Source organism: Panthera uncia (assembly GCF_023721935.1).
Source record: "Panthera uncia isolate 11264 chromosome A3 unlocalized genomic scaffold, Puncia_PCG_1.0 HiC_scaffold_11, whole genome shotgun sequence".
Taxonomy (NCBI): domain Eukaryota; kingdom Metazoa; phylum Chordata; class Mammalia; order Carnivora; family Felidae; genus Panthera; species Panthera uncia.
Window position 1 is genome coordinate 51,809,441 of NW_026057578.1, and position 144,179 is coordinate 51,953,619.

A 144,179-nucleotide genomic window follows, 5' to 3' on the forward strand; every position below is an offset into this window, starting at 1 on the left:
GATAACAACATAGCCCAAAACCTCTGGGACGCAGCAAAGTTAGTCATAAAAGGGAAGTATATAGCAATCCAGGCCTTTCTAAAGAAGGAAGAAGTGTTTCAGATACACGACCTGACCTTACACCTTAAAAAGCTGGAAAAAGAACAGCAAATAAATCCTAAAACCAGCAGAACAGGAAATAATAAAGGTTAGAACAGAAATCAATGCTATTGAAACAAACAAACAACAACAACAACAACAAACAACAAAAACACAGTAGAAAAGATCAATGAAACCCAAAATTGGTTCTTTGAAAGCATTAATAAAATTGGTAAACCCCTAGACAGTTTTATCAAAAAGAAAAAGGAAAGGACCCAAATAAATAAAATCAAGAATGAAAGGGGAGAGATCACAGCCAACACAGCAGAAATAAAAACAATAATAAGGGACTATTATGAGCAATTATATGCCAATAAAATGGGCAATCTGGAACAAATGGACAAATTCCTAGAAACATCTGCACTACCAAAATTGAAACAGGAAGAAATAGAAAATTTGTAAAGATCCATAAGCAGTAAGGAAATCGAATTAGTAATCAAAAACCTCCAAAAAAACAAGAGTCCAGGGCCAGATGGCTTTCCAGGGGAATTGTACCAAACATTTAAAGGAAGATTTAAGCCCTATTCTCTTGAATCTGTTCCAAAAAATAGAAATGGAAGGAAAACTTCCAAGCTTTTTCTGGTAAAGCCAGCATTACCTTGATTCCAAAACCAGAGAAAGACACCACTGAAAAGGAGAACTATAGACCAATTTCCCCGATGAACACAGATGCCAAAATCCTCAACAAGATATTAGCCAACCAGATGCAAGAATACATTAAAAATTATTCACACAACCAAATGGGATTTATACCTGGGATACAGGGCTGGTTCCATATCTGCAAAACAATCAATGTGATCCATCACATCAATAAAAGACAGGACAAGAACCACATGATCCTCTCAATAGATTCAGAAAAAGCATTTGACAGAATGCAGCATTCTTTCTTCATAAAAACCCTCAAGAATGTAGGGAGAGAAGGAGCATACCTCGAGATCATATAAGCCATATATGAACGACCCAATGCTAATATCCTCAATAGGGAAAAACTGAGATATTTCCCCCTAAGGTCAGGAACAAGACAGGGATGTCCACTCTCGCCACTGTTACTCAGCATAGTATTGGAAGTCTTAGCCTCAGCCATCAGAAAACACAAAGAAATAAAATGCATCCAAATTGGCCAGGAGGAGGTCAAACTTTCACTTTTTGCAGATGACATGATACTCTATATGGAAAACCCAAAAGATTCCACCAAAAAACTGCTAGAACTGATTCATGAATTCAGCAAAGTGGCAGGATATAAAATCAATGCACAGAAATCAGTTGCATTCCTATACACCAACAATAAAGTGACAGAAAGAGAAATCAAGGAATCGATCCCATTTACATTTGCACCAAAAACCATAAAATACTTGGGAATAAATCTAACAAATAGGTGAAAAATCTATACAGTGAAAATTATAGAAAGCTTATGAAATAAATTGAAGAAGACACACAAAAAAGTGGAAAAATATTCCATGCTTCTGGATAGGAAGAACAAATATTGTTAAAATGTTAATACTACCAAAAGCAATCTATATATTAATGCAATACCTATCAAAATAACACCAGCATTCTTCACAGATCTAGAACAAATAATCCTAAAATTTGTATGGAAACAGAAAAGACCCTGAATAGCCAAAGCGATCTTGAAAAAGAAAACCAAAGCAGGAGGCATCACAATACCATACTTCGAGCTGTATTACAAAGCTGAAATCATCAAGACAGTATGGTACTGGCACAAGAACAGACACTCAGATCAATGGAACAGAATAGGGAACCCAGAAATGGATTCACAAGTGTATGGCCAACTAATCTTTGACAAGGCAGGAAAGAATATTCAGTGGAATAAATACAGTCTCTTCAAGTGGTGCTGGGAAAACTGGACAGCGACATGCAGAAAAATGAACATGGACCACTTTCTTACACCATACACAGAAATAAACTCGAAATGAATGAAAGACCTAATTGTAAGACAGAAAGCCATCAAAATCTTCGAGGAGAAAGCAGGCAAAAACCTCTTTGATCTTGGCCACAGCAACTTCTTACTCAACACTTCTCAAGAGGCAAAAGAAACAAAAGCAAAAATGAACTATTAGGACCTCATCAAAATAAAAAAAACTTCTGCACTGCGAAGGAAACAATCAGCAAAACTAAAAGGCAATTGATGGAATGGGAGAAAACATTTACAAACGACATATCAAATAAAGGGTTAGAATCCAAAATCTATAAAGAACTTATCAAACTAAAAGCCCCCAAACAAATAATTCAGTGAAGAAATGGGCAAACGACATTAATAGACGCTTTTCTAAAGAGGACATCCAGATGGCCAACAGACACATGAAAAAATGCTCAGCATCACTCATCATCTGGGCAATACTAATCAAAACCACAATGAGATACCACCTCACACCTGTCAGAATGGCTAACATTAACAACAACAGATGCTGGTGAGGATACAGAGAAAGAACATCTCTTTTGTGCTGCTGGTGGGAATACAAACTGGTGCAGCCACTCTGGAAAACTGTAAAGAGATTCCTCAAAAATTAAAAATAGAACTACCCTATGACTCAGCAATTGCACTACTAGATATTTCCTATGGACACAGTTATGCTGTTTTGATGGGGCACATTCACCCCAATGTTTATAGCAGCACTATCAACAATAGCGAAAGTATGGAAAGAGCCCAAATGTCTATCGATGGATGATTGGATAAAGAAGATGTGGATATACAATGGAGTATTACTCAACGATTAAAAAGAATGAAATCTTGCCATTTAAACTATGTGGATGGATCTAGAGGGTATTATGCTAAACGATCTTAGAGAAAGAAAAATATCGTATGACTTCACTCATATGAGGACTGGGTTCTCTATTCTGTTCTATTGATCTTTGTATCTGTGTGCCAGTACCATACTGTTTAGATTATTATGGTTTGTAATATAGTTTGGAATTAGGAAAAGTGATGCCTCCAGCTTTTTCTAAAAAAATTTTTTACTATTATTATTTTTTTATTCCTCAAGATTGCTTTGGCTATTTGGAGTCTTTGTGGTTTCACATGAATTTTAGAACTGTTATTTCTATTTCTATGAAAAATGCCATTGGAATTTTGATAGGGGTTCTTTTGAATCTGTATATCACTTCATGTAGTATGAATGTTTTAGCAATATTAATTCTTCTGATTCATGAACACAAAATATCTTTCCGTTTTTCTTTTTGCATTTCTCTCATTAATGTCTTCTAGTATTCAGTGCCCAGTTCTTTCACCTCCTTGGTTAAATTCATTCCTAAGTAGTTGATTCTTTTACATGCTACTGTAAATGGGATTTTCTTTTAAAAATTTTTAACGTTTATCATTTTTGGGAGAGAGAGAGAGCGCGAGCAGGTCAGTGAGAGAGGGAGACACAGAATCTGACACAGGCTCCAGGCTCTGAGCTTTCAGCAGAGTCCGATGTGGGGCTCGAACTCAACATCAGGTCATGTGATCATGACCTGAGCTGAAGTCAGATGCTTAACAGACTGAGCCACCCAGGCACCCCATGGGATTGTTTTCTTAATTTCTCTGATAGTTTATTATTAGTGTATAGAAGTACAACTGATTTTGGTATGTTGATTTTGAATCCTGAACTTGGTTTATTAGCTCTAACAGTTGTTTTGGTGGGGTCTTTAAGGTTTTCTATATATGTGTAAGATCATGTCATCTGCAAATAGATACCATTTTACTTTTCCCTTTCAGATTTGGATTCCTTTTAATTATTTTTCTTACCTCATTGCTCTTACTTAGACTTCCAGTACTATGTTGAATAACAGTGGTATGAGTGAACACCCTTATATTGTTCCTAAAATTAGAAAAAAAGTTTTCAGCTTTTTACCACTGAGTATGATGCTAGCTGCAGTCTCATTATATATGGCCATTATTATGTTGAAGCACATTATATCTAGACAAAATTTGTTGAGTGATTTTATCATGAAAAGATGTTGAATCTTGTCAATTACATTTTCTGAATCTGTTCAGACCATCATATATATGTTTTGTTATTCTTTTTGTTAATGTGGTCTGTCACATTAATTGACTTGCGTATGTTCAACTATCCTTGTATCCCAGGGATAAATTCCACTTGATCATAATTTGTGATCTTTTTAAGGTGCTATTGTATTTGATTTGCTATTTTTCTTATTTTTTAAAAATTCTTTATTTGTATTTGAGATTGAGACAGAGTGTGAGCAGGGAAGGGGCAGAGTGACAGGGAGACACAGAATCTGAAGCAGGCTCCAGGCTCCAAGCTGTCAGCACAGAGCCTGATGTGGGGCTTGAACTCACAAACCATGAGATCATGACTTGAGATCAAGTTGGACTCTCAACCAACTGAGCCATCTAGACACTCCAATGATTTTCTAATATTTTGATGAGTATTTTTGCACGTATGTTTATTTCAGATATTAATTAGCCTGTAGTTTTCTTTTCTTGTAGTGTCACCTCACTTGGTACCAGTGTAGTGCTGACCTTGAAAAATTAATTTGGAAGTGTTCCTTCTATTTTTGGAAGAGTTTGAGAAGGATTGACCTTAATTTTTCTTTCAATGTTTGGTAGAATTCACCACCCATCTGGTCTTAGACTTTTTTCGAGGGGGAGGGAAATGTTTCTGAGAACTGATCCAATCTCCTTATCAGTAATTGGTCTGTTCATATTTTCAGTTTGTTCATGATTTGGTTCAGATAGGTTGTATGTTTCTGCCAATTTTTCCATTTCTTTTAGGTTATATAATTTTTTGGTATATAGTTGTTCAAAGTAGACTCTTATGATCCTTTGTATTTCTGTGGTATCACTTGTAATATTTTCTCTTTTACTTCTGATTTTATTTGAGTTCTTTCTCTTAGTTTCTTAGTCTAGCTAAAGGTTTATGAATTTTGTTTACCTTTTCAAAAATTAAGCTCTTAGTTTCCCTGATCTTTCCTATTGTTCATTTAGTCTCTATCTAATTTATTTCCACTCTGATCCTTGTTATTTCCTTCTTTTTACTAACTTTGGGCTCCATTTGTTCTTCTTTTTCTACTTTCTTGAAGTGCAAATTTAGATTTTTTATTTTAGATCTTTCTTTTTTTTAAGTATGCATTTATTGCTATTAATTTCTCTTTAAGCACTGCTTGTGGGCATCCCACAAGTTTTGATACATTTTGTTTATATTTTCATTTATTTCAAGATATTTTTTTCATTTTCCTTTTTATTTTTTACCCATTGGTTGTTTAGGAGCATGTTGTTTAATTTCCACATCCTTGTAAATTTTCCAATCTTCTTGTAATTGATTCCTAGTCACTGTGGTCCAAAAAGATGTCTTATAAGACTTCAGTATTGTCAGATTTATTAATTCTTGTTTAATGGACCAACATATGACTTATCCCAGAAAATGTTCCATGTATGTTTGATGAGAATGTGTATTCTGCCGCTGTTGGTTGGAGTGTTCTGTACATATCTGTTGGGTCCATCTGGTCTAATGTATAGTTAAGTCCAATATGTCATTGATGTTCCACCTGGAAAATCTATCCATTGGTGAAAGTGGGTTTTAAAATTCCCTACTATTATTGAACAAATGTCTATTCGTTTCTTTGTGCCTATTAATATTCACTTTATATATTTAAGTGCTCCAATGTGGGTGCATAAGTATTTATAATTGTTATATTACTATGATGAATTGGGCTTTTTGTCATTATATAATGATTTAATTTGTATCTTGTTGTAGTTTTTAGCTAAATTCTACTTTTGTTTGATGTAAGTGTAGCTACCACTACTTTCTGTTTCATTCTGTTTTTCTGGAGTATCTCTTTCCATCCCTTCTCTTCCAGTCTACTTGTGTCCTTAAAGCTTAAGTTAGTCTTATTGGCAGCATACAGTTGAATTCTTTTTTTTTTTAACTTTTTATCCATTTGTCCCTCTGTGTATTTTTTAAATTTTATTTAAATCCAAGTTATTACCATATAGTGTAATAATGGTTTCAGGAGTGGGGTTTAGTGATTCATCACTTACATATAACACCCAGTGCTCATCCTAACAAATGCCCTCCTTAAAGCCCATCACCCATTTAGCCCATCACCCCTCCAGCCATCCTCAGTTTGATTGAGAAATTTAGTCCATTTATATTCAAAGTATTTATTGATCGATATGGAGTTATAATTGCTATTTTATTATTTGTCTTCTGGATTTTTTATGTTTCCTTTGTTCTTTGCTTTCTTTCTTACTCTCTTCATTTGTGACTTGGTGATTTTATGTAGTGGTATGTTCAGACTCCTATCTCTCTATCTTTTGTATATCCACTATAGGTTTTTGTTTCTAGTTACCATGAAGTTTACATGAAAGCACATTATAGTTATAACAGTCTATTTTTTTAAAGTTTTATTTTTTTTGACAGAGAGATGGGGAGGGGCAGAGAAAGAAGGAGAGAGAGAATCCCAAGAAGGCTCCATGCTGTCAGCGTGGAACCCAATGCTGGACTCAATCTCACAAACTGTGAGATCATGATCTGAGCCAAAATCAAGAGTTGGTCCCTTAATCAACTGAGCCACCCAGATGTCCCTATAACAGTCTATTTTAAGCTGCCAACAACTTTACTTTGAACACATACAAAAACTCTACATTTTTACAGTCTCCCACATTTTATATTTTTGATGTTACAATTTACATCTCATAATATTGTGTGTCCATGAACAACACGTTGCATTTATACTCATTTTTAAAACTTTTGTCTTTTAAACTTTATACTAGAGTTATAGATGATTGGCCCATCACTGTTATAATATTAAAGTGTTCTGGGGTGGCTGGGTGGCTCAGTCGGTTAAGCGGCCGATTTCGGCTCAGGTCATGATCTCACAGTCTGTGAGTTAGAGCCCTGCGTCGGGCTCTGTGCTGACAGCTCAGAGCCTGGAGCCTGTTTTAGATTCTGTGCCTCCTTCTCTCTCTGACCCTCCCCTGTTCATGCTCTGTCTGTCTCTGTCTCAAAAATAAATAAACATTAAAAAAAATTAAAAAAAAATAAAGTGTTCTATTTAACACTACATTTACATTTAATAGTGAGTTTTATATTTTGTATGTTTCCCATTACTAATTAACATCCTTTCATTTCAGCTGGAAGAACTCCCTTTAACTTTTCATTTAGACTGGTCTAATGGATATGAACTCCTTCAATTCATCTTTTCTTCAATTTGAATGACAGCTTTCCTGGGTAGAGTGTTGTTGAGTGGCATTTTTTTTTCTTTCAGCACTTTGAATATATTATTTTACTCTCTTCTGACTGCAAGATTTATGCTGAAAATACCTTTAATAGTCCTATGGGTGGGGGTCCCTTGTGTGTAATAAGGTGCATTTCTCTTGATGCTTTTGTGTCTCATTGTCTTTTTTTTAAGCTTATTTATTTATTTTGAGGAGGAAGAGGAACAGAGAGAGAGAGGGAGAGAAAATCCCAAGTAGGCTCCGTGCTGTCAGTGCAAAGCTGGATGTGAGACTCAATCCCACAAGCTGTGAGATCATGACCTGAGCCAACATAGAGTCAGACACTTAACTGACTGAGCCATCCAGGCACACATTTTTGCCTTTGTAAGAAGTATTTCTTTATTTGAGAGAGAGAGAGAGAGAGAAGGGGAGCAGAGGGGCAGAGAGAAAGGGAGAGAGAATCCCAAGCAGGCTTCATGCTGTCAGCACGGAACCTGATGCAGGACCTGATTCCATGAACTGTGAGATCATGGTCTGAGCCAGAATCAAGAGTCAGATGCTTAACTGATTGAGCCACTCAGGCGCTCTTTGTATATTTGTCTTTAACTTTTGATAATTTAATTATAATGTACCTTGTTGTGGGTCTCTTTACATTCATCTTTTTTGGTACTTTTGTGTTTCCTGAATCTGGATATCTGTTTTTTCCCTGAGGTTAAGGAAGTTTTTGGCATTATTTCTTTGAATAAGCTTTCTGGCCCTTTATATCTCTCTTGTCCTCTCTATAATTTGAATATTGGTCCACTGGATGGTGGTCTATCAAGTCCTGAAGCTATCTCCATTCTTTTTCATTCTTTTTCTCTTTTTCCACCTCTGGTTAGATGAATTCCAGTGTCATGTTGATGTTCACGATCTTTTCTTCCATTAGATCTAGTTTGGTAATAGAACCTTCATTTGAATTTTTCGGTTTAGCTATTCTATTTCTCAGATGCATTATTTGTGTGTGACACTTTTGATGTTTTCTCTCTTTGTTGAAATTCTCACTTTGTCCACACGTTGCTCTCCTGACCTCAGTGAGCATGCTTATGACCATTATTATGACTCTATTGGGCAAACCACTCATCTCTGTTTCACTAGCACTGTTTTTTGTTTGTTTGTTTGTTTGTTTGTTTGTTTGTTTGTTTTTGTGGGTTTTTTTGAGATTCCTCTTCTTTTGTTTGAGCCTTATTACCATATTTCCTAATTTTCCTTGAGTCTCTGTGTTGGTTTCTGCACATTAGATATAAGAGCCACCTGTCTCAATCTTGACTTCCTGGTAGGGAAATGAGCTTCATCAGTCAGCCTGAGACCAAGCTCCTGGTTGCCACTCAAACTTTTGTGTTTGCACAAACCATTATCTTTCTTTTTAGTGGTTCCCAGTAATTGGGCATGTGTCAAGATCTCCCAAAGGTGGGGGAGATACACCTATTGAGGCTCCTGGAACATGACTAATTGCCTGTCCCTTCAGCTCCCTGATGCAGGCTAATTATTAATCCACTTTGGGACAGCACATTGGAAAGTGAAGCTGTTAGGTATATGTGTAGTCTATCTACCCCCTATTTGGGTGAAACTGGGACCTGGGTGTTTTTGCTTACTTACTGTTTTGAGTTAGAGGGACAAGTTACTGGCCTTCCAGATGGAAATGTGTCTTTGTTTTGTGTGATCCTAGGGGACTTATGAATGTTGAACCTTATCAGTTTTCAGAGTTAGATAACTTGGGAGCCTATTCCTTGGCAGCCATAATAATTAGAGTACAGATGTGTGGACAAGCTCCTTCCAGGAAGAAGCTGGAGACTTCGTTTTACTATTGGAGCAAGATAAAGGGAAGCAGCAGAGGATGTGCCCACTAGCTCTAATAGGTTTCTTGGGGGAATGTAGGCAGCTCCCACCTGCAAATCGATTAGAATCCAGAACCTCAGGAAGTCGTTAGGAATGTATGCACTCAAACACCTTTTGGGGAGAAACTTGGAGATGGGCATTTTTTCCCGTTCTTCCTGTGCTGATCCCAGGGGGACAGCTATGAGGTACACAAAGCTTGTGTTCCTGTTTAACAACTACTTTGTTTGCTATAGTCCTGTCGGACTCATTAATATAATCACCATTGTTTATCAGGGATAGGTAATTTGGGGACCCATCTCTTTAATGGCAGCCATAAAAGTTGGGGCACTAGATGTATGGACAATCTTCTAAGATGAAGCTGGAAGTTTGGTTTTATTGTTGGAATGGTCCAGGTGGCAGAAGAGCCCACCCAGAAGAGCCACTGATTTTTCTGGCTCCCAGGATGATTGCAGATAGTACCTAGATGCATGCTCCTTCTGTATAGGGCCCTGAGAGGATAGCTGTGGTGAGTGCTCATGTACCCATTAACAACTGCCCTTTGTTTGCTATACTCATGTGGTACTTGTGACCACAAGCCCTGCTGGCTTTCAGAACTATGTGATGTGGACACCTATCCATCAGGATGCAACCTTAAAAGTTGGGACACCTGATGTAAAGCCCAAACCTTTTGTTCCTCAGGGAGAAGCAGGGAGTTGGAGGGTCCCTCCCCGTTGTAAGGTGCTGTGCCAGGTATTGGGTTGGTAACAATAGTGTGTCTCAGCCTTTCCTACTCATTTCAGTGTAGGTATTTTGTCAGTCATCTGAGGTATAGGAATCACTCAACCAGTTCCCAGATTTCTTTCAGAGGAAATTGCCCGGTGTGTAGCTCTACATTTGGCATATCTGTGGCAGAAGGAAAATTTATGAGCCTCCTAGGTCACTATCTTGGTGATATCTAAAATGAAATTTTATTTGTTGCCATTTACTGAATCAAAGTTGATGGTGGTCCCACTTAATGATAGCAAGATAATTTCAGGGGCACCTGTGTGTTTCAGTTGGTTAAGTGTCTGCCTTTGGCTCAGGTCTTGATCTCACGGCTCTTAAGTTTGAGTCCTGTGTCAGGTTCTGTGTTGACAGCTCAGAGTCTGGAGCCTGTTTCAGATTCTGTGTCTCCCTCTCTTTCTGCCCCTCCCTCACTCATGCTCTGTCTCTCAAAAATGAGTACATGTTAAAATTTTTTAAAAAATAAAATTTCAAATTTTATCTGTTTACTATCTTTATTCTAAACTTAGTTGTTGAGCTGTTTTATAGTCTAGCTTTCATGACAGCAAGTTGAACTCCCATAAACAGATACTGAGTTGGCATTTTTGAGTGTCAGTGGGAGGAGAAGGCTTTCCCATTATGTCTTCAATCATGTGGTTTGTCTTGATGGATCAGCAGTCATGGCTTCTACTTAACATTGGTTTATGTTAAGAACATAACATTGGTTAAGAACATAAACATTGGTTTATGTTATGTGAAGAACATACCCAAGCTTTCAGCATCAGATAAGGTTAGAGACTCATAGCAACAGAGGGCTTAGCAGATCCCAAGGTTTTAAAATACTGCAGATCTATTTTTTTTCTTTTTTCTTTTTTAAAGGTAAGATATATGCTTATGAAAACCGTATTTATACCACTAGACACTTCTATTTTATTTATTTGATTTATATACTTCTATTTATTCTCTTTGCTCAGTGCTAGCTGGGAACAGCTAGAGTTACCAGTTTTCTTAATAAGCCACCAAGAGGACCCCAAAGTCAGACTCAGAGAGTGGGAAGAAGTCCATCCCAGCCTTGCTTGTAACTCAAGCCTCCACATCCTCTGAGAACAAACCCCACAGTTAAAGTGAAAGTGTTTTCATAGCCTTCTCAGTCACACAGTTCAGCAATCACAGATATAACACAAGTCATTTTCTGTTCCATTTATCCTTTCTAAGAACTTATGGAATTAAATTTTTCCACTTCCTCTCCTTTGGTGGATTTGTTCTCATGACTTGTCAGGTTCTGAGGAGCTTGGTAGAAATCTGGGGCCATGATTATCTAACTGATTTTGCATGGTCTCTTCTCTTTGTTTTCTTGATGATTTAGATGGTGGATCCAACTGCATGTCTTCCGTTCTGACCTGTCTGCCTTGGTACTTGAAACATGTTACCTGTATGGACACCATCTGGTTCTGACAAAGCCTGCTCTGTCTCAGTGAAGCTTACCTTGTCCTGACTTACTAGATAGCATTACTTTAAAGATCTCATCATTGCTATTCTGAAATAACCCGCACAAAAATAGAGTTAATATCCAAACTGAGAACAATGCAGGCTTAAAAACAAGTTACTTTGACCTTTAGCATAAGGGTCCTGAGGGTTCTCTGTTTTTATTATTTTTTCCCACAATTTAAACTTTTACCGGAATGAGTTTCTTGTGCTTCTTCTGTTTTATTGCTTTTGACTCACTAGAGGGGGATAGAGGAAAAGGTTTCAAAGAAGCAAGGCCAGAAATTACATAGAAAACTAAATACCTATTTAGGCTAGTGTTCCATATTTTCCTAAAAACAACTAGGGTCCAAATGTCAAATCTAATGGTGAAGCAAATTAAGATACTTGTTTTTCTCCACCCTTATTTTGAGGATAAACTTACTATGGATAATTCAGTCAATGCATCCATGGGCTAGGAGCTGATTACTGATTGAATTTGATGCCTTCTATTTTTATGTTAATTAAAGGCATTCACACTATTTTTTTTCTTCCACTTTTCCTTCAATTTTTGTTGGAAATATCCTAATGAAATCACTTCCTTATTAGTGCCCCAAATTTTGTCTTGCTTATAGACTGCAGAATAATATTTTAAAAGTTTTGAAGTTAATGCTCAGCCATGAACATCGTAAGGAATGAAAACATAAATACAGTTTCTGTGCACTCACAATATTATATAATATGGTAACCTGCCAGTTAAACATGGTTCCTCGCATCCTTTTTGGGGATTGGATGACTGAGTATATTTTTGAAAAGAAAGCGATCTCAATTCAGTTAGCCATTAAGAGTTGGCATCTGAGATCAAGCACCCTTGATGTTTGGCCAAGTCTGTCAATCTGTCCCTTCCCCCACACTCCCCACTCTCTGAAGACAACATGTGTATTTGGAAACAGTAGGGTGACTCCATTCCTTAAAAAGAAAAATAAACAGGAGCACCTGAGTGGCTCAGTCAGTGGAGCGTCCAACTTCAGCTCAGGTCATGATCATGCATTTCATGAGTTCAAGTCCCACAATTGGCATGGAGTTTGCTTAGGATCGTCTATACCCTTCTCTCTCTGTCCATCCCCCATTCTATGTCTCTCTCAATATAAATAAAAGAAAAAAAGAAAAGCAAACAAATGAGTAATATGGACTATACTTATTCCAAATGCAGTAACTAGTTGACCTTAAGCAAGGATCTAAAGCAGGTAATATTTCTCTTCAGAAATAGCCCCTTCTCCCTCTCTCTCTCTCTTTCTCTATCATTCTGGTACTTCTAGTTTTGCCCATCGCAATAAAAGTATTTCAGTCTGCATTGCACTTGAGTCCTGTAGACATGTTCATTTGATTCCTGCATTATAACAGGAGGCTCATCAGTTAGATATGGAAAGAAATGTACATCAATGCACAATTGATTTTCAAATTTTCCTCTCTGTTCCCTTCGATCAGGTCTCCTTCCACCCCTTATTCCAAGAAATTGTGGCTCAATGTTGAACCCTAGTTACTAGGATACCCGGCATATGTGTTATGCCCACCCATCACTCCTGGATCCACACCTGGATCTGTCTAGGTTTTCTCATAAGAACCCACTTGTCCTGTAGCTCCATTCACCCGTAATCCAGTAAGTAACCTGATCACAAACACATACCGAGATATAAATGACTCATCATGCTTCGAAATATGATGACTTTTTAAAGGTTTTGTGCATTCCAGGGTTCTTTCTGGATACACATGCATTTTTACATAGAGGATCAAATCATTAAAGGTGACATTTTGGACACTGGGGAAGGCCTTTGAGTCAAATTTCTGAGACTGTGTATCTGCTATCTCTCTACCAAAACTCAGGTTCAGTCCACAGAAGTGAGTCATTCTGTCAGAAATGATCTTGTCTTTCTTCCCACACTCAGGCCCTAGCAAACCTTTACCCAGTTCTGTCTCATATGTGGGCCAAAACCTACAGAAGAATACAAAATTGGCCCTTGGAGAGAAAAGCCATGTGGGCTTCTGGTGTGGTCTCCCTGGGGTAGTAAGGCAAACACATGTGGAATAGCCTTAAATATTTGCCGACAGGTATGTGCAAAGTTTGATTGTGAAGAAGTAAACACAGTTCCTGCCCCCTGCCCTGCAGCTTTAATAAAAGATGGAAAGAGTTGTGGCAGAAAGGGACCACAGCAGGTCCTTCCCTGGGGTGAGTCCCCACCAGGAAGCTGGATCCTGAAAAGTAAAAGCAGCTGTGGGTGTCATCACCCTTCCCTTTAATTACAGAACAACCAACATTTCATTTCATTCTGAAATGGAAAACTGTTCCTGCTTCATTAAATATGTACATTCCATAAAATATGGATTAGCACTGGGCTTTGCTGGTGATCAGTGAGTTATAGTTTTTCCAATCTGACCTAAATTATTCGTGTTGGTTTTATGATCTGGAAAGCAAATGTATGCATTCCAAAGACACTTTCTAAGATGTTTTAAGTTATTCCAATTGTAATATGGAACAAATCCTTACATTTCAACCCTGGACAAAAAAGCAAGCCTGTTAAACTGCAGAAATGAGTTACCCATTAATTCAAATGACATGTGGCCTCACCCAGAGAACAACTGTCTTCCATTTATCCAATTATATTTTGCCCATTCTGGTTTGAATCCTTCGGTTATGTCTCTGACACTGTGGGTGGCTTCATATATTGTTATCCTTCCTGTGAAAACAATCTGGGACTTGTTTAAAATATAGCTAAACTAACAGTTGATTCTTCGCAGAAATGATACATGGAAAGTTGAAAATATATGACTTTTAGGAAGGAAAGAAATGGAATGCACACAGACAATAAATGATAATTCATACAATCACCAAATGTGATTAAACCTAGAACTGTGAGTTAATTTAACTAGTCAATGTAATTTGGATTTTATTTTTATGATCTCAGAGAGGAAATGTGTTTTCTTTGCTTGAAGGTTTGTAGTTTTATTGGCTATGTCCAGGTTTATCAAAATGTAAAATGTATTGGAAAGAGCCCACTTTCCCCGCCTCCTGGTAAACCAACTCTAAAATTTAAAATGCAGCTGAAGATTAAAAACACCGTCTGCTCTGTGGAACCCTACCAAATCCAAAGTCATGCATCTTTTCTGGGGATACTGAGAGAAATCCTAGGACATAATTTTCATTGCTTTTATTAAGCTAATGAATTTTTTATTTCTGAATAACATAGAGAGAATTTACTTTCATGTAAGGCACATATTCTCTACAGATGTATTAGCTTATTCATATTTAAAGCATTTGTCTCTTTATAACTTCCTTTAATGTTTATGTATAATTAACATTTACATAAAGCTTTGTATTTATAAGACAGTTTAAGATACATTATCTCATTTAATCTTTAGAATAATTTCAGAAATAAGAATGACTATCCTGCTTACAGATGAGGAAGCAGAAACTTGGAGAGATTAAATTTCTTCTCCAAACTCACATAGGGTAGTAAGTGGCAAAGCAGGACACAAATCACAAATTCAAATCCTTGGTGTCAAGTCTGGTGTCATTCAGGCCCTCCAAATGTCAATTGTTATTTAGTCCCTTCCTGTGGTGAGCACCACATGTTAACCATATGCCTGTTTCCCTTCAACTCAAGGATTATGCTCACATTTATAGGTAACCCACACAGTCTTACTTTTTTCTTACATTTACACCTAGATAAAATTGCCTACTTGCTATTGAGCTGAAATATAAAATTAGTACAATGTGTCCATTTTGAAACAAGTTAATTCCATGCTCAGCCCACACTCAGCTCTGGTTGTTTTCACCTGCTGATTTTCTTGGCCCTGCACCACTGGTCTGCTTTGTTAGAATACAGATTTCTTGAAGGCACACCTTTTATTATCATAATCTTTCCCATGCCTAACTCACTGCTTCCTATATAGCTGATGTTTTAAAAATGTTTGTCAATGAAGATGCTTAAAAGGAAAGATACAGATAATCTTCCCTGGATGCTACACTATATAGAACTCCCTTTTATTTGAATAAGCCTAAAATTTTATGACAAATATACAAAAAAAATGTGAATCAAATAAAACTAAATCATGGAAACTAGATCCCTTTTACTGTATTTTACACAACATAAACTTCACATGTTGATGAAACTGCAATTGAAGGAAATTTTGAAGATCCATTTTGCTTCTCTTTTTCCTGGGATCATGAGAATTTGAGATGTCTGTATTCTCTGAGGGTCTGCTTAGCAAGGAATACTCACCAGTACACTCATTGATGAACATTGCATCTGAGTGTTAACTGTGTCCCCCCCACCCCACTGCTCATCCAGATGTGGGGAGCATCAGTGTAACACGCCCCTTCCAGCTCACCTCCAGGACAAATGGCGGTGTTTTCTAAAGTGAGTCCTCTGGAAGTTATTTTGTAAAGCTTGCGTGGGAAGCCTCAATTTAGAATATATTCTGTATCCAAGAAAACCAGTGCTAGTTTCAAACTGTTACACAGCAGTAATTGATTATTTGAATACTGCATTTAAAATTTTTCCATGTGGCCTTTAGTTATTAATCTGAAGAGGGCCTATCTTCTCCATGATTCTTCATCAATAATTTCTTCTGTCTACTAAATCTTCCACCTCTCTTCATCTACCAGGAGTCCACAAACTAGTGCGCTGTTCTAAAAACTTCAATCCTATCGCCCCCACCATTTCTTCCTTTATAAATTTCTGGAATAACTGGTTTTTCTGGTCCTCACTTACTCCACTGTCAATCTCCCTGTAGCTAACATGACTTGACTCGTGTGTCCACTCCTTTTGTGGAAAGTGTTTTCATAGGGTAGCTAAAGTCTTCTAATTTCCCGAACTAGTCAGCAGTTTAATTTTTTCACTTCAAGTTTCTGTTAAAATTTAGTAATCATATATTACATATTTGTATACACATAGAAAGTGTATGAAATATACAAAATAATATAATACTGTATAATATATCTACAAATGTACTATCTAGATTGTATCTTATGTTAATATTTTATCATATTTCCTTCAGTATGCCCCTTTTAAGAAATAAAATGGTTCAGTACATTTAAATCCTCACTTTGTCCTTTTTTCTTAACTGTAGTACCTCTCTCTTCACTTTCTGCATCACTGACAGTGCAGATGGATCCTTTCTTCCTAACATCTTGCTTCTCCCCAGCACAGCCGTGTTTCTTGTCTTTTCCTCCTACTACTAGGTCTGTGTCTTTCATCCATGGTTTTCATTCTTCCTTCTCTGCCTGGCTCTTAATTGTTGGTATTCCCATGGGCTCCATCTTGGTTCTGGCTTGCTGCTTTGCCTGGGATATAGTGATGCTGTCCACCTGTCCACCTCGTTTCCCTTGTGCCCATGTTTTCCAAGTCTGTTTTTCTAAGCTTGACTCTCTTTCTTGGACACAATTTTCCTCTGAACAATAGACATAGATTTCCAAGTGTGGGGCAGCCTCCCTCAAATCTGCCCCTGCTGGTCCTTTGTATTTTAGTGTATCCCATGCAGCAACCTCAGTGTCCTTCCAAGCTCCGTTTTTTTTTTTTCACCCTTAATACTCACTAAACATTGCAAGTCTATCTCAGGAAGTTTCCCTAAATTTTGTCTCCTATCTATCACAACTACCACTGCATTAATGCTCTTCCTTACCATCTTATCTCTGTTTGACACTATCACCCACACTCTAATTGTCTTTGCTCACTAGATATTTTGTACTCCATGCCATCAATCCTATATGCTGTCGGAGTTTGCTTCTGAAAAAAAAAAGTCTGAGTATGCATTGCTAGTACTTAAAAATTTCCATTGACCTCTGGTCCTGTGAAGAAAAGAAAGCATGGATTTCTTTTTGTGCCCTGTGAGGACCTTGAGACTTGTTTGGTGTCTACCTCACCACTTCAGCTCATGCCCATCCCATTGCTCATGTACCCAGTTTCTACCTACACCAGCCTGGCTTTCCCCACCATGCATGGGAGTACTGTCAAGACACTCCAAGATGGCAGACTAGACTGATGTGCTCTTCTTGTCCCCTACCACCATTATTTTTTTAATTAATTAATTTATTTTGATAAAGAGAGAGAAAGAGTGAGAGCAGGGGAGGTGCAGAGATAGAAGGGGAGAGAATCCTAAATGCAGAGAGTGCAGAGCCTGAGGCAGGGCTTGAACTCACAAACGAGATCATGACCTGAGCTGAAATCAAGAGTCAGAAGCTTAACCAACTGAGATATCCAGGTGCCTCTTCTACCTCTATTCTAAAGACAGAGGGGAGCTGAGCAATTGATAACAGCAGCAATAAATAAAACAATATAAAATAAAATGCACAGATGAGCTTAAAGTTAAGTAGGGGACATCTTCAGTTGCTTGATGACCAGATTGGAATGTCCATTAACTCAAAAAGACATTAGTATTTGATCTATCTCTTCGAGTGGGTTTTCACACCCATTCTATTGAAAGTTAAGAATGCATTCCCTGTGCTCCACATGAAATAGAACTGAGGCTGTCGAATGAGGAAGCAGGGGAGAGGTGTTCTATCCATGAATGGGAACTAAAATAAAATTGTGCTCACCAGGCCAGAAATGCCCCATGGAGCATGCCATCTGCCTTGGACCATGGATGTGGGAAGAGCCTCCAGGAGCAAGAAAACAGATACCCAAATTTGTGCTCTGCAGGAGGATGTGATCCAATCTTGAATTTTGTACATGGTGAGGAAATAATGAGCTGAGAAATTAACCTTAAATACTTGGTTAGTGAAACAGATAAAACTCATAGTGCCTAGTGAGAAGCAAAAACTTCCCCACATTATTATCTCTAGACTCTTGTAGAAAATGATTCCCATCAAAGATAAGCTCAGAGTCAAAAATTAAAAGCAAAAATGTAACATAGAGAATTCACAACGAAGGCACTGTAAATCCAGAGCAATCTGAAAACAATTTTAAAGACATGTGCTTAAATTATTCAAAATGTTGAGGGTAGGGCTTGAATCTGTAAGGAAACTACAAAACATTAGGAGGTAAACATTACAGATAGACTTGAAAGGGAAGTAAATACTGAGAGTTGTTGCTCTGGCTCTCGGCTGGGTGTGTCCTTTGAGGAAAAAGGAAAACAGTTGTCCACAGTAAAACTGAAGAGGAAAGAGAAAACAAAAACAGTCAGTTCTTCCCAGGAAGGAAAAGCACCAAGCCGAGGAGTCCTCCTGCTTCACCCCTCTGTTGCTCTATTATTGGCCCTGCCCCTGAACTGCCTCTGCTACAGGTATGGTAAGTGGCCTGCTCTTGCCACTGAAATCAAAGTAGCAGTGTGGATAGACCTATGGGGAGATTCAGACAGCCCAGCGGTCGGCCTCCCAACAATTTGTGCCAGCAGGAGACAGTGCATGATACCCAAGGACATGTTCTGTTGTCAGAGTGGTAGGGTTAGTACTGGCATCTGGTGGACAGGGGATACTGGAAATACCCTGCACAGACCACACAGGCCCCACAACAAAGTTCTGGCCCAAAAGGTTAATTGTACAGAGGTGGGAAAGCCTGCTAAGGATGAAGTAAAAGGCTTTAAATATTATCATATTAATATTATGCTCTGCTTTTCATGTCTTGTTCTTGCGGCTTCCACTGTATCCAGAATGAGGTCTATAGCACATCCCTCTGATGAACCCCATCTTCCTGCATGCCCTTCTCTAATGGAGGAGAAATGGCACCGCCAATGGAGGCAAGAGGTAGAGGGGTCGTGGTGGTGGGGAAAATTTCCTCTGAACAAATTTTCTAATTTACTTAGCAGAGGGGAGTAGGATTCTGCCCAAATGTAATAAAACCCCAACAGATAGACAACAACAACAACAACAACAAACTCTTGGTTTTAGATCAAGTTATATTGAAATCTAAATATAATAATATAAAATTGCTAGAAGGTGTAGAAGGGAATGTAGTACAGGTGTGTTAAACTGTTTTTCTTATTTTATAGCACAGAAGCTAATAAATGCAATTCAAATGTGGTATATTAGGAAACAGAAACAGATTCCATAGATTTATAATGTTCTTCAGCAGATGCACTGAAAGTAGAATTTATTGAAATAATGGGACTGTCTGGAATTTCTTAACTACAGGAACACTATTTCTAAACTTAAAATAAAACAATTTTAATACCAAGTGTAGTAAGAGTGGTGTTGTGCATATAAATAGAACTATCTTTCTGGAGGGCATTTTGGCAATATGTACCAGAAGACTTACAACATTTTAGACCATCCTATCCAGTAATTCTGCTTTGAAGTATTTATCCTACGGAAATAATTAGAGATGCAAGTGTAGATTTATATTCAAAGATATTCATTGGAGTTATTTTTTATATATAATAGTTAAAAGCTGTAATAATTGAAGTGCCAGAGTAGAGATCGGCCAAATAAATTATGGAACATCCAGACAAAGGGATATGAGGTACTATTAATATTCATGTTATCAATACCATTCAGTGACACACAGGAAAAAATGATCTAAATACAGGGCTGCATGGTGGTGAGGCTATTTCAAAAGCAGGCTCCCAATGATGTTAAATACATATGATTATTAAAGAGGCATTTTTTTGCACTCTTTTTACACACAACTACTTTGCCCTAAGAGCAGAATAAGCTTAAGTATCAGATTTTCTGATATACATTTTGCTATAAGAGGAATTGACAGGAGGGCTATGTTGATACTTCTAAAAGTCTTCACAGAATAATGTTAAATACAGAAAAGTATATTATTCAAGAACAGGTGGATTTTAACTTTTGTAAAGAAATAAGTCCATTGGTTAAAAATAAAACATATTAAGCTATATTGAAAAAAAATTAGGTATCTTCAGAAGAAATACATCAAAATACTAATAGAATATATTTCTGGATATTGGGGCAAGGATACTGGTAGATTTCTTCTTGATTTATATTCCAAATTTTCCACAGAAGGAAAAAAAAATCTTTGTGTGAGTATGTTTTGTTTTGTTTTGTTCTTGTCTTGGTTGCCCACAAAGGCATGTGTTTGCTTTCCGGTAACCATACCTTCGTTTTCCTGTGGAAAGCTACCCTGTTCTCTCTTCACAGACTACGTGGCTTCAGTGGAGTCTTAACTAAGCATCTAAAGGTAGAACAAGGAATCTGGATATTACATTTCCCTGGTTATAGGGATTGATCAGGGAGAAGCACTTGAGATGACTTGCAGGCAAAAAGAGATTTTTGACAAGGACACTTTCCTGTCACTAGACGTGAATTTGAAAGGATGTGAGATCTATAGCTGCTGTCTCACAATCTGCAAGGACAAGAGAAGAAACTGATGGGGCAACCAGCCCAAAGGGGTCAGCAGAGCACTGGCCCCTCGGGAAGGCAGCACTGCTCTTGGCACGTCAGTTACCTGAGTTGACCTGTTCCCTTGTGCCTGAGCCATAGGGATTATCAAGAATGATCTTGATAAAATGTTGTGACTTGTTAAGTTTCTTTTTATTCATATCTTTGGGGGGGAAGTTTATCCTGGAAGTTGTGATCCTTTGGTCATGTATTTCTGAAAAGAATCATAAATATTGATTTTGGGGATATTTTATTGGATCTATTTTTCTCCTTCCATTTGTATAGAAATCAAAGTGCTTGTTTATTCTCATTAAGGAAATAATCAAAATTGTGGTGATTCATTATAACTCTGTCATATATCCCAACTATATCTTTTTTTAGGTTTGTTTATTTATTTACATTGTGAGAGAGAGAGAGAGAGAGAGAGAGATAGCAAACATGAGCAAGGCAGAGGCAGAGAAAAAGAGAAAGAGAGAGAATCCCAAGGAGTCTCTACACTGTCAGTGCACAGCATAATGGACCACAAGATCAAGAGTCAGACTGATTGAGCCACCCAGGCACCCTTCCCCCAAATATATCTTAAATGAGAAAAAGGCAATATAAGCAAATTTTCTGTCTCATTGAATCCAGGTCTTTTCTCTCAAAGCAGTAAGACAATGATGGCATTTTTAATCAATTCAGGCAGAAAAATGGGTAGTGTCACTTTTGGCTAAAAGTTTCTCTTTCCTTCCCCCTCTATGACACAAAAGACAAAACAAACCAGGGACACCTCTAGAACTACCACATCAAAAATTGACTTCCAGTAGTTTTTCCAGGAACCAAGGAATAGCTTCCTCCACTTAGGACCCAATATGGACCCTTCTCTTACATTTACTTGGGTACTGGACAGAAACCTGACCAAGTCAGTGCAAGTCTAACAATCATGTTAAAATTATTTAGGCTAGAGTCAACAAGAGCACTGTGTACCAATACATGATCTTTCTTAGCATAAATTTTGAGGCTGTCTGTTCAGTATAATTGTGTGAAGTTAACTAGCAAGAGGAAGATATGGATGGACCAGTTCAAAATGTTACAGATCTGTTAACTCTTGTAAAATAATTTGGCAGTCCTAGAGTACAATTTCCTGATGTCCACTGGAATGGATTTTACTTCTTCCACTTTTAATCAAAGATATTTGATCTCTTGTAAACTTTGTCTGCTTTCTTAATATCATCAGAATTTTCCAGTGTTTCCCAAAAGAAGTCATGTGACCCAGCGTCTACCCTTCTTGTGCAGGTTCCTAGGGCAGCCCTTGACACTGATGAGCTTTCCTACTCAGACTTGGTATGTAAGAGGGCTGGAATGAGAATTGGCCCACTGAGCTTTTCCTGATTGACTAAACTAGAATATGGATCTGATTTTAAAAAGAAGTTAGGTCTTTAGGAGCCTAATGAACTGAACAATACAGTTTGAAAGTTGGCTTCCCAGTGTGATATGAAGTAAGGGCAGACTTTTAGCTGACTCTCAGTGTGATTCAACTTTATTTTTATCTCATGCCATATCATTCCTTGTGTGGATGGAACTATTTTCCATTCTTTCTCTCTCTGTTCAGTTTTAATTATACTACATATGATAATGCTAATTAACAAGCACCCATTTCAAAACAACCTGGGACATGAGACATATGAATAAATACATTTAAGCCAAATTGAGCTCAGTGCCCATAAAAATTAGGCACAATCACTCGTAAACAGCTGAATATATATTTATTGTTATATTAAATAAAAATATATAGTAATACGGTAAAACCTTTGCGAGCATACTTTGTTTCAGAGACATGCTTGTAATCCAAAGCACTTGTATATCAAAGTGAATTTCCCCATAAAAAATAATGGAAACTCAGATGTTTCATTTCACAACCCAAAAATATTCATATAAAAATGATTACAATACTGTAATATTGTTATATTATCTACTACCTGCACTTACCTTTGAAAACCTTCGTGGCTGGTGTGAGGGAGACAAGAGAGAGGTGGGTTATTGTGTAGGGCAACTTTCACTATTACTAATGGAATCGCTCAATGGAATCTTTTTCTGCATGGGGGCCATTGTATATGCTCGCACAGATGTTGACTACAGTACAGTATTAATAAACTCTTATAATATGCTGTTTTTAATGTTGCTGGCAATAAGGCAGCAGAGGAAAGGATCTATACCTGCAGGCAGCCTGACCTAGAATGAAACAAAGCATCCCTAAGCTTACTCTTGTACAGAAAAGCACAAGACTGCCCATAGGTACTTTGAAGTGATAAAAAATACAATACTGCCAGTTTTGGGCACCTTCCAACATTCTGAAAAATCACTGATTTCTGCCAAACACTGTGACCTGAGACTGAGGATCTGAACATGGGAGGTGATCACCCACAATCCCACAGCACATGAGAGAAGAACCACTGGCTCCATTGTGATCATGTGACATTTGGTGCCACATACTACTCACATTGCAAGACATCGCTCATTTATCAAGTTAAAATTTATTAGAAATGTTTGCTTGTCTTGCGGAATACTTGCAGAAAAAGTTACTCGTAATCTTTACTGTATATAGTAAAGGCTATACTGTATATAGTAATACAGTATATATACTGTATATACAGTATATATACTGTATATAGGCTGTATATATACAGCCTATATACAAGGCTTTACTGTATATAGTAATATTAATATTATATATTAATATATGTTACAAATATATGTTTCATTTTATGTAATGAAAATATAAGTACTAAAAATATAAAACATTTCAATTAATATGTGGAATATTGTGTAATTAAAAAATTTTTAAAACATCACTTGACCACATGGAGTTGTAGGCATTTATGACAATGTAAGGGATGATTTGTGTGGACAATCCCTAGCATGGTGCTGGTAGCAATCACTTTCAGTTTTGGATATCCTGATGTGATGCTGAAATGGTTATGGTAACAGTAACGATGATGTTTCATGTTAAATTTCCAAATCACTCATCACATCCCAAGTCACTCCCTTTGTCATTATTATTACTACTGCAAGTTGTTCTGTGTGCTTTAGTCACTGCTTCGCGTGTTTCATGACCCTAAATGAATCAGACAAACTTTTAGGATACTGTCAATCACTCTAAGGCTTTTTGCAAATTAAACGTACTTGGGTATGCATTTTTCTCTAGCTGGCATAGAGATATAAAATAAATTTTGCAAAGCATTAAATCATTTGAACATGAATATTTAATTTTTTAAAAGCCAGATAAATGCATATGAGAGTAAATATCTAAATTTTTTCCCTGGACACTGAGCACCTTTCACATGTCAGTTAAGTATCCAAAAATGCTCATAACTTGGCAGTTATGGTTAATGTTGGAACTAGGATATGATAAGGAAGGCTCAGATGTATGATAAATATCAGAATTTGTCTTCTCCTGAGCTTCATTACTCAAGTAGGATAGTAAAAGGCAGTTAGACTCATTGTTAGAAATAATGTGAGACCATCTCTTTCAAATCTCTGGTTTCTTCCACTATGTGCTATTTGGAAATTGCAGTAACTCTAATTACTGGGGAAAAACCCTCGAATAATTTTTAGTTGAAACTAATGGTAAACATTTATAAAGTTATGTATTCGTAAAATGGATTTTATATTGGGGAAACAATATGATGCAATTTGGAAATAATCAGTGAAGCAAGACACATTTATCAATCGATTAACAATAAATTATCCAATTTTATTTTATTTTTTTTAAAGTTTATTTATTTTGAGAGAAAGAGAAAGAGAGTGGAGAGGAGAGAAGAGAGAGAATCCCAAGCAGGCTTTGCATTGGCAGCATGGAGCCTGAGGCAGGGCTTGATCTCATGAACCGCAAGATCATGATCTGAACTGAAACCAAGAGTCAGATACTTAACCAACTGAGCCATCTTGGTGCCCCTAAATTATCCAATTTTAATTGGAAGTGAAGTATGTACCACGTACTGCCCACTAAATGGAAGATATAATAAGACAGGAGTCATTCCTGCCTTCTAATTGTTTATTAACCAGCATAAAGAACGCACATTGGACAACTAATTACAAACGTGATGGGCCTTAACAAAATGGAAGGTGAGTGTTGCTAAACGAACTCATAGTGAGTGAATGTAACTCATTCCAAGAACTCAGGAAAGACTATTAAGGAATAATATTTAGCTAGAGACCTATACATTTGTAGACATTTTGTGGTCAAAGACATAAGGGAAGTATTTTGAGCCAAGAAAACCACATGGGAACGTCCTTTTGGAATGACAGCATATCTGAGGCACAGAAAATAAATATTCAATATGGCTAGACCACAGAGAATTCAAGAAAGTGTTGAGCAAAATGAAGTTGGAGAGGTTGGCCATGGGTTTGGAATTTTATCAGATTATCAGGAACCACTGAAAGGTTTTAAGCAAGGTTAGAGTTTTAAGTCTGGTTAGATTTTTGAAAAGAACCTCATTTTAGTCCTAGCTCTGCAACAAGTGATCTCTCTTTACCCCAGTGTCATCCATTAGCACAACATGCTGTTTACAGACCCATCCTACTCTAAGTCATGTGTGACTATATCAGAAACAAAGGGATGAAATTACTGATGAGAAGGAAAGAAGCATGAATGTTCTGTGACAGCTAACCATCTGTGTGTGTGTGTATGTGTGTGTGTGTGTGTGTGTGGTTTATGTTGGTGGTGATGAAAGTTGTTTACTCTGTTTATGCATAATAAAGTGAAAAGTGTCTATTTTCTTCAACTGGCCCAGGCACAGGTGCTGTTATAATTGCTGAGATTATTTGTGTATTGGGTTTTAATGATGCATTTAAATACTTATTCCATTTACTGATTTAGGTAAACAATTTATTTTTGCAAGTGAAGGCCAATGTCATGGTTATTCCCAAGCTACCATTTATTTAAAACATATCACCCCAGTCTTTCATACCACCCCCCAAAGAAAAAAAAATAGAATTCTGGTCATTTAAGCACTAAAACAAAAACAAACATAAAAGGAATGATAAAAACAGATTTTTACTGTAAGAGAGTCATTTCATTGTATCAAGAAGGAAGAAATAAAAGAAGCTGGTTTACAAGTTGCATGCCTTGTGCTACTTTCCCATAAATGCTCTTACATTTATAAGCCCTTAAGACAAGTTTGGGCTTTTATTGTTGTTGCTGTTGTTATTTAAATCCTCTCAGTAAAAACAGAGCATCAAAGGTGAAGCAGGTGTTCTACAGCATGTGAGTAGCATACAAGTAGTATATAAGATAAAAATATTGCTGTGCTCCTTCTCAGTAGTAATTGGGGAGTGTACCCATTGGTTTCTCGGTAACTTATAATTTCTAGGAAGAAGAGGAAAGAGAGACTCACAGCTGACTTCATTCTGTGTAGACTCCCTCCTGGCCTGGAAGCATCTATGATACCTGAGGACATGGAAGGCATTGGTAATTCAAGTTTAATTACAAATTTAAATGAAGTTACAGAAGAATGTAGACTGGCAGGAATGTAGTGGCTATCACCTTTCCAACTTCCAGATTATGGTGGTGCTGATATTAAACTTGTAATCTTTGGGAATTGTTTGAAGAATAAAATGCAAAATGAAATGTATTTAAGGATTTGAACGTTAAAATCAAGTATCTTCTCTAAATGTAAGAGCACTTATTGTTCCATAGTATTTCATAAAATGCATTTTATGATTATTCCAGTGTGGCTTCTGCTCTGAATCCTATTTGTCTAAGTTTGTTAATAAGAAAATGATAATCAATGATTAATTGCATCATATAGGGCTATATTTTGCTTAATCAATATATGTTGTATACATTATGTTTATAGCATTTGTGTTTGACCACAGTCCATAAATTAGGATCCTTAATTGGAAGTTGCCTTGTTTCTTTAGAATGAAAATTGGACCTTTTGGGTTGAGGCAAGAGAAGGAGGGAAGGGGTTGACTGCAGACGGTTATGGAGCCTGTGGCATTATCACAGAGTTGCTTCTGCTATTTGAAATCTCCTTCCAGTCCAGAGGGTGACTGGGTCCCTAGCTGGGTGACAGGACTTCTGAGTTTGAAGCTGAGAATGATCCAAAGGATAGCACTGTAGGGTAAGTGGAAACCAGGAAGATAATAAAACTTAATGTAGCAACCCAATGACCCTTTCAGAGGCTGTCCTACAAAAGGCATTTGTGGATGGAATGTTAGATATCAGAGTGGACAAGTGTGAGAGGCAGAGCTTGGCTGTTCCTGAAGCGGGAAGCAGGGGTATCTGTGGCTAACTTCAGGTGCTGAAATGGCAAGACTGCATTCTTAGCTACATATGTAGAGGGAGCCTGGCTGGCCTGCTTCCTGATACAGACAATTGCAGAATAAATATAGACACCTGTGGCCAGTGGAGGTGGGGTAGCTTTGAGTATTGAGGTTGTGTAGATATTGAGAGGCACTTGAAGTGTTGTAGAATTTGTGTTCTTATAGCGTGCTGGCTATTCTGCATCCATTATGGAACTGTGAGGACACCCCACTCTCATCTTCCACCATTTCCAACATCACCACAAATAAAAGGACTTAATCATTTGTGTCAAGCTATGCAAAAGGCACTTTTGGTGCAAGCAGAGATCTAACAATACTTTGAGCTGTGACCTTCATTTTATCCAGAGGGGTCTATCCTTGTGCTCTTTTCCAAGAATATGTTATACAGGAGACACTGATGTTGGCCTTTGACTGTTTCTTGGCAAATGGAGTAGGGGAAGCATCTAAATTTCCTGGGATCTAAAAACGCAAGGGTTGTTGGAACAAGCTTCTGGGCAAGTAGGTATTTGCATAACTCAAACCGTCATGTTGTATAAAAAAGAAGAAAGAGTAACAACCGCATTGATCAGATTCAGGAAAATTTCCCATGACAAAACTCTAAGAATTCCAAAAGGTATTTTGGTAAAATATTCACTAACAGAAGGGAGTGAAAGAGTACAACAAAAGAAGAAAAGTTAAGAACTAACAAAGGATATTTTTTAAGTCCCCTCCCAAAAAAGATACAAGAGTCTCTCTTTGGACAGGTACAAAAAATCATGCTTACATTTTATATACTCAAGTGGAATGTTTGAGAATCTTTTGTTTAGGTGTTAATAAGGGAAACTGGTTATTATTCAGCCCTTTCAGTTACCCATTTGTGATACTGAAAGAGGTTCACCAACTGACAACCTATTTTCATAACATAAGAGCTAATAAAATGTGAACTAAAATATTGGACTGAGCCTTTGTAGACAGACATCTGAGCAATTTAAGAGTAAGGCATTAAATAGACTTCAACTCTACACAGCAAGGTACAGCTTGGAAAGAAAATAAAACACCAGATAACAGATATTTAATCTCATCCAAAAGAATATAGGTCTTTACTTTATTCCAAAATAACCTCATATGAATATTCATTACAAAGAAAAAACTGCCCCCCCCCCACCAGATAATTGTTTTAAAGCACAAAGTCAAGATTTTTATAGAATAGCATATGGTAAAGTGAAGATAGTGTTTCTAAGGGGAAATTTCCTCTTAGTATTTCTTGGGAAACTTATGTTTTTAAGAATTCTGAGTTCTATAAATAAAATCAAGAAATGAGGAAACCAAAAAAAGTAGCATAACTCTCCTGTGGAATTAAAAGTTAACAATCAACACAGTGACATTCTAAGAAACCCAAATCGAAAGCAAATGAGTCCTGAAACTGACAATTTCAACTTCTGATTCTGTGTAGTGCTGCTGACTTTGTTTGGGGACCCAGATGTTGTGTTATTCAGATGAAACCCGAGTTTGCTGGTGTTTTCCAGTGTCAGGATATTCTGCATAGGCATGTGCTCTTTAACGGAAGACATGCAAAGAGCATATGGGGCTGATGAGGAATACTGTGATATAAAATCAGCAACTGATCTAAAATCTGAATTGGCCAGAGAAATATCAATTCCAACGGCAAAACCAAAATCCAAGCAAGTAGACAAAAATATTTTCATCTTTAAAAATAAATGAATAAAAGAGAAACATTTTTTTTTGTTTTAGAATATTTGTAATGGAACAAGGTCAAAACTGTCAGAAAAATTACCTTTTTGTTTTAAATTTTATTTTATTTTTTAATTATGAGAGAGACAGAGTGAGAGAGAATGGGAGAGGGACAAAGAGAGAGAGAGAGGGAGAAAGAATCCCAAGCAAGCTCTGTGCTGCCAGTGCAGAGCCTGATGTGGGGTTCAATCTTACAAACTGAGATCATAACCTGAGCTGAAATCAAGAGCCAGACACTAAATAACTGAGCCACCCAGGAGCCCCTAAAATTTCATTTTAAGAAAAACTCTAGAAATTATTCTTAACTGGGTGGCTCAGTTGGTTAAGCATCCGACTCTTAGCTTCAGCTCAGGTCATGATCTCACCGTTTTGTGAGTTTGAGCCCTGTGTAGGGTTCTGTTCTGGCAGTGCAGAGCCTGCTTGAGATTCTCTCTCTCCCTCTCTCTTTGCCCTTCCCCAACTCATGCTATCTATGTCTCTATCAAAAGAAATAAATAAACATATAAAAAAGATAATTTTTAAATATTGAATATTTATGGCATTATCTTTAGTTTTAAATGCATTTTATTAACATTTATTTTGTGTTGGTATTATTTTCTTTTAATGTTTTCTGTTATCAAATGTTCAAATCAAATTAATATTTTATATGTTGAATTATATAATATTGTCCCCATATATAATAATGTTATTTATTTATTTATTTTCAGAGAGATAGAGAGTGTGCAAGCTGGGGAAAGGGACAGAGGGAGAGAGAATCTTAGCCATGATCCACCCTCAGCACAGAGCCTGATGCAGAGCTTGATTCCATCTGTAGGATGATGAACTGACCTGAAGTCAAGAGTCTGATGCTCAACCAACTGAGCCACCCAGGTGCTCCTATTTATCTTTTTATTTATTTATTTATTTATTTATTTATTTATTTATTTTTAATTTTTTAAAATTTACGTCGAAATTAGTTAGCATGTAGTGCAACAGTGATTTCACTAGTAGATTCCTTAGGGCCCCTTACCCATTTATTCCATGTCTCCTCCCACAACCCCTCCTGTAACCCTCAGTTTGTTCTCTATATTTATGAGTCTCTTCTGTTTTGTCCCCCTCCCTGTTTTTATATTATTTTTGTTTCCCTTCCACTATGGTCATCTGTTTTGTCTCTTAAAGTCCTCATATGACTGAAGTCATATGATTTTTGTTTTTCTCTGACTGACTAATTTCACCTAGCATAATACCCTCCAGTTTCATTCACGTAGTTGCAAATGGCAAGATTTCATTCTTTTTGACTGACGAGTAATACTCCATTGTGTGTGTGTGTGTGTGTGTGTGTGTGTATAAACATACATACCACATCTTCTTTATCCATTCATCCATCAATGGACATTTGAACTCTTTACATACTTTGGCTATTGTTGATAGTGCTGCTATAAACATGGGGGTGCATGTGTCCCTTTGAAACAGCATACCTGTATCCCTTGGATAAATACCTAGTAGTGCAATTGCTGGGTCCTACGGTAGTTCTATTTTTAGTTTTTTGAGGAACCTCCATACTGTATTCCAGAGTGGCTGCACCAGTTTGCATTCCCACCAGCAGTGCAAAAGAGATCCTCTTTCTCCATATCCTTGCCAACATCTGTTGTTGCCTGAGTTGTTAATGTTAGCCATTCTGACAGGTGTAAGGTGGTATCTCATTGTGGTTTTGATTTGTATTTCCCTGATGATGAGTGATGTTGAGCATTTTTTCATGTGTTGGTTGGCCATCTGGATGTCTTCTTTGGAAAGTGTCTATTCATGTCTTTTGCCCATTGCTCCACTGGATCATTTTTTTGGGGTGTTGAGTTTAATAAGTTCTTTATAGATTTTGGATACTAACCCTTTATATGATATGTTATTTGCAAATACCTTCTCCCATTCTGTCGGTTGCCTTTTAGTTTTGCTGATTGTTTCCTTCACTGTGCAGAAGCTTTTTATTTTGATGAGGTCCCAGTAGTTCATTTTTGCTTTTGTTTTCCTTGCCTCTGGAGACGTGTTGAGTAAGAAGTTGCTGCGGCCAATATCAAAGAGGATTCTGCCTGCTTTCTCGTTGAGGATTTTGATGGCTTCCTGTCTTACATTTATGTCTTTCATTCATTTTGAGTTTATTTTTTGTGTATGGTGTAAGAAAGTGGTCCAGGTTCATTTTTCTGCATGTCACTGTCCAGTTTTTATTCCATTGGATATTCTTTCCTACTTTGTCACAGATTAGTTGTCCATACATTTGTGGGTCCATTTCTGGGTTTTCTATTCTGTTCCATTGATCTGAGTGTCTGTTGTGGTGCCAGTACCAAACTGTCTTGATGATTACATCTTTGTAGTATAGCTTGAAGTCTGGGATTGTGATGCCTCCTGCTTTGGTTTTCTTTTTCAGGATTGCTTTGGCTATTCGGGGTCTTTTCTGTTTCCATACAAATTTTAGGATTATGTGTTCTAGCTCTGTGAAGAATGTTGGTGTTATTTTGATAGAGATTTCATTGAATATGTAGATTGCTTTGGGTAGTATCTACATTTTAACAATATTTTTTCTTCCTATCCAGGAGCATGGAATATTTTTTCACTTTTTTGTGTGTCTTCTTCAATTTCTTTCATAAGCTTTCTATAGTTTTCAGTTTATAGATTTTTCACCTATTTGGTTAGATTTATTCCTAGGTATTTCATGGCTTTTGGTGCAACTGTAAATGGGATTGATTCCTTGATTTCTCTTTCTGTCACTTCATTGTTGGTGTATAGGAATGCAATCGATTTCTGTGCATTGATTTTATATCCTGTAACTTTGCTGAATTCATGAATCAGTTCTAGAAGTTTTTTGGTGGAATCTTTTGGGTTTTCCATATAGAGTATCATGTCATCTGTGAAGAGTGAAAGTTTGACTTCCTTCTGGCCGATTTGGATGCCTTTTATTTCTTTGTGTTGTCTTATTGCAGAGGTTAAGACTTCCAATAGTATGTTGAATAACAGTGGTGAGAGTGGACATCCCTGTCTTGTTCTTGACCTTAGGGGGAAAGCTCTCAGTTTTTCCCATTGAGGATGATGATAGTGTTGGGTCGTTCATATGGCTTTTATGATCTTGAGGTATGCTCCTTCTATCCCTACTTTCTTGAGGGTTTTTATCAAGAAAGGATGTTGTATTTTGTCAAATGCTTTCTCTGCATCTTTTGAGAGGATCATGTGGTTCTTGTCCTTTCTTTTATTGATGTGAGGAATCACGTTAATTGTTTTCAGGATATTGAACCATGCCTGCATCCCAGATATAAATCCCACCTGGTCATGGTGAATAATTTTTTTAATGTATTCTTAGATCTGGTTGGCTAATATCTTATTGAGTATTTTTGCATCCATGTTCATCAGGGATATTGGTCTATAGTTCTCCTTTTTAGTGGGGTCTCTGTCTGGTTTTGGAATCAAGGTAATTCTGGCTTCATAGAAATAGTTTGGTAGTTTTCCTTCCATTTCTATTTTTTTTGGAACAACTTCAAGAGAATAAGTATTAACTCTTCCTTAAATATTTGGTAGAATTCCCCTGGAATGCCATCTGGCCCTGGACTGTTGTTTTTTTTGGCAGATTTTTGATTACTAATTCGATTTCCTTACTGGTTATGGGTCTGTCCAAATTTTCTATTTCTTCCTGTTTCAGTTTTGGTAGTGTATATGTTTCTAGGAATTTGTCCATTTCTTCCAGATTGCCCATTTTATTGGTATATAATTGCTCATAATATTCTCTTATTATTGTTTTTATTTCTGCTGTGTTGGTTGTGATCTATCCTCTTTCATTCTTGATTTTATTTACTTGGGTCCTTTCCTTTTTCTTTTTGATCAAACTTGCTAGTAGTTTATCAATTTTGGTAATTCTTTCAAGGTACCAGCTTCTGGTTTCATTGATCTGTTATAATGTGGTTTTTTTTTTTTTGTTTCAATAGCATTAATTTCTGCTCTAATCTTGTTATTTCCTGTCTTCTGCTGGTTTTGGGTTTTATTTGCTGTTCTTTTTCCAGCTCCTTAAGGCATAAGGTTAGGTGGTGTATTTGAGACCTTTCTTCCTTCTTTAGGAAGACCTAGATTGCTATATACTCTCCTCTTATGATGGCCTTTGTTGCATTCCAGATGTTTTGGGTTATGGTGTTATCATTTTCATTGAATTCCATATATTTTTAGTTTCCTCTTTAACTTCTTGGTTAGCCCATTCATTCTTTAGTAGGATGTTCTTTCGTATCCAAGTGTTTGTTACCTTTCCAAATTTTTTCTTGTGGTTGATTTCAAGTTTCATAGTGTTGTCGTCTGTAAATATGCACAGTATGATTCGATATTTTTGTACTTACTTAGGGCTCATTTGTGTCCCAGTATATGGTCTGTTCTCAAGAACGTTCCATGTGCATTGGAGAAGAATGTATATTCTGCTGCTTTAGGATGAAATGTTCTGAATATACCTGTTAAGTCTATCTGGTCCAGTGTGTCATTCAAAGCCATTGTTTTCTTGTTGATTTTTTTATTAGATGATCTGTCCATTGCTGTGAGTGGGGTGTTGAAATCTCCTACTATTATGGTATTACTATCAATGAGTTTCTTTATGTTTGTGATTAATTGATTTATATATTTGGGTGCCTCCACATTTGGTGCATAAATGTTTACAATTGTTAGGTATTCTTGGTGGATAGACCCCTTAATTATGATACAATGCCCTTTTGCATCTCTTGATGCAGTCTTTATTTTAAAATCTAGATTGTCTGATATAAGTGTGGCTACTCTGGCTTTCTTTTGTTGACCATTAGCATGATAGATCGTTCTCCATCTCCTTATTTTCAATATGAAGGTGTGTTTAGGTTTAAAGTGGGTCTCTCATAAACAGCATATAGATGCATCTTGTTTTCTTACCCATTTTGTTACCCTATGTCTTTTGATTGGAGCATTGTGTCCATTGACATATAGAGTGAGTACTGAAAGATATAAATTTATTGCCATTATGATGTTTGTAGAGTTGGAGTTTCTGGTGGTGTTCTCTGGTCCTTTCTAATCTTTGTTGCTTTTACTATTTATTTATTTATTTCTCTCTATCTCTATCTCTATCTCTAACTCTATCTCTATCTCTCTGTGTGTGTGTGTGTGTGTGTGTGTGTGTGTGTGTGTGTGTATTTTTCATCTTTTCTCCTCTCAGAGAGTCTCCCTTAAAATTTCTTGCAGGGCTGGTTTAGTGGTCACAAACTCATTTTATTTTTGTTTGTCTGGGAATCTTTTTTATCTCTCCTTCTATCTTGAATGAAGCCTTGCTGGATAAAGAATTCTTGGCTGCATATTTTTATTATTCAGCACACTGAATATATCCTGCCACTCTTTTCTGGCCTGCCATGTTTCTGTGGATAGGTCTGCTGCAAACCTGATCTGTCTTCCCTTGTTCATTAGGTACATTTTTTCCTTTGCTGCTTTCTCCTATTTACCTTTTTAATAGAAAACCTCTAAAACTTGTTAGTTTCACAAAAATTATTCACTATTTATTATTATAGTTACCAATAAGTATTTTGAAAGACTTAAATAACATTTTATGAAAAATACAGTATAATATGATTTGAGAAATTCCTGAGAATTTCAGAGAATCCTAATGTCTCATTCCCAAATCCTAAAGATTGTTATTCCTAAGACTAATGTATTTTGTGAGTTCAGAAAACACTATATGTGGTTGGATTATTTTAACTCTCAGTTTTATGTTAAAGGAGAATTTATTCCAGTATCCAGGTGAGAAAATAGATATGAATATAACTTAACTAACATAATGATTTATAATTTCTTGAATTAAGCAATCAAGCAAATGTTATGCATACTCACCACATTGCCACACACTTTCACATTCCATTAATTTATTTGTTCTTTCATTTAACAAGGAGTGTTTCCTCTATGTCAGGACTGGTCCAGACTCAGGACAGAGGACTGAACCAAAGAGAAATAGTCCTTGCCTGGGAGGGGAGGACTGACAATGAAAACAGATAGGTACATGTGAAACATAATTCCAGCTGTGTTTTGACAAGTACAATGGTGACAAGTTAAGTTTTTGCCATTTGTTGTCTGTCCACATTTGGGGTTAAGTACATGGGGTCAGAGAAGGCATTAAGACTATACTTCACACTTTATGGATCTAAACTGCATTTCTCAAACTATTAGACCTAATTGCACATAAGAGTGCTCAGGATGGAAACGGGAATTTGTCTCTGGGGCAAACTTGTATTCCTTGTAATTGGGATAGACCTGATGAATTGTTCCAAAGGTTCTTTCTTCTTCCCCTTCTGTTTTCTTTCCCATCTCTTCTTTTCATACTCTTTTTTCTTTGTGGTGTTCCTTTTTCTTCATTTTTCATTATAATTGGTTTTACATGCTGCCTTCATATTCTGATGTCCCCAGCATGTGTCTCACATTATCTAATATGTGGGAATCTACTAATTCCCAGTTGGCCTCCCTCTAATTTTATGTGAAAGTAAGTGAAGATCATATATTTTCCAGGGACTCTATATGTGTATGTGCCTTCATATTGTAATCTGCAATTCCAATCTCATTATGAGCATCTTCTGATTTAATCATATTTCTCAGTATATTAACAGATAATCTTTTAACCTACTCTTTCCCTTATTTGGTTTTCAATTTTTGGTTATCAATCAAATGGCATATAAGCCCTAAGAAATGCTGGGATTTGCCATTTTAAAAGCCACTGTTGGCATTATTTTGTTCACCTCTTGCCATGTTTGGTGCCATAATACATTGGCTGATAATTATTCATTGAGATGATGTCTTTTCTTTTTTTAATTATTTTTTAATTTTTTAAATTTACATCCAAGTTAGTTAGCATGTAGTGAAACAGTGATTTCAGGAGTAGGTTCCTTAATGCCCCTTACCCATTTAGCCCATCCCCACTCCCACAACCCCTCTAGTAACCCTCTGTTTTTCTCCATATTTAAGACTCTCTTATGTTTTTGTCCCCCTCCCTGTTTTTATATTATTTTTGCTTCCCTTCCCTTGTATTAATATGTTCTGTGTCTTAAAGTCCTCATATGAATGAAATCGCATGATATTTGTCTTTGACTGACTAACTTCACTTAACATAATACCCTCTAGATCCATCCACGTAGTTGCAAATAACAAGATTCCATTCTTTTTGATTGCCAAGTAATACTCCATTGTATATGTATACCACATCTTCTTTATCCATTCATCCATCGATGGACATTTGGGCTCTTTCCATACTTGGGCTATTGTTAAGAGTGCTGCTATAAACATGGGGGTGCATGTGTCCCTTCGAAACAGCATACCTGTATCCCTTGGATAAATACCTAGTAGTGCCATTGCTGGGTCATAGGGTAGTTTATTTTTAATTTTTTGAGGAACCTCCATACTGTTTTCCAGAGTGGCTACACCAGTTTGCATTCCCACCAGCAATGCAAAAGAAATCCTCTTTCTGCACATCCTCGCCAATATCTGTTGCCTGAGTTGTTAATGTTAGCCATTCTGACTTTCTGTATGAGGTGGTATCTCATTGTGGTTTTGATTTGTATTTCCCAGATGATGAGTGATGTTGAGCATTTTTTCATGTGTTGGTTTGCCATCTGGATGTCCTCTTTGGAGAAATGTCTATTCATGTCTTTTGCCCATTTCTTCACTGGATTGTTTGTTTTTTGGGTGTTGAATTTCATAAGTTCTTTATAGATTTTGGATACTAACCCTTTATCTGACATGTTGTTTGCAAATATCTTCTCCCATTCCATTGGTTGTCTTTTAGTTTTGCTGATTGTTTCCTTCACTGTGCAGAACCTTTTTATTTTGATAAGGTTCCAATAGTTCATTTTTACTTTTGTTTCCCTTGCCTCTGGAGACATGTTGAGTAAGAAGTTACTGTGACCAAGATCATTCAGCAAAGTTGCAGGATATAAAATAAATGCACAGAAATTGTTTGCATTTTTATACACCAACAATGAAGCAACAGAAAGAGAAATCAAGGAATCTATCCTTTTTACAATTGCACCAAAAACCATCAGATGATGTCTTTAATAAAGTTATTCATAGGTCTCTTTGTTTACAGACTTATTAAAATCTACTGCAGCAGTTAAATCAAGGTTCCAGGTTATATTAACTCAAATTTGCTTTGAGCTTACTTTGAAAATAAATTTCCCAAGCATAATGTGGTGCACTATAAAATATGGCTAAATGTTTCTCTAGTCTTTGTACATAGGCCTCATTGCAATTCACACTTCTTCCAGCAAAAGGTGGTTTGTTTCTCTACTTCCTGGAATCTAGGTTAGGCTTGCAACTTGTGTTGGCCAAGGAAATGCAACAGAAGTGATGCAATAAAGCTCTAAGTATTCCTGAAGTGTCCATTTTTGCCCTTTTGGGACTTGGCTGCCATGTTAGAAAGCCCAGTGTAGTGTGCTTGAGGGACGATGGGAAAGAGCAGGGACATCTCCACCCACAGTTGCAGCCAACTCTCAGTATGTGAGTGAGGCTACCTGCTCTGAGCTGGCACCCAGCAGGATTACCAAGTGACTCCAAGTGCATGAGAGACCTGTCAGTGATAGCTCAGCTGTGCCCGAGGTGACACCCCAAGAGTTAGGATGAAATACAAAGTTGTTTTAAACGTTAACTTTTGAGGTAGACACACAGCAAAAGCTAATGAACACAGAATTTAATACTTAAAAGTAAGATGCTGCTGTATCAATAATTGAAAACATGTAGCTTTTGCTTTAGCGGTAGCCAGGGTGAACACCAAAGACTGAAGAGACAGTGAGGAAATTGTTAACCAGAATAGAAAAAATAAGTGGCAACCTATTATGGAAGCTGAAAAATCAGTGAGAAAATTGTTACTGAGGGTAAACATGGGCAACCCATGTCATTTAGTTGTAGAACAACTTAGGTGATAGAAAAGTTCCCTAATAAAACAGGCAGATCTGTCTAAGGAGATCTCTAGGAAGAATGTTGAAAAACCAGTTAGGTTCCCCAAGCTTCATGTGGTCTGTTAGATGCATGAGAGACACAAATGAAGGAAGGAAATTTTCAGTTTGTAAGTAGAATGTAGAGGGAGTATTGTGTAAGTAACACTTGCTGGATTCAAAAATTAAACTATTTTCATCCCTAGTTTCCCTAGTTTGCAAATGATTATCACTGTAAAATACCTCTGATAAGGATCAAGTCAAGGTGTGGATGTAAGACCCTTATGTACACCAGTGGTTCTCAAACTTCAGTATGCCTCAAAATTATCTGGAAGACTTGTTAAAATACATGGTATCTCTTCTTTTCTAAGAGATTCTGATTAAGTTGTTTCAGAGCAGGGTCCAAAAATTGCATTTCTAGCAAGTTCTCAGGTGATGCTGCTAGTCTGGAGACCACACTTTGTGGAGCACTGACATAGCCAGGTTTACATCTGTGACAAGTAGACCTGCTAATTTAGACAAAATGGCTTCTAAGAATCTTAAAAATTTTTTTTATATATATGAAATTTATTGTCAAATTGCTTTCCATACAACACCCAGTGCTCATCCCAAAAGGTGCCCTCCTCAATACCCATCACCCACCCTACCCTCCCTCCTACCCCCCATCAACCCTCAGTTTGTTCCCAGTTTTTAACAGTCTCTTATGCTTTGGCTCTCTCCCACTCTAACCTCTTTTTTTTTTTTTTCCTTCCTCTCCCCCATGGGTTTCTGTTAAGTTTCTCAGGAGCCACATAAGAGTGAAAACATATGGTATCTGTCTTTCTCTGTATGGCTTATTTCACTTAGCATCACACTCTCCAGTTCCATCCACATTGCTACAAAAGGCCATATTTCATTCTTTCTCATTGCCACGTAGTATTCCATTGTGTATATAAACCACAATTTCTTTATCCATTCATCAGTTGATGGACATTTAGGCTCTTTCCATAATTTGGCTATTGTTGAGAGTACTGCTATAAACATTGGGGTACAAGTGCCCCTATGCATCAGTGCTCCTGTATCCCTTGGGTAAATTCCTAGCAGTGCTATTGCTGGGTCATAGGGTAGGTCTATTTTTAATTTTCTGAGGAACCTCCACACTGCTTTCCAGAGCGGCTGCACCAATTTGCATTCCCACCAACAGTGCAAAAGGGTTCCCCTTTCTCCACATCCTCTCCAGCATCTATAGTCTTCTGATTTGTTCATTTTGGCCACTCTGACTGGCGTGAGGTGATATCTGAGTGTGGTTTTGATTTGTATTTCCTTGATAAGTACCGACGTTGAACATCTTTTCATGTGCCTGTTGGCCATCCGGATGTCTTCTTTAGAGAAGTGTCCATTCATGTTTTCTGCCCATTTCTTCACTGGGTTATTTGTTTTTCAGGTGTGGACTTTGGTGAGCTCTTTATAGATTTTGGATACTAGCCCTTTGTCCGATATGTCATTTGCAAATATCTTTTCCCATTCCGTTGGTTGCCTTTTAGTTTTGTTGGTTGTTTCCTTTGCTGTGAAGAAGCTTTTTATCTTCATAAGGTCCCAGTAATTCACTTTTGCTTTTAATTCCCTTGCCTTTGGGGATGTGTCGAGTAAGAGATTGCTACAGCTGAGGTCAGAGAGGTCTTTTCCTGCTTTCTCCTCTAAGGTTTTGATGGTTTCCTGTCTCACATTCAGGTCCTTTATCCATTTTGAGTTTATTTTTTTGAATGGTGTGAGACTAGTTTCAACCTTCTGCATGTTGCTGTCCAGTTCTCCCAGCACCATTTGTTAAAGAGACTGTCTTTTTTCCATTGGATGTTCTTTCCTGCTTTGTCAAAGATGAGTTGGCCATACGTTTGTGGGTCTAGTTCTGGGGTTTCTATTCTATTCCATTGGTCTATGTGTCTGTTTTTGTGCCAATACCATGCTGTCTTGATGATGACAGCTTTGTAGTAGAGGCTAAAGTCTGGGATTGTGATGCCTCCTGATTTGGTCTTCTTCTTCAAAATTATTTTGGCTATTCGGTGCCTTTTGTGGTTCCATATGAATTTTAGGATTGCTTGTTCTAGTTTCGAGAAGAATGCTGGTGCAATTTTGATTGGGATTGCATTGAATGTGTAGATAGCTTTGGGTAGTATTGACATTTTGACAATATTTATTCTTCCAATCCATTAGCAGGGAATGTCTTTCCATTTCTTTATATCTTCTTCAATTACCTTCTTAAGCTTTCTATAATTTTCAGCATACAGATCTTTTACATCTTTGGTTAGATTTATTCCTAGGTATTTTATGCTTCTTGGTGCAATTGTGAATGGGATCAGTTTCTTTATTTGTCTTTCTGTTGCTTCATTGTTAGTGTATAAGAATGCAACTGATTTCTGTACATTGATTTTGTATCCTGCAACTTTTCTGAATTCATGTATCAGTTCTAGCAGACTTTTGGTGGAGTCTATCGGATTTTCCATGTATAATATCATGTTATCTGCAAAAAGCAAAAGCTTGACTTCCTCTTTCCCAATTTTGATGCCTTTGATTTCCTTTTGTTGTCTGATTGCTGATGCTAGAACTTCCAGCACTATGTTAAACAACAGCGGTGAGAGTGGGTATCCCTGTCGTGTTCCTGATCTCAGGGAAAAGCTCTCAGTTTTTCCCCATTGAGGATGATGTTAGCTGTGGGCTTTTCATAAATGGCTTTTATGATCTTTAAGTATGTTCCTTCTATCCCGACTTTCTCAAGGGTTTTTATTAAGAAAGGGTGCTGGATTTTGTCAAAGGCCTTTTCTGCATCGATTGACAGGATCATATGGTTCTTCTCTTTTTTTTTTTATTAATGTGATGTATCACGTTGATTGATTTGCGAATGTTGAACCAGCCCTGCATCCTAGGAATGAACCCCACTTGATTATGGTGAATAATTCTTTTTATATGCTGTTGAATTCGATTTGCTAGTATCTTATTGAGAATTTTTGCATCCATGTTCATCAGGGATATTGGCCTGTAGTTCTCTTTTTTTACTGGGTCTCTGTCTGGTTTAGGAATCAAAGTAATACTGGCTTCATAGAATGAGTCTGGAAGTTTTCCTTCCTTTTCTATTTCTTGGAATAGCTTGAGAAGGATAGGTATCATCTCTGCTTTAAATGTCTGGTAGAACTCCCCTAGGAAGCCATCTGGTCCTGGACTCTTATTTCTTGGGAGATTTTTGATAACCGATTCAATTTCTTCGCTGGTTATGGGTCTGTTCAAGCTTTCTATTTCCTCCTGATTGAGTTTTGGAAGAGTGTGGGTGTTTAGGAATTTGTCCATTTCTTCCAGGTTGTCCAATTTGTTGGCATATAATTTTTCATAGTATTCCCTGCTAATTGCTTGTATCTCTGAGGGATTGGTTGTAATCATTCCATTTTCATTCATGATTTTATCTATTTGGGTCATCTCCCTTTTCTTTTTGAGAAGCCTGGCTAGAGGTTTGTCAATTTTGTTTATTTTTTCAAAAAACCAACTCTTGGTTTCGTTGATCTGCTCTACAGTTTTTTTAGATTCTATATTGTTTATTTCTGCTCTGATCTTTATTATTTCTCTTCTTCTGCTGGGTTTAGGCTGCCTTTGCTGTTCTGTTTCTATTTCCTTTAGGTGTGCTGTTAGATTTTGTATTTGGGATTTTTCTTGTTTCTTGAGATAGGCCTGGATTGCAATGTATTTTCCTCTCAGGACTGCCTTCGCTGCGTCCCAAAGCGTTTGGATTGTTGTATTTTCATTTTTGTTTGTTTCCATATATTTTTTAATTTCTTCTCTAATTGCCTGGTTGACCCACTCATTCGTTAGTAGGGTGTTCTTTAACCTCCATGCTTTTGGAGGTTTTCCAGACTTTTTCCTGTGGTTGATTTCAAACTTCATAGCATTGTGGTCTGAAAGTATGCATGGTATAATTTCAATTCTTGTAAACTTATGAAGGGCTGTTTTGTGACCCAGTATATGATCTATCTTGGAGAATATTCCATGTGCACTGGAGAAGAAAGTATATTCTGTTGCTTTGGGATGCAGAGTTCTAAATGTATTTGTCAAGTCCATCTGATCCAATGTATCATTCAGGGCTCTTGTTTCTTTATTGACCTTGTGTCTAGATGATCTATCCATTTCTGTAAGTGGGGTGTTAAAGTCCCCTGCAATTACCACATTCTTATCAATAAGGTTGCTTATGTTTATGAGTAATTGCTTTATATATTTGGGTGCTCTGGTATTCGGCACATAGACATTTATAATTGTTAGCTCTTCCTGATGGACAGACCCTGTAATTATTATATAATGCCCTTCTTCATCTCTTGTGACAGCCTTTAATTTAAAGTCTAGTTTGTCTGATATAAGTATGGCTACTCCGGCTTTCTTTTGGCTTCCAGTAGCATGATAAATAGTTCTCCATCCCCTCACTCTCAATCTAAAGGTGTCCTCAGATCTAAAATGAGTCTTTTGTAGACAGCAAATAGATGGGTCTTGTTTTTTTATCCATTCTGATAGCCTATGTCTTTTGGTTGGCGCATTTATTCCATTTACATTCAGTGTTATTATAGAAAGATACGGGTTTAGAGTCATTGTGATGTCTGTATGTTTTATGCTTGTAGTGATATCTCTGGTACTTTGTCTCACAGGATCCCCCTTAGGATCTCTTGTAGGGCTGGTTTAGTGGTGACAAATTCCTTCAGTTTTTGTTTGTTTGGGAAGACCTTTATCTCTCCTTCTATTCTAAATGACAGACTTGCTGGATAAAGGATTCTCGGCTGCATATTTTTTCTGTTCATCACATGGAAGATATCCTGCCATTCCTTTCTGGCCTGCCAAGTTTCAGAAGAGAGATCAGTCACGAGTCTTATAGGTCTCCCTTTATATGTTAGAGCACGTTTATCTCTAGCTGCTTTCAGAATTTTCTCTTTATCCTTGTATTTTGCCAGTTTCACTATGATATGTCATGCAGAAGATCGATTCAAGTTACGTCTGAAGGGAGTTCTCTGTGCCTCTTGGATTTCAATGCCTTTTTCCTTCCCCAGATCCGGGAAGTTCTCAGCTATGATTTCTTCAAGTACACCTTCAGCACCTTTCCCTCTCTCTTCCTCCTCTGGGATACCAATTATGCGTATATTATTTCTTTTTAGTGTATCACTTAGTTCTCTAATTTTCCCCTCATACTCCTGGATTTTTTTATCTCTCTTTTTCTCAGCTTCCTCTTTTTCCATAACTTTAGTTATGGAAACTAGAACTTTCTAGTTCACCTATTCTCTCCTCTGTCTCTTCAATCCGAGCTGTCGTGGTTTCCATTTTGTTTTGCATTTCGTTTAAAGCGCTTTTCAGCTCCTCGTGACTGTTCCTGAGTCCCTTGATCTCTGTAGCAAGAGATTCTCTGCTGTCCTTTATACTGTTTTCAAGCCCAGCAATTAATTTTATGACTATTATTCTAAATTCACTTTCTGTTATATTATTTAAATCCTTTTTGATCAGTTCATTAGCTGTTGTTATTTCTTGGAGATTCTTCTGAGGGGAATTCTTCCTTTTGGTCATTTTGGATAGTCCCTGGAGTGGTGAGGACCTGCAGGGCACTTCCCCTGTGCTGTGGTGTATAACTGGAATTGGTAGGCGGGGCCGCAGTCAGACCTGATGTCTGCCCCCAGCCCACTGCTGGGGCCACAGTCAGACTGGTGTGTGCCTTCTCTTCCCCTCTCCTAGGTGTGGGATTCACTGTGGGGTGGCGTGGCCCATCTGGGCTACTTGCACACTGCCAGGCTTGTGGTGCTGGAGATCTGGCATATTAGCTGGGGTGGGTAGGCAAGGTGCACGGGGGCAGGAGGGGCAGGCTTAGCTTGCTTCTCCTTAGGTGATCCACTTCAGGAGGGGCCCTGTGGCAGCAGGATGGAGTCAGATCCGCTGCCAGAGGTTTGGCTCCGCAGCAGCACAGAGTTGGGTGTTTGCGTGGAGTGAGCAAGTTCTCTGGCAGGAACTGGTTCCCTTTGGGATTTTGGCTGGGGGATGGGCAAGGGAGATGGCGCTGGCGAGCACCTTTTGTTCCCCACCAAACTGAGCTCTGTCGTCAGGGGGCTCAGCAGCTCTCCCTCCTTTTGTCCTCCAGCCTTCCCGCTTTCAGAGCAGAGCTGTTAACTTATGACCTCCCAGACACTAAGTCGCGCTTGCTGTTGGAACACACTACGTCCGGCCCCTCTGCTTTTGCCAGCCAGACTCGGGGGCTCTGCTTGGCCGGCAGGCTGCCTCTCCGCCCTGGCTCCCTCCCGCCAGTCTGTGGAGCGTGCACCGCCTCGCCGCCCTTCCTACCCTCTTCCGTGGGCCTATCGTCTGCGCTTGGCTCTGGAGACTCTGTTCTGCTAATCCTCTTGCGGTTTTCTGGGTTATTTAGGCAGGTGTAGGTGGAATCTAAGTGATCAGCAGGACGCGTGGTGAGCCCAGCATCCTCCTATGCCAGCATCTTCCCTCTCCCCTAAAATTTCTTTAAATAGCTTGATATGCCCAGAATAGGTATCAGTCTTGCAAAGAGTTATGCATATGGCTTTTGCGGCATGGGATCAACCCCGACAAAATTAAAAAGAAACTTAGAAAAAAAGAGATGTATTGGTGTTAGCCCTTATTGCTTGAACTAAAAGAGCTAGAAACTCTTAAAAATTAAAAGAGATCTCTGGACACCCAATTTTCCATGGGCAGAAAGCTGAGAGAAATCTTTGCAACTGCAAATATAGATTGTTATCATTGTTTGAATAAGAATGATATCTCAGAGGCTAAAACCAAAGAACATAGGGAAACAATAGATTAGGGGACTACTCCCAAAGAGTAGAATTAGGAACATTCAAAGAACATTCCTTGCAACTAGAGAAGTGGGCCTTGGCCACATGTCTGGGCTGTGCTTCAGAATTTTTATAGGCTAATGGCAACTTTTAGCCTCTCTTCATCCCCAGTTTGAATGGGAATACCTAAATGTATGGAGAGCTGATAACACATCCTTTTGGTGCATAGTCTCTGGGTCAAGACGGAATATATCTAAGGAGATACACTGAGGAGCTTTATCCATACCTGAACCTGATGCAGGGCAAAGATTCTCAACTGGAGTCAAATGCTATAATTGGGATGGGACTTATGGGGTCTCTGGGATGATATGAATATTTCGCAGACAGGAGTAACATGAATAATTTACGACAGATGGTGGATGGTAGTAGATTGCAAAATACAACCAGAAGTTCCTATGATCTATCCACCACCTTCTATTCAAGATAAAGTCTCTTTCTCTACCTCCTTGGATCTGAGCCTATCTTGTGACCTACTTGGAGATGGGATGTTATGAGCCTTCCAAGCTGAGACCTCCAGAGGCGATGTCCTGTGTTTTTGCTTTCTTGGAATATAGATACCATGAGAGTAAGTCTGAGCTGGCTACAGAGAAGGCTCAGGGGAGAATCAGTCAATTTAAATTGTATTTGAAGATGAGAAAAAAATTACCCATGTTATGTTGCTGCAGAACAAGCTGTCTCCTGTTGTTTTTTGGATGATAGAAATTAAATTTTGGGATAGTTTGGCACTGAGTTAGAGGTACACTGAGATGCACTAAGTCTATGTGAATTGTAAATAAAAATACAGAAATTCTAAGGTCAGAATAACTCCAATTACACATAATTTTCTCTGGAGAATAGAAAATATCTTTTAAAAGACAACAGATTTCATAAAAAATAAACTGGCCATTCCCAGAAGATATGTTGTGAATGGTATCACATAAACATAGTGTCAGTGTCCATATTTGGCTCTACCTCCAATGTGGCTTAAATGTATAGGGAGAAAAAAGGAGGTACATCTTCTATTTTCATCTACAAGTATTTATTTCAACAAGTGTTTATTGACAATGTAGTATGTACAAGATCCTGCACTAGGTATTGTGGGTAGAACAGTAAACTAAACAAGCAAAAATCTTGCCTTGAAGGAGCTTAGAATCATAGTTGAGCCAATAGACAATGAAAACCATAATAAGTAAAATAGTCTGTTGGAAAATAGTAAGTGTTGAGGAGGAAATATAAAATAAAGAAGGCAGATAGGAAGTGTTTAGGTGATAGTGGTTAAAATTTAGTCCTCACTTTCAGGAAGACTCAGAAGAGATTTAGTAGTAGTAAATATCTAGAAGGAAGTGTTGGAAGGCATGAAGATACCAAAGAGAACACATGTACACACACCTTGAATGTAAACATGTGTGGAGTGTTGGAGGAATGGCACCAGGCAGGTTAAGTAAGACAGTTGAGGTCATAAAGATAATGCAAGTGGGGTGGGCCTCCAGGACACAGTCAGGATTTTGGCTTTTGCTGTAAATAAGATGGGAAGTCATTGGGGAATTCTGAAAATAAGAAGTATGTGATCTGACTTAGATTTTTCAGTTTATCTAAGACTGCTATTTTGAGACCAGACTGAGGGGATGAATAGAATAAGCCAGGTGAGTACCACAGTAATAGTGAGGGAAGTGGTACCAAGAGGTCAAGTTCAGGATATAGTATGCAGTCAGATCCTGGGGGATTTGCTAATTGGTCAAAAGTAGAGCATGGGAGAATGAGAAGACTCAAGGATGAGTCCAAGGTTTTTGGTCTAACCAATTGAAAGCCTAAAATTGGCATTAACTGAGATAGGGAAGAAGATCCCATGTTAAGTTTGAGGTGGCTAACAGACATCAAGTGGAGATGTCAAGTAGATAACAATATGCATCTAGAATTTGGGGGAGATGTGTGAGCTGGGAATAAATATTTGAGAGTTTTGGCTGAATTGGCTTGTTAGGGCTTCCATAGCAAAGTACCACAGGCTGGGTGGCTTAGAAAATAGAACTTCATTTTCTCACAATTCTGGATGCTAAAAGACTAATATCAAGACTGCTTGGATCTAGTGACCCGCATGACCTAAGTTTAACTTAATTACTTCTTTAAAGACCCTATCTCCAACTAATTTCACATTCTAGGTACCAGAGGTTAGGACTTCAACATATGAATGAAGGACACAGTTCAGCCCATGATATTAGCATTTGTGGTATTTAAAATATGAGACTTACTAAGACCATCTAGGATGGGTTTAGATAGAAAATAGCAAAGATACAAAGACAAGCCTTGAAGCCCTACAATATTTAAAGGCTGAAGAAATGAGAGGAAACCAGTAAAGAAGATTGAAAATGAAAGACCAGAGATATAGGAAGAAAGTCAGGGGGGTGGGGTTTCCTGAAAGGCAAGTGGACAAAGGTTCAAGGAGGAGAGAGTGATCAACTCTGCCAATTGCTATTGAGAAACAAGTAAGCCACCTTAAAAATTTGGAGGGGCCAAGATGGCAGAGAAGAATGGAAGTTTTCTTCTTTTTATCCCTGAAATACAGCTAGATCAGCATCACACCATTTTTCACACCTAGAAAATTGATCTGAGGACTAATAAAACAATCTGCATAACTTGAGCCATAGAACTTGACAGGTATGTGGCATGGAGAAGTGAACTGGGGGAGAGGGAAGCTGCAGAGGGTAGGAAGCTGTATTTGTGGAGAGAGGACAGAGAAAGGGAGAGAGTACAAGAAAAGCACTCACCCCAAAAGTAGCTGGAGAGAAAGAGAAAGAGTGGAAACACCCACAAATTACTGAACAAGAAAGGAGGAAGGAGAAAGGAGAGGGTTTCAATTCCACTAGGGTTCTATAAACAAAGGAGAACAGAGTCGGAAATTTCTCAGCCCATTACCTGGCAGTGCTCTGGTGGGAAGGGCGAATTCGCAGGAGCAAGCAGCAAGGTCTGAGGGTCTGTGGACCACAAAGGGAGACACAGCTTCCCTGCTAGGAGGGCATTTTGTACAGGCTCTATGTCCCCCCCCCCCCCAGGCAAAGGTCCCAGTGACACCTGCAGAGAATGATTGCTGATATTGGAACAAAGATGCCAGGATGCAGTGAAACGTACTGGTTGTGTATTGTGATTTATCATAATCCCTGAACCACTGCCACTACGTGATTGCAAAAACTTATTCTGGGGCAAGCTGGGACCTGGCTACAACCTCTGAGCCTCTACAACAGCATGATCACAGGAACAAACCCAAGGGCAATCCAGCACCCAGCCATTGTTGGGTGAGACCCTCTCCCAGAAGGGAGGAGTGGGTCCAAGCCACAGGGACCTCAGAAGTAAGGGGTTTGGAAATACAGCCCATCTGAGATAAAATTTGGGAGGGAGGTGCCACCTGGCAGGCTTGGACATGGACCGCTTAGTGGGGAGTGGACAGAAGCCTCATACAAAGGAGGTGTGTTTGATTGTCAATCGGTGAGAGTGCAGAGTTCTGGAGCCAGAGACTGAGAAGTTGGGTGACACCATTTGCACCTCTCCTGAGCATGTGCATACATGCTGATCAACCCCAGTTAGCTAAGCATCACCACCTAGTGGACAATTGGAGCCAATACACCAAGCCCCTTTCAACTGCCCTAGAGGACCACCACAAGTCTCCCCACCTGCTTAGTGTATGGGCTATAAAGTGCTTCATAGTTTTACTTTTAAGGGAAACTGGATGAAATTTCATTCTGATTTCATGCTGTTCATTGACCCATCTGTTTGGCTTTTTTATTTTCTTTTCTTATTCTTGGATATAGAAAGATATAAAATATATTTTTATTTTCTGTTTTTATATAAAATTTTAAAAAATTACTATATTTTTTATTTTTTGTAAATTTATTTTTATTCTATTTTACTGTTTTCAATCCATTTAGTTTTATTTTATAGTATACATTTTTAAGGTTTTAAATGCTTTCTTACTTTTTTTTCTCTTTTCTTTTCTTTCCCTTTTTTCTCTACTCAATCCAGCTTCTTTCAACAAGCAGACAAAAATATACCTAGGATCTAGCTTCCTTTGTTTGATTTTTTTGTGTGTTGTTTTGAATCTTTTTAATTTTTAATTTTTATTTTATTAATTATTTTTATTCTTCCAAAATAAAAAAAGGAAGGAATTCACCCTAAAAGAAAGAAGAGGAAGAAATGACAGCCAAGGACTTAAACCTCACTGGTATAAGCAAGATGTCTTTATTAGAACTTAGAATCACGATAATAAGAATACAAGCTGGGCTGGAAAAAAACAGAATCTCTTTCTGTGGAGATAAAAGAAGTAAAATCTAGTCAGGACAAGTTAAAAATGCCATATCTGAGATGCAATCTTGAATGAATGACATGGTGGCAAGGATGGATAAAGCAGAACAGCGAATCAGCAATACAGAAGACATAATTATGGAGAATAATGAAGGAGAAAAAAAAACAGAGGGAAAACTAAGGCTAAAGAGCACAATATAGGAATTATAGAACTCAGTGACTCACTAAAAAGGAATAACATCTGAATCATAGGAGTCCCAGAAGATGAAGAGAGAGAAAAAGGGGTAGAATGTTTATGTGAGGAAATCATAGTGGAAAACTTTCCTAGCCTAAGGAAAGACAGACATCAAAATCTAAAAAGCACAGGTAACTCCCATTAAATTACACAAAAATAGACCATCAACAAGGCATATAATAGTCAAATTCAAAAACTACAGACACAAGGAAAGAATTATCAAAGCATCAAGCGAAAAGAAGTCCTTAACCTATAAGGGAAGACAGATCAGGTTCACAGCAGACCTATCCACAGAAACATGGCAGGCCAGAAAGGAATGGCAGAATATGTTCAATGTGCTGAATAAGAAAAATATGCAGACAAGAATTCTTTATCCAGCATGGCGGTCATTCAAAATAGAAGGAGAGATAAAGAGTTTCCCAGAAAAACAAAAATTAAAGGAGTTTGTGACCAGTAAATGAGCCTTGCAAGAAATTTTAAGGGGGACTCTCTGAGGGGAGTAAAGACAAAACAAAGCAAAAAAGACCAAAAGCAACAAAGACTGGTATGAATCAGAGAACACCACCAGAAGCTCCAATTCTATAGGCAACACAAGGGCAATAAGTTCATATCTTTCAGTACTTACTCTAAATGTCAGTGGACTAAATGCTCCAATCAAAAGACATAGTTTAACACAATGGATAAGAAAACAGAATTCATCTATATGCTGTTTACAAGAGACCCATTTTAGACCTAAGGATACCTTAAAAGTAAGTGGATGGAGAACCATCTATCATGCTAAAGGTCACCAAAAGAAAGCTTGGGTAGCCATACTTACATCAGACAATCTAGACTTCAAAATAAAGACTAACCAGAAATGAAGAAGGTATTATATCATACTTAAGGGGTCTTTCCACCAAGATCTAACAATTGTAAACTTTTATGCCTCCAACATGAAGTACCCAAATGTATAAATGAATTAATCACAAATATAAAGAAACTCATCGATAATAATATAATAGTAGGGGGCTTCAACACCCCACTTACATCAATGGACAGATTATATCTAAACAGAAAATCAACAAGGAAACAATGGCTTTGAATGACATACTGGACCAGATGGACTTGACAGATACATTCAGAACATTTCATCCTAAAGCAGCAGAATATACATTCTTCTCCAGTGCACATGGAATGTTCTCCAGAATAGACCATATACTGGGACACAAATCAGCCCTAAGTAATTATAAAATATCAAATCATATTGTGCATATTTACAGACCACAATGCTATGAAACTCAAAATCAACCACAAGTAAAAATTTGGGAAAATAACAAATACTTGGATATTTAAGAACATCCTACTAAAGAATGAATGGGTTAAGCAAGAAATTAAAGAGGAAATTAAAATTTCTTGGAAGCCAATGAAAATGATAAGAGGGAAGTATATAGCAATCCATGCTTTCCTAAAGAAGGAAGAAAAGTTTCAGATACACAACCTAACCTTACACCTTAAAGAGCTGGAAAAAGAACAACAAATAAAACCCCAGACCAGCAGAATACAGGAAATAATAAAAATGAGAGCAAAAATCAATGCTATCAAAATTAAAAAAAAAAAATTAGAACAGATCAAAGAAACCAGGAGTCAGTTCTTTGAAAGAATTAACAAAATTGATAGACCCCTAGCCAGTTTGATCAAAAAGAAAAAAGAAAGGACCCATACAATTAAAATGAAGAATGAATGAGCAGAGATCACAACCAGTGCTGCAGAAATACAAATAATAATAAGAGAATATTAAGAATAATATGCCAATAAATTGGGCAATCTGGAAGAAACACATTCTTAGAAACATATAAATTACCAAAACTGAAACAGGAAGAAGTAGAAAATTTGAACCGACCCATAACCAGTAAATAAGTTGAATTAGTAATTTAAAAAATCTCCCAAAAAAACAATAGACCAGGGCCGGATGGTTTTTCAGGGGAATTATAACAAACGTTTAAAGAAGACTTAACCTATTCTTTTGAAGCTGTTACAAAAAATAGAAATGGAAGGAAAACTTCCAAACTCATTCTACAAGGTCAGCATTATCTTGATTTTAAAACTGGACAAAGACCCCACAAAAAAGGAGAACTATAGGCAAATTTCCATGATATACATGGATACAAAACTTCTCAACAAGATTCTAGCCAAGAATTATTCACCAGGACCAAGTGGGATTTATATCTGAGATGCAGGGGCGGTTCACTATTCACAAATCCATCAATGTGATACATCACGTTAATAAAAGAAAGGACAAGAACCACATGATCCTGTCAATAGATGCAGAGAAAGCATTTGACAAACTACAGCATCCTTTCTTAATAAAAACCCTCAAGAAAGTAGGGATAGAAGGATCATACCTCAAGATCATAAAAGCCATATACAAAAGACCCACAGCTAATTTCATTCTCAATGGGAAAAACCTGAGAGCTTTCTCCCTAAGGTCAAGTACACAGCAGGATGTCCACTCTCACTACTGTTATTCAGCATAGTATTGGAAGTCCTATCCTCAGCAATCAGACAACACAAAGAAATAAAAAGCATCCAAATCAGCAAGGAGGAATTCAAATATTCACTCTTTGCAGATGACGTGATACTCTACATAAAAAACCCAAAAGATTCCACCAAAAAACTGCTAGAACTGATCCATGAATTCAGCAAAGTGGCAGGGTACAAAATCAATGCACAGAATTGGTTACATTTCTATACACCAATAATAAATCAGTAGAAAGAGAAATCAAAGAATTGATCCCATTTACAAATGCACCAAAAACTATAAAATACCTCGGAATAAATCTAACCAAAGAGGAAAAAAAATCTATACACTGAAAACCATAGAAATTTTATGAAAGAAATTGAAGAAGAAAAAAATTGAAAAATATTCCATGTTCATGCATTGGAGGAACAGATATTGTTAAAATGTCAATACTACCCAAAACAATCTACATATTCAATGTAATCCCTATCAAAACAACACCAGATTTCCTCACAGAGCTAGAACAAACAATCCTAAAATTTATATGGAACCAACAAAGAACATGAATAGCCAAAGCAATCCTGAAAAAGAAAACCAAAGCTAGAGGCATCACAATCCCCCACTTTAAGAGGTATTACAAAGCTGTAATCATCAAGACAGTATGGTACTGGAACAAAAACAGACACAGATCAGTAGAACAGAATAGAGAACCCAGAAATGGACCCACAAACGTATGGACAACTAATCTTTGACAAAGCAAGAAAGAATATCCAGTGGAATAAAGACAGTCTCTTCAGCAAATGGTGCTGGGAAAACGACAGCAACATGCAAAAGAATGAACCTAGACCACTTTCTTACACCATACACAAAAATAAACTCAAAATGGATGAAAGACCTAAATGTAAGACAGGAAGCCATCAAAATCCTAGAGGAGGAAGCAGGTAAAACCTCTTTGACCTTGGCCACAGCCACTTCTTACTCAACATGTCTCTGAAGGCAAGGGAAACAAAAGCAAAAATGAACTATTGGGACCTCATTGAGATACAAAGTTTCTGCACAGCGAAGGAAACAATCAGCAAAACTAAAAGGCAACTGACAGAATGGGAGAAGATATTTGCAAATGACATATCTGACAAAGGGTTTGTATCCAAAATCTATCAAATTCAACACTCAAAAAATAAATAATCTAGAAACAAAACAAAAACAAATAATCTAGTGAAAAAATGGTCAAAAGACATGAATAGACCCTTTCCAAAGAAGACATCCAGATGGCTAACAGACACATGAAAAAATGTTCAACATCACTCATCATCAAGGAAATACAAATCAAAACCACAATGGGATACCACCTCACACCAGTCAGAATGGCTAAAATTAACAACTCAGGCAACAACAGATGTTGGTGAAAATGTAGAGAAAGAGGAACCCTCTTGCACTGCTGGTGGGAATGCAAACTGGTGCAACCACTCTGGAAAACAGTATAGAGGTTCCTTAAAAAATTAAAAATAATTAAAAGTTAAAAATTAAAAAAATATGTATATATACACACAATGTAGTGTTACTCAACAATCAAAAGGAATGAAATCTTGCCATCTGCAACTGCATGGATAGAACTAGGGTGTATTATGCTAGTGAAATTAGTCTGAGAAAGACGAATATCATATGACTTCACTCATATGTGGAATTTAGGATACAAAACAGATGAACATAATGGAAAAGAAGCAAAAATAATATAAAAACAGGGAGGGGGACAAAACATAAGAGACTCTTAAATATGGAGAACAAACAGAGGGTTGCTGGTGGGGTTGTGGGTGGGAGGATGGGCTAAAGGAATATTAAGGAAGACACTTGTTGGGATGAGCACTGGGTGTTATGTGTAGGGCATGAATCATTGGATTCTACTCCTGAAATCATTATTGCACTATATGCTAACTGACTTGGATATAAATTAAAAATAGAATTAATTAATTTTAAAAATTTGAAAAAATAAAAAAACTTCATACTACTACTACTAATAAAAACAAAAATCAATAACAGTAGTTTCTATTGAACCCTTACTATGTGCTGGGAGTTTGAATACCTCATTTTTCCTTCAAATCATCTCTGTGAGATGAGTACTGTAATTATTCTGCAATTTACAGATAATGAAACTGTAATTCAGAGAGATTAAATAACTCACCCAGTCAGGACCAGCTACATAATTTGTAGGGCTCAGTGCAAAATGAAAAGGTGGGTCCTTTGTTAAAAAACATTATTAAGAATTTCAACATGGTGACAGAAGAAAATTGGATCTAGAATGGGACCCTTTGGAGCATGGTCCCTGGGTAGGGGACCCACATCTACAAAGTCGGACCAGCCCCCGGTCAGTGTTAGACCCAGCCTGGCCTTGTTAAAATGATCCTTTACCAAAAATGTGAAGTGCCCTATGGTTTGCCAATAGTTTAATCTAACAGCATTAAAAGACATTTCTGAGGACTTTCTGTTGCTCTGGACAATATTAAAAAACAAAACAAACAAACAAACAAACACGAAGCCCTCTTCTGGTTCAATCCAAGTATTTCTGAGGTCATCCCTGGGGATAGGAAGCTAGGAAGGGTGCCTAGTTGGAACTATTCCTTTGAAAATGAATTAAGAACTCTAACTTCCAGCTGTGACCATGCAATCTATGCTTCTATGCCTGAAACATGGATGGGAGAAAAGGTGACATCTAAGCTTGATATTTATTTGGGTTGACACTATCTGCCACCAGTGCTAATTTTAAGCTCTTTTGGGTGTTTGTTGCCAGCCCTTCTTTCGAGGCTCACATAGACATTACAGCTGTGAAAGCATTTGTTGACTGACAGAAAACTCAGCATTAGGACGAGCAAATTAAATATTCCTTTCTCACACCTGCCTTTATTTAGCTTCATATTCATGAAATATCAAATTTTTCTTTATTTTTCTGGTCAGTCTTCACGGAAGCACCACTGTGCCACTGTGACAGCATTTTAAATTAGTTTCACTATGGTCATCAGCTTTGTGATTAGCTCTGCTTCTTGAACACCTGGTCTGACTTTAGAAATTATTTGCCATCTGGTCAAATACTAAGTAATTATAACAATTTAATGGCAGGATGAAACACTGTTAAGAGACTTGATAGTCTTGTCAAAGACTGCCATCAACTTAATAAATGTTTTCCCTTTTTGACTTTAAAGATGTTACGTTTAAGGGCATCTTTGGGGTTTCCTTGGTATTAGTCTTTGCAGACATCATGTTGGTCAGAGTCCCGTGGGTCCCCTTTATTCAGCAATTTCCATCACATATTAAAACAGAAACAATATGTAGCTCCTGTCTGACAAACATAAACCTAAAACCACACACCACACTCAACTCATCATTTGTTATTAGGATCATCGGCTTGCCTGGAATCCTGAAGCCCTTACAACATGGAACATTCAAGAGCATGGGTCTTGTTCATATGCACCATTTTGCTGTGACGGGTGTCTTCTGAGGATGTTTTGGAAGGCAGAATGCATTTTAATGCCATCGTGTACTTTGAGATTGGATGTCATTTGGATGATTCAGTGGGAGAGATGTCCTAATGCTTAAGAGCATTTACTCTGGAGCCACACTTCTTGGTGTGGATCCCATTCTGCCACTTCCTACCTTTGTGTTCTTGGCCAAGATATTATTTATATCTTTTCTGTCATCTATAAGGCAGAGATGATGACAGGAATTACTTGATAGGGTTATAATAAAGACTGCACACAATAGTATTATTAAGTACTTAGTGCCTGACATATAAGAAGTGCTATGCAAGTATTATTAAATAAATGTGACTATAGATAACTATACATACATAAAATGTAAAAGCAAATAGAAATTCTTATTAAGAACTGTATGAGATTGGGGCACCTGGGTGGCTCAGTCGGTTAAGCATCTGACTTCAGCTCAGGTCATGATCTCGCGGTTTGTGAGTTCAAGCTCTACATCGGGCTCTGTGCTGACAGCTCAAAGTCTGGAACCTGTTTCAGATTCTGTGTCTCTGTTTCCCTCTGCCCCTCCCCTGCTCACGGTCTGTCTCTCTCTGTCAATAATAAATAAATGTTAAAAAATTTTTAAAAAAAGAACTGGATGAGATTAAGTCTTAGATAGATAAAAAGGCTCTAGGTGTGGGGGCACCTGGCAGGCACAGTTGGTAGAGTATGCGACTCTAAAGCTTCAGTGTGTCCTTTTGGGAGACAGCAAAACACCTCTTTCACTCTGGACATCTCCATGTCAAGTATTGACATTTCATGTTGGAGTCTAGATGCCAGGAACTCTTGTGAACATATAATTATATATGTATTATGTGTAAACCAAAGCCCATTATTTCAGGAAGCTGCAAGCCTGAAAATGTATTTTAAGTAACACTTCCTAACAAGCCATGTCTTCATATGTGCCTTTTTGAGAAGGTTAAGAGCTGTCAGGATGAATTATACCCATCCCAGAGCTGGCCTTTTATCAAGCACATCGGTGAGGGCATTTGGTCATCTGTATCTGGACACTGATACAATTTACTTAACATTAGAAGGGGACCTTCCTACTAATGGCTAACACAGCCAACTGATGACCTGCTTTCATCACAGGGACTTCTCTAAGTATTAAGCTTGGGGCTGTGCATCAGAATGTAACAGCCCATCATTTTGACTGAGATGAATGATACAACTGCACATGACACTGGCTAAAGCAAGTGACCTATAACTAACAAACTAGGAGTGAGTATCCACCAGGCAGCACACAGCTATGTTGGAACAGCACATCTGACTTGAGTTGCAAGTGCTGGTTGGTTACTTAGTCGCGAATCCAATGAGGTATGACCACATTCAGCAGTGCCAAGGGACATGTGAGGGCATGACTCAGCAGCCAGGTATGTAGACCACACCACTGAGACGTGGCCCAATTGGGAAGCCTCTGCAGATTTCCTGCCAAGAGGCAGAAGGTGCCAATGGACTGTATTCCATGGCACTGTGTAATGGAATCCTTTGGGTTAGTTATATCAAACCCTTGGAGTCTGTTAATGCCAAGTTAATAGAGCACATAACTGTCAGATTGCTGTAATTAAAGAAAACACACGCTATATTTACTGAACTTCTACATTAATGAATGCTTTTCAAGAGTTTTATCTTAATTAACAGAGTGCCAGTATTTCATTTTTCTGACATCTGGCATTTTGATAAGGCAAACTCTGGATTGGCGTGGGCTGACAGGACAGAAGTGAATTCTCTATGAAGAAGACTAAACAGTTAAAGTGCCACTGTTAGAAGAAGAACCATGACTTGATAATATAAGCAGGATCCAGGATTGTTTTTTAAAAAATTACCTGGTAGGCACGGCCACTTATAACACCCCTCTGTGGCTGTGCACAATTTCTTTATAAGCCATGAATACATTAATGTTTCCCCCCAAGAGTTCCAGGCAGCTATATTTTATATTCAGCCTCCTTGTAAACTTCACAGTGTGGAGTTTCTCAACAGGTTTTAGCATATACACTATCAACACACTAATATATTCCAGTAAATTCCCAGAGCAAACTCCAAATCAAAGCTTCCCAGGGTTAAGAGGCACTAAGCACTTAAATGACCATCTGACCATCCGTAGGCCACAGAGGGAAGATGCAGACAGCTGGCTGCTGACAAGGAGGCTGCCTGCAGCTTTCTGATGCACAGTCTGTCACTGCAACTGGTGTGGATGCCCCTGATTTAATATCTTCAGTGACAGCCACACTGTAGCCTTAGCATACACATCTTAAGAGGAATATGACATTACTGGGCAAAGATTGCATAAAAGTATCATTATGGGCTGCATCTGACCCCACTTCAAATTCATAAGTTGATACCTTAACCCTAATGTGATGATATTTGGAAATGGGACTTTTGGGAGGTATTTGGGTTAGCTGGGGTCATGAGGGTGAGGCCCTCATGGGATCAGTGCCCCTAGAAGAAGAGAGATCAGAAGGCTTGCTCCCTCTCTTTCTCTTTCTTCCTACCGACAAGAAGGAAGAGGCCAGGAAGAGAAACATTCCAGGAACCAGTCAGGTGGCACGTTGATCTTGGACTTCTGGCCTCCAGCACTGTGAGAACTTAAGTTTCTGTTGTTCAATGCCCAAGTATGGCATTTTCTCATGGCAGCCTGAGCAGACTCAGACAGCCATGTTTCATGCAGAATATCACAGCTTTTGATATCGTTTGTAATTAAAACAAAGTCTGTTTTCACAGGCACTGTGTATGGCCCTTTGGAAAAAGAAGCAGATAAGATGCACATAGTTTGGCAGCTGTCCTCATGGCCCTTATTTTCTAGGACTTACTACAGGGATCTGACCTTGCCTCCCCAGCTGTGTGACAACAGACACACTGTACCCATATTAGCTCCTAGAAACTTCAGTGGACAGATTCTCTTTTTGCATTCTTCACATTCCACTGTTTTTTTCCATGTGGACTCCTTACCACAGACAACATAATAGGTAAAACAACGCAACACAAATATGAAGAGAATTACTTTGTGGCACTAATAGAAACACGGGGGTCTTGATATTAGTGGAGACAGTAGACACTGTGGTTAAGAATGTGGGTTCCAGAGCCATGCCACATGGGTTTACATCCTGGTTGTGCTATTTACAAGATGTGCAACTTTGACCTTTTTCTTAACCTCTCTGTGCTTTTGCTCCCTTGTTATGAAAATGAAGACAATAATGGTATTTCCCTCCTGTTGTGGTTGTGATCTTTGGATGAGATAAGATATATGAAGTACATGTCCTGGAACATAGTAAGTACACAATAAATGTTAGCCTTTATCACTTACTTATATTTTATCTGTATTTTATCATGGCACTGAAAGGGAAAATAATTGCACTAGAGAAGTGGGCTGTCATTCTGAGATATAGGTCACTCATAATTAGCTCTTGAATCTATTGTACCAACATTTGGAAGCCCCACTCAGCACAGATCACAGATGGGCTTCACTTGACTTATATATAGCAGTGCTGTGAAATAGGGCAAGAAGGATATTTGCTGGTGATAATGATGCTAATTGAAATTGCACGTAATGTGTTAACCAGTTGCAGTGTTGTTAGAGCTGCCCAGATAGGGAAAAAGAAAAAAAAGTAGTGAGAAAGGTTTATCCTCTGAGGTAGACAGGAAAGAAATACTTTAATTTTTTTAATGTTTATTTATTTTTGAGAGACAGCGACAGAGAGTGAGCAGGGGAGGGGCAGAGAGAGAGGCAGACACAAAATCTGAAGCAGGCTCCAGGCTCTGAACTGTCAGCAGAGTCTGATGCAAGGCTCAAACTGTGAGATCATGACCTGAGCTGGAGTTGAGCACTTAACAGACTGAGCCACCCAGGAGAAATACTTAAAAAAATTCAGTGTAAGTCTTGGCAGGGGCAACTTATAATTCTCCAAATTTGCACTTTCCCCTCCCCACCCAAACTCTCTATTTTCACCTATTTTGCTAATAATTGCATTTTTACTACAATAAACAGATAATAGGAATTAGAAATATAACAAATATGAGCCCAACTTTTATGTCTGAAAAACATAGGTTCAAATCATGACCATGGCACTTGACATGTTTTAACTTTGGGAAATTTAATCTGACACTTGCTAGCTTGTGGCCGAAGGTCTGACTTTAGCTAGTCCTATGAAATAAAGACTGGCTGGCCTAAGTCCTCAGTTCCTGGGAGGGAGGTAGCCTCTAAATCCTTGGAGCTTCCCAAGTGACAGATATGTGTGTAATTCATCGTGGACCCTAACAGCTTATTTGCGGGAGGTGACTCAGGATGGGGCTGTGTGGGCTGGAAAGTTGGGCTATGTGATTTGGGGGTAGGGGTTTTGAGCCACATGATAGCAGTCCAAACCTGGGGGATGGGCAGAGGCTGAAGAGATTGAGTTCAGTCACATTCAATGGTTCAATCAATCATACTTACATAATGAAACCCCCAAATCTGGACACCAAAGCTCAAGTGTGCTTCCCTGGTTGATGAGACTCTGTGGTACTGTTCACATTGATGTGATAGGAAGGTGATGTGTACTGATTCCTCAGGAAGAAAACACTAGAAGCTTTCTGTTTAGGAATTCCTAGCCCTCACTGCAAGAATCTCTTCTCTTCAATGGTCCTGCATTGAATTCTTTTCCATATAATAAAGCTGTAATCACAAATACAGCACTTTCTGAGTTCTATGGGTCATTCTAGTGATTCACTGAACATCAGTGAGTGGGAAAGCCTCCATTTTCTATCCTGTTGGTCAGAAGTGAGGCTGTCCCTGAGACTCTCAAGCTGGTGGCTGGTGTCTGAAGTGAGGGTAGGCTTGTGGAAGACTGTGACCCTAACCTGTGATGGGTTTATTCTCAGAAGCGACTTTATCTAGTTATATCTTCACTACACAATTCAGAAGGCACGTTTAAAAAAATCCGGTAAACAATATAGTCTAGTAAAGAGGTTCTCAAAGTGTGAGTCCTGGAGGAGTGAGAATCATCTGAGAGCTCGTTAGGGATGCAAACTCCCAGGTACCACCCAGGCCTCCTGCATGAGAAGCCCTAGCATGAGGCCTAGCACTGTGTGCTCTCACAGATCCTTTAGTTCTGATATAGGATGCAGTCTTTGGTTTGAGAACAAACATTCCAACAACTAGACACAGAATCTAGAGCTGGATATAGCTTGGACTTGAATCCCTCCCTGCACCCCCCCCCCCCGCACCATTTATTAGCTGTGTTACCTTGGGCAAGTTGTTGAACCTCTCTGAGCCTTGCTTTCCCACCTGGAAATATGAAAATAGTAATAGAATACCCCATCCAGTTTTCTTGAAGGATAAGTGGGTTAATATATATAAAGTACTTAGAATAGGACATGGAACATTGCTTTATAACTGTTGATGGCCATTATCTATAAAACAAAGGTATTGCTGTTTGTTCTGTGGTGAACATCAAATTATATTACATATAATATATTCTGTGGTACATATCCCACAATCAGTGAATAATCATTATTTTATTATGTGCAACTTCAACTCATTCTAGGCATGGAGTAAATATCACAATTATTTTGCTGAGGAGCAAATGGAAGTTATAATCAAGCTGCTTGGAATTTCCTTCACAAGGTCGAGCTGTCCCATCTCTGACTACTTGCTGAGCCAAATATCAGTGATTTTATTGGAAATGCCTTTCTGGGCACTGACTTCAAACTAATACTGAGGAGAAAACTACAATTTGTTTCTCATCAGACTCAACTGGTTGCTCAAGATGGAGAGATTTCAGTATTTTCTACTTCAATCATCACTTACGATACTTTGTGACATTTTGTGATGATTTTAAAATCAGAAGCATTCTGGTTAATTTATTGATTTTTAATTAAAATGATATTTTAATTTCATTGTAGACCTGCAGAAATGCAGTGTTTCTCAAAGACTTTCAGAAATACATCTGCATCAGAACTGTCTGGGGTGTTTAGGGCTAAAAATAAAACAAAAGAAATCTGAATGAAAACCTCAAGCATGGATATTGAGCTTTGAGAGGCACTGTTCTCAGAAATAAAAGAACATCAGAAAACAAAACAAAATTAAAAATCCCTAAAATTCCAAGAGGTATTATAAACCCAGAAGGGGTAGTTGAAGATGTAGGTTCAGAAGAGGGACTTGATGGTATCTGAGGACAAGGGAGAGGTGGGAAGGAAATATAACAAAGAGTGTCAGGAGCCAGGACCAGTTATTATGGAGATGACACAGGCAGCCTTTTTTAACTGAAAACAGAACCACAAGCTATTTATGACTGAGACATGATGAGTTTTTCTGTCTTTCTGCAGCATGGACCTCCATAACCCTCTGATTATTTCTGTGCTGAGCAGGGCCCATCAGGGTCAGGGCTCACCATTCCTGGGAGGGGGTGGGCGGAATTAATTTTTTAATGACATGGTATAAGTGCAACCACATATCATGTGCCCCAACTGTCATTTCACACTTTCAGTCACTTTATATAAATAGAGTACAAAGGGATTTCCTTGTTTCTACAGGTCTCCTCAAGGCAAGGCATATGTTTGCAATCCAGGGTGACAGTGACTCTTCTCATCTCAATGCATGGAAAGCAAAGATAATCTGTTTGCTGTTCTCATGGGTCCATTAATGAGACATTTTTTTTTCTTGTACAGGTGCAATGAATAGAATAGAGAGACACACAAGCATAATGAAAGATTTACCTATGCTAAAGAGATTTAGTGATGTCTAAATAACTTAGAGCTAAAAATAGAGAAACTAGATGACTTTACCTCTAGATAATTTGCCAAACTCTTGTTCAAGTTCTGGTACCACTTTTTTTTACTTGTTCTGCTAAAATGAGACTTGTCAAGGATTATATCTTCCTTTCTAACTAGTCTTCTAGAGGAGGTATCAGTGAACTATAAAATGGAAGTATATACAGAAGGGGAAACTGTCTAAACAATGCCTAAGATGGATGATTGATCATTGAATAAATAGAAATTATTTCTGGGATGTCTTACCATCAGAAAACACAGAGTAAAGATGCAACAGCGTGGGTCAAAGGTGTGTGTGTGTGGGTGGGGGTGAGGTGGGGGGAAGAATGGTAGGGCAACAATATAAGTAAGTTAGCCAGTTAGGTAATCTGAAACATTCCTGCTACCAAGACACCTAGAAGTGCTGGATGCAATGCAGCAAACATACTTTTTTTTTTAAATTAACATTTATTTATTTTTGAGAGAAAGAGAGAGAGCAAGCAGGGAAGGGGCAGAGAGACAGAGACACAGACTCTGAAGCAAGCTCCAGGCTCTGAGCTGTCAGCACAGAACCCAGCATGGGGCTCAAACTCACAGACTGTGAGATCATGACACGAGCCGAAATCAGACACTTAACCAACTGAGCCACTAAATTACCCCTACAATACAGCAAATATAATTTTAAAGGCAGAGGTGAACTTGTAGGAAAGTAAGGAGGAATTCCCAAGGACCCAAAGCAAGGAGAAAACTACAAACAATGGTCAGTGGGTACCAAGCCACAGCTGCCCTGGGAATTTTGTCATTTCAATAATCAGGAAGCATATACTTAATGGCCATTAAAAAAAATGTGCACAATCAAAATGGAAGACTGTAACTGTGAAATTTGCATTAGCCCAGGCCTTAGAATGGAAATCTTTAATAAAAAGAAATTGCTCATTGATGAAAGGAGAAAATGTAGGTTATTGGGGTGCCTGGGTGTCTCAGTTGGTTAAGTGTTCAACTCTTGATTTCAACTCAGGTCTTGATCTAACGGTTGTGAGTTCTAGCCTGACATTGGGTTCCATGCTGGACATGAAGACTGATGATGTTTTGGGGTGATGGGTAGTCTGGAGCTGACAACCAAGAAAAAAATTCTCGTAGAGGTCTTTGGTGCAAAAAGGTAAATCCTCTTATTAAAGCATGGGGACAGGACCCATGGTCACAAAGAGCTGCACTGGGGTTATGAAGAATGGCTTCTTATATACTATGAAGTTGGGGAGGTAAAGTCAAAGGGAGGCCTCCAGAGGGACTATGATATGCTAAAGAGGACTCCTAAGCTACCTGAGGCTTTGCTCTTGTCAAGCTAAGGTTGGTTTTCCCTCTAGTAACACATTAAAAGTAAGACAGTAGGGAGTTCCTGGAGAAATGTTTTACTCTGCCTGCCTCAGGTATCTGTCAATGGGCTGCGGGTTATAAGGAAATTTAATTTTACCTGCCACTTTCTTCTTGCCTTTGTTCCCCACATCACTATGGAAGGGTGATGTTGGGGTTCCAGGAAATTGAGTCTACGGGTTTCTGGAGATAAGGCTATTGGTAAGATTGCCTTTTTCTTATAATTTACTGAGACATTTGTAAACTGATGGCGACTCATGCCCTGTATGTATGACTGTGATCTCTATCAGTTAGTCATTTGTTTTCTTTCCTTTCCTTTGTCCTTGGCAGCCAGGAGTGCCTGGGGAATATCACACATATCCCACTTGGGAGGGGGGGATGGTGTGCTAACTCGTATTTTGCCCTCAGCTTGCCTTATGTTCCCTTATCAAAGACGACTTAAAAAGAAATAAAATAAAATGAAGATTAAAAAAAAAAGCCTCATGTTTAAAAAAAAAAAAAAGAAAGAAAGGAGAAAATGCAGAAGCTTATTTATTTTTCATAATATGAGTTTGGTGCAAAAAAATATTCATACTCTACCTAAAATCTGTAATCAAAACTTTTCCATAAAGATAGGTTTAAAGTTTGAATTTATATTATCTTATAATCTCAAATCTCTCAAATGAAAAGGTAATATAAAAGGCTAGAAACACCACTGAGGTGCCTACAAAGACAAATACACAATTTATTTGGAGCTGTACCTTTTGAATCCAGGGGGCATACGATTCCACAAATACGACTTTACTGAAAATGTATTCACAATCCAAAATTATAAAACGTGGGGACACATAGCACAGTAAGCAAGAATCATCACAAAAGACAAATAACAGGAGGTAACGTTCCAAGAATTTCAGATAATGAAAGTAATGTAGACAGAAACTATAAAACAAGCATGTTTAGAAATAACAAAAGTTAAAAGTAAATAACAACATGAGAAATAAATAAGATGCTATCAGCCAAGACCAGGCATAATTGAGAAGAACAGAAGGTGAAGAGGCAGGCAAATTGGTTTCTGGAGTTTCTCCACCACTTACTATGAGCTTTGTGTCTTTGATTAAGTTATTTAATCTGTCTAAACTGATTCATCTTGAAGATATACTCTTGATTTTTCTGTCTCAAGACAGAGGTTATTAAATCATTTTCTCATTGGCTTGAGAGGACAATAATGCTCATGCACGTGGCGCCCATGGAGGGAACTAAGACAGCCCACAGCTAGGTGGTATAGAGGCAAAAGGCTGTATTCACCCCTTTGGTCAACACCAGCTTGCAGGTGGAGGGCTCAGTGGGCATTCTAGCTGGCATCACTAACAACAAAAGTACCCAGGTCAGCAAATCTCACATTTTGTTTGCTAGTGTTATTATCTTTTTTGATCCAGATATTTCCACTTTCAGAATGTGGATTTCATTTGTACATATTAGAGTTCTTTGTTCAATACAGGATTAAATATTAACACAATTATGAAATTGAATTCTTTTTACCATAAATCTTGATTTCAGTGGAAATTAGAGTCAGAGTGGGGGCAAGGAATGGTGGCTGGTGGAGTTCACTGGCAGACAAGGTTACTGACCATACCTACTGTGGTGTACACCATGTCTGGGTCTGTAGGTATTTATCTCCAGGCATTTACCTAAAAGAAATTACTGGAAATCAAAGCAAATCCAAGCAACATTCATGTAGGTACAAATGAACCTCCAGTAATCCTGTAGACATATATTTATGTCTACATAATGGAAATTTGTAGGATGTTTTACCAGTTTTACCAGTACCAATCATTTTGGAAGAAGGAAACAAGGATATAATTTCCTTTCCCCATTTGTCTGCAATTAAAGCATTTAGTATTGTGCATGGGGCCAGCCACTATTAGCACATTTGAAAAAAAAGGCTGTAAAATCACTTCTCCAATAGGAAGTTCATGTTGGATGACAGGGTACCTTTTTCTTGCCTGAGAAAATGACACTTTGCAGAAATGTGTAAAGATATGAATTGTCACAGGGAGTTACTTCCCTAGTAATTGTCTTTGTAAGAGGTCAGGCTGAACAACTTTTAATAGACTCAGTCATGGTGGGAGAAGATGTTGCCGAGAGGATTCATACTAAATCAACGCAGTATTTTATGAAGGATATTTGTGAGCCTTTCAGCAGTGAATTGCTGATTTACATTAGCTCAGCTTAAAATAAAAGTGCATTATGAGAAAACCTAGATGATAACGTGGGAAAAATGATTTTCATATTCTTCCTTTCTATGGATGTCACTGGAAGCTGTTTGAGGGAGTGTTGCTATTGTTTTTAAGATGCTGCATGACTTTGTAAGAAAAATCTGGTTACATATTTCTCAACGTTGAATTTTATGCAGCCTTCAGCATGTGCACAAATTACTCAGACAAGATAGTAAATTTCACAAAGTAATCCTTGCATAAAAGACATTGGTCTTTTCTTGCCCTCCAACTCCAACTGAGGGATGAAAGTATGATTAAACACCTGCAAATCAATCAATATGATAAAGTAAATTAACAAATATGAAGAATAAAAATCATGACTATCTCAATAGATGCAGATAAAGTATATGACAAAATTCAACATTTATTTAATATAAAAAATCTTAAACTAGATATAAAGGTAATGTACCTCACTTTAATAAAAGCCATATATGGGAAGCTTACAACTAACATCACACTCTCTTCCTCTAGGGTAAGGAACAAGACAAGGATGCCCACTCTTGCCACATACATTCAACATAGTATTGGAACATACATTCAACTCCTAATCAGAGGGACTAGGCAATAAATAAATAAATAAATAAATATATAAATGGCATCCAAATTAGAAAAGAAGTAAAATCGTCATTTGCAGATGACATGATATTCTATATAAAAATCCTAAAGACCTTACCCCAAAACTTGTAGAACTAATAAATGAATTCAGTAGAGTTTCAAAATACAAAATCAGCATTCAAAAACCTGTTGTGTTTCTACATACTAATTGCAAACTATCAGAAAGAGAAATAAAGAAAACAATTCCATTTTCAGTTGCATCAACAAAATGAAATATCTAGGAATAAATTTAACCAAGGATGTGAAAGAGCTATACACTGAAAACTATAAGACCTCAATGAAAAAAAAAACGGAAGAAGACACAAATAATGGAAAGATGTTCCATGCTTATGGATTTGAAGAATGAATGTTGTTAAAATGTCCATACGATTCAAAGCAGTCTAAAGATACAATGCAATCCCTATCAAAATTCCAACGGTATTTTACACAGAAGTAGAATAAACAATCCTAAAATTTGTATGGAACCACAGAAGACCCTGAATAACCAAAGCAATTTTGAGAAAGAACAACAAAACTAGAGGCATCACACTCCCTGGTTTTATTCTATATTACAAAACTATATTCAGAATAGTATGGTATTGGCAAAAACAGACACACAGATCAATGAATCAGAATAGAGAGCCCAGAAATAAACCTTTGTATATATAGTCAATTAATTTATGGCAAAGTTGAAGGAATATATAACGGGGAAAGGACATGATGTTGGGAAACCTGGACAGCCACATGCAACAGAATGAAACTGGACCACTGTCTTACACCATAGACATTATCAACTCAAAATGACTTGAATATTTGAAAAACATGTAGGTGAGTAAGCTCTTGGTGATGAATTTTGGATGTGACACTAGAAACAAAGGCAACAAAAACAACAACAAACACATGAGATTACATCAAACTGAAAAGCTTCTGCATGGCAAAGGAAACCATTGACAAAATGAAAAGGCAGCATAATGAATGAGAGAAAAAAATTTGCAAATCATATATTTGGTACAGAGTTAATATCCAAAATATATTAAGAACTCCTATAACTCAATACCAGAAAATCCATAAAATCCAACTTAAAAACGGGCAAAGGATCCGAATAGACATTTTTGAAAGCAGACATACAGATGGCCAACACGTATATGAAAAGATGCTCAACTTCACTAACCATCAGGGAAATAAAAATCAACCACAATGAGAGATCGCCTCACATCTATCAGAATGGGCATCATCAAAAAGACACCAGATAACAAATGCTGGTGAAGATGTGGAGAAAAGGGAACATTTGTCCACTGCTGATGGGAATTTAAATTGGTGCAGCCATTTTGGAAAACAGTATGGAAGTTTCTCAAAAAATTAAAAGTAGAATTGCCATATGATCCAGCAATTGTACTTCTGGTTATTTATCTGAAGGAGATGAAAACACTAAATTCATAACCATGTAAACATCCTTTTATTCATTGCAGTATTGTTTACAATAGCCAAAATATGGACATAAGTGTTCATCAATGGATGAATGTATAAAGAAATTACACACACACACACACACACACAATGGTATACTATTCAGACATAAAAAAGAATGTAATCTTGCCACTTTTAAAAACATGGATGGACCTTGAGGACATAAAACTAAGTGAAATAAGTCAGACAGAGAAAGACAAATACCGTATGATCTCACTTATATGTAGAATAAAAAAAAAACAACAAACAAACCAAAAACATGCTCATAGATACAGAGAACAGATTGATGGTTGCCAGAGATGGGAGATGGGGGTTGAATGAAATGGATAAAGGGGTCAAAAGGTATAAACTTCTAGTAATAAAAGAAATAAGTCCTGGGGATGTCATGTACAGCATGGTGACTATAGTTAGTAATACTGTACTGCATATTTAAGAGTTGTTAAGAGAACATACCTTAAAATTTCTCATCATAAGATAAAGCAGTTCCATAATTATATATGGTGATGGATGTTAACTAGATTTAAGGGTGATAATTTTGCAGTATATACAAATATTAAATCATTATGTTGTACATCCAAAACTAAAATGATGTTGTTTTTCAATTATGCTTCAGTTAAAAAAAACAAAAATACTAATAAAATAATTTTTAATATAAAAGTACTACTAACTTTTAAAAGTACTAACACATTAACAAACAAGTTGTGTTCATACAAAATGTTAATAAGTTCCTTTTATTTGTCCCCATGGCCAAAGTGGCCTTACAGCAATGAACTCTAATGGAATGTGTTGCTCGGGGTCAGGAGTGCTGCAATTTTGCTTCTATTTATTCGTTCTTGTCCATTGAAGTATGTGATGCAAACTGTCCCAGCAAAGTGAATTATTTATAGATAATTTGCCACCCCCAATTTCTCCATTGAATAATCCCTTCAATATGGTTGGCCACTTCTTTTCAGTATATTTCTGGTCTCCTTTTAGCTTACAGGCCACGCCTTTAACTGGTTTCTCTTCCTCTACATAGCATTTACATCCTGGAGTCCTCATGGCTTATTTCCGGACTCTTTCTTATTTCTATATGTACTCTTTCTTTAGACTCACTTATTCCTAGACTCAAAAGTCCATTAATATATGCTGGAAATTCCCTGGTATATGTCTTCATCCAGACCTCTCATCTTAGAACTAAATGGGGTAACAAACATTTTACTTGAGATCATTATTTGTGGGCTTCATGTAGGGCTTTCAGGTTCATGGCTTCTTTCCACAAACCTGCTCACCTTCCAGTTGTCTCACTGACAATAAAATGTATCACCATCTTCCCAGTGTTTCAAACCCAAACATACGAATCCCCTTCTTTCTCTCATTTCGCACGTCTATTACATACAAAAGTTGTAGCAATTCTACTTCCAAAATGTTTCTTAATTCTATCAATCTTCTTCATCTCCATGGCCACTCCCTTTATCCAAGCCATCGACTACATTTACCAGTCAGGTATGACTGTGTTCTAGTAGGTGTTTTGTTGTTGTTGGTGGTGGTGGTGGTGGCTTTTTTGTTGTCATTGTTGTTTACCTGCAAACCATGCCCAACTCCCAATCAATTCTCCATAAAGCAGCTAGAAATAATTTCCCCATACATAAATCTAACCATGTGGTTTCCACCCCCAGTTTCAACAAGAAATTTGTATGATGGTCATGTCCACATGTTCCATATTGTATAGAAGATTCAATATGTAGGGGATATGTCTTTGAACATATTTGAGCTTATTATATTTATACTCTTAATATCCTCTTTCTAATTATCTTTTCATAAAGGACAAGGAAACACTTGCTTCCATGACAAGGGAAAATATCTTATTTTTTCAATGTCCTAGATTACAAATTCTTTGAGGGCTCAAATAACCTATAATTCCTTGCACATTAACTGTGCCTTTCTATTGAGGAGAATCTAGTGTGTTAGTGTTTGAATGGAGTTTACACACTGTACAATAGATATCCAACTGACATGTGACAGTAATTCTTCAGTGTCTCTCAGCATACCATATTTAGGAATATACAGTTAGCCCTTGGGGCGCCTGTGTGGCTCAGTTGGTTGAAAGTCCACCTTCAGCTCAGGTCATGATCTCACAGTTAGTGAGTTCGAGCCTCCCGACGGGCTCTGTGCTGACAGCTCAGAACCTGGAGCCTGCTTCGATTCTGTGTCTCCCTCTCTCTGTCCCTCCCAAGCTTAGTCTCTCTCTCTCTCTTTCAAAATAAATAAACATTAAAAAAATTTAGTGGTGCCTGGGTGGCTCACTCAGTCGGTTAAGTGTCCAACTTTGTCTGAGGTCATGATCTCACAGCTCATGAGTTCAAGACCCAGGTCAGGTTTTGTGCTGACTGCTCAGTGCCTGGAGCCTGCTTCGGATTCTGTGTCTCCCTCTTCCTCCGCCCCTCCCCCACGCATGCTCTGTCTCTTTGTCTCTCTCTCAAAAATAAATAAACATTATATATATTTTTAATTTATAAAAAAGAATATACAGTTAGCCCTTCAGCAACATGAGTTTGAACTATTTGGTTCCATTTATATGCAAATTTTTTCAATAAACAAACCGGAAAAAATTTTTTGACATTTGAAACAAGTTAAAAAAATACACAAATTGCATAGCTTAGGATATCGAAAAAACTTAAGAAAAGTTAGGTATATCATGAATGCACAAAATATGTGTGTATTCTAGACTAATAATTTATTGCCATAAAATATACACAAGTCTATTTCAAAAATTAGTTTATCTAAACTTATGCACACAAACACTGACAGATCTTATATATGGCATCATTTTCAGTTGAGAAAAATGTAAACAAACACAAAGGTGCCATATTAAATCATAACTATATAAAATTAACTGTAGTTCATAGTATCCTACTGTGATAATTTTGCAGCCACCTCCTGTCATTATTGTGGTGAGCTCAAGTATTGTGAGTAAATGCTTAAAATGCCCTGTGACGTTCATCATCTCCATGTGAGCAGTTCATCTTTCCAGTAAATTGCATAGCACAGTAAAAAGTGATCTCTTGTGATTCTCCTGTATTTTTTAGAGTGTTTAGTGCAATATTGTAAGCTTTGAATAACATTATGGGACCCATATGAAGTGCCATTAGTGATGCTGTAAGTAGTCCCAAGAAGCATAGAAAGTCATGACATTACAAAAAAAAAGTTGAATTGCTTGATATGTATCATAGATTGAGGTCTGTGGCTGAGGTTGCCCACCATTTCAAACTACATGAGTCCAAAGTAAGGACCACTGTAAAAAAAGAAAAAGGAAATTTGTCAAGCTGTTGCTGCAGCTATACCAGCAGGTATAAAACCTTGCACTTTTTGCAACATAACTTTATATCTCAAATACAAAATTCAGCTTTCATGTGGATGCAGAATTGTTACAGAAAAGGCATACCTGTTGACTCAAATATAATTTGAGAGAAAGAAAAGTCATATGAGAACTTAAAGCAAAAGGCAGGTGAATAATCTAAGTCTGGGGAATTTAATACCAGTAAAGGATGGTTTGATAATTTCAGAAAGAGGTTGAGCTTAAAAAAACGTCAAGATAACAGGAGAAGCATCTCTGCCAGCCAAGAGGCAGCAGATGAGTTCCCAGACACCATTAAGAAAATCACTGAGGAGAAAGGATGTCTGCCTGAACAGGTTTTTAGTGCAGATAAAAAGTGCCCTATTCTGGGGGAAAAACGTCACAAAAGACATTTATTAGTAGGAAGGAAACAAGTACCAGAATTTAAGGCAGGAAGGGATAGGCTCACTCTACTGTTTTGTGCAAATGTAGTCAGGTTTATGATCAGTACTGCCCTTACTATAAAGTTGTTAACCCTTGAGCCTTGAAGGGAACAGACAAATACCAGTTGCTCATCTTTTGACTGCACAAAGAGAAAGTTTGGACAATGAGAACACTTTTTCCAGGTTGGTTCCATTAATGCTTTGTCTCTGAAGTCAGGAAGTGTCTTGACAGTAAGAACTTCCTTTTAAAGTTCTTTTGATATTAGACAATGTTCCTTGCCACCCAGAACCCCATGAGCTCAACACTGAAGGTGTCAAAGTGGTCTACGTGCCCCCAAATGCAATATTTCTATCTCAGCCTCCAGATCTGGGGGTAAAGGCTCATTACACATGGTACTCTGTGGAAAGGATTGTCAATGCTATGGAAGAAAATCCCAACAGAGAGAACATCATCAAAGTCTGGAAGGATTACACCATTAAAGAAGCTGTAATTATAGAAAAAGCCGTGAAAGCCATCAAACCTCAAACAATAAATTCCTGCTGGAGAAAACTGTGTCCAGATGTTGCAAATAACTTCACAGGATTTATGACAGAGACGATCAAAGAAATAATGAAAAAAAAGATTGTAGATATGGCCAAAAAGGTGGCGGGGAGAAAGCTCTCAAGGTATGGATCTCAGAGAAATTCAAGAGCTAATAGACACCACACCAGAAGAATTAACAAACTTGATGGTGATGAGTGCATCCAAACCGGTGCCTGATGATGAGGAATAAGATGTATAAGAAGCAATCCCAGAAATCAAATTGACATTAAACAATCTGGCAGAAATCTTTCAATTATTCCAGACTGCTTTTAACCATGTTTGTGACCTGGATTTTTATGATATGGGTACTGGAACCAAAGCAAATTGTGGAAGAAGAGTTGGTACCGTATAGAACCACTTTTGGAGAAATGAAAAAGCAAAAACGTCAGACAAATTATAGCATATTTCTGTAAAGTTACATCAGGTGTGCATGCATCTTCTGCCCCTTCTCTTCCTTCTCCACCTCTGCCACCCCCTGAGACAGCAAGACCCACCGCTGCTCTTCTTACTCAATGTGAAAAAAACAAGGAAGACCTCTATGATGATCCAATTCCATTTAATGAATAGCAAATAATCAACATTCTTTGTAGTTAATAAACTTATCTGGTGTGTATGTGAGTGTCTGTGTGGAAATCTAGTAAGACTCTATGGGAAGAACTGTACAGGACACTTTGTGTCATACATCATTATCATTGCCTAAATATTCATCATGCAGAACATCATATGCAAGAGTCTTGTGGAAGAGAATAGGCTATCCTTACATAAGGATGAAGGTGAATGATGCCTAATACAAAATTAATAATGTGTTAGTTTTTTATTAGTTTTGTAACTTTGCTTTCAAAGAATTACTTTACCATATGCCTTACTCTTTCATAATTAAAGAAACCATGGATCAGCCTATTATACCCACAGGTTAGGGTTTTTTTTTAATGTAACAGTGTTTGCAATGCTGTATTATGAATATTACTATAATACTGTATGCCATAAAAATCTTGTAATCATTCATTTATTAGTGTATAGGCTAGGGAACCATGAAGCAATTGTATGAACTACATTAGGTGACCATAAAGCACTGTATTGCTGCTTCTTCATGACCAATTTGTAAATCATTATACCTGTAAATAAATTGTAACTTTTTTCTTTTTCTTTTTTTTCCCAATATATGAAGTTTATTGTCAAATTGGTTTCCATACAACACCCAGTGCTCATCCCAAAAGGTGCCCTCCTCACTACCCACCACCCACCCTCCCCTTCCTCCCACCCCCATCAACCCTCAGTTTGTTCTCAGTTTTTAAGAGTCTCTTGTGCTTTGGCTCTCTCCCACTCTAACCACTTTTTTTTTCCCTTCCCCTCCCCCATGGGATTCTGTTAAGTTTCTCAGGATCCACATAAGAGTGAAAACATATGGTATCTGTCTTTCTCTGTATGGCTTATTTCACTTAGCATAACACTCTCCAGTTCCATCCACGTTGCTACAAAGGGCCATATTTCATTCTTTCTCATTGCCATGTAGTACTACATTGTGTATATAAACCACAATTGCTTTATCCATTCATCAGTTGATGGACATTTATGCTCTTTCCATAATTTGGCTATTGTTGAGAGTACTGCTATAACAATACAATTGGGGTACAAGTGCCCCTATGCATCAGCACTCCTGTCTTCCTTGGGTAAATTCCTAGCAGTGCTATTGCTGGGTCATAGGATTGGTCTATTTTTAATTTTTTTAGGAACCTCCACACTGTTTTCCAGAGTGGCTGCACCAGTTAGCATTCCCACCAACAGTGCAAGAGGGTTTCCGTTTCTCCACATCCTCATCAGTATCTATAGTCTCCTGATTTGTTCATTTAGGCCACTCTGACTGGCGTGAGGTGATATCTGAGTGTGGTTTTGATTTGTATTGCCCTGATGAGGAGCGACGTTGAGCATCTTTTCATGTGCCTGTTGGCCATCGGGAGGTCTTCTTTAGAGAAGTGTCTGTTCATGCTTTCTGCCCATTTCTTCACTGGGTTATTTGTTTTTCAGGTGTGGACTTTGGTGAGCTCTTTATAGATTTTGGATACTAGCCCTTTGTCCGGTATGTCATTTGCAAATATCTTTTCCCATTCCGTTGGTTGCCTTTTAGTTTTGTTGGTTGTTTCCTTTCCTGTGCAGAAGCTTCTTATCTTCATGATGTCCCAATAGTTCATTTTTGCTTTTAATTCCCTTGCCTTTGGGGATGTGTCAAGTAAGAAATTGCTGCGGCTGAGATCAGAGAGGTTTTTCCTGCTTTCTCCTCTAGGGTTTTGATGATTTCCTGTCTCACATTCAGGTCCTTTATCCATTTTGAGTTTATTTTTGTGAATGGTGTGAGAAAGTGGTCTAGTTTCAACCTTCTGCATGTTGCTGTCCAGTTCTCCCAGCACCATTTGTTAAAGAGACTGTTTTTTTTCCACTGGATGTTCTTTCCTGCTTTGTCAAAGATTAGTTGGCCATACGTTTGTGGGTCTAGTTCTGGGGTTTCTATTCTATTCCATTGGTCTATGTGTCTGTTTTTATGCCAATACCATGCTGACTTGATGATGACAGCTTTGTAGTAGAGGCTAAAGTCTGGGATTGTGATGCCTCCTGCTTTGGTCTTCTTCTTCAAAATTACTTTGGCTACTCGGGGCCTTTTGTGGTTCCATATGAATTTTAGGATTGCTTGTTCTAGTTTCGAGAAGAATGCTGGTGCAATTTTGATTGGGATTGCATTGAATGTGTAGATAGCTTTGGGTAGTATTGACATTTTGACAATATTTATTCTTCCAATCCATGAGCAGGGAATGTCTTTCCATTTCTTTATATCTTCTTCAATTTCCTTCATAAGCTTTCTATAGCTTTCAGCATACAGATCTTTTACATCTTTGGTTAGATTTATTCCTAGGTATTTTATGCTTCTTGGTGCAATTGTGAATGGAATCAGTTTCTTTATTTGTCTTTCTGTTGCTTCATTCTTAGTGTATAAGAATGCAACTGATTTCTGTACATTGATTTTGTATCCTGCAACTTTGCTAAATTAATGTATCAGTTCTAGCAGACTTCTGGTGGAGTCTATCGGATTTTCCATGTATAATATCATGTCATCTGCAAAAAGTGAAAGCTTGACTTCATCTTTCCCAATTTTGATGCCTTTGATTTCCTTTTGTTGTCTGATTGCTGATGCTAGAACTTCCAACACTATGTTAAACAACAGCAGTGAGAGTGGACATCTCTGTCGTGTTCCTGATCTCAGGGAAAAAGCTCTCAGTTTTTCCCCATTGAGGATGATGTTAGCTGTGGGATTTTCATAAATGGCTTTTATGATGTTTAAGTATGTTCCTTCTATCCCGACTTTCTCGAGGGTTTTTATTAAGAAAGTTTGCTGGATTTTGTCAAAGGCCTTTTCTGCATCGATTCACAGGATCATATGGTTCTTATCTTTTCTTTTATTAATGTGATGTATCACGTTGATTGATTTGCGAATGTTGAACCAGCCCTGCATCCCAGGAATGAACCCCACTTGAGCATGGTGAATAATTCTTTTTATATGCTGTTGAATTCGATTTGCTAGTATCTTATTGAGAATTTTTGCAACCATATTCATCAGGGATATTGGCCTGTAGTTCTCTTTTTTTACTGGGTCTCTGTCTGGTTTAGGAATCAAAGTAATACTGGCTTCATAGAATGAGTGGAAGTTTTCCTTCCCTTTCTATTTCTTGGAATAGCTTGAGAAGGATAGGTATTATCCCTGCTTTAAATGTCTGGTAGAACTCCCCTTGAAGCCATCTGGTCCTGGAATCTTATTTGTTGGGAGATTTTTGATGACTGATTCAATTTCTTTGCTGGTTATGGGTCTGTTCAAGCTTCCTATTTCCTCCTGATTGAGTTTTGGAAGAGTGTGGGTGTTTAAGAATTTGTCCATTTCTTCCAGGTTGTCCAATTTGTTGGCATATAATGTTTAATAGTATTCCCTGATAATTGCTTGTATCTCTGAGGGATTGATTGTAATCATTCCATTTTCATTCATGATTTTATCTATCTGGGTCATCTCCCTTTTCTTTTTGAGAAGCCTGGCTAGAGGTTTATCAATTTTGTTTATTTTTTCAAAAAACCAACTCTTGGTTTCATTGATTTGCTCTACAGTTTTTTTAGATTCTATATTGTTAATTTCTGCTCTGATCTTTATTATTTCTCTTCCTCTGCTGGGTTTTGAGTGTCTTTGCTGTTCTGCTTCTGTTTCCTTTAGGTGTGCTGTTAGATTTTGTATTTGGGATTTTTCTTGTTTCTTGAGATAGGCCTGGATTGCAATGTATTTTCCTCTCAGGACTGCCTTTGCTGCATCCCAAAGCGTTTGGATTGTTGTATTTTGATTTTCATTTGTTTCCATATATTTTTTAATTTCTTCTCTAATTGCCTGGTTGACCCATTCATTCTTTAGTAGGGTGTTCTTTAAGCTCCATGCTTTTGAGGTTTTCCAGACTTTTTCCTGTGGTTGATTTCAAGCTTCATAGCATTGTGGTCTGAAAGTATGCATGGTATGATTTCAAATCTTGTATACTTATGAAGGGCTGTTTTGTGACCCAGTATGTGATCTATCTTGGAGAATGTTCCAAGTGCACTCGAGAAGAAAGTATATTCTGTTGCTTTGGGATGCAGAGTCCTAAATATATCTGTCAGTCCATCTGATCCAATGTATCATTCAGGGCCCTTGTTTCTTTATTGACCATGTGTCTAGATGATCTGTCCATTTCTGTAAGTGGAGTGTTAAAGTCCCCTGCAATTACCACATTCTTATCAATAAGGTTGCTTATGTTTGTAATTGTTTTATATATTTGGGGGCTCCCGTATTCAGCACATAGACACTTATAATTGTTAGCTCTTCCTGATGGATAGACCCTGTGACTACTATATAATGCCCTTCTTCATTTCTTGTTACAGCCTTTAATTTAAAGTCTAGTTTGTCTGATATAAGTATGGCTACCCCAGCTTTCTTTTGACTTCCAGTGACATGATAAATAGTTCTCCATCCCCTCACTCTCAATCTGAAGGTGTCCTCAGGTCTAAAATGAGTCTCTTGTAGACAGCAAATAGATGGGTCTTGTTTCTTTATCCATTCTGATACCCTATGTCTTTTGGTTGGCGCATTTAGTCCATTTACATTCAGTGTTATTATAGAAAGATATGGGTTTAGAGTCATTGTGATGTCCGTAGGTTTCATGCTTGTAGCGATGTCTCTGGTACTTTGTCTCACAGGATCCCCCTTAGGATCTCTTTTAGGGCTGGTTTAGTGGTGATGAATTCCCTCAGTTTTTGTTTGTTTGGGAAGACCTTTATCTCTCCTTCTATTCTAAATGACAGACTTGCTGGATAAAGGATTCTCGGCTGCATATTTATTCTGTTCATCACATGGAAGATATCCTGCCATTCCTTTCTGGCCTGCCAAGTTTCAGTAGAGAGATCGGTCACGAGTCTTATAGGTCTCCCTTTATATGTTAGAGCACGTTTATCCCTAGCTGCTTTCAGAATTTTCTCTTTATCCTTGTATTTTGCCAGTTTCACTATGATATGTCATGCAGAAGATCGATTCAAGTTACGTCTGAATGGAGTTGTCTGTGCCTCTTGGATTTCAATGCCTTTTTCCTTCCCCAGATCCGGGAAGTTCTCAGCTATGATTTCTTCAAGTACACCTTCAGCACCTTTCCCTCTCTCTTCCTCCTCTGGAATACCAATTATGCGTATATTATTTCTCTTTAGTGCATCACTAGTTCTCTAATTTTCTGCTCATACTCCTGGATTTTTTTATCTCTCTTTTTCTCAGCTTCTTCCTTTTCCATAATTTTATCTTCTAGTTCACCTATTCTTTCCTCTGCCTCTTCAATCCGAGCTGTAGTTGTTTCCATTTTATTTTGCAGTTCATTGATAGCATTTTTTAGCTCCTCCTGGCTGTTTGTCAGTCCCTTGATCTCTGTAGCAAGAGATTCTCTGCTGTCCTTTATACTGTTTTCAAGCCCAGCGATTAATTTTATGACTATTATTCTAAATTCACTTTTTGTTATAATGTTTAAATCCTTTTTGATCAGTTCGTTAGCTGTTGCTATTTCCTGGACGTTTTTCTGAGGGGAATTCTTCCGTTTAGTCATTTTGGATAGGCCCTGGAGTGGTGCGGGACTGTGGGGCACTTCCCCTGTGCTGTCTTGACTAACTTGCATTGGTGGGGGGGCCCGCAGTCAGACCTGCTGTCTGCCCCCAGCCCACCACTGGGGCCACAGTCAGACTGGTGTGTGCCTTCTCTTCCCCTCTCTTAGGGGAGGTATTCACTGTGGGGTGGCATGGCCATCTGGGCTACTTGCACACTGCCAGGCTTGTGGTGCTGAGGATCTGGTGTATTAGCTAGGGTGGATCGTCAAGGTGCACAGGGGTGGGAGGGGCAGGCTCAGCTCGCTCTTCCTTTGGAGATCCGCTTCGGGAGGGGCCCTGTGGCACCGGGAGGGAGTCAGACCCGCCAGAGGGATGGATCCGCAGAAGCACGGTGTTGGGTGTTTGCGTGGTGCAAGCAAGTTCCCTCGCAGGAACTGGTTCCCTTTGGGATTTTGGCTGGGAGATGGGCGAGGGAGATGGCACTGGTGAGCGCCTTTGTTCCCTGCCAAGCTGAGCTCTGTCATCCGGAGCTCAACAACTCTCCCTCTCGTTGTCCTCCAGCCCTCCTGTTCTCCGAGCAGAGCTGTTAGCTTATAACCTTCCAGATGTCAAGTCCCTCTTGCTGTTGGAACACACTCCATCCGGCCCCTCTGCTTTTGCAAGCCAGACTCTGGGGCTCTGCTTGGCCGGCGGGCCGCCCCTCCACCCCGGCTCCCTCCTGCCAGTCTGTGGAGTGCGCACCGCCTCTCCGCCCTTCCTACCCTCTTCCGTGGGCCTCTCGTCTGTGCTTGGCTCCAGAGACTCCGTTCTGCTAGTCTTCGGGTGTTTTCTGGGTTATTTAGGCAGGTGTAGGTGGAATCTAAGTGATTAGCAGGACGCACGGTGAGCCCAGTGTCCGCTTACACCACCATCTTCCCAGGATCCTTCTGGAATTTTTTTTCAATTACCTTTTCATTTTTGATGTGTAGTGTTAGTAACATATATAGCATCTACAATGTTTTGCATTATTTAATACAATATTGGCATAGGTGCTGACAATTTGTCTTATAAACAGATGATGTAAATTTACGGTGTTGATAAACACACTACAGTAATGTAAATGTATTTTCTCTTCCATATGATGTTCTTAATGACACTTTCTTGTCTCTGTCCTACTTTATTGAAAGAATACAACATATAATATGTACAACATACAAAGTATGTGTTACTCTACTGTTCATATTATTGGTAAAGCTTCCAGTCAACAGTAGGCTATTAGTAGTTAAGTTTTTCAGGAGTCAAAACTTATACTCTGAATTTTCAGCTGCATGGAGGTAGTGGGGGTCAATGCTCCCAACCCCACATTGTTCAAGGGTAAGCTGTATATTCAAGACTTTCTTACTATAAATCAGCAAAAGGGGCTTGATAATAAGTAAATGAGAGACTCCTCTGTATCAGAGATATTTCTAATTTGGTTTAGCAAAAGCACACATATAGTTAGAAAAATCTGGGATATAGTGATGCCCAAAAGATTCCTTTTCACTTTGTTCCATAAACACTTAAAATTTTTTGCTTATCTTCCAAGGTGTTTAACCTCCAGACCTTTATTGTGGTACTCTGAGAGATGCCTTTAGGTACTAATTATAGATGCTCAAAACAAAAGGAATTCCAGTAGTGATTTAGGGCTTCAGTTGTGCATTTTACAAGTTAATCATTATATAAGTAAATCGAAAATGAGATAATTATTTTCTTTAAAGATGAGACTCACTTTTTTTAATGGCCAGCTATAGTGTTGCCTCTATTGTATCTGACTTAAACACTGTGATTTCCCGAGCCTTTGGCTGGAAATTATCTAACTGCCAACTTTTTCTGCTGGCTCAATTCCCAAGGGAAATCTCATACATGTAAGATGACAGGACCTGTATCCCAGCACATGAACAGCAATTAATGGTGACCCCATGTTATTCCATACCGATGACAGATCAAAAGAAGGTGACTAAACACAACAATCTGGGGATGGAGGGTGGAATTTAAAATTTTTCTTTTGGGCACATGGTTGGCTCAGTTGGTTAAGCATCTGACTTCAGCTCAGGTCATGATCTCATGGTTCATGAGTTTGAGCCCCACATCAGTATCTTTGTTACCAGTGCAGAGCCCACTTCAAATCCTGTCTTCCTCTCTCCCTTCCCCTCCCTGCCTCACACACTCTCTCTCAAAACAAATAAACATGAAAACAATTCTCTTTCATACAGACTATAAAATGAAGCATCAAAAAGTTTGAGTACTAGAGGTCATTGTCCTTCTTGTCCCAACAATTTTGGTGTTAGCACTTCATGTTTCTGGATTCCATCCTGTGACTTTCCTTGTTGGTTTTTCAACTTCCCTTGGTTTCATTTGTGGTAAAGCAATAATACCCCAAAAAAGTAAAAGTTGAGAAGCAGTGGGATTCTTTAGTTTTTAGATTCAATGTATACTTAATCTGTTAACTTTATACCCACTTAATGAGTAATTGATATATTTACATAATTGTAATATTATGAGGTGTATGTACAATTCTTCCAATTGAAAATCTCACAACACTATCTTTAGATATCAGGGCACTTGATAGTCAGATCTATAAGCATAAAATATTTATGAATTAGATGAAAAAATATTTTCAGAATGTGGACTTCTGGGACTCTTGTCTACTTTATGGTTCATTAAGAAATTGATTTATTTAGAAACAGGTTAAATTTAGGCAAAAAAAAATCCCTTGATAGTTATATAAACTTTGCATTTTGAAGATGCTTTCTTATGTATTATATCTTAAAATTTAATCTTTATAGCTATTAATGTTGACTTAAAGGCACTGAAATAGGCACCCCCCCATGCACACACAAAATAGCACACGCTCTTCACAATTTTTACCAAATAAAAATAGATGCCACCTGAAATGAAATAATTTGTAATCAGAATCATATGGCTGGAGGAGCCATATTATAGGCAATCACTTTGATGGACTTTTGTGTTGTGGTTAGGGGACTGAAAAGGTGACTCTAGTCTAAAGAGGTGAATCAAAACTTGGATGGGATGTGCAACTGGTTAGTAGTAGAACCATTGCTCATCCCCCTTCAGTTTGTCTTCTGCTTTGTGCTGGAAGTTTGATGGAACTCTTATGAAGGATCTGGAAGTGGTAGATTGACTAGACAAACATTTCTTTCTGCCCTTATTTCTTCTTTCTCACTTTTTCAGGGGACAGTTAATTTCTTAACTCTTTTATGGAGGAAATACCTCATCAACATCACTAATAGATTTTCCCAATAATTTTTTGTACCATTCACTCTGCAGGCAGAGGTTCCTGGCTGGCTCAGGCAGCAGAGCATGTGATTCTTGATCTCCAGGTGATGAGTTTGAGCCCCATGTTGGGTTTATTTAAAAAAAAAAATCAAAGTTGTATTAGCATACAGCCTTGTCTGGGTACATTAGCTCCTCAGTGAAGAGACTGTGATTCTAATCAGGACAATTCTGACTGGATTTAGACCAATTTGAGGAAAGAGGCAGGGACACGTAGGTGATTAATGTAAAATACACAATAAACTTTAAATTCATTTTGAATTTAAAACAATCCTACAATGAAGGTCAGTTCCAATGAATTCTGGATAGTCATTATCATTTAGTGATAATAGTAACTAACATCAGTGATCAATAGTGGCCAAACTTCTTTCTGGATAGCCATGTGGAATAATTAGGTTCACTTCTTTTTCTACAGAAGGTTACTGGGGTGTTTGGGTGGCTCAGTCAGTTAAGCATCCAGTGTCAGCTCAGGTCATGATCTTGTGGTTCATGAGTTTGAGCCACGTGTTGGGCTGTGTGTTGACAGCTCAGACCGTGAGCCTGCTTCAGATTCCTTGTCTCCTTCTCTCTCTGCCCCTCCCCTACTCACACTCTGTCTCCCTCTCTATCAAAAGTAAATAAAAAAATTTAAAAAATTAAAAAGGGTTATTAACAATTTAACCTAAAGACTCAAACAAACAAATAATTGTGAATACTGGGGAAATTTTGGAAGGTTAAATTAATGTATAAGTTCCAGAAAGATTGTTAATCCTGATGGTTAGGGAGCTGGCAGAACACAGAAGAGAAAACACTGAAGATAGGCTGAAGAACGCAAGAATGTCACAGAAAAGGGAATTAATAACTGTCAGGTCTTAACTTAGGAAAAACATCTTTTCCAGTGATGGCATATTTAGTATCTGCCAGCATTGTGGCTGCCACCTTATATACACTATTTCATTTTATGTCAGTGAAGTGATGTTTACCTCCTTTTGCAAATGGTTATATTGAAGCTTGGGGAGATACCTGGCTGGTAAGTGAGAGCAGATGTCTGAACACTCATCTGCCTACTCCAGAGCCTGTACTCCTAACCTCTGCCTCTTTCTGTATTTGTCTCCTGGCATTGAGGGACTTCTCGGTGATAACATCCACCTGTATCACACTGTCCCATGTGAATGACCCACCCAAGACTCCAGACTCTCCATTCCCTTGGCACCCCATCCCCAGTGACCTTTACCTTTGCCCCTCCTCATTCATCCATTCCCACTGTCATAGTTTGGACCTTAACATCATCTGGACCTGCCCCACTTCTGGAGCTGTTCTGTTCAATTTAGGTCTTAATTCCTGACCCCAACCTACTATTTTACATATGTGTTTGCTTTTTAGCTCTTTGGCTAATTTTGCTCCAGTGATGCCTCTGAACCCATGAATATCTATCATTTCCTGTTTATAGCTTGCCTTTTGCTTTTTTGCTCTAACTCTGCAGTATTTTATGGCCCCTCACTCCAACCACTGACATGTCAATGTTGCAATTCCCTTGCCTGGTTGTGTATTATGTTATTTATCTTGAGAATCCCCAAGTTTGGATGAATTCATAAGTTCAAGATCACTTTGCCCACCCCTGGACTTCTGATTGCTGCTAGAGAACATCAAGTCACTGCTTAAATTGGAGCCATAAAATTCATGGTGTCCCTCAGCATTGTCCAGCAACACTTATGCTTCTCCCACTCTCTGCAGCTAATTTTACACATCTTATAGGCTTTCTTTAGCTTTCTTTCTTTCCCATTCAGAGGGCCTCTTACATCACAGAGAAAATGGAAGCATTGACTGGAAACCCAACTACAAATGGACAAACCACAACTAATAATCACCTTCTCTTCTTTCCCTTCAGGTATGAGAGTAAAGCTATTATTTTACCTGTGAAAAGTGGACTACTGGACCCTACCCATCCCTGACTTCTACAACCTCTCAAGCTACTGATCCATCCACTTGCCTGTACCTTTACATTTTTCCTGCCTACTGGCCTTCCTAGCACCATTTCAAAATTAATTTTCATATTGTTTTCCTTTGACTACAATTCCCAGCTTTGTTCTCATTCCAGGACCCCCAGGGGTGAGTAATGTAATCAGTCTGGTGAATTGTTTCTGCCCACTTTCTTCACATTTACACATAACATATGCAGGGGCCCATGGAATAAATATGTGTTTTGTGTGTGTCTGTAGCTAAGATTCTATGTTTTACATGATTCATATTATGAATTGAATCATACTGCACTTAAAAAATTAGCACATATGGATCTATCTCCCTTATTTAGTCCTATTCCATAGTCTAGATAAATGACCACTTATTTAACTGTTTCCCTAGGGCTGGGTGTTAAGGCATTAATTTTCTCTGTAGTTCTGTAGTGATTATTCTTGTATACACCTCATTGTGCATATATGAAAATGGTTCTCTAGAGCAGATACCAAGAAAAGAAACTCCTGAATCGTACTCTGTTCACTTGAAGAGATTTTTAGGTGGGATTGCCATGCTGCTGCTCCTAATTTATACCCATAGCAGTAGAAGACAGAACCTAGTTTTGCACATACCACTACTTATTAGTTTTGAATTTTGTCAGTCTAATGAGGGAAAATTTTTTATCTTATTGGTTTTAAAATTGGTTTTCTTGATCATTAATCTAATCTCTTTCACATACTTATAAAGAAGCCATCTAATCTTCTTGTTTGTGACTTGCATGTTTCTGTTTTGTTCACTCCTCCAATGGGATTTTTGCCTTCCTGTCAATTTTTAAGACTTGTTTAAATTGTGGATCTACTCATTTGTTATATATATTATACAGATGTGTTCTATCAATCTGTAAATCTTTTAATTTTTCATCTGTTTAGAAACATGATTTATCTTTAATCTCATAGTACAGTGAATTATGTTAACAGATTTCATAAATTAAAATAGGCTTTTTTGGCTTTCCAAAACCTTCCAACCACTATTTCTATGTTTGGGGAATTTCTTACCCTGTGGCTCCTGCCTGTTCTAGATGGAGTTCAGAAAGTCACCCTTATAACTTCCTTGCAGCTAGGACACAGGTGTATGACTTCCTCAGCCAATCATAAACCCAGGGGAAGAATACAGTCACCAAGAGGAGAAGAAGAGGCTATGGAGTATGTCAGAGAGGGCTTTCAGGTGAAGTAGTGGGTGAGTTCCCAGGGTGTGGGGGCCCACTCCCTGGCTTGTGCCAGCTCCAAGCGTGCATGCCCAAGACTGCATTACATTTTCCAGTGGAGCAGTCTGGGGTTATAACTTGGGAGTTGTTCCTAATGGTGTAGACTCAAAGCTTGATTCTGGGAATTAAAAAATATCCTTTAATAAATTTCTAAATAAATAATAAATGACTTAACAAACTAAAGTAAGTCTGGTATTTGTAATACCACACCCTAATACAGTTAGGGGTTGTATAATATGTGATGTATTATTATTTTAAAATACAGATTGATTTACTTTACTATTATAATATTTCTTCCTTCCTTCCTTTTTCTTTTATTTTTCTATGTTCATGAGTTCTATTCACCAATAGTTTTTTTCTTTCTTTTCCTTGAACTTTATTAGTTCACCAGATTGTGCCTATCTACATCTACCCTGTAAAATAAGTTTTGTGCCTTGTCATCTTCTGAAACAATTTGTGTAACTGGGAACAATCAATTCCTTGAGAATTTGGAAGAAATATCCCAAGAATTCTCTAGAACAGTGCCTTTTGGATGACAATGATAAATTCTGATTAACATTTTAATTTTGCCTGTTGTTACTGATCTACTTAGGTCCCCATTATCTAAAATTTTTCAATTTAATATTTTAAATTTATTGGTATTAAGTTGAACATAGATTTCTTATTAATTCTTAAATCTCTATTATAACTGTAGCTGTTGCCTCACTCCCTGATTTTTTTTTATTTATAGCTTCTTTATTTTTTATTTTCTTCATCAGACTTGCTAAGTAGTTTTTAATTTATTAATCTTTCTGCTAGCTGTATAATCTTGGGCAATTCACTTAAATTCTTGGTTTCCTTCTTTAAAAAATACAGTATAATAATGGAAGCTATTTGTAGGGCTGTTAAAAGATTAATCCAGTTAATATATATAATGCTCAGAATAGTACCTGGGAAATAGTAAGCACCATATAAATGGTAAAAAAAAAATGTTATTTAAGGACTCATCTTTGCTGAGTAATGATTTCTTCTTTTAATTTTTTAAGTTAAAAAAATATTTTATTTTTAAATAATCTCTACACCCAACATGGGGCTCAAACTCACAACCTGAGATCAAGGGTCATATACTCCACCAACTGAGTCAGCCAGGCTCCCTCCCCTACTATTTCTCTTTTTTAAAAAATTTCTATTTCTTTAAGCATCTGTTTTCATCTTTAATTTTTTTTTTCTACTTGATTTGGAGGGGTTTTTTCTCTCCTTCCAAATTTTTAAGTTTAAACTTTTGTTCAATTCCTTTCAGCCTTGTTTACTTCCTAATACCTGCTTTAAGGCTCTGTATTTTCCTCAAAGGATCACTTTGCCATATGGTGAAACTCTGTGCATGACGACCTTAGTGTTTTGGGGTCTGGAAGGTTTGCAGCACCTTTACCGTTTCTTCTCATCTTCTTTTCTCCACTGTATGAGTCCATTGTACACTAGGCCTGGTTGCCTCCACCTCCTTGGCCCTCTGGCCTCTGGCTCTGCACTGCCTCCCTCTGGCCACTGCCTTCTCATCTTCCTCTGCAAGACCACACCACCCTCCTAATGTCCCCCTGACCTTGAGTTTCCTCTCCTCCATGTCATCATCCATGCACCTGCTGTGGGGACCATTTTAAAAATGCAAATTTGATCATATGACCCTTCTGCCTAAAAGGCATCATGGCCCCCTTCCAGTCACACAAAAGTACTTTTGTGTTCCACACAGAGACTTCATCATCTAGGATTTGGACACTTATCCAACTTTATTATTACTATTGTTGTCATTATTTGGCACTTTCCTCTATGAAACCACTATGGTTGTGTTAGGCTTACTTATTCTCTGGGCCCCAGAAACAAAACATATACTTTCACATATCTTTGCCCACATTTATATATATATATATATATATATATATATATATATATGTATTATATATATGTATTATATATATACATATATATAATACATATGTATCTATGTATATAAAATACATATGTATATTATATATATATTACGTCTATATAATATATATAGACAATTTTCTTGTAAGGATGTGCTTTGTCATTCTTCTCTTCTATGGTCAAATATAATATAATCAATATAATCAATGTAATCAATGTAATCAATAATAGAATAGAATAGAATAGAATAGAATAGAATAGAATAGAATATATAATAAATATAATATAAATTTTTTTTCTGGAGAATTCCAAGTTATATTTTAAGTCTCAGGTCTAGTTAGGATTATCCCGTCAGTGAGGTTCTTGCTAACCATTGATTTCCTCCCCTCATTTAGGATTAGGTGACCCTGCATGCCCTCCCTGTTCATTAATCATAATGTGTCATATTACTACAGATATATTCTCATATGATTTCTCCCACAAAAGTTTGTGAGTTTCTTGTGGGCAGAGACTGGCTCTGATTATTTTTGTAGTTCTAGCACCTAGTACAAATGTCCAGGTACCTAATGAATGCTCAATAAATATTAGCTGAAAAATCATCAAATAATGAGCAAATGAGAATGCCATAATTTTTTCTGTAAACATTTCAGGTAATGAATGAATTTGATCCTTTGCCTGGGTTAGGTTAGGTTTGTTATGATTAAGAAAATTAGTCCTCATCCATAAATAACATTTACTGAGCTGTGCATTGCTATAGAGCATTACATTGTCAGAAAAGTCACATGGTTGTGTTTATGAAGATGAGATCATTTGACCTACCCCCATGTATCAAAACCAGTAACCTCATAGTTTTTCCATTATAACTTAATTAACAATATTATTCTCATACTTCATGATGATGATGAGGAAACCTACTAAATTCAGGAATGGAGGGAGGGATGGTTGCATTTGACATTTTTCTAGCTTCCTCAGAGTGCTAGTAGTTAGAGGTTAAAGAAGTTATATAGATTTTGCTTTTGAACTTTCCATGGTCAGTAGAAGATCTTTCAGTTAGTTACCTGGTCCTGAGTCATTAGAGCCCTGCCTGGATTTGCTCATCATATACATAGCTCTGCTCTCATGGTATCCACTTTCTCTAAAGTACCCCTTTAAAGGAGTGAGGCATTTCATATCTGCTTCTGTCCTGCTCTCTGTATTTCCTTCTAATAGCTTTAGGAAAATGTCTGAAATCCATGCTGTTATTTGTTAAATAAAATGTTAAGTGGAGCACAGGGTGCCAGATGGTGAGTCTTGGTTCAACAAAGGACAAGAGAAATTGAAACAGAGTAGTTTATTACTCACAGGTACTGGAGAAAGTGCATAGCATACCTCTATGGGCCACATGGGGAGGTCAAGGCAGAGTGTAGACAGAGAGAGGCAGGATCTGGGGTGCATGCCTTTGTTAGGTCTGTGGGTTAAATGCTCTGAGGCTCCTGGGCTATAGTCAGGTTGGTCAATACAAACCAAAACAGCAGGGTTTTGGTAAGACTGAGGGGGTTTTATCTAGGATGCAAAGAAGAGGAAGGCTCTGGGGAGCAAAGGAGACTTTATACCAGGGCTGTTGGGGAAATCATATCAGGAGCTCACATTTACTTGTGACTCTGTGGCTGTTGTCTAGAACATGAACTTTCACAAGGGCCTAGTGTCAGTGTAAGGTCCCTATAAGCTATTTAGCCACACAGAATTGACGCTGAGGCATCAACACCATGGAGGAGCTGAGCTAAACTGACAGACATCTACCGAAATAAAGCCATAAGTATACTGACCTATTAGAGAAAGCTTGATTGTATGGTTTTTTTTTTTTTCCTTCCACTGGTATTTTACTTGTGCATTTTTTACTATACATAGTCAGAGTATTATTCTTCCAAGAGGACCCCAGAATGGAAGACTTTTGTCATATTTTCTTAGTGACAATTGTCTTGTAAGGATGTGCTTCTTCATTCTTCTGTTCTATGGTCAAATTATTTTAGTTTTCTCAGGAGAGAGCAGGTTAGTTATAATAGGGTACATTCCAATAAGCTGAATTGCTACATGGATTCAAAGCCTTTCATAAGAAAAATTCTCTGCAGTTGAAAGACTTCAAAACCTCAGGAACAGATATAATGCTTTCAGCACAGTGCCTGGTACATAGTAGGTATTCAATATTATTTTAGAATCATATGGATAGTTTGAAGGTACAATCACTTAACTTGAATCGGAACAGCTCTCTCAAAATTTAGCTGCTCATTCTATGCATGAATAAATGTGTCTTTAAAAATAGAAAACATAAAATCATAACTGAGAAGTGTCCTATTACTCATTCCCTGAATCCTCAAGGACCCCCTTCGTCATATGTGTGACATTTTTTGTGGTCAAAAGGCTGCTGGTGGGCTGGCAGATATGCTGTCAGACTGGAGGTTGGAAGGTTTCCCTGCAGGCTGTTATAAAATGTCAGAACTGACACATCTCCAGAGGAGATTTTGAAGTAAATGCAAAAAAGCTATTTTTCAATTATAAGGCTTAAAAACACATTGAATTTATACATTTTATGATTTTAAGATCCAAATGGTTCATTATGAAATGTGACTTAGAATATTATTTGATTAGCCAGATAATTTCATACAAGCTGCTGTTTGTTTTTTAAATTTATTATTATTTTTTGTTTAACATTCTCTTTATTGCTCCTTTGCTTCCAAACCCTTAAATAGAAGAATGAATTCATATACCCTAGGGTACAAAGGAAGTAGTTCATAGGGACCCTTTTCAAGTCAGTAATTATTCTGAAGTTTCATTTTTTGTCTTAAAAATTCAGTTGGAGGGGCGCCTGGGTGGCGCAGTCGGTTGAGCGTCCGACTTCAGCCAGGTCACGATCTCGCGGTCCGTGAGTTCGAGCCCCGCGTCAGGCTCTGGGCTGACGGCTCGGAGCCTGGAGCCTGTTTCCGATTCTGTGTCTCCCTCTCTCTCTGCCTCTCCCCCGTTCATGCTCTGCCTCTCTCTGTCCCAAAAATAAATAAAAAACGTTGAAAAAAAATAAATAAACAGGATTGATCAATATAAAAAAAAAATTCAGTTGGATATATGATTTTCCCTAATATACTGCTTATTTTAATAGTAATGTTTTAAATTGCTTTAAATCAAATAAAAATAGGACCTTAAAAATAATTCAGGATTCTCCAGTGGTCTCATGTTCTGCACCCTCTGCTCCCAGCCCATAGCTGAGCAGGACAAGAAGTATGCATACTTCAGAATACCCAGCAGAAAGGAGACAGACTAGCAGACTAGCATAAAGACCACGTTTTGTAGAATGCAAAACATTATTCTTCTTTTCTACACAGCTTACCTCCTGATCTCTCCCAGGACCAGACCATCAAGAAGTCCCTGTCCTTGGAGCATGCACTGTGTCATACCTTGCCAGCAGCTCCCGGTGTCTCCCACTCCACTGCAGCCTGGCAGGCTGTCTCTTGGATGACCACCTGTCATTCATCCTATCTGAAGAGGAGAAATGTTTAGATTTGGGGTCTGTGGTGGTCTAGATCATGTTCTGCCACCACCTCACAGTTAAACATCGAGGGAACCAATTGCTTCTGGGACTCTACTTGCCTCTTTTGCAGAATTAGTGCATGGGTTGAAATTAACATACAAAATCGCTTTCATGCACAACTTTACATGATTTCCTCTCCAGTTACTGACACTGTAGCCTTAAAAACTTCTACAAACAAGAGTGGGCAGCCAGAGCTGTGGTGAATGGCTGAGGAAAAAGGTGGACTTCATTAGTATAAAGACAGAGAACTGGAGGAGTTGAGATTTAGTGGCTTTAGAAATTGAATGGAAACAAACAATGTAAACACAGAAAAGAATAGCCTCTCTCTCAAAAGGAAAGGCTGAATAAATGTTTCTGGCAACTCTAGTTGCATTTCCATTTCAACGTTGGCATATTCTGTAATTTCAGAGAGTCAACCTGAAAGGTGCCCAGGACAAATTTGAAGGAATAAGTAATTCAATTGATCAGTGGGCAAAAATATATTCTAGGGATGATGAAAAACTACTGGTTGGAATATTTGGCAGAAAATGCCAATACAGGGGCTTGAAAAATGTTAATGTCATGTCTTCTAAAGAGATGGGAGTGGGAAAGGGAAGGAGGAAGTGAACGAGTTTCCAGATCCAATGTCTTATTCTTGTAGTAGTATTTATCTCAGTGGCATGATACGATCTCCAACTATATAAAATTACTGTTCATTATTTATAGGAGAAATGATATAAAAATGAAAACGGTATTTCTTAATTTGCCACAGAATTTGTGACTGGAAACAAAAGGTGCTGAACGTCCCTCCATTTTGTCCTGTGTTCTCTCTCTTCTGTTCGTAATATCTCTTATTTCGCATCTTAGAAACAATGAGAAGCAAAGACATAAATCCTCCCCACCTTCTTTTCCTCTGTAGTAGGTCTCCCTGGTCATTCCTGCCCCTCTTTTCAATCTATTTTCTTTTCAATTCCTTTTTGTCCTTCACCTTCTCTTGAACTCATTAATCATATTGCCCTATTGGTGTTTTTGCTCTTATATAGTTGTTCTTCCTTCAACTTGAAATCCCCCATTCCCAACCCCTGTCCTGGCTGTGCCCATTTCCCATGGATCAGGTCTCAGCTCAAGGTAACTTCCTCAGAGGGACCCTCCTTGGCTACCCAGTGAATTCAGCCCCAGTCACTTTCTGTACCACTCTGACAACAGGCTTGGTTACACACAGACGCAGGTTAGGGCTGTCAAGATTCTCCGTAAGATACTGTAAGACTCTGTATAGTAAATGCATCATTATCTGGATCAGATGGGGTTTTTGACTCTGCACCCCTACCCCCTCTCCTGGCCCTGATTTTGGCTTGTTGAACAGGCCTCTATCCACCCAGCTGTCTGCACTGACCACTATCACCCCTATACACACACTCCCCAGTACCAATCTCCAACCTTTCATAAACCAGCCTGGCTCTCCTGGGGAAGAAGTAGAGATGAGGCTCTCACCACTGGATCCTGGAACCTGATTTCTTGGCATTCTGCTTATACCTCCTCAATTTATGCTGAGCCCCCCTGTTCAGAGGCCCCAGTCATATATGGGTCCATGATTCAGGCTTCATCAGGGCAGATTTATTCTGTCTTTACAGGCAGCAGGTGTCAGGGATGACTTCTGAACTTGTAATGAATTAGGGTGACCTTTTACTCAGTTTCATCACTTTCTCAGAGACTTAGATTTCCTTAACCATGGTCATATTATAAGTGACCTCAGAACAAAATCAGACTGGAGATGGTGAGGAGGAGGAGTCCCAGGGGGCTTGGGTGAGGGGAATGGCTCCCTCCCTAGGCAGCCCGTAAAAGGCTGTTCTGCTTTTAGCCAGACAATGTTGCAGAACTCTAAAAAATTCCCAATGATTAATTAGTCATTGTTTCATCCACAGCTCTTAAACCAGTGAAGCCCGTATAGTGCCCTGGCTTCTGCTCAATGAAATACGGCCCGTGGCATTTATTACAAGCATTAACAGTAATTTACCCTTCATTAATCAGAGCAGTCAGCTACAGCTCTTTTCAGTCATGCATAATACTTACTTTCCTAGTTGGCTGGAATATTTTATCCATCCATTAGTTTCAGAGGCTCTGCAAACAGCTTGCAAATTTAGACAGGGCCCCAAATCCTGAACAGTGCAGTGCCCTTTTTATGGCTAATTTATGGCCCATGTTTATAATTGTGCCAAGACTCAGGATTTCCCACTGATCAAGGTTTGAAATATGTAGCCATAAACTCTGCTTTTGTATTGGCCCATCAGATGAGAGGGAACCTGTCGTTTTCTCCAACACTGCCCTTTATGGTGTTCTTCTTCAGAGCTCATGTGATCATGTGTAAGAGCAGCATCAGTACTAACTTCCCTGGAATCAGATATTCAATTTAATAGGCTATGGGGAGAAGTCTTCTCTGTTCTGTGTATTTGTTTTGGATTCCTATTGAAGGGGTGTTTGTGGAGAGTTGAAGACATCTTCAATTCCATAGCATCATTTATACATGGAGATTCATTTTTTTCAAATTCATATCCTTATGGGTTTATCTGGTTTAAAAAACAAACAAGCCAATGGGGTGCATGGGTGGCTCAGTTGGTTAAGCCTCTGACTTCAGCTCAGCTCATGATCTCCTGGTTCATGAGTTCAAGCCCTGTGTCAGGCTCTGTGCTGACAGCTCAGAGCCTGTAGCCTGCTTCAGATTCTGTGTGTGTCTCTCTCTCTGCCCCTCTCCTGCTCGTGCTGTCTGTCTCTCTTTCTCTCTCAAGAATAAACATTAAAAAAATTTAAAAAGTAAGAAAAAAAGAACAAACAAGCCAAGTTTAAAAATGGGCATTAAGAACAGTATGTACAAAATTACTGAGAAGACACTAAGCACAATTTTATGGAATTCAGCAAGATATTCTTCTGGAACTTGGGCCTACCTGGGTTGCATTTATTGTCACGATCTTGTGTTCTGAGATGTACAGAATTGTTCACCTCCTCTAATTTAGATTTTCTATCTTACAGAGTTTTAAATTGCCCTGGGTCCCCACCAGTCACTCTAATTTAATGTGTATTAAATTGCGCTCTCTAAGCGCAATCTCATGCGGTTAAAACCAAAATGTAAACCAAAATGATTTATTTCAGTTCTATTGCCCTCCTGATTGACTCATTTGGATTCCCATTTTTTTAATGCAGAATTGAAATCAAGATAGAGACTTGAGTCCAAGAAAAGTCTAAAAGTAAGTGAGTATCAGTGATATGACCTGTGTTCACATAGAAGAATCAAAGAAATCTTTTTTATTTAAAAATCCTGCATAATACTAAAATTTTCAGTTGCAATGTAACATGCACTAATTTTAGTAAAATGGCACCAGGCAGTGGATTCTTGCTTGTTTTTGCTAAATGAATAATGTGAGATATTCTGGAGATTAGTGGCATACAATGTGCCATAGAATGTGTAAGGGAAACTACATATGTTATGTTTTCCTCTAGGAGTTGCATATAAGTCATCACCTGGACAGCAAGATGAAGCAGATCCCAGATGGTTAGGTCAACAGTTGTGAGGACTGCCCCTACTGAGGAGCCTGACTAAAGACAGATGCCTTTGTTGGTGAACTGTGGTTCTTGTTCTGTATCTCTCAAAACAGACAGGGGCCAAATGTGGCCAGTCATAGTCTTGGAAGTCCCAAAGGCTAGTTAAAATAAGAAGGCCATGGTGGATGCTGCAGCTGGTCTAAGAACCTGAAAGTCTAACCACTATGAAAAAATGGATTTCAACTCATATAGCAAAAGAATTTTCAAAGGAAATATTTTACAAGTTATTTTGGAATGAGTCTTTGCTAATCCCGTAGACTTTTTATACCAATATGTCTCTATGCTCTGTGATCAGCACATATCTTTTTACAAAGATGATGGGCAAGGTTGTTCCCATGTACAGGCTGTGTCATTAACTGCCTGTAATTTTCTTTCCTTTTTTGGTTTCTTTGGCTTTCAACTTTTTGTTTTTTTCATCTACATTCTGAATTCATAAAGATGGCTTATAGTAATGACTACATTCATTTTATTATGTTATAAGATATGCAGAGTCAGTTCTTGGACATAGTCTATTGTTTTATGGGTGAATTCAACAGCTATAGCATGAAAAAAAATTACTTGGGATTTATTAGCAAAGAGACAACTGTAGCTCCTTTATCATAATTTGAAAAATGGAAAACCTTTCTTAATGAATCTAGATGACACATTAAAGAACCTTCAGGAGAGATGTCTGCTAGGCCTGTGGGTGAGAGTAGCAGGAACTGGAGGCCTGACTTTGAATTGCTACTGTCTTCTCTCTCCAGAAAATATAGTCTTAAACCCTCACTAATATCTGATTTTGCTTTTTGGCAAAGTAGAGATGTAGTTTTAAGTGGTTTTAAGACAAGAGGCTACACAGAGATTCAGAGAAGAGTGTGGATTTTACTAGTTCCTGTAAGAGAGAGAAATCATGTAACAAGATACAAAGGATTTCATAAGGGAACAGTCTGGGTTGACTAAAATCGTTTGCATTCTTCCAAGGTGGCTTGCAGTCTTTTGGATGCCCTTATTTAAAAAAAGATTTGAGTGTGTAAATGCAGATCATGGCTTTAGAGATGATCTGCACAAGGCTCCATGTCATCCTCAATTTTGCTATCAAGCAGTTCATTGATACTTAATCATCGTGCTTCCACAAAATACTATTTACTTAACATTCCCAAAGTGTTGTGAGTCTTCATGAACAACCAGCTGACTACCATAGAGGTAGATTTTGGGTTCCTTGGATTTGGCTTAGCTTGTGTTTCTTTATTTGTTGCCTAAATTATTATGTCACATACATTCAAAAGCCCCAACACTTTTGTCCAGTTTCTTAAGCTGACTGACATTCTTTCAGAACTCAGTTCATAATGAAAACCTCTACATAGTTTATGTGCAAGTAAATTAATTTTACTGTTAAATCCAAACCTCAGATTAGGTCAGGTTTTCTGCATTTGCTCTTCCAAACAAAATGTAAATACCTGACTCCTTAACTAATTTTGATAACACAGTTTCCTAGGGACCAGCAGGAAAAACAAAAACGACAGTAATGGTAACATTAATAACTATAGACTGACTTTGTATTTAGAGCATTTTCCATTGGGACATATAAAATGTATTTTTACAAGAAAGATCATTTTCGGATCCAATTTCAAAACATCCTGATTCTGCCCTGTGTAATTTTACAGAAGCATATTGTTATTCCCAGAGATTTAACCTTCTTTCAATTTTATGTGTTTTTTCCCCATAAGCTGTAATATTTCTTTAAAAACTCATCAAAAGAAAAGAGAGAAAGAGGAATCATAGGAATTATTGGAAAAACCTGTTTATTGTATTTTTTTGAAAAAGACTCTAATTCAATATTATTGACTACTGCTATTGGTTATACTGATACATTTGTGTTTTTTGCCATTCCATTATAATCTATGTTCAATGCTGTTTATGAATGCACACAGATATTATTATGAATTATTTACTTAACAAAACAAGTAAAATTTATGCCTATTTTACACTAAATTTGCATATTCCTCACTTTCTGGAATATTAATTCCTATGTTTCAAGGTCTTCAGAATTAAATATGTGGTAAAATATAATACTATGAATGTCATGACTATATCATTTGTCAGTGTACATTAGTCTTATTCCCAAACTTCCTTCTAGGAAAATGTAGGCTGCTGGCAATTACATATAATATAATTTTGTGTTTCATCGATTTAGCCAGCTCAGCCTTAACTTTATTCAATTTGCTTTCTTACCATTAAGTTCTATCCTCATTCTTTGGAACTGTCTTCCTGTCTCCGCCTTAATTCTTCAGGCTCCTAGGGAATCCTGAGGTGGTTTTTACTTCTCTCTCTTGGCGCCTGTGCATTTTTTCTCACTCAGTTTCCATGCCCCATGTGTTATTGAACCCAGTGACAGTATAAATCATGATCTCTCTCCATGATCGTTTTTCTTTTCCTTTACTTTAACCATGAATGAATGGCTTTATCACTTTTAAGGATTCTTGAACTAGCACATCAATCAATCATCAAATATTTATTAAATTTTATTATGAGCTCAGCGCTTTGCTGGAACTTTACAAGTATATAATAATATTTCATCTTATACCTTCTATTTACTTTTATATCTTGGGGAGCCATTTGTTATTTTTGTATGGTATGATATGATAAGTGCCTACATTTTACAGATTGAGTACTAAAATATAGTGGTATAGACTTTACCCTCAGCTCTAAACTTTATCGCTTTCTAAATCTTAGTTTTTCTTTCTATGTATGCAGTCACTCACTACATTAACATCCATCCTTCTTTTTCTTTTGTTTTCTGGCCAAATGCAAGGGATCATGCTTTTTTATTTCTACCTGAAAGGGCTCTATTCAAAGCCTCCCCCACACCCCCAGCCAAGTTACAGACAAAACTCACAAGTGTGGCCCAAACTCTTTGTTTTTCTAGGTCATGGTGCCCCTCATCCTCAGAAAATAGACCCTAACTACAAAACATATTCTTCTCTAGCCAGACCATAATCCACATCCCAGATGAGTTCCGGACAGAGCCCCTTGAGAAACCTGCACCTCCTACTCTCCCTGGCCAAGAGTCATCCCCCTCCCCATACTCCCATGGGTGCAACTGCAACCCTCTAACACTCTTAAGAGGAAAAAAAACAAAAAACAAAAAAGCAAAAAATAAAACAATCAAACCCTTAAAAGGCCCAGCCCCACAGAAGCTCAGGGCCCACATTTCTCCTGATGTCTGGCCCCTCTCCTCCCTGGGAGAGTGAATCAACTCTGTCCTGCTTGCTGCTCTATTCTTGGTGCAATTACTTGCTGCTTGTGTCACATATCACCCTAACATTTTGGTGACCCTTATGTATGGGGACTGGCCATTACCTGCTGACTAGAATCCAACTCAACTAGATTTTTTTGTTGACTAATCTTGGGTGATTAGTCAAATTTTCATTTTTAAGAGGGCTCTTTGAGATCTTGAGCACTGGGAACAATCAACATGTGTTGGCCAATTCCCCATGACACGGTTCAAGCCCTAGTACTGGGCTCGGTCAACAATCAACTGATCAATCACTACAGGGATGCCTCCTCTGGGTCTTTCTGCACTCTTGGGATCCTTGATCCTTCCCCCTCACATGGACCCTTGAGATTGGGTTATGCCCCTTTCTCTCAGGCTTCACATTGGTCAGGGTTTCATCTTTTCTTAGAATGCTGAGTCAAAATGACTCTCTTCATGGTTTTCCCTTTGTTTCCAGTCCTCAAAACCTCCCTTCTTATTTTCCTAGATTTCCAAGTGGTAAAAATCTTGTCCACCCTTCCCAAGGGCTCCCCTCTGGGATGTCTTCTTAAAATCTCAAAAGACTAATTAAAACAAGGTATTTGGCCCAAATGTCTTATTTTCTATTATAATACAGCCTGGCCCCAATTTTAATTAGTGACCAGGGGGTCTGGCCAGAGAATGGCTCTCTTAACCACAATACTCTTTTCCAATTGAGTTTATATTTTTGTCACCTGGGTAAATAGTGTGAGGTTCCTCACATCCAAGCTTTCTTTGAACCTGCTTATCATTCTGACCTTCCTCCTACTTGCCTTATTCTCCTTCCATCTCCCCAAGAGACCCTGCTCTCTCCCCAGTTCTCCTGACTTGGACTTCCCCCTGTCGACCAACCTCTGACTTTCCACCTGCCCACATTGGATCTTCCCTTGGTACTTCCACATACTCCCCCTCCTTCCCCTCAAGAGCCTTCAGCATCCCTTTCCCTTGCAGCCATTGCCTCCACATCCCAATCCTTCTCCCACCCACACTCATTCTGGTCACCTTTATCAACAGATGCTCATTCTACCCAATTCCATCTTTGTGAGGTGATTGGAGCAGAGGGCATTGTTCAGGTCCACATTCCCTTCTCCATGTCAGATCTTTCTCACATAGAATCTAAGCTTGGCTCTTTCCCAACTGATCTCTTTAGGTTCACTAAAGAATTTGAAGATGTCACCCTTTCCTATGATTTATCATGGAGCACCTATATCTTATTCTCTTCACCTGTACCACCCCAGAAGAAAAGACAAGAATTCTGTCCAAGGCTATTGAATATGCTGATGATTAGAACTACAAATAGCCTACACAATATGCCCCTAGCAATGAGGCAGTTTCCTTAGCTGAACCCACTTGGAATTACCAACACTCCTCTGGAGACAAGGTCAAATATGACCACATGGTCACCGGTCTTATAAAATGCAGCTTCTAAACAGGCCAGTTATGAAAGGTTAAAGGAAATCACCTAGAGATCAGATTAAAACCCTGGCCTTTTCCTCACTCACATCTCTGAGGCTCTTCAAAAATTCACGAACCTTGATCCTCACTCTTACGAAGCAAAATTGATCCTGGCTATGCATTTCAGCTCCTAGTCAGCCCCTGACTAGAAAGAAAGTTCAAAACCTGGATAAAGTTTCTCAAACCCCTCAATCTGAGCTATTGGACCTGGCCTTCAAGGCCTTTAACAACAGAGAAGAGGAAATCAAAGAGGAAAGGAGACCAAGAGATCAAAAATGATCTCAGGCTTATCAGCTCTTGGCTATTGCCCTTACTGGAGTTATTCTAGAAAAGTCTTACCCTGCTGGCTCGACCCATACATTCTACAAACTCCCTCCAGGAGCTTGTTACCCTTTCAGTAAGCCTGACCAATGGTCTAAACAATGTCCCAATAAAAACCTGCCACCCAAAACCCCATGTAAGGAGGCTGGCCCCTAGAAAAATGACTGCTCCACCCTCAAAGTAGGGGGGGGGGGCCCTCAACTCCCAAAACCTGCCTTTGGAGCCCAAACAGGGGGTATCAGACATATCGCCAATGGAAGATCTCTTGGGACATCTTCAGGACACAGACTGACACACCCCAGGATTGGCAAAGGCTCCTGTCCATGTCATCTCTATGGCCGAACCCAGGGTAACTCTCTCCATTGAAGGTAAAAATGTATCATTTCTTATAGACATAGGAGCTACCTACAATGTTCTCCTAAAATTTTTAGAACCCTCTTTTCCCTCCCCCATCTCTGTTTTCAGGGTTGATGGTGTTGTTTCTCACCCTTCTGCTACCCTGCTCTTGTGATGTGTTTTGGGAGATAAAATGTTTAGCCATTCCTTTCTTGTTCTGCCACACTGTCCTGTCCCTCTCCTAGAATGAGACATTATGACCAAACTAGGGATTCACCTTCCTCTGGACCCCATACTTCCCTTAATCCAAGCTCTTGAAAATCTTTACTTAACCTACATACCCTGCTTCCACTTCACTCTCTCCAGTAATGACTTGGGTTTCCTCATCTGTATAGGACACCTCCAAACCAGTTAAGGCTACTCACTTCACCCCCATTACCAGATGCCTCAAGGATCCAACATTTTTCCTTTCAAAACCCCAATATCCTCTCAAACCTGAGGAGTTGCAAGACTTACAAACCTTAATTGTGAAATTCCTTTCCTCAAGTATATGAAAACCTACTAACTCTCCTTATAATACTCCAATTTTTCTAGTCAGAAAGCCAGATGGTTCTTATAGACTAGTTCAAGATCTCAGAATTATCAATGACACAGTTGTCCCCATCCATCCAATTGTCCCCAAACAATACACTCTTCTCTCCACCATTCTACCCCACTCACACACACACACACACACACAATGTATTTTCCTTTCTTAGATCTTAAGGATGTGTTTTTCACTCTTCCCATCTTCCTCAAATCCCAAGAGCTTTTCACCTTCACCTGAACTGACCCCAACACCAGACACCCCTAACAGTTTTCTTGGACAGTTCTCCCACAGGGTTTTAGGGATAGCTCCAACCTCTTTGGATGAGACATCATATCTCTCTAATCTATTCTTTCCAAATAGTGCCCTTCTGCAACATGTAGATGACCTTCTCCTCCATAGCCCTTCTTTGTCCACTTCTATTTCTGATACCATCACTCTCCTCACTTGCCTAAATAACAAAGGTTATAGACTCTCCCCCTCTGAATCCCAACTTAATCAGCAATCTGTCACATACCTAGGAGTTTTTCTTATCCCAGAAAAACTGATCGTCCTGCATAGAACCCAACTCTCACACCTATTTTCTCTGCGGAATACTGGCCTTTCTCTGCTTATCCTCCACCTAGAAATGATACTGCACCCTCATATACCTAATTACTGACCTACACTTTCCCAACTCACTAGTCCTCATACCCCTAATGCAGACTGTAACAGGCACTCAAGGAAAACTCAGTCTTTTTTTTATCCCACCCCCACAGAGCTCATCTTCCTCAGCATCCTTACAGAAATTGGGTTAAGCACAGGAAGAACAGCTTATTCCATCCATACATGGGAACTCTGTTTCCTTGAGTCAACAAGTAGTTGACTTGCTTTCCACACTCCAAACAGTATAGAGAGAGATTGATTCCCTGGAGGGAGTAGTTCAAAATCATCAGGCTTTAGACCTCTTAACTACTAATGGGGTGGGGGAAGACTTATGCTTTACTAAAGGAAGAATGTTGCTTCTACGTAAATGAGTCTGGCCAGGTCGTAAGCTTGATAAAATCATCAAAACAGAAACAATCCGGAACAATGTAAAAACTAGGGAGCTGATTGGTTTTCCTGGAAACTAGATATCTGGTCTTGGTTGTCATGGCTCACTCCTTTCCTAGAACCTTTGACAATTATTGGACTAGCCCTTATTTTGGGGCCCAGTATCTTAAATATTTAAATCTCTTTCATCTAAGACCAAATTTCAGCTCTTGGTAGTTCTCTAAGGTCTCAGCAAGGTCATAACCCAAGCCTTTCCTTTCAGGGCAGTTCCTTACCAGCATCTCCCTCCACTCCCATCTTTCTTGCAGCTGGATAGGGCAGCTCTACATCCCTACTCATCAGGAAGTAGTTACAGAAAAATGACCTTCGCCTATTTTCCCAATTAAGAATAATTTCAAATAAAGAGAGAAGGGAATGAAAGGGTTCTATCAAAGCCCTCTCCCAGGCAAGCTAAAGACAACACTGCAGGTGTCTTTACTTGGCCTTAACTCTTTGTTTTTCTAGGTCATGCTGTCCCTTGTTCTCAGAAAATATATCCCAACTACAAAACATATTCTTCTCTAGCCAGACTACAAACCACATCCCAGACAAGCTCTTGACAGAGCCCCTTGAGAAATCTACCACCTCCTGCTCTACCTGGCCAAGAGTCAACCCTGTACCATGGGCACAGCTGCGACCCTCTCACACTCTTAAGAGGGAAAAAAAACCAGAAAAACCCTTAAAAGGCCCAACCCCACAGAAACTCAGGGTGCACATTTCTTGTGATGTCTGGTCTTTCTCCTTCCTGGGAGAGTGAATCAACTCTGTCTTGCTTTTTGCTCTACTCTTGGTGCAATTCTTTGCTGTCTGCATCACCAGCCACCCTAACACTACCTAAATGTGAACTTTGATCTTGGGGCATTGGTCAGTATCCATCTTGAACTTCTAAAACACTTCTCTTCTGACAATGTTTAGAATTTTATTCCATGTCCAATTACACTCTTCTAATTTTGCCTGTTATTTTACTGCTGTCATACTTGAAATGTAGTTGGAAGAATTAGGCAAGAAATTAAAATGCACATTTGTGTGTCTGAGAGACAGAATAGAGATGGGGAAAGGAGGGAGAATTGGGGAGAAAGGAAACTAAGTGGCAGCATAAGCTGAGCTGGCCAGTATTAGCTATTCCTTTTATATTCAAGGTGTGCATATTTGTATTTTGGTCAATATTTTTGCACTTATGCATTATGCAATTCAACAATTATTTATTAAGAGCATGTTATATGTTAGGAATTGTATTAGGCACCCCCTAGAATGAACATATGTAGTAATAGGGACCAACTTCATCCATGTGTAAAAGAAGTTTCTGATGAGCTATCAAGCCATGAAAAAACATGAAGGAAACTGAAATGCATATTACTAAGTGAAAGACATCAATCTGAAAAGTCTTAACACTGCATGATTCCAACTATATGACATTTTGATAAAGTCAAAACTGTGGAAACAATGAAAAGACCAGTGGTTCCCTGGAGCTGAGGGAGAGGGATGAGTAGGCAGAACACAGAAGATCTTTAGGGCAGTGAAGCTACCTTGTATGATATAAGGATGGACACATGCCATTATACAATTGTCTAAACCCATCGATTGTACAACACTGAAAGTGAACAGTAATGTAAACTATGGATTTTAGGTAATTACTATATCTATGTAGGTTCATAAAGTGTAACAAAGGTACCATTATGGTGGAGGATGATGGTAGTGGGGGAGGGCATGGATATGTGGGGATCAGGGGATATACGGGGAATCTCTTACATTTTAATTACTTTTGCCATGAACCTAAAAATTCTGTAAAAATAAAATTCTTCATAATAATAACAAAAATTTCTTCAGGAATTTTTAAAAACCTTTATATTTATATATCATTTACAATTTACCATTATATATATATATTTATATTTATATTCATATTTATATTTATATTTATATTTATATTTATATTTATTATATATCATTTACAATTTACCATTTTAACCATTTTCAGTGTAAAATTCAAAAGCCCTAACTACATTCACAATATATGTAACTATCACCAGTATATATTTCCAAATTTTTCATCACCTCAGACAAAAGTGTCATATACATTAAGCAATTTCCTTTTTTTTTCTTTTTTTAAAGATTTTATTTTTAAGTTAACCCCACATCCAATGCGGGCTTTGAACCCACAATACTCAAGAGTTACATGCTCCACCAACCAAGCCAGCAAGAAACCCCCACATTAACTAATTTATATTTTTTTAAATAATAATCTATTTTCTTCACCTGATTTCCCATAACTCTTTGCCCATGTTTTCCATTAGCTCTTTCAATATATTTAAGATAGCTGATTAACATGTGCCCCTATGAATCAGCACTCTTGTACAATTTGGATAAATCCCTAGTAGTGCTATTGCTGGGTTGTAGGGTAATTCTATTTTTAAGTTTGTGAGGAAACTCCACACTATTTTCCAGAGTGGCCACTCCCACCACCAGTGCAAGAGCATTCCTGTTTCTCCACATCCTCACCAACAATGTTTATAGCAGCACATTCAACAATAGTCAAATTATGGAAAGAGCCCAAATGTCCACCAACTGATGAATGGATAAAAAAGATATGATTTATATATACAATGCAATACTACTTGGCAATGAGAAAGAATGAAATCCTGCCATTTGCAACAATGTGGATGGAACTGGAGCGTATTATGCTAAGTGAACTAAGTCAGTCAGAGAAAGACAGATTTCATGTTTTCACTCATATGTGGAACTTGAGAAATTTAACAGAAAACCATGGGGGGAAGGAAGGGGAAAAATAGTTTCAAATAGAGAGGGAGGAAAACCATGAGACTCTTAAATACAGAGAACAATCTGAAGGTTGATGGGGTTGGTAGGGGAGAGGGGAAAATGGGTGATGGGCATTGAAGACGGCATCTGTTGGGATGAGCAGTGGGTGTTGTATGTAAGCGATGAATCACAGGAATCTATCCCCGAAGTCAAGAGCATACTGTATATACTGTATGTTAGCTAACTTGACAATAAATTATATTTAAAAAGTATAGCTCGTTAAAAAAACTTCTGTCTGATATCTGGGCTTCCTCAGAGGCAGTTTATGTCAATTTACTGAAACACTACATTGGCACAACTTGATTTGTTCCTTTGAATGGTTCATACTTTCTTGTTTCTTTGTCTTCCTTGTGATCTTTTTATTAAAAATTGGACTTTGGAACATATAATGTGCTAACTCTGTAAATCAGAATTCCTCCTTTCTTTGGTTTTGCTGTATTTTTTATTCTTGACAACTGTAGTGGCCCCTTTGTTTAGTGACTTTTCCAAACTGTTTTTGCAAAGACTGTGTTCCTTGTCATGTGTGCTATCTGAAGTCTCTGTTTTTTAGCCTGTGTTCAGCTAGTGATTTGACAAAGACTTCCTTAAACACCAGGAGGTTGAGACAGAGGGAGGGAGTGAAGGAGAAAGAGAGAGAGAGAGAGAGAGAGAGAGAGAGAGAGAACAAACTACTAAAAAAGCACCTACACAAGAAAAAAAATAATAATAATAAAACAAATATCTCCCAATCTTTTCAGAGTCTGTTCTGGAATGTTTCTTCAATTACTTAGTAGTTTTGCAGAGCATAGAGATCAGCCCAATCTGAAAGTTTAGGGTCTTCTCAGGACTTCACTGAGCATGTGCATGTCTTTCTAAATCTTCTTATACACAGAGGTCTTTTGAGTGCCCCGATTTACCAAAGAAACTTTCCCCCAGCTCTTCCTCAGGGCTTTAAGTGGTTATTCCATGTCTTAATCATAATCTTTTGCTCCAGGCATCTGTGGATTATTAGCCTTCAGTATTTTTGAGCAATGCCCATAACTTCTCCAGCCTGAGTGAATTCCGGGTTTGGTGACACTGAGATGAGTACCTTGTGTACATCCTTCAAGTAGTTCATAGGTAGGTTAGAACAGATATGTAATAATTTGCTAATAAGATCTGCTCTACTTTTTCCAGAACCAGAGACCAAGTCCTACATACACTGGGAATGTGGGTGCCATCTTCATGACTGCCACCAAGCCAAGGAAGGGAGCAGGACAAAGGCAAGTAGAAATGTCACTAAACTGGGGTACCTGGGTGGCTCAGTTGATTAAGCATCTGACTCTTGGTTTCAGCTCAGGTTATGCTCTCATGAATTGTGAGACTGAGCCTTGCATCAGGCTCTGTGCGGACAATATGGACCTGCTTGGGTTTCTCTCTCTCTCTCTCTCTCTCATTCTCTCTCTCTCTCTCTTTCTCTCTGCTCCTCCTCCCTACCCTTCTCTTTCTCAAAAAGAAAAAAGAAAAGAAAAAAAATTACACTAAACTGTCTTATCATTTTAAGTTGTCATTTTCATGGTTGTTGCAAACCACTGACTAGTTTCTAGAGTTCTGAAAAAGTTGGTTCTGAAAATTTCTTTCCATTTCTTCCTTCCTTCCTTCTTTTTCTTTCTTCTTTCTTTCTTTCTTTCTTTCTTTTCTTCTTTTTCTTTCTTTCTTTCTTCTTTCTTTCTTTCTTTCTTTCTTTCTTTTTTCTGAATATACAATTTAGTTAGACACATTGGTAACACACTCCATAATATTTTATTTAACTGTTATGACATTTTAAGAGATAAGAATTATTGCTTACATGGGGCAAATGAAGAAACAAAAATACTTGCAAAAAAATTGACAATATATTTAATGAAAGTGCTTTATATAATAATTTATTTTTTAAATTTACATCCAAGTTAGTTAGCATATAGTGCAACAATGATTTCAGAAATAGATTCCTTAATGCCCATTACACATTTAGCCCATCTGCCCTCCCACAATCCCTCCAGCAACCCTCTGTTTGCTCTCTATGTTTAACGGTCTCTTACATTTTGTCCCTTTCCTTGTTTTTATATCATTTTTGCTTCCCTTCCCTTATGTTCATCTGTAAATTATCTTAAATTTCTCATATGAGTGAAGTCATATGGTATTTGTCTTTCTCTGACCGACTAATTTCACTTAGCACAATACCATCTAGTTCCATCCACACAATTGCAAATTGCAAGATTTCATTCTTTTGGATTGCTGACTGATACTCCATTGTGTGTGTGTATATATATATATATATATATATATATCTTTATCTGTTCATCAACATTTGGGTTCTTTACATACTTTGCCTATTGTCAGTAACACTTCTATAAATATTGGGATGCATGTGCCCCTTCAAAACAGCACACATATATCCCTTGGATAAATACCTAGTAGTGCAATTCCTGGGTCGTAGGGTAGTTCTATTTTGAATTTTTTGAGGAAACTTCCTACTGGTTTCCAGAGTGGCTGAACCAGTTTGCATTCCCACCAGCAGTGCAAAAGAGATCCTCTTTCTGTGCATCCTCACCAACATCTGATGTTGTCTGAGTTGTTAATGTTAGCTATTCTGACAGGTGTGAGATGGTATCTCATTGTGGTTTTGATTTGTATTTCCCTGATGATGAGTGATGTTGATCATTTTTTCATGTGTCGCTTGGGCATCTGGATGTCTTCTTTGGAGAAGTGTTTATTCGTGTCTTTTGCCCATTTCTTCACTGGATTGTTTGCTTTTTTGGCGTTAAGTTTGATAAGTTCTTTATAGATTTTGGATACTAACCCTTTATCTGATATGTCGTTTGCAGATATCTTTTCCCATTCCCTTGGTTACCTTTCAGTTTTGCTGATTGTTTTTTTTCTCTGTGCAGAAGGTTTTTATTTTGATGAGGTCCCAATAGTTCATTTTGGCTTTGTTTCCCTTGCCTCCAGAGACTTGTTGAGTAAGATGTTGCTGTGGCCAACATCAAAGAAGTTTTTGCCTGCTTTCTCCTCAAGGATTTTGATGGTTTCCTGTCTTACGTTTAGGTCTTTCATCTACTTTGAGTTTATTTTTGTCTATGGTGTTAAGAAAGTTATGTATGGTGTTAAGAAAGTGTTCCATTTTTCTGCATGTTGCTGTCCACTTTTCCCAGTACCACTTGCTGAAGAGACTGTCTTTATTCCATTGGATATTCTTTCCTACTTTGTCAAAGATTAGTTGGCCATACATTTGTGGGTCCATTTCTGGGTACTCTACTCTGTTACATTGATCTGATTGTCTGTTTTTGTGCCAGTACCATACTGTCTTAATGATTGCAGCTTTGTAATACAGCTTGAAGTCCAGGACTGTGATGCCCCAGCTTTGGTTTTCTTTTTCAAGATCGCTTTGGCTATTCAGGATCTTTTCTGGTTCCACAAAAATGTTAGGTTTGTTGTAGCTCTGTGAACAATGCTGCTGTTATTTTAATAGGGATTGCATTGAATATGTAGATTGCTTTGGGTGGTATCTACATTTTAACAATATTTGTTCTTCCTATCCAGGAGCATGGAATACTTTTCCATTTTTGTGTCTTCTTCAATTTCTTTCATAAGCTTTCTATAATTTTCAGTGTATACATTTTTCACCTCTTTGGTTAGATTTATTGTTAAGTATTTTATGGTTTTTGGTGCAATTGTAATTGGGATTGATTCCTTGATTTCTCTTTCTGTTGCTTCATTTTTGTGTATAGGATTGCAACAGATTTCTGTGCATTGATTTATATTCTGCCACTTTGCTGAATTCATGGATCAGTTCTAGCAGTTTTTGGTGGAATCTTTTGGGTTTTCCATATAGAGTATCATGTCATCTATGAAGGGTGAAAGTTTGACCTCCTCCTGGCTGACTTGGATACCTTTTATTTCTTTATGTTGTCTGATTGCTGAGGCCAAGACTTCCAATGTTATGTTGAATAACAGTGGCGAGACTAGACAGCCCTGTGTTGTTCCTGACCTTAGGGGGAAAGGTCTCAGTTTTTCCCTATTGGGGATGATATTAGCTGTGGGTCTTTCATATATGGCTTTTATGATCTTGAGGTATGATCCTTCTATTCTTACTTTCTTGAGGGTTTTTATACAGAAAGGATGCTGTATTTTGTCAAATGCTTTTTCTGCATCTTTTGAGAGGATCATGTGGTTCTTGTCCTTTCTGTTATTGATGTGATGTACCACATCGATTATTTTGTGGATTTTGAACCAGCCCTGCATCCCAGGTATAACTCCCACTTGGTTGTGTTGAATAATTTTTTTATGTACTGTTGGATCCAGTTGACTAGTGTCTTGTTGAGAATTTTGGCATCCATGTTCATCAGGGATATTGGTCTATAGTTCTCCTTTTTATTTGTGTCTCTGTTGGGTTTTGGAATCAAGGTAATGCTGGCTTCATAGAAAGAGTTTGGAAGTTTGCCTTCCATTTCTATTTTTTGGAACAGTTTCAAGAGAATAGGGGTTAACTCTTTTTTAAATGTTTGGTAGAATTACCCTGAAAAGCCATTCGGCCCTGGACTCTTGTTTTTTGGAACATTTTTTATTACTAATTAAATTTCTTTACTGGTTATGGGTCTGTTCCAATTTTCTATTTCTTCCTGTTTCAGTTTTGGTAGTGTATATGTTTCTAGTAATTTGTTCATCTCTTCCCAATTGCCCATTTTATGGGTGTATAATTGCTTGTAATATTCTCTTATTATTTGCATTTCTGTTTTGTTGGTTGTGATCTATCCTCTTTCATCTTGATTTTATTTATTTGCATCATTTCCTTTTTCTTTTTGATCAAACTGCCCAGGGGTTTTATCGATTTTTTTTTTAGTTCTTTCAAAGAACCAGCTTCTGTTTTCATTGATCTGTTCTACTGGTTTTGGGTTTTTTGTTTTTTTTGGTTTCGATAACATTGACTTCTTCTCTAATTTTTATTATTTCCTGTCTTCTGCTGGTTTTGGATATTATTTGCTGTTCTTTTTCCAGCTCTTTAAGGTGTAAGGTTATGTTGTATATCTGACATCTGTCTTCATTCTTTAGGAAGGCATGGATTGCTATATACTTCCCTCCTATGACTGCCTTTGCTGTCAGAGGTTTTGGGCTGTGATGTTATAATTTTCATTGGTGTCCCTGTACTTTTTAATTTCCTCTTTAACTTCATGGTTAGACCATTCATTCTTTAGTAGGATGGTCTTTAGTGTCCTAGTACTTGTTATCTTTCTACATTTTTTCTTGTGGTTAATTTTGAGTTTCATAGCATTCTGGTCTGAAAATATGCACGTTGTGTTCTCGATATTTTTTGTACTTGTTGAGGGCTGATTTGTGTCCCACTATGTAATCTATTCTGGAGAACGTGCCATGTGCATTAGAGAAGAATGTCTATTCTGCTGCTTTAAGGTGAAATGTCCTGAATATATCTGTTAAGTACATCTGGTCCAGTGTGTCATTCAAAGCCATTGTTTCCCTGTTGATTTTCTGTTTAGATGATCTGTCCATTATTATAAGTGGGGTGTTGAAGCCCCCTACAATTATGGTGTTATTATCAATGAGTTTCTTTTTTTTTTTTTTTTAATTTTTTTTAACGTTTATTTATTTTTGAGACAGAGAGAGACAGAGCATGAACGGGGGAGGGTCAGAGAGAGAGGGAGACACAGAATCTGAAACAGGCTCCAGGCTCTGAGCACTCAGCACAGAGCCTGACGCGGGGCTCGAACTCACGGACTGCGAGATCGTGACCTGAGCCGAAGTCGGACACTCAACCGACTGAGCCACCCAGGCGCCCCAATCAATGAGTTTCTTTATGTTTGTGGTTAATTGACTTGTATATTTGGGTGCTCTCACATTTGGAGCATAAATGTTTACATTTGTTAGGTTTTCTTGGTGGACAAACTCCTTAATTATGATATAATGCCATTCTTCATCTCTTGTTACAGTCTTTATTTTAAAGTCTAGATTGTCTGATATAAGTATGGTTACTCCAGCTTTCTTTTGGCAACCATTAGCATGATAGATGGTTCTCCATCCCCTTTTAATCTGAAGGTGTCTTTAGGTCTAAGGTGGGTCTCTTATAGCTTACAGATGAACCTTGTTTTCTTATCCATTCTGTTACCCTATGTCTTTTGACTGGAGCTTTTAGTCCAGTGATGTTTAGCATGAATACTAAAAGATAAGAATTTATTGCCATTATGTTGCCTGCAGAGTTGGAGTTTCTGGTGGAATTCTCTGGTCCTTTTTAGTAGATTTGTTGCTTTTTTCCCCCTTGTCTTTACTTCCCTCAGAGTCCGCCTTAAAATTTCTTGCAGGGCTGGTTTCATGGTCATGAACTCCTTTAATTTTTGTTTGGGAAACTTTTTATCTCTCCTTTTATTTTGAATGATAACCTTGCTGGATATAGAATATTGAATCATGTCTTGCCACTCCTTTCTGGTTTGCTAAGTTTCTATGGATAGGTCTGCTGTGAACCTGATTTGTCTTCCCTTGTAGGTTAAGCACTGTTTTTATCTTGTTGCTTTCATGATTCTTTCCTTGCTTGAATATTTTGTGAATTTGACCATGATATGCCTTGTTGATGGTTGTTTTTTGTTGAATCTTATGGGATTCCTCCTCTGTGCTTCCTAGATTTTTATGTCTGTGTCTTACCCCAAGTAAGGAAAGTTTTCCACTATGATTTGCTCACATAGACCTTCTACCCCTTTTTCTCTCTCTTCATCTCTAGGACCCTTATGATTCTGATGTTGTTCCTTTTTAATGAGTTACCGAGTTCTCGAAGTCTTAAATCGTGGTCTTTTGCCTTAGTTTTCCTCTTTTTTTTTCTGCTTCATTGTTCTTCATAAATTTGTCCTCTCTATTGCTGATACACTGTTCTGTTTCATCCATTCTTGCCACTGTGGCATCCATTCGAGATTGCAGCTCAGTTATAGCATTTTTTATTTCATCCTCACTACCTTGTACTTCTTTGATCTCTGTAGAAAGGGATTCTAATCTATTTTCAACTCCAGCTAGTATTCTTATTATCGTGATTCTAAATTCTGGTTCAGACATCTTAATCATATCTGTGTTGATTAAGTTCCTGGCTGTTACTTCTTTCTGTTCTCTCTTTTGGGGTGAATTCCTTTGTTTTGTTATTTTGAAGGAAGAAAAGGGATTAATAAGGTAAAAAAAATAAAATTTAAAAATTAAAGACAAGACATACAAAATTAAATAGAGGATGCTGGATATTAGGTGTGTTTTGGTCTTTAGGTGTGTTTAGGTTTGTTGAAAAAAGCTTGATAGATTAGAGAATAAAGGGAAAGGTAATGAAAAAAAGGATAAAAGAAAAAAAGGGAACACGTTTGAGAATTTGAAAAAATGAACACAATAAAATAGAATAAAATTAAATTATTGAAGTAAAAAGAATTTAAAGAATTTACCAAAAAAATATAGCAGAAAATAAATAAAGAAAAATATTTTTAGTAAAAATGGAAAATAAAAAAAAATGTTTCTCTTCCTGTATTCAAGAATAAGAATTCAAGAATAAGAAAAGGAAAAAAAAAATAGATGGAGCAGTGATCAGACTGAAATATGATTGAAATTACACCAGTTTCTCCTAGAAATCAAACTATGAAGCACTTTATAGTCCATAGTCTAAGCAGGTGGACAGACTTGTATTCCTGAAAAGCAAGGTTGGCCCAGTTGGGCAGGGCTTAGTGTAACGACTCTATTCTCCACTAGATGGCACTGCTTAGTTTACTTTGGTGGATTGCTGTGGCATGTCTAGGCATGTATGCCCAGGCATGGGAGGGATGAAAATGGCATCACCCAGCTACCCAGTCTCTAGTTTTAGAACTCTGCTCTCCTGGACAGGCAATCGAGCACCCCTCCCTTGTCTCTGGCTTCTCTCCACTCCCCACTTTTACACTGTGACCAAGCCATCAGGCTTCCAGGTGGCACCTCCCTCCTGAGTTTTATCTCGGTTCGGCTGTGTTTCCCAACCCCTCACTTGTGAGGAACTGTGGTTTTGACCTGTCCTCTCTGGGGGAGAGTCTCATTGAACAATGTCCAGTGGCCGGCCTGACCCCAGGAATGTTTGCAAGACCATGCTGCTGCCAATCGATGCCCAGAAGCTTCAGGTGGGTGCCAACCCACCCCAGAGAAAGTTCATGCAATTGTGTAGCAGCAGTGTTTCAGGGATTATGGTAAATCACAACACACATCTGACATCAGGCTTCTCTCTTAACATCCTTGTTCCAGCACCAGCAAGTGTGGTTGTTCTCCAGTGTCCACTGGGATCTTTGCCTGTGCGTTGGTTGCACGGAGTCTACAAATGTCATCCCAGCAGGGGAACTGCCTCTCCCTGTGTAGCCATCAAACCACTTGGACCTTTCTCTCTGCTCCTGGGGATTCACCCTTCCCACCAGAGGTCCACCAGATATCGAGCTGTGGAAGTTCAGACCCTGCACTCCCCCTGTTTATAGACTCTTAATGGAATTTATACCCTCTCCTTTCTTCTTTCTCCCTTTTTTATTCATTTCCTTGCATACTCTTTCCTTCCTCTCCAGCTGCTTTGGGTTGGGGGTATGCTTTCCCATACTCTCCTCCCATCTCTGTTCTCTCTCCAGGAGCAAAAACAGCTCCTTGCCCTCTGTGGTTTCTCTCTTCACCCATTCACCTCTCCATGGCATGTACCTTCTTAGTACTGTGGTTCAGGTTGTGCAGAGTGTTGTGTTAACCCTCAAATTAGTTTTCTAGGTGTGCAAGATGTTTAGTGTTGATCTGGATGCATTCCAGGGATGAGAGATGCAAAAACACCTTTCATGTCGTTCTGCCATCTTGGCCCCTCCTCTTTCTTTTCTTTTCTTTTCTTTCTTTCTTTCTTTCTTTCTTCTTTCTTTCTTTCTCTCATGTTTTGTGGAGGAAGGAGCTTGGAGCCACCTACTTGGTCAATTTGCTGACATCACTTCTCCATATTTTGGATTACATGCAGTCTCCATATTAATGGAATCCATTGATGTTTGCAGGATAAGTTTGCCATGGAAAGATGATTTATTAAGAATGTGTTTTATGATTATAAAGAGAATGTATTTTTGATTATAAAATCTTCAGAGGAATTTTTATATGTGAGGAGATGTCAAGTAAATAAAAATAAACTGTAATGGGATGAAACCCAAGAGAGCAGCCCTGTGTTATTCTGTTTATCCTGGTTATATAGTAGAGAAAGCAGCAGAAAAAACTGGAATACCTCCTAGAACTGCAATGTCTCATGAAGGGATGCAGGTAACTATATGGCAAACACACAAAAAATCCTGTATTACTCATTATAGCCACCATCATCATATTCTTAAAATGTGCCATCACCTCTCCTGTAGAGCCCTGTGTTAGGCACTGGTAAATACAGAGCTGAAGAAGACAAATTCTTACTCTTGAGTCACTTCAGTGTATGTTGGAAAACACTATTTCAGGAGTTCCCAATATTCATTATACATTAGATTAATTGGGCTTGTATTTTTAAACAATACTAAAATACAGACACCATCCCTAGAAAATTATATTATGTTGATTTGAATGTTAAGGTGGACAAAAGTGTTGCGACAAACTTTGGGGCAAAAGCCCCCCAAATTTTCTGGTTTAATTAAAGAAAGTATTTGTAATTCATTAAAGAGACCAAAATTCTATCTCATTTGCCAGGTCTCTCTATATGGAGATTCATGTTTGTTTGTTTTTTTCTAAAGAACCGTGACTAATATAGATTTTGCTAATAATTATTCTAGAAGTAAAGAATCTTAAAGATGAGTTCTCTGAATTGGTTCCAATGTTTCTGGAACTGGTTCCTTAATCTGATTACATTCGCTGATATTAATGATTTTATTTTCAGTAGTAAAGAGAACATTGATAGTCCATGGAATGATGTGGCAGTAGAGATATACAAGCTATCACCATGGGGTACTCAATCAGATATTTACAAGAAACAAGGTTCTGAGTGACCAGGAATTTGATACCCTAGATGATTTTTATCAAGCTAACAAGCATAATGAGATTGACTAGTTGCTCCTGATTGAACTGAAGAAAATGGGAAAATAAAGGGATGAGCTCAGGGATTTAAATACCCAGCCCCAAAGTATAAATGATTTGAAAGTTTCTATGTCTCCTGGAAAGGAATCTTTATATCCTGTCACCACAGAGCTGAAATCAGACATAGAATTTTATCCTACAAGTGACTGACTTGCAATAAAATGAATTCCACAACTTGTCAGGGTATCTACTACTAAAGTGAGAGCATTGTTTGGGATGAAATAGAATCATGATAATGTGGATGAGGATACATGGGAAGATCCTGATGACACTGAGGAATCTGTTAAATTCTGCTGAATCATTTTTGCCAGTAGAAATAGTCTTCCATTCCTGTTTGAGTAGGTTAAGGCTGCTTTGCATGAGGAATATGCAATGGTCTCGCTTGAGGTAGTTTCCTTGAAAGACACTGCTGATTCTCCTCAGGACCCACCTCTACCATCCTTCTTTGCTTCTAGACCTATAACTGGGCTGAAGTCCCAAAAGGCTCTGAAAGGTGAGGTATAAAGTGTGACCCATGAAGAGATGCACCACACTCCCTAAAGAACTATCTTATTTTTCCCATTTATATAGACAGATAGCCAAAGAACAGGAGTGAGAATGGATAGTAAGATTGTGGTCTAATGGTGGAAGAAACACAAAGTTAGATAAGGACTACTAAGCAAAGATTCTAGATTTAATATTGCAGCTTAGAGGGCTAGAAAGGGTTCTAAGGTTTGTTTGTTTAGTTGGCTGAAATATGGACCAAAAGGTGTTCTATACTAAATTAAGTTGAAATAAAAAACCTGCCTTAATATGTTATAGCAGAATATAGCCAAAGTCTTAGGGAGACTGAATTTTTAAAGAGAATTTACCATGTGAAAATCATTCACTTGCCCTGAGAGAATCCAGAAGACACACCTTTCACTAAAACCATGAGAAATACATTGTGAAGTGGACTCTGCATCCTTACAGAGTTCTGTGACTCTTTGATTCCACTGGTTCTGTTTTTCTGGAGATTCTTGACTAATACAACATGTGATTAAATTTGGTTTAGTTGCAAGAAATCAGAAACAGAAAATTAGAAGACAAAGATTGGATTTGGATCCCAGCTTTGCCATTTATTGTGTGACCTTCTGTCAGTATTCCTCACTAAGCCTCAGTGTTCTCATCTGCTTATTGGGGATGAAAATACCTGACTAGTGACATTGTGTGGATATGATGTTAAGGTTAAGTTATGTAATCTGAGTAATGCTCTTAATGAGTGCAGTTATATGCAAAAAATTATGTTTTACTTTACTCGAGTACTGATATCTAATTCTCATATTGTGATGTTTATCTGGGGCCATTCCAATAAGTTTTTGAGGCGCTTCATGAATTCATAATTTAACAAGACCAAGAATTGTAAGTTGTGAATTATTTAAATGAAGAGAGCATGGTCCATGCCAAGTGTCCAACAGAAATATAATGTGATCCATATTAGAAGCAAAGCAGGTAAAATTAATTTAATAATGTATTTTATTTGACCCAATATATCTAAAATATAATTTCAAAACTAATAATAAAAACAAATTAATGAGATATTTTTTATTTTGTTTTCCATACAATATCTGCAAAATCCAGTGTGAATTTTATATTTACAGCAGATCCCAACTTGGACTGGTCACATTTCAGGTGTCCCACAGTCACATGTAGCTAATAGCTATTGCATCAGCACAAGTCTAAGCTATTCCACAAGGCAAATTTCATTGTTATTTACTCTGCACAAAGCACTATACCCATCTAAATTTATGTAGAACAGACATAACTTGTTCCAAATTCCATGTAAAATCACTAATTGTCTTACTATGAGAGGCAACAGGGGACTAGGGGAATCATACTCAAATATAATTGTTGCTTTTGTCACTTCTGAGTTCAAAGGGAAGAGAGAGACATTTTTCTCCCTCTCTTTCTTCCCCTACATCACATATTGGGTTTATCAATCCTCCATATCACTTTTTTCTCCAAATTTTCATGTCACTCCTTTTTAAAAATGCTGTAATTACTATAAAATAGTCAATTAAACTGTAATTTGATTTTGGATTTTAACATGAAGCATAGAATATAATTCTTGTGTAATGGCCCCTTCTCTGGTCATATGCTTTCATTTATAAAGAACAGCTATGCAATATCTGTGTCATCACACATAAGTGACTATAATCACCATTGATAGGTGTGCTGAAGTTAATCGAATTGAAAAGCAATTTTTGCATGTCCCAATTTAGCAAGGAACTGTTTCTTGGGAATGATGCAATATTAAAACAATGCAGAAAATCTCAATAAAATGAAGTTCCCCAAATCTTAATAAGTGAAGGTACGTAGCTTTAAATGTCCTCACTCTTGTTTTTGAGCTTTCTTAAAGAGCTCAAGACCATATTCAAAGAAATTCTAAGCATAGCATTACTTAACCTTATTGATATTACTTGGGACCAAGGTAGCCAAAGTAGTAAACACAATCCTAAGATTTAGCTAGAAAGAGGCAAAAGGGGAAACCAGTCATTTTTTAATTCACTGGTTTAGTTAATAAGTGTTTCAATAAACATTTACTACATGTAAGCCAACATTCTACAGTCAGTGGAAGTTAGAAGAATATTATATAATTTTCCACAGAACTTGAGATCACATAAGAGAAGAAAAGAAATCAACACAAATAACTGTAGTGCAAAGCAGTATGAGAAATGTGTCAATAAGAACTAGGTTGTTCAGAAGGAGGAGAACACATTCTTTGCTTAATCAGGGGAGATTTCAAGAAAAAGGAGCATGAGAAGTGGGTTATTTCAGATGGGTGAGAATTCAAAAATATAATTTCACTTTGGTTGGATTATAGGGTTTAACTAGAAAGGTAGGTTTATAACAAACTAAAAGGACAGGATGGGATGGTTGCATACTAGACAAGGAAAGTTGAGCCTTATTTGGCAGACTAAGGGAAACTAAGGCTAAAAGCAGTTAGGTTGCTCTGGAAGGTTTGTTTTGTGCCATGACTGACATGGTGATATAGGAGCATTTTTTTTTCTAGTAGTGGCATCCACAATGAAGAAGGCGGTAAACTCTTCAACATTGGTCTGAGCAATATATTTTTTCTTTGGATCTGTCTCCTCGGGCAAGGTAAAGAAAAGCAAAAATAAATAAGTGAGACAACATTAAACCAAAAGCTTTTGCAGAGCAAGGGAAAACATCAACAAAATGAAAAGGGAATCTACAGAATGACAGAAAATTTTTGCAAATCATATATTTTATGGGGCACCTGGTTTGCTTGGTCAGTTAAGCATCTGACTCTTGATCTTGGCTCAGGTCATATTCTCATGGGTTGTGAAATCAAGCCCCACATCAGGCTCTGTTCTGACAGTGCAGAGCCTGCTTGGGATTCTCTCTCTCTCTCTCTCTCTGTTCCTCTACCCCCAAATAAATAAATAAACTTTAAAAAAAGAATGAAAAAAATCATATATCTGACATAGGGTTAATATCCAAAATATAGAAAGAACTCATACAACTCAATGACAAAAAAAAAAAAAAAAAAAACAACAACAAAAAACAAATAACCTAATTTTAAAATGGGCAAAGCATATGAACAGGCATTTCTCTAAAGAACACAGAAGGTCAATAGGCAAATGAAAGGTTTCTCAACATTACCAATCACCAAGGAAGTGCAAATCAGAACTACAATGAGGTACCACCTTTCAGAATAGCTAATACCAAAAAGAAAAAAAATAGTAAATGTTGGTGAGGATATTGAGAAAAGTAAACCCATGCATAGCGTTGGTGGGATGTAGATTGTTGCAGCAAGTATGGAAAACAGTATGGAGTTTCCTCAAAAAATTAGGAATAGAACTACCATAAAATCCAACAATTCCACTTCTGGGTGTTTATCCAAAGAAAACATAAGCACTAATTTGAAAGATACATGCACCCCCATGTTCACTGCAGCATTATTTACAGTAGCGACAATATGGAAGCAACCTAAGTGTCCATTGATAGAGGAATGGATAAAGATGTGGCATATATATATTTCATTCTTTTTTTCATGGCTCTGTAATATTGTAATATTGTAATATTACAGAATATTGGAATAGTGGAATATTACAGAGCCATGAAAAAGAATGAAATTTTTGTCATATGTAACATGGATGGATCTAGAAGATATTAAGCTAAGTAAAATGAGTCAGATCTAGAAAGACAAATACTGTATGATTTACTTATATGTGGAATCTAGAAACATAAACAAACAAAGCAAAATAGGAATAAATACAGAGGACAAACTGATGGTTGTCTGAAGGAAGGGTGGAAAAGGGATGGGTGAAATAAATAAGGGGGATTAAGACATACAGACTTCACTTTATAAAAACAAATATGTTATAGGAAAGTAAAATACTGCTTAGGGAATATAGGCAATATTATTGAAATAATATTGCATGGTGGCAGATGGTAACTAAACTTATGATGATGAACAGAATAGTACATCTGAAACTGATATAATATTATACACAACTATATTTCATTTTTAAAAAAAGAAAAGATATCCACATACTAATTCCTAGAACCTATAAATATTACCTGGTATGGTAAAAAATAAAAAAAGTTATTTATGGATGTTGTTAAGTTAAAAATACTGAGATGGGGAGGATGATCGAGATGGGCTTTTATGTGTCCTTATAAGACAGAGGCAGGAGAAGGAGCACACACAGGAAAGAAGGTAGTGAGACCAGCTTAACAGAGAGATTTACACATGCTCTTTGTGGGCCATGAAGATGGAAGAAGGGGCCATGAGCTCAAATCTGGGTCCCTAGATACAAGACATGCAGCTCTAGATGCTGGGAAAGACAAGATGGTGGATTTTTCCATAGTGTCTCTGGGGATAATTTTGACCCAGTGACACTGATACCAGACTTCTGGCCTCCAAAACTGTAACAAAATAAATTTGCATTTTTAAGCCACTTAGTTTATGGTGCCTTAGAAGACACTCTCAGAATGTTGGAAAGGCAGTGCTGGATCACAGAGGAAAGACTAGGGTCTAGGAAACAAGCAAAGGTCTGGGGAGTTAATGGTATGTGTGCAGGAATGAAAAAGAGGAGAAGGGGAAAAAGAAGCGAGCTTTAGGAGGGGTCCACATGAGGGCTCAGTGGGAGGAGAAGGGGGCTAGCAAGGGACACTAGAAGTAGATGTTGAAGACTGATGAAGAAAGCCAATGTGGGTGAGAGTTTCATGAAGGATCAGATTACCAAGGTTTAAAAACAAGAAAAACCAAAACAAAGAGGAAAGACCTTTAAAATTTTTTGGAAGATGTAGCTGCATGGAAGGCTGATGGACATTCCTAGAGAGAATTCACACAATATCCATTCAAAGTAGCTGAAGCTAAGGAGAACATCTGCTGTTGGAACATAAGAACTAGGACAGAATTGCTGCTGCCTTTGGTATTTCAGAGGGATCTTCCAAGTGATAGCACATAGTTGGTTCTTTTTATCCGTAAAAAAAGCAGGATATTTGATACAGTAAAACAAGAGGCATTTTTAAAATTCAAATTGAATCTTTAAGTAAAATCCATGCTTTTCAGGAATAAGATTTTAGTGAATGTGAGCCCACTTTGAGGTTTTTAAAATCAGGTTTGGCAAGTAAAACAGGTTAAAGAAGGCTAAATGTTTTCCCTCATTTCTTTTCTATTTCAGATTATTTCTATTTCACCCTATTTATTTTAGAACATGTGATAGCCAACATTACATCCAGCTGGAGGTGATACCAAAACAAAAACATCATTTATATGCCATTCAGCTTGAGCTAAGAATTCATCTTTTTCTACAGAAATCTTACTATGAATAATTGTTGGGGTACCCAGGCCAGCACCCTCAAATCTTAGCACACATATAGTAAGATGAAAGTGAGAATAGGTAGTATAGCCCAGAGCTGGGGGTCCCTGGGAGCTCTGAACACCCTTGAGCTCCTCTTGATCCTTGATGGAAATTCCACAGTCTGAGCACAAAGCTCTGTCCCCCTAAATACTAGAAGACAAAGGAGTTGATTCAGGGCCATAGAAAACTCCCACTGCAACAAAGTAGAGTTCTAAGATGAAATCTTATAAAAAAGCAGATATATCCTATACCAGGGGGGCTTATCAGGACTCTGGCTGCAGTAATTCTATCACTTAACCAGGAGCCAGCAACTGCTGGGAGCAAGGGGGTGGTCACCATCAGAGATGTTGTTCATAGTCCAGAGTGCATATCCAGTGCCCTCTGTATTTTCCTTCAGAAGAATTCCTGTGCTGTTCATTTTCAAGATCAGTTGGAGCTCTGGGCCCAGGTATTGTCTAGGAAGGGCAATAAAAGAGAAAACAGCAACAACAAGGGATTCTACTACACAGAATAACATTGGTCATTACTGAAGAAACCATTTCTGGCCAAGTAAAAATGTTACTGTGAGAAGGGAAATGTTTGTGTGAAAAATTCTGTTTGTTTGCACCTCCACTCATTCCTTACTCCGCTGTCCCTGCTCTGTGCCCTGGGAAGCTGACCTCTGCCCACTGTGTTACCCAGGCTGTCTTGCCAGTTGGCTACTGAGAAGCATGGGCAGAGCAGTGAGCAGCGGAAGAAGTTGAGGCTCTTTCCTCCACACTGTTGTGTGTATGGATTCTGGGTGCCTACCAGTGGCTAGGTCTTTTCTTGATTATAGCTCCTGCTGGGCAGTCCCCACTCCAACCACCCCTGCTCTCCAGTCAAACGATTTCCTCCCATTGTGCTACTGCATAAGGAATGGTAACTGCTGGTCACTGGATGTCCCATCCATTATTTTTTCCTTGAACCTACTCACAATTCCGTATCTAGTGTCTAGTCATTTCATTAGCATCTCTTCATTTGAACCATTTAGGTTAACATATGTTTCCTGCTGGGGCCACTCATAATCTAATGGTTAAAGGGCCAGTGTTCACAGACTTCATCCTCCATCCTCTACCAACCCATCAAAGAGAACCCTGAAATGTTCCTTCTTCCCCACCTCCTAAATGGAAGATATCCTTTCATGCCTAAGAAAGGTTACTCTGAGTCAGGTAGCTAAAGAACAGAGAGGGAGAGAGGAGAAATGTTTTCCTGGATTTTAATTTGTAGAACAAAATAGTAATGTGGTAGGAGGGGGTGGGAAAGGAAAGGACATTTTGGGGGACTTGTTATAGACTCTGAAGCTAGATACCCTCCACAGATTCTTAGAAAACCATACTAAATCTCTCCGTATCTTGGTTGTTGATCTGTTTCTTTGTCTAAAACTCTGATCCCTGAGTAAATCAAACAGATTTGGAGGTGTTTATGGAATTGCATCTTTCTCTCTCTCTCAAAAGTGAAGCTTTTTCCTCAACAAAGTTAGGTTTCTTAAAGCTCTCCCCCCATTCCATTCTTTATCTCCCTGCTCCCAAAAGAGCATACTTTGATTGCGATTACAGAAACTTACACTTCCTCATAGTAACCCTTTCTGAATTAATGGGGTGGTGCCACAGCAGGCCTGTTTTCCAGAGCAGTCCATGGGCTCCAAATGCCATGCTTGCACTACCTATTTAGCAATGATGCCCTGACATTTAGCTGACACAAACTGAAGAAATTCACATCATTATTCATCTCCTCCAGCATCACCTTTGGTTTAATTTCACGCTCGTCCATCACTCAGTGCTTTTTTTCATTGCTTGATTTTTGACGTCCATCAGGAAGGATCTTATTCATTCACTCCCTTAGGCAGTTATTTCCTAAGCTCTCACCATTACTGCCTTCTTATTCTAGGACTCCAGATGGCATCCTATCATTATCAACATTTGGTGACAAAGTAATTTTTGCTATCCTTTAATGCCTTTTTGGTGCCCTTTTATTTTTGCAGGCATGCATTTCTCTTATTGTCATTCAATTTGTTTTTTTTTTATGCTACAAGTACAACTGTAGAGTTGAAAACATCATTAAAGCTCATCAACTGACCCATCCATTTACTCCCCTGAATTAGTATCAGAAAAACTGAGTCTCACATTTGTTGAATGATTTTCCCAATGTAAGACAGTTAATCATTGAAAAATACAAAACTGGAACCTACTCTAGAGAAGGTTTTCTCCAAGAGAAAAACACCTTTCGGATGTAGGATTTTTTCATTTCTTTCAGAGTTTGATTTATTGTACCTGCATATATTCCTTTAACAATACAAACAACAACAACACAAAATCTGGGTATTAAATCTCTGAGAATTTGTTTTGTATTCAGAACATTTACTCTGATCTTTTCATTTCCTATGAACTGTATTTAGAGTAAAAATAAACAGGTTTCTACACTTTGTCTCACCCATCTCAAATAGAAGTCAGAGATCAAGTAAGTGATGGATTTGGGAACCAGAATAGGCAGGATACGTTAAATGTGTACTGAGAGTTTCAGTAAACGAGTCAATCTGTAGAAATTTATTGTGCGGCTATAAGACAGTAGCTCAGTGCAGAAAGTACAGAACGGCTAGATATGATGCATTTTCTATGGTTTTGTCTTCCATGAGCTTAAAGTCCAAAAAGAGCCCAAGTGTTAATTACATCAATTTGATATCCAAAAGGACAAAAAAGCACATGCATACACAGGCTTAAAAATGTAATGGATGTGACTAAATATGTGTGAGGCGTGATAACTTATTTCTTAACGAAACTTATTTCTTAACGAAAGCTCTTCCATTTAAATTACATAAGGAAATATTAAAGAAACACAATGACAAAATATTTAATATATTTAAGGTATACATATTATAGATGTGTAAGTAAACATTTACATATAGACCTGTCATCACTGACATCTTTTTGACCCTGTTTTGACCTAGACCTGGGCCCTAATCACTCTGCATTTCACCCTGTCTTGTCAGGGGTCACCTGGGTGGCTCAGTCGGTTAAGCGTCTGACTTTGGCTCAGGTCATGATCTTGCAGTTTGTGAGTTCAAGTCCTGCATTGGGCTCTGTGCTGGAAGCTCGGAGCTCAGAGCCTGGAGCCTGCTTCAGATTCTGTGTCTCCCTCTCTTTTTGCCGCTCCCCTGCTCACATTCTGTCTGTCTCTCTCTCTCTCTAAAAAATAAATAAACATTAAAAAATTTTTAAAAAATAAAAGAACATAATCAGTCATGTTCTGACCCCTGCGTTTTGTTCTTGGCTGGAGACAGCACCAAGCTAACTTCCAAATGCCTATCTGGATTTTTTTGATAGGGTCTTACTAAATAATAGAGGAATTGAACAAGTGTTTGTAGATACAGTGATTTATTATTACACTATTATCTGAGAATAACTCTACCCCAAACACAGGTAATGGCAGGAACTCCAAAGGACTGAGACCAGATATTAATCTCACACATCTTTTTCACTTCTTGCTCAATCAAAAACTGTCCATTTGTAAGGATGCCTGTAGGTTCTACTAGATAAATCACATTTTTTAGCCTCTCCATATCCACCCTCCAGACTTCTAGCCCTCCATTTTTCTCTGGAAGCCTCACTGGATGGATACATCACTGGGATTCCCTTGTCTTCCAGTTTCTGGTCTACTCAAACAATGGACAGTCAGCCGATCAGAGAAAAAAAGACAGTGAGGCTAGGATACATATTCCCCTAGGCTCATTCCTGTAGGGTTGCTTTGGGTTGTTGAATCCTTTGGTGAACATCACTGCCCAATTCTGCTCACACTATTGTAAATAGTGCCTTATTAAACCTATCTCGAATTATCCTAATCTGAGTACATCATGTTTCTCACTATGGACACGGCTAACACACCTCTCTTAAACTATTGTAGCCCACGCCCAAAAAGTCATTGTTTCTCTTATCTTTCAGTTTTCATGAATTCCTGGAACGTTTTGAGAAAATCTTTATGCTGGATGGCTTTAGGTAAGAACTTGTGATTTTTTTTTTTTTCTGTTCTCTAGTTCTCTTGGTGGAGAAATAACTCCATAGAAATAACTCCACTATGGAGACACCACTATAGCCACTGATACTCTAGACATTTGAGGGTAAGACAGTGGTGATTCAATTTTTAGAAACTACTAAATCGTGTGCCGGAAAAGGTGAGGTGAGTAGATACAGGTAAATGAACATTAAGAATATGATTCAATTTTCCTCAAGTCTTTGGCTACTTCATAAATCTAAAGAAAAGTTTTTAGAAATTACTCCATTAATAAACCAATAGGAGTATCTGGTTGGCAAATATGGAGTGACATCTTGAATAATTAGAAACCTATAAAAGCCGACTGGCCCATCTCTTCTGTCAATGTGATGAAGGGAGTTCTGAGAGGTCTGCATGATCTTTTCATTTTGGTTGTTTTCTTGAAAACATTGGGGCAGAATGGTGATGAGACTTAGTCACAGGTTCCTTAGAATGAGCTACAGTAGATAAAGGTCCACTGTTTGGAATAATGAAGCCTAGTGAGTCTTTTATTTTAATTAACTCCTACAAAACTATGACTTTGCCACAGAACTTCAAGATGGACTTGGTTACTCTTTGAGGAGATGTCTATTCAAGTGGGAGGTGAGGAGCCAGGCATCATCAATTGAGGGATGAACAGCCTACCCCACCTGAATTCCTGGGCAAGGTGACGTGAGAGATAAAGGAAAAATAAACTTAAACAGTACTTAAATGGTACTTAAACAGTAACCCTTGGCAGTGTTTTTCCTAGACTGAACAAGACTTGAGACATATTGAAAATTAGCTTATGTGACACCCTTATCCTGATCCCTCCCCACTTCCTTCTGAAAGTAGAAAGTAGAGATCTTGCAATGGAATCATAAATACTCTGCAATGTCCATTTAGACTACCCTAATTAACTTCAATAGATTTTGTGTGGTTTGGTAGAAATCAGAATAAATTCTGACTAATTGAATGTACAACTTCATATATGCTTCACTTTTGTATTTTTAAAAGACGCATCTCATTTAATAAACATGTTTGTGTCTATCAAAAAGGAAAAAGAAAAAAAAATTCCCCTTAAAGAATCCTGAAAAAATCAATATGGAATCTTAGTTAAGTTTTCTTAATTATTTATCTTGAAAGAAATGACGACAGATTATGCCAGTTAACTGGGTATATAGTACAATTGTGGATATGATTTTCAATTCTAGAATTAATTTTCAATTGAAAAAATTAGTTTTTATTATTTAGAGAATTCATGGAAATAATTCTAGGATGGACCAATATACAAAATACAAATTTGCATGATAAATACTTTCTGAAATAACAATATTTTGAAAATGAAATAAAACATTGACTGTGGATGCATACTGTTGACTTCTGAATGGTTTGAATGTCAGGCACCTCTTCCACAAACAATGCAAAATATCCAAGTGTGAAAATATATATATGAAAATTCACACAACTTAATTTGATTATCTGAAGAAGTGAATCAAGAGGTTCTTCTAGGGGCGCCTGGGTGGCGCAGTCGGTTAAGCGTCCGACTTCAGCCAGGTCACGATCTAGCAGTCCGTGAGTTCGAGCCCCGCATCAGGCTCTGGGCTGATGGCTGGGAGCCTGGAGCCTGTTTCCGATTCTTTGTCTCCCTCTCTCTCTGCCCCTCCCCTGTTCATGCTCTGTCTCTCTCTGTCCCAAAAATAAATAAAAAACGTTGAAAAAAAAAAAAAAAAAAAAGAGGTTCTTCTAAATTAAAATGTCCAGTGTAGAATTAGCAGAGGCAAATAGAACCATGAATAAGCATTTTGTATTTCTTCTCTTGATTCACAGGGAGGTTTCGATTTTGCCACTGAACACAAGAGTCCAGCTGTATCCATAGGTCAATGGAATTAAAGTTATAGACTTATTCAAATAAAGGAAATCTTCAAATCATGTGAGGACCAAGGATGATTACATCAAGAAAATAGATGTGATTGTGAAAACATTCAGCTCTTTTATTAAAAGAAGATCATTTGTAGGGTGCCAGTTTTTGGAGCCATACATATCTGTGTTCAAAAGGTTTTCCTTACATACTAGCTGTGTGACTTGAAAAATTTGCTTTGCATTCCTGATTTTCTGACATCCCAAATATACATAAAGATAATTAGAGTTTCAGTGTTAGGTAGAATAACATCAGTGGGCTTGTCAGAATAAAAGAAATACCATGAATTTACCACGTAAGTATTGGATCCAAAAGTGAAATTTAGAAACTTTAGTGCTGATGGGTAGAAAATGTAATATGCTATAAACTGGTGCAAATGTGATCAAAAGAGGTCTCTGAGGACAGTGGGATCTGGATTCAAGTAACTATAAGATGGAGGGCAGGTTACCTTATAGTCCGTTCCCTTCATCTCTTCCTGTCTCTGCTTCTTTCCTTCTTTTTTATCCTCTCCTCATCCAGTATTCAGAATATCCATTGGAGGATAGGAGAATTTCATCCCCTCTATGGAAGTCATACCAACCCCTCCCTTCCCCCCATATCTCTGTTTTATTTATTTTCTTTAATGTTGCAATTGTCTCCAGAAACTCTATCTGGATCATTCTCCTTCTCCTCCCATCTACTTCATCCTCCTCTTTTTCCTCTTCCTATCCTTCTTCTTCTTCTCCTCTTCTGCCTCCTCCTTCTTCTTTTTTAAAGTAGACCCCCCCCTCACTATTTTCTATCTGGAAACAAATGTCATAATTTGCACCATCAGAGAAAGGGAGAAAAAGCCTGTCTCAGTACTATTACACAAAGGATTTGGACCTTGAGGACGCCCTGAAATAGTTTTGGGGATCCTTCAAGAAGACCATGGACCACTCTTTGAGAACTACTGGCCTAAGACCATTACTCCTGTCTCCTTAGTAAAGTTCCTTTTCTTTGGAACTTTATTGGCATTTCTCCAACATTTTATGGGACCATTACTTTCAAAACAAATTTTGCCTGTATTCATTTTTTTCTACACCTCTTGCATTCATTTTCCTTATACTTACTCAAAATTACTGTCATCTCCTTATTTTGCATTAATATACATAAAACTTCTTTCATTGTTCTTGAAATTAAATCATTTCAACCGCATATTTAAGTGACTGGAAATTTTCTGCTATTACATATTTAAATAATTTTTCTGTTTTATGCGTTGGCTTCCCTTCAGGAAAATTACCACATACAAGTTGGGTCATCTTTACTGTCTGTTTATATTATCTTCTCTCTAATTGCAGTAATTGCTGTCTTTTTCCCACTGCATCTACCATGATTATCTCAAGACTTTCACCTATATCAGAAATTCAATTTTTCAGATGTCTTCTCTGTTTCTTGTTATTTCTCATGTATGTGTTAGCTCAATATTTATGTCACTTGCATCCTCAGTTTGAACCCTTATCTCTGAAATCTTTCTTTTTTGGGGGATGGTTTTATCATTTTTGTCTTTGAGATCAAATTTTACTGAATTATATTCTATTTTCTGTGGTAACTTACTCAAGGTAAATTTTATGTGTATTCTTCATCACATTTTCTCTTCCAGAGGTTCTTTACCTGTGTCTTTTGTGTCTTATGTTCTGTTCTTTCTTCTTTTTTCCTTTCTTCTCCCCTCCCTTCCTTCCTCCCTCCCTCTGTTCCCACCCTCTCTCCTTCCTTCCTTCCTTCCTCTCTCCCTTCCTTCCTTCCTCTATAGTGCTTTTGCATAATTGGTATGTGTTTCTTTTGGTTCTTTAGCTCATACTTTTAGACAATAATGTTCTTTCAGACAATATTTACTTTGATACATACAGGATTGGCGACTTCTCTTCACACTCTGTCCAAGCTTGTTTTCCTTCCACTCTACATTGTAACTTGGAGATTGTTTCCTTGGGCTCTATTTGCTCCTCTATAACGTGATAGGGTAGGATCCCAGGAGAGCTCAACTGGGCTGTATGCACCTTTCTTCTTGGATGTTCTTGCTCTTCTTTCCCTGAGACGGGATAATGTTTTTCTGACAGGATTGAGATTACAGAGACATCTACTTTCAAGGGTTTCACTGATAATTTACCTGTAATTCTACTTACCAGTTTAGTCCATTTTTTTTCCTGGATTGAGGGATATTAATGCAGTTTCCCAGTGTGTTTTTGTCATATCAGTTTCTTTCCTTATTCTGCTTCTGGGAGGTTTTGGGAGGGAAGGGGAGAATCTCCAGTCTTCCCAGAGTCATTCTGGAATCTTCTTTCTTTGGTTACAACTTTTTATTTAATTCTTTTTTAAGCACGTTTCTTTATTTTTGAGTGGCAGAGAGAGAGAGAGAGAGAGAGAGAATGAGTGGGGGAGGGGCAGAGAGAGAGGGAGACACAGAATCTGAAGCAGGCTCCAGGCTCTGAGCTGTCAGCCCAGAGCCTGACACAGGGCTTGAACCCAGGAACTGTGAGATCATGACCTGAGCTGAAGTCGGACATTCAACCAACTGAGCCACCCAGGCACTCCCTTTGGTTACAACTTTAAAAAATGATAGTATGGGGTTATATCTAACTTCCTTTCTTGTTGCTGCTAATGAGTTTTTTGCTTTTGTTAATACTTTTACTGTTTTGCTTTCTTCTTGGTTTTTACTGATCACCGCATTGGATAGTAAGGACAGATAATTTGTCAATCTATGTTTACTCCATCATATTATGTGCCTATTAGTCTTTAGTAGGATTGACACACTTGACTAAATCTTTAAGGCATATGCAACAGTTCTAGGGCAGTGTACTTGATGGGATGTTGAGGAATATTTACCTTGTTTTAAGTTATAGCAGTTGGTTACTTTTTAGGCTTTGAGTGACTCATTTCAACACTGATTTACATATAACATTGCACTGTCTTCCTTTTAAAAAGTGTCTCTCATTTGGAAAATACCTTGCAAATGTCTTCATAACTTCTTTATGTTGGATTGACCAACTGAGACTAAATATCTAGGGCTATGATTATGAGTACTATAAACCATCTCTTCTCCTGTCAGGCTTTAGAGTCCCTGTATGCTGTAAAAGTTAAGCCTTCCATATGAAAGTCTTATGTGCAAAATCGATCTCATGGAGGGTCATGAATGGTCTGATAATCCTGAAAACTGCAGACTCAAGCTTTACATAAGGTCTCAGCAGAGGTGGATCAAGGTTTTGCAAAGCCTGAAGTTTATTTAGGGACATTTTATGAAAAAAAATATACATTAAAAAAAATATGTATAGGGCCTTGGAAGTAGCTCATGCAATTGAAGCTTAAATTTTATTGACTTCTTTATAAACTCACCTCTAAAGCTCATGGAAAGATTCTCCCAAGCAAACTCAGTCCCAAGTTGATTTCCTGATATTACTTGCAAAGGGTGACAGTGTCTGAGAAAAGTTGGACCAATGTATATGTGGGCTCTGAACCTGATTGTTTTACCCTCTTGTTGTGTTCTGATGTGTCTATGCAGCAAGCTTCAGTCTTCTGATGGCCCTACTCTTTTGCTGTTACTTGACTTCTCTCCTGGTTTTCTGATTAAACTCTTATCTATCTCTAGATTTGGAACCTTTTTTGACTCAATTGGCTAAGATATAGACATTGTACTTGGCTTTTGCATCTACAGTTCTTGTATAAACTGGATTCTTTTCCTGTCATTTTATATGGGAAACACTAGCCTGACATGACACTGACATTGAACATGACCACTTTATAGAAGCTCTTCCTAAAGTCTCCTGCTGTTGTATACCAGATCTTAATTCTCTGAGTATGAATGCTGGTTCTGTTTAAGAGTTTAGGTTCTCCTTGCCTTCTTTGTACAGTGTCATAGGAACTTCTGGCTTGAAGCAAGTCCTATTGTTAAAATTGTATTTCTAGGTAACAGTCTATCTTATCCATACTGTTTATTCTTGTCTACTAGTCCAATATGGTGGCAATTGCCTTGAGATAAAGTACATAGATCAATAACTAGAAGATCCATCTTCACATCACAGCCATTAGTGAATTTCTATATAAATAATATTTTGGCATACCTTATCCTGGGACTTTTGAATATGATAACAACTCCTGGGATTCCCTGCCATGTATAGTCAGGAATACCTAATGTCAGATGATAAGAAAAGCCATGACATTTATGAATCATTTTGTGTTGAATTTCAGATTGGCATATTTTTCTCAAGTTATCCTTTATTTTATAGACTCTGAAGAGCAGAGAGTTGGTGACTCTCCAAAGCAGAGTAAAGATTGACTTGCTTAAATTAATCTGTAAATATAGATAAGGCACACATTTCTAGCCTGGCAAAAACTCTTTATCTATCTATTATAGAAGGTAGTTGTATTAAAATCCATTTCTTTCATTTTTATAAAGTATAATGATGCAAGCGCAAAGTTTTATGTTAGAAATGATGATTCCAAGGACAGAGGCAACATGTTGAACTTCTCAGTTAGGCAAGCTTTTCATCTCCATGGTGAAGCATTAAAGAAATAGGTGACAATGTACCCATTTTACTTTTAGGAATAATGTATCCTATGCATACACCATAATGGACCATTTAAAAAGTCAAGAAGTACCCAACAAAACTCAAAGGGAATACACACAAGTGTTGGAGCCTCTTCTTTGGGAGGGCTCTCTAGCTAAGTAAAGGAATTTGGCTTTGCAAATATTCAAGGATATTTTGGTGATGCAATGAAAATTACCTCATGAATCTTTGTCCTCCCATCTGTAAATTAACATATACACACCACGATATTATTTGAATAATGTCTACCAATAATTTGCTGTATGGCAGCTCTGTTTTACACTCCTTTAAAGGAGGCTGGCAAAAATACAAATCAGTAATGAGAAAGTATAAAAACAAAAGTAACTCATCCAGAACTAACAGAGTAAATCACTTAAGGGAACATTAAATCCTAATTGTAGAAATAACACATATTAATCACTTCTCTGGTGCCACCAGAGGATGGGTTTGCCAGTGGGCATTCTATGGCCTGGCACAAGGAAAAATGTGTACACATGCAACCCAAACATCTGAGTTTCTAATGTGAAGTTGTGCATTTGGAGCCTGGGTGGGCATATGGTTACATCATTTTTAAATTTATAGTGGAGAGAAAATCCCAGCAACACAATATTAGAGTTGCAAATGTAGGTGCACATAGAGGAGAAAATTCACCTTGAAAAGCTTTCTTCTGGCATCAGTTCAAAGGCATTAAACATATGGCAAAGTTCAACTGGGAATTGTTAAATGCTTACAATTACCTTCAGGTTGGGAGGCAAGAAGCTTCAAGTCGTTGCAGTCACCAACTTTTCAGTAGAATAGAATTGGCCAGTTATGACCACTGGATCTTATTGTAAAAGACACTCACTTCAACTTTCAAAACGAAACAAAACAAAACTGAAAAACATGAGCAATGAGAACTCATGAAATGTCCAATATCAGAGGTGTCCTTGATTAGTTTTCCAGAAAAAGCAGAGCCCAGCATGACAATTTCCATGCTGGTGCTTTGTTTCCATGCTTGAACTTGATCCAGAAAGCACAGGAATGGGGTACTGGGATGTGAAACAGGAGAAGAGAGAAAGTTGCTGCAAGTACACATTGTGGAACTGATCACTGTGGTCTGTCAGCAATGGGGATTTTATTTCTCTGGGGTCTTTCTGGAGAGCTATGAATACTGCATCTGTCAGAAAACAACAGGGATAGAAGAGGGGAGCACTCATGTACTAGCTTCCATCTTCCTTTGGTGAAGGGTAAGTGCATGGGTTGTTAGCACCCTGGGCCTTCCACTTTGAACTTTGTCATTACAGCTGAGGGGGTTCTTGGAGGAAATGCACATAAAGGCAGAAAAGTCTGTGGGCAAAAAGCAGGAGAGGCACAGTACCCCAAGGGGAGATGCTGTAGGGTTACACCTGTGTGGTTCAATGACAAGAAGATAGACAGACAGACAGAGGTGTTGTTTGTGGGGCAAGAAAGGAATCTGAGATACACTGTGGGAGGATCCTCAGGACATGTTATTTTATACATTTTGTTATTTTAAAAACATGTCTTAGTAGTAGGATGGAAAGGAGAGATTTCTCATGCTACCTATCATGGACTGGACCAGATAGAAGCATTTCATCATGTTTCTTTGCATGTTTTCTCTGTAAGATAGAGGCTCACCCTGTATATTTGTATATTCTTTCAGCAAAGAAGGTGTGAGGGATCTAGTTTTTCCTCATTTGGTGACCTGTGGAGCATCTCAGTGATTGGTGTTATCTTGCTTCTATGTACGTGGATAAAGACAGAAGGAGAATGGAGATGGATATTGAACCAGATGGGTTGATGCCATATTCTAGTGAAAAGACACCTGGAGTCTGCAGACTTCTCTCCACAGAGGTGAGATTGTTGACATTTACTGACTTCAAAGGTTCAATAAAGACTTGAAGAATTTGGGTGGCTCAGATTGTTAAGTGTCTGACTCTTGATTTTGGCTCAGGTCATGATCTCCCCATTCATGAGATTGAACCCTGCATCAGGTACTGCGCTGACAGCAGTGAACCTTCTTAGGATTCTCTCTCTCCATCTCTCTCTGCCCCTCCTCTGCTCATGCTCTCTCTCTCTCTCTCTCTCTCTCTATCAAAATAAATAAATATTAAAAAAAAGACTGTACATATATACAGATGCACACACACGCACACACATGCACACATATGCACATTCTCTCTGTGTCCTTCCATCAGATATCAAAGTTCTTTTAACTCTTTGTACGGACTTTTATGGTGGAATTTGGAGACACTAAATGATAAATCTGTGCTTATCTTTGAGATGTCTACCTTAATGTAAAAGAAAAATCTGAAAGTCTTCTTAGGTGGAGGATGAAGTGTCAGGATGCTACATTTTGTTTTCTTCCTTCCAAAAAGAGAGGGCACTATTTTGCTCTCGCAACCACCTGTGCTAAAACCTGGTTATGAGATCAGTTGTTAGATGATTTGCATTGCTTCTCCCCAAATTGTTTGCACATGTCTGTCATTGTAGAAAGAAGGGCTTTCTTCCTTGTTATAATGAATCAGTTCTGCAAAGATAAGGAGGGATAAGATAAGGTTTGTACCCCTGAAATTCTACTTTGTAGGAAATAACCAATTTTGATATGCCACAGGACATATTTAAAAATCGCTTGTTAACTTGGTATGCTGAAATTACCTAGCGTGAAGGTGATTACATATTAATTTTGGGAAGCTCAACATAGGTTGGAACAGATTTAATCCTGTATTTGCTGTATTCATTAGTTATCTTGTCTTAGTTGTACAATAAGTTTATTTCTACTTCTTCTAAAACAGGCTATATTATGTGTGGAGTGGGCATGACAGGTTTAGAGTCAGACAGACCTGTGTTTCCATACTGTTTCTGCTGCATACAATCTGTCAGTGTGATCAGCTCCAAATCGAAAAGTAAACTTAATTAAAAAGAAAAGAAAACTCTTGTTGCTGCCATAATGAAATTCAGGGTTTCAAGGCTGACAAAGAGAAAGCTGTACTGAAAGGCTCATAATTAAATGATAGGATAAAATTATCACAGGATGTTTACTCTGCATCTTTGCTCATATTTATTTATTTTTTTTGCCTTCTAAAAATAGAAGCTGTAAAATTGAGTACACAATTAAATTATACCTGTTGTGCCCCCAATTAACCAAATCCTGGCACATTTCAATTTGTGTGTTCCAGCTGTGTGCATCAAAAAGGAGCTAGGAAATGTCTCCTATAAGCTTGTTTTCTGGCACAAGATTTAAAGACCTGGCTGGTTAATAGCTCTCTGAACTCCTTCTGGCCTGTCTTGCTGGCTTTGAAGGTCAAGCAAGAGGCTGCAATGTGAATTTGCAAATGAAATATGAAATATGCACCTTGAAGTTCGGTGAAGACAGGGATGGTGGCTAAAGGAGGAAAGGGAACCAGAGAAAATCATGGAAGAAAATAGTCTCCCAAGTGAACACTTTTTATCTTTTCAGAATGAACACAACTTTCTGTAGTAATACTTCCCCTATCATACTACTTGCTTTGAACTCTCCATATTGTTTCTGTTCTAATTCCAGCTCTGCTAGTTGTGAGTGGTGGGACTTTTGCCAGTTATTTAACCCCTCTGTGCCTCAGTTTCTTCTCTCTAGAAATGGAAATAGTAGTAGTATTTTCTTCATGTGATTGTGTGAGAATTCAAATGAGTTCATAAATAAGAAGTGTTTTAAAAGGTGCTAATGAGCATCTTGCTTTTCCAACATCATTAATTGAAAATGATTTCTTTTTCTCCTTGAATTGCTTTGGCACCTTTTTTTTTTCCTTCGTAGAATAACCTGTGACATATGTGTGGGTTTATTTCTAGACTCTTTTCACTTCTGCTGATCTATTTGTATATACTTTTGCAAATAGCACATGATCTTTATTACTCTTGCTTTAGAATAAGCCTGAAATCACAGAGTGTAAGTCCTCTAATATTATTTATCTTCTTCATTATTGTCTTGCTATTTGAGGTCATTTCCATTTTCATATAATTTTTGAAAAATGGCTTTCCAATTTCTATTGTTAAAATTGAATTTTGCATTGAATTTATATATCAATTTGGAAGATAATTGACATTTTAACTAAATATATAGTTTTCAATCACAAACATGGTTCATATCTCTAGTGTGTTCTAGATGTCTTACACATCTTTTGTTAAATGTATCCTAGGGTTTTTTTCTAACACTACTAATAACTAAGATGTTTTAAACATCATTTTTTAGTTGTTTATTTGTAGTAGAAACAGAATCAGTATTTTGTATTTTAATCTTTTAACCTGTGATCTTGCTAAATTAATCTATTAGTTCTTGTGTTTGTAACCTATAAAATCATGAAGAAACCTTCACTTTTTATTTCCAAATTTTTATACCTACTTAAGTCTTTTTCTCTTTCCTCCTTATTTATTCTCTCCCTCCTTATCTCTTTTTCTCTTCCTTTCTCCCTCCCCCCACCTTATTGCTTTATAGGGCCTATGAATGCATTTTGAATAGAAGTGCTATGAGTAGACATTCTTGTGCTGTCCCTAACCTTAAAGGATGAGGTTCAATATTTAACCTTTAAGAATATTGTTAAAAATATGAAGAAAAATGAGAATAATCATGTTAACTGCAGGTTTTCAAAGACACCTTTTACCTTTTGTATGTTTTCAAACTATATCCTTAAACTTGCTTTATTCTCTTGATATTTTATTTGTGAGGTTCATTCACGGTTGGTAGGTAGGTATAAATCTGTGCCTTTTTTGTCACTGCTATATAGGTCACTCTACAAAATTGTCACAAATTCTTTATTTATTCCCCTCTTAATTGATATTTATGACATATCTACTGTTTTAAAAATACATGCAATGATCGTTTTATAATTCCTCTGAATCCTCTGTACACTTATTTTTGGCATAGTCCAAGAGCTGGATTGCTAAGTAAAAGGTGTGTTCACTGTTGACTTTAATATTTTTAGACAAAATTCTTCTGCAAAATGATTGTCCAGTGTATACTACACAAACTGTAAGAGTTCCATTGCTTCACAGCCTTACCAAACCTTGGTATTTTCAGAAAATTTAAGTTAATTTTTACCCATCTGATGAGTATGACATTGTATCTCTTTGGACTTTAGATTCACATCCCTGGTTACTTTAGGGATCAAAAAAAAATTTTTTAAGTTTTAAATTGATTTAAATTTTAATTGATTTTCTGTTAATTCTGCCCAGTTGCCCACAAGGTAATTTGTATTTCGCTTATTGTTCATAGATTTTAAAAATATACACAAGATATAGATTCTTTGCCAACTATGTGTGATACCCCAATTATTGCAATCTATATTTTCTCTGAGTCTCTTCTCTGTCTCTCTCTTTTACACACAGACACACACCCACAATTTCATGCTGCATTTTGATAAACAGAAGGTTTTATTCTTAAACGACCAAATTTGTCAATCTTCTTTTATGGATTTGTATTTGTTTTAAAAAATCCACTCTTGAGATTACAACGATGTTCCTTTATTTTGTTTTTAAAATTGTCAGGTTTGATTCTTCACATGAAATTCATGTTAGTTTATTTTGCAAATGAAGGATCCGGTTTCTTGTTTGGCCGTATTTATAAACAGTCTCCCCATCTCCTTGTATTGAATCTTCCATCTCTCCATGGTAGGTAGCCAGCTCTGCCACATGACAAGGGTTATAAAAGTCTTGTGTGTTTCTAGTCAGTCAGTCCTTGTGTTCTGTCTGTCCATTCTGCTGCAGTCCTTTTCTGTCTTGCTTACTATTTTTATTATCTTCCTTTCTACATAAATTTTAGAATTCATATGTTGATTTCAGAAAGTTTGAGAAAAATAGTGTTGGAATTTTAATTGGGTTTACACTGAATTTTTTACATTAATTTGAGGAAAGCTGGCAACTTTAGGACATCTTTCCATCCCTAGACATGGCATTTTGTTCTATTTATTTAGGCCTACTTTAATTTATTTCAGTAAAACCCTGACATTTTATCCATCAAGTTTATATGCTTCTTTTGATAATTCATTCTTTATTATGTATAAAACATATCTTACATATATGATATATATATATATATATATATATAGTTATTTTAAATGGTATCTTCTAAAATTACATTTCATTTTGTTGATGGGGTATAGAAATGACATTGATTTTTAACATATACATCATATCTAGCAAATTTGCTAAATCCCCTAATTATTTCTATGTTTTCCTTGTTAATTATCTTAGCTATTTTCTGAGAAAACAGAATGTTTGAATAATGGCAGTCTTTTCTTTTTCTTCCAATCCTTATACATTTAGGATTTTGTTTCCTATTAAAAAAAACACTTTCTTTGATGGTTATGACATATAGAGCAATGAATTTGGGTAAGATGATCTGTGATTTTTTGATAAGTGTGGGACTTGCATTATGGTGAGAGCATAGCCATCTGGTATACTGTTCCTCCTATGTGCTTGATTAAAGTGGGTTCTCACTCATTACTTGTGTGTCTTTATTAGACTGCCAGTACTAATTGCTCTTTTCAGATTTTCTGTATCCTCACAAACTTTTATTTTATTTTGCTTGAAAGATATATTCCATTAGGTAGTGAATTTATCAGTCTCCTCTAAATTTCTGTAATTTTGTATTGTACACATTTTATTTTGTTTATATAGAAACTATGCTACAAGGAATCTTTTCATCTTCTTGAGATTGTATACCTCTATATAGTCAACAGGGGCTGCCAGGACAAAACACCATAGACTGGTGGATTAAATAGCAGAAATTCATTTTTCACAGTTCTAGAGGACAACATGGTTGGGTTCTGATGAGGACCCTGTTTCTGCCTTGTGGATGGCCACTCTTTCCGTGTCTTCACATGGCAGAGTGAGCAAGCATTCTGGGGTCTCTTTTTACAAAGGCACTAACTCTGTTATGAGGGCCCCACCCACACGACATCACCTGAACCTCATCAGCTCCCAAAGGCCCTAACTCCTAACTCTTAATACTATCACCTTAGAGGCTAGAGTTCCAACATATGATTCGGGGAACACACAATTCAGTCCATGGCAACCTCTTATCTGTAATGATCCTCTTTCTTTCTTCCTCATAATTTTTTCCTTTCTAAAATACATGCTTCATCTGAAGGTCCCTGTGGTATTTATGTCTTGGTGGTAGTATAGTATAATAATATAGTACATAGCTAAAACTTTAAAAAATAAAATTGACCTTCTTTTAAGTTTATTTTGAGAGACACAGGGAGAGAGAGAGACAGGGAACCCCAAGCAGGCTCCATACCATTAGCATGGAGCACAATGCAGGGCCCGAACCCACAAACCGCGAAATCATGACCTGAGCTAAAATCAAGTTGGTTGTTCAACTGACTGAGCCACAGAGATGCCCTAATAAGATTGAGTTTTTAATGAGAGTTTATTCATTTACATTTATTGTAATTACTCATATATTTGAAGTTTTTTAATTTTTTTCTTTTCATTTGATTATTTTGCTCTTAATTAAATTTTCTCCTTTTTGGTGGGGGTGGTACTTCATTGAGGTTTCATTGTTGTACTGTATTTTCCACTCCTGGTTGGGAATTTATACAAGTTATTTCTGTTATTTCAATCATCAATCTTTTAGTTTAAAGTTGTAGAACCAGTGGAGTATGCAGTTGACTAAAAGCTTTCCCATCATCATGAATCATGCAAATACCTTCAACTAGTCAGTGTCTTTCTGACTTGCATGCTATTGTTAATCAGTATTTTGAGTATTTTGCCAATTTGGCAATACCATTTTGTATGAGATAGTATTTATAAAGATCCACCCACATGCTAAAAATTTCTTGCTCACTGTTCCTTTGTGCATTTCAGCTACTTTTTTTTTCTGGATTTCTTTCTTCCTTCTGCTATCTTTTTTACTTTGTTTAATAAGGGACAGTTGTTAGTAAACTTCAGATTTTTGCTTGAAAATAGAATTAACTGTCATTTTTTAATAACTGCCTTACTGTTTATGTACTTTGGGCTGATAATTATTTTCTTTCCACATAGCGAATGTTGTATTCCACCATCTGCTGACTTCCTTTGATCTATTAAGAAGTCAGTCTCAATCCAGATAAAAAAGATTTTTAAAAAATATCTTTTTTATTTTATTTTTAAAAATAATCTCTATACTCAACATGGGCTCAAACTCATGACCCAAGATCAAGATTCGCATGCTCTTCCAACTGAGGCAGCCAGGTGCTCCCACTATTTATCTTTAACAGTTAATAAGTCTTAAGTCATGGGCAACTTGAGCTCCTCTCTTATCCTTTGTTGTTGTGCAGTTTTCTCCTATTTGTAATATTTTCCCTTTTACTTGCTCTCCTAAGACTGTAGTTCTTATTAAATCTAAGATTGCTTGACTTGCTTCAAATATGGAAATGTCTCGCCAGTACATCCTTAGATATTTTATCTTCTGCATTCGATTTCTTCTCCTTATTCTGAAACTTACATTCAGTCTTCTCTGTCTATACAACATGTCTCTCTGCCTCTCTGTCCTATTTTTCACTTCTCTCTCCGATACATTCTTTGTATCTTTAAAGACACCCACTACTTCTACTTCCACAGCAACTAGTCCTTTAACCTATCCACAGAGTTTTTAATTTTATTTATTAGATGTTTTTCATCTCTAGAGTTTATGTATGGATAGTCTTCAAACCTGCCTGTCCTTCGTGGATAATATCTTACTTTTTGGTCATATTATCAATTCTCTGGTTTATTCCTTTAAGAAGCTTATTCACGTTTATTTTTAATTTGTATGCAAGAATCCTAATATATCATGTCTCCAGGGGGCTATCTTTGCTCCTTATTCCTTTGGTCATTTATTGTCCATGTTTCATAATTTCAGATCTGGAGCTTATACTTGTCTAAACTCCATAATTTGTGTTTTCGTTTGCTGATCAGGGTATCTTGGTATATCTGCTGGCCACTTACTGTAATTTTGCAACTTTGTGTTTCCCAGACTGAATAGAAAGTATAAATTCAAACATCCAGTTCACCAGTGCAGGGCTGTGGTCTTGGATCCAGAGATAGACAAGGATGTTTTCATACAGTTGGTTGAATTTTTGTTTTATAAACAAAATCTCATGTAGGCTTTAGTTTTTCAAGGGTCCCAATTACATGTAGGTATTTCAGTCCTCAATCTTCCATTCTCTTGGGCCCAAGCCCCTGTCTCTTATCCTTCTTGCAATTGGTAAAAATCCAATACTTAAATTTACTAAAATTGGCAAATAGCTTTGGGAGCACTTGTAGCTTTAGTGCACTCTTAAACAAATTCTGATTGCCTACCTTTTCTTTGTTTTAGACTCCTGGAGATTTATCTTAAATCCTTGTTTCAGCTTAGGGTTTAAATGTTTGCTTTGTGTTTGCTTTTACATTTTCAGCACTTCCATGGGTTCTGTAAACATAATTTTTCGAGATATCACATTTTCCATATTGCCAGAAGTGAAATTTACTTTGATATATGTTTATTCAACAACTGTGGTATATAAGACCATGTTACAGTGTCTATAGTGAGGTAAGATGCAGGGAAATGATCCAGTACTGGAAGTGAAATAGGTATTGTTAGGATCATTTATCAGAATTTCACCAAACAAAACTAACCCTATTGATGGGCTACTGAGACTTTTAGATAGTGGGACCAATTACTGGTAACCCAATCTGTGGTAATTTCCCTAGCTATTTGTTCTCCTATGTGAAGGATAGAGATATAGAGATATAGAGATATAGATAGATAGATGATAGATACATGATAGATAGATAGATAGATAGATAGACAGACAAAGACTGAGGGCTAACTGCCCAGATTTGAATCATGGCTCTTTCCGTTACTATTTATATGGTCCCAGAAAAGCTACTTAAACCTTCTGTGTTTCAGTTTCTTCACTTGTAAAATTGAGACAATAATTCTGCCTGTTTCATGGGGCTATTATACAGAATAGGTAAATCAGTACATGTAACTTGTTTAGAATGGTGTCTGGCACAAAATTTTTAGCATATCTTAGCTATTCTTATTTTAACTATTATCTAAGGCTCAGTACTATGCAAAATACTGTAGCTACAAAAATGAATGAGAGTCCCTGCTCTCCGAGGGTTCAGTCAGCTCACCTTTTTGGGAGAGGCTAATATGTAATCCGTACTGTGTATTGTTTACATGTAAAAGGTGGTAATTAAGGCATCAGTGCAATAAACAAGGTGCAGAAGTAGTTCAGAGGATGGGTTGATTAATTTTTTCTCTTAGAGTGAAATGAAGTAGAAAAGAGGAGGATCACATGTAGGAAGAAAACAATAAATTTCCTTTGTTGTCATGATCTATTTAATAGCCTTTTGGAGATGACCATTAGGCAGTTAGGAAGGAAGGTCTTAAGTTATTAAAGACAGCTTGAGTTCTTTGTGAACTCCAGGTTTCTGATTCAAATGCTTCCAGTTTTGAATTTTTTGACACTTCTCTTATTATGCAGAATTAATCAGAAGGTGTTTGAGAAGACTGATTAATGCTAGACTGAACATAATGCTTGCTTCAAGATCCCCACAGATTGCCTTGAAAGGGCAGTCCTCACTTCTCTTATTTTCCCTCTATTTTCTGCACACCCCCAACCCCAATTAGGATGAAAAATTACTAATGTGTTATTGTCCTTCTGTTGGATACAAAGGACATGAGAATCCTTGTGAACATTAACTTTCTACTTCATAGAGCTGAGCTTTGTGCTCACGATGCGCTCAGGCTTGTCCTTTTAATGAAACACTTGGTCCAAACACTTTTATCATTAAAAAAGTAATAATGAATCCATTATGAGACCACTGAAGGAGGGTGGAAGGTTAATACATGTTAGAGAACAAAAAACAATTCAGCCACCACAGCCAATGAATACAAATTTCCTTTATTCTCCTTGAAGTCATCCACTAAATTTTTTTTAACGCCTTTCTCTTCTTTTCTTGACAACCATATCTGAGACCTAAGTGAGAGGAGTAAAAACTGACCCTTCAACTGGAAATCTCTATTAATTGCACAGCTATGGCAATGATGATGAATGCTTCTAGCACTGGCTTGAAAGTTCTGAGGTCTTGCTGAATCATCAAAGATTAAATTCCACTGAAAAGCATGTCTTTTATCCAATTCTCTTTTGAAATCTAAAAATCCATGTATAGTTGCAAGTATAGAGAAAAAAGGCAAATTCTACCAACCATGCATATAAAACCATTTCATCACTGTATGGTCACGTCTCACCTATTATTGCTCTCCATTAATTAGAATAGTTGATCGATTAAAATAATTCCATTATTTTATATAGGAATATTATGATTTGGGTGTCCTCATTAGAACCCTCAATTCCTTAATCTAAATAGAACCATGAAACCAGAAGTGTGTCCAGCTTGTCATGTAAGAGGTAGAGAGGTGCCACCCTGTCAGTGTTGTGGGGACAGGAGACTCTGGAAAATATTGGGAAGTTGTGGGATTCTTCTAAGAGACAGGTGCTGTAGAGCTACTCCTGGAAGACATCTGATTTATTTCACCTACAGACACTTTAGTGCATTAGTAATTCATAGAATGCAGTTATTTTCCAGATCCCTCACCCATCCATATGCTCACAATACTTAGCATTAAATTTCATGGAAATTATTTGAATTCCTGAAGTTCATATAAAGACCTCACATTGTCATAAGATGTTCTCATCTTAGTGCATTCTACATGCTAGAATCGATGAGGATACAAAATTACATAGCAAATGGTTTTAGCCTTCAAGGAGCTTATAGTCAACTGGAAGAGACCATAAAGTAAACAGACAGTTATAACACAGAACACAGAGACAATAAAATATTGTCTCCTGGCAATAGGAATTCACCAGGATACTTGGAATTTTCTTGAGATGGGGTTGAAATAGATGTCTCAAAGGAAGAATACCTCACAACAGGTACTTAAAGAATGAGAAGAAATTAGCCAAGGAAAACTGGTGAAGAATGTGTTCTCACTAGATGGAAAAGAAAGTACAGTGGACTATTTGAGGCAAGATAACACAGAGAGGTGTTCAGAGAAATAAAGACGTCTAATATAAGTAAAATATGTTGTAGGTAGTCAAGGGAATAGGTTAGAAGCCTGAGCTAGAATCATAACTTTTGTGTCATACTAAGGAATTTGGAATTTTACCCTGATAGCAACAGAAAATGATTATAATAGTCTAGCCTTAGTGTGAAAAAAATATAACAAGGGCAAAGAAAGGTATTTAAGAAGATGGAGTCTGATGTCATGTTGGCTGGACTTAAGTCCTGGCTTCACTAATTATGAAAAATTATTTAACTCCTCTGTGCTTCAGTTTCCTCATCTGGAAAATGGAGAAAACGTCACATTTACCTAGCAGAGTCATTGTCAAGATAGAATGAATTGGTATGTGGAAAGCATGTGGGATGTTCCTTGGCACGTGTGTTGTGGACATTTTGCTTAGTATCTACACCATCATCATGATCGGTAGCACTCTTCAAGGTGAAGGTGTCACAACATTTGGTAAAGTGTGTGGCAAAGGAAATGGAGGGAAGTACATGACTGGGAAGATGCAATAAGTAATATATGGTGATTGACTACATGTGAGGGGAAGGAAGCAGATCTGGGTGATTTCCCAGATTTCTGTGTCAAAAAGTTAGATGAGGACTGAGAAGTAGCAAGATGAATTCTTTCTGTGCTTGCAGGTTTTGACATCTATTGTGTGAATAAAAACAAAATACAGTTGGCTATAATTACAATCCAGGGTCAGAGGCATTGACACCTACCCATGGATTCCTAACTGAGGCTGTCAACTCTACACGCTTTTCATTCTAAAGAGGTTTTAGATCCTCTAAGTGTACTCATTTGATCTTTATTTGATTCCATAGGTTAGATGAATCAGGTGGCATTATGTCTATTTTGTAGTGAGAAACTCAAAGGATAAGGGCACGATTTTCTCCCATGAGCATCTAGCTAATTGGTGACAGAATTGGCAGGAAAAATAGCCCATTTCTCTTTACTCAGACTTGTACTCAAACACCGCTTCCCTCATATACCTAAGGTATAACTAAGCATCAACGAAGGTACTCCATGCTCTTATTTTTTTTTGTTTATTTATATTTTGGGAGAGAGAGTGAGCACACGTGCATGCAAGAAGGAGAGGAGCAGAGAGAATTCCCAGCAGGCTCAGAGCTACTAGCAGAGTTGGATGCTGGACTTGATCTCACCAACCACAAGATCATGGCCTGAGCTGAAATCAAGAATCAGATGCTACCCAGGTACGCAGGTGCCCTCCATGCTTTTAGATTCAGTGAAATTGGCTCAACTCCCATACTACGTGTAACAGGAAGCTTCAGTCATTCTAAAGATTTTAGGGTGAGTGATACAGTTTATGGATTTCCTGAATACTATGATGTTTTTCTTCTGAGTCAATTTCCCTTTAAAAATGTTGTGTTTCTGGACCGATATTCCTAACATGCTGGCATTCTCTCCTTCTCTCTCTTGTGATTATACCCTCCCTGAAAGTCTAGTTATTTTCTGATTTGGAGTAGTTTTACTCCATTTTTGTCCTTGTTTCCTGTTAGCCAGACTCTCAGGTGTCAAATTACTGAGTAGCTTACTAAGGCATTCTGGCAGCTGTTAAGATTTGTTATTTTTCTACAAATTATGCACTCTATTGATAGTGAAATCTTTCTGAAACTAATACTTTTCTTTAGCTTTTTGAATAAGTTACAAGCTGGACACTAAGCTCCTGGTATTCTCTAGATATCATCACACTGTAAGAAAAGACACTCATTATTTCCCCCCACCCACCAGGTCCTCCTGACAACACCAAGCATGACCAAGACATTTGTTATTAAGAAGACAAATATTTTCTTTTCTGTTAAAATGTGTTTTAATGCTATGTTTCCTCTCTTCTTTCATTATCATCTTTCTCATTCTTTTGACTGACTAACTGGCATTTCAAAGAAGAGAAAAATATTTGGTGCAGATCCAATTAGACCCCAAATGAAAGACCAAAAAGGTGTGAGGAGAAGTAATTCCAAACAAACAATAACAAAGAAGAATATAAATTTGTGTCTGTGTGCCTCATAAATTATGTATATGATTTCCTTCTTTTTGTGTGTTATATCCTATCTTTTGAAGATAAAAGTAGAACACATGAAATATCACAAAGTATCAGGGTGTATCAGGGAAGCTTAATTATTACCTCAGAAAAATATTCACCATAGAGATTAAGAAAACAGATTTCATAAAATGTGATCTTATTTTTGTAAGGGTCAAAATCTACACATATATCTGTATTACTGTAAGGAAAAGAAATCCTGGAAGATATACCTGCATATCAAAATATTAACAATAGCTGTGTATTTAGAGAAGCATAACAAAGGATAATAATTTTTAATTTATTTATCCTCATTTTCAAGTTTTATAATA